This window comes from Leucoraja erinacea, chromosome 4 (genome assembly GCF_028641065.1).
Source record: "Leucoraja erinacea ecotype New England chromosome 4, Leri_hhj_1, whole genome shotgun sequence".
Taxonomy (NCBI): domain Eukaryota; kingdom Metazoa; phylum Chordata; class Chondrichthyes; order Rajiformes; family Rajidae; genus Leucoraja; species Leucoraja erinaceus.
The window spans coordinates 32,355,749-32,499,927 of record NC_073380.1 but is presented as its reverse complement, the minus strand read 5'-3'; the positions used below and the strand labels follow the sequence as shown (position 1 = coordinate 32,499,927).

Genomic DNA, 144,179 nt, shown 5'->3' with positions numbered 1-144,179 from the left:
TGGTGGGTGTTGAAATATGGTTATGGTGGAAACATAAATAGTCAAATGGCAAAATGGCTACTCCCATTTATACCTCCTTCAATATTTTTCAAATGCTGCGCTCTTACCAAAGTCAAATTTACCTCTCATCCCATTAAATAATTTAATCAAGCTTCTCATGAAAATGCCTGGAAGGATGTAAGAGGCCTATTAATGTTCAATGTTTTATTCTTAAACAGAGCATTTACTACATATTGAATGTTAGAAAATTGATGCGAAGATGAAAATTGAATTAATATGTGGTGAGGGCAAACACACTGATTTACTTTAATTAGTTCTACCTTTATTCCGTCTCACCCATTCCAAATATTCAAGTCCAACCAATCAATATAATGACCACACAAGCACTCATGCACCTTGACAGCTGAATTTCCATGTGGCCTAACTGATATTTGCCTTAGGCATTCAGCCACCCAGGCAGAGGTGGGTTTTATGTTCTAGTATATCTTTGCAATTTTATATATTGGCCTTTAAGACAAACGCTAATCCCTTTTCAGTCCTCTTGGGTTGTAGCATAAACCATAACCTTTAAAGACACAACATGCAAAGTTTTAGGGCAATTCATGAACTGGAGAGCTGGAATGCATCTGTGTATTGTCACTTTTAGTAATTTGTCAGTTTAATGCTGCATCTGTAATGGAAGAGCATATAAATACTACTGAAGAATAGTCTTTAAAAAATTACAACAGCACAGATCCCATGGCGTACTTTAACTCTTAATGACTATTAGTTGGTTTCACCTTCAAATGCTTTCTTGGCCTCATATTTGTTGACCTATCCCAAAAACAGATAAACAACTTGCCAGTAGTACACACTTCCTGTTCACAAAACCTTACTTCTGGTTTACACAAATTTTGGTCACGTTCAGGTTAAAATTTGCTATGCGATTGTTCATAGAGAATTCTCAGTATCACAAAAGAGCTAATTCAATTTTAAGCTTAAAAATCTTATGTATGGTTTCCACAATGAATTTCATGGTCTGATATTATCTAAATTGTTTCTAACTTATTTTGAGTTTTGTGACAACACTGAGTTTCAAGATCCACTCCTTTAGGCCCATGACATTGATTTATTTGTATATCTCTTGTAGCGAATTTCATGCAAATACAAATCCTCTCATTCATTGATTCAGCTTAGTTTCACATTTCGAGATAAAATTCGAAGTTGCAAATAAAATATTGTACGTACATTTCTGGTTCATTTGTAAGGTCTCTTCTATAATTCTTGTGCATTCTTATGTTTCATGTTGAAGCACGTATTGTTTCTACAAGGTAATTTTAAAATGTGTTGAGCTGTGACAAATAGGGACAGCCAGCCTAATTGAATCATTTGAGCCAAGGCTGCTCAACTAGGTTATCCTCACTGCAGATCACGTTGATATTACTGTGAGAACCATTAAGCCATGAAATCATGTCTTTTTTGGACTTCAGTGTTCTTGACATGGCAGTTAAAACAGCGAGTGCTTTTCTTTGTAATACCAGAGCCCATTTAACTGCTGTAAGTTTCCGACAACCATTACCAGAAAATGTCCTGTTTTGGACAATATTGTTCTGAATGTTCCTTGACAACTGTCAACATATTCCCACTCTTCCAATTCTTCCTCTAGCTCAATCCTCTCCCTGCATCCTGCCTGTAATTACTTTGACCCGAATTGAGCACTGATACCAAACATGTCCATACAAGTGACTGACTCTAGTCCTGACCAAACAAGTGACCTGAATGGAGCACTTGCACCGAACAGTTCTACAATGGCGATCACATCCAAGCTGCCAATTCTTTATTTGCCCGGACAGTCAATCTTGGCAGGTGATTTAATCTTTTGGGACATTATAGTCAAACCTAATCCTGTCCTCACCTGATATTTGTACACATCTCTGCAGCAGGAGTCTCCGGATACGAATTAGAAATTGACAGATTTTCCTCTTCCAACCACATGAACATTAAGAGACATCTGTTACAGTTCAGGGTAGTTATGCCCTGCTCCATTTTGGCCTAACCTGGCTGTGGGAAACTGACTAACCCAGTCTTTCCCTGTAACAACCACACAAAGGTTATGAAAAATTAGCTTCTCTGCTCAGAGGTAAACCTTTCTTAACTTAAAGTGTCTGGTCATTGTGGTGCTATTATAATCTGCCCAATGAGAGAATCTATTAAAAAACCTATTGATTTAGATAAAATACTTTCAGTGATATTGCATCCTAACAGTTTGGAGAATAATTTAAAATATTGTTCACAGGGCAGTGCTTGGTCACCCCCGCTCCTTGGACTAAGAGGATTGCACCTCGAGCTGCTGCTCTTTGTGAGATCCTGATGGGCCTGTCCCACTTAGGCGACTGTTTAGGCAACTGCAGGAGACTATGCAGTCGCCACATGATTGCCACATGTTCGCGCGGAGTTGCCAGGGAGTCGCCTTCATGGTCGCGAGGATTCTGGGAACTAGTGTATGGATCTCACTCCCACAATCAGATTTTGCCTCTCATCAGCTTGCAATCTCTCTCTCAACTTCCACAATCCTACATTGACGTCTGAAATTCTTGATTACATACATAGAACTGTGCAGCAAAGGAATGGGCTCTTAAGCTCACAATGTTTGTGCCGAACATGATGCCAACTTAAACTGATCTCATCTGCCTGTACATGATTGCCTATCTAAAAGCCTCTTAAATGCCACTATCTATACAGTATCTGCCTCTATCACCACCTCCAGCAATGCACTCCAGGCCTCCACCATCCTACATGTAAAAAACTTGCCCTGAACGTCCAATAAACTTTCCCCCTCTCACATAGCTTTGCCCTCTAGTGTTGGACATTTTCACCCAAGGAAAAAGGTTCTGACTGTCTACCGTATCTATGCCTCTCATAATTTATATACTTCTATCAAGCCTCCCTTCAACCTCTGTGATTCAAAAGAAAACAATCTAAATCCTTGCAACCTCTTCCTGTAGCTGAGACCCTCTAATCCAGGCAATATTCTGGTAAACCTCCTCTGTACCCACTTTAAAACCTCCCCAGCTTTCCTGTACCAAATACTCAAAATGCAGACTAATCAAAGTCCAATAGAGCTGCATCATGACTTGAATCTTATTCTCACCATACCTAGCAATGAAGGCAACCAAACCACATGCCTTTTTTAACCACCCTATCCACTTATGCTCCACCTTTAGTGAGCTATGAACTTGGACTCCAAGATCCCTCTGCACATCAGTGCTGTTAAGGGCCTTGCCATTACTAGGGACCATTTCTAATATTCTTTGAATGAGACCTTGAAGCACTGACTTTCCAATTCAGCCCTCAGTTTGGTCAGCTTCCAGATATAAAGGGCATAAAAAGAATTCAATTGAACAACCCCATCAACCTTCCACTCCTCTATGCTTCTCACTATCCTGAAATAAATATCAGTTTAGCATCTCTTCTAAATAATGGCCAGATGATCAACCGTAACTATTGGAACCCTTTTTAACGTACATACTAATGTAGAGCTTTGTAATTTTCAGTATAACACATGGGATCATATACCAAAAGTGTTTGAGTCCTTTCCTCAGCTAGTTTTTGTCTGCTCCAACAAAGGTACTGTAGTTTAGGTTTTGTTGGTTCTTGGTGGAGTTACTAAAATTAAAGAGCCTGTTCAAAATGAGCTTATGGTTATAGAAAAGTAGAAAATCTCTTCTGTTTTTCAATATGGCAGCGGCACTGAGTTGAATTATAGTGATGTTGAGTACCATCACAATTAACCCAGTCTATAAATTGAAGATGGACAAGTCGCCAAATGAAATGTAGCATAATTGATAATGTAGATGAGAAACCTTTTCTTCGATCTTTTCACCCTTCATCTGTATGAATTTATTGGCTCTTGGATCTGAGAGTATGGTCTAGACTAACATATATATAAAGTCTCAAAACCCAGAGTTGTAAGAAGATAACCACAGAGAGAAAGAAGCATCGCAAAATACTACTTTAAGATAAGACATGAAATCAAGCTTTTCTTCATGTTTCTGTACTTTTATTAAAGGCAGCTTCTGACCAACATCTTTTATTCGGCTAAAGTAAGCATATGTTACATTTTTCATTTGTTGGATCTTTGTCTGTACTAACTGGCTCACACATTTTCTTACATAGCAAACGTAAATGCGCAATTATACACCCTTCCGCATCAGTTCCTGTTATTAGACTGAGCCAAAATGTATTCTCTGTAACTGTTACAATTCAACCAATGCTGCTTCCACACAGAACACATTTGCCACTATCACTTCCCCTTGCCTGCACTACTGACCATCTCATTTGCCAGTCACGGCGAGGTACACACAATCAGCTAGTTATGACCTGACAAATATCTTTCAGGAATACAAATTCAGCTAATAATGACAACAACAATCATGATGGATTTGCTTGACCTGCACAACGCCTGCGACAGAGGGAACCCTCCATTGAACAGTGATATATTGCTAGACAAGGTAATGGGATACGTTTTGAACCATGAACTTTCGTCAGCACTGAGCTCTTTAAAGAAAAGGATGTGTGCGCACATCACATTCTAATGATAGTGAATATACCCACTGCGGCAAACAGTGACTAGTCAAAGTGTCTCAAGGGTATAGATGACAGCTGATAACAGACTGTTAACTGCCAGGAGTACTGAAATGTCTCTGCAGCTTACAATGTAGAAGCATTACTTTGTGAAATAAAGGGCAAGATAGGTTTAACACCGCACCTGAGGTCTATGAATTAAGGTAACATTTTCAGGGTTTTGCCCACTCACCCAGAACTATTTTTCTGATGATGCTACATGACCTTCAGTCACCCATAGGTGAAAACATCACCATGCCCTCAGAGGTACTTAATTTTGGATTTAAACCACATTCTATGAGTGTTTAACTCAGAATAGATAGATTTTCTAAAGCCATCCTACAGCTCTCAAGACGATGTGCTGTAAAAATTATTCACACAAATCTATTGGATCAGACAAAGTGATTTTGCAACATTTTTTCTCAAATTATTTGATTGGAAATGCATTCATTTCCAGTCTTCATAATCAATGAAAAATGTACCTTCCAGACACTTCAGAAAGCTTTGGCAACAGAGACTGAAAACCAAAGACAGGAGTCAAAGGCAGAGTAGAGTAGAGTGAAATCTAGTTACATCACAGGGGGTCTGAAATTCAAGGAATATATCTTTAAAAGGCATTTTTCTACAAACTGCTTTATGACCTCAACCGGTCACAACTCTTTTCACTCATCCACCCGCAAACTATCAATAAGAAGCAAATTTAATATGCTTCACTACATTCCCACATCCTTATACCAAGTCCCTCAATCACATCTCACAGGAATGAGAACAATTCCATAGTGATTAAACTACTGGTAATGCAGATTGGAGACACAAGTTCAAAAATCACTGTGGCAGCTAGAGAATTTAAATCGGTTAGTGAGGCAAATCCAGATTGAAAACCTAATTTCAGGAATGGTGTCACTTAACTACCAGATTATTATAAAACTAATCTGGTTCACTGGTGCTCTTTAGAAAAGCAAACCTGTTATCCTTACCTGGTACGCCTATGTTGTGTCATTCTTTCATGTACGGTTAAATAAGCTACTTTTGTATTCATTGGAGTTTAGAAAAATAAAAGGAGATATGACTGAAATAATGAATAATCTGAGGGGGCATGATAGAGCAGATGTTGATATGGGGGATAAACTTGAACAAGGAGAGATAGTTACAAGGGGATAGTCAAAATTGTGGTGCTCAGGAACTGCTTACAGAGATTGGTAAATCTCTGAAATTCTCCACCAGGAGAACAACGATTATGGATCATTTGAGGGATGGATACATTTATCAAAGTGCAGAAATAAATACTACCTCACTTGAAGCCATCAAAGTCGCTAAATGTCAGAAGACGCAAGATAGTGCAGATGTTGGAATCTGGAGGAACTCGAGGAACTCAGCAGATCGAGCAGCATCTATTGGTGGGTGGGGAGGGGGTGGGGTGGAGTGGGGTTGGAATGGTAAAGATTTCAGGTGGAGACCCTGCATGAGGTTGTGAGTGGAGAGGGAAGATAGTCAGTAAACAAGGGAAACATAAGTGGTGAGACCGGAGCCAATGACAAATAAATTGAATCTTGAATCTTGAATCTAATTGTCACACTATCTATCTGCCATCCAGCACAGAATGAGCATTAATTTCCATCAACTAAATATTGTGAAGCCCAAGGCCATCGCTTTCAGTACCTACCTCAATCTACTCATGAATAAATTGCTCCATCCCACACCGAGACTGAAGTTGAAGTGTCATATTTAAATCCAGTTAACTTTTGGATCTCACAATTGTTTCATCGATTAGAGCACCTTCTCCTAACTCCATTACATTACATGTCACGGCTCTCTTTCACTCATTTATTGTTCAGGCATTCCGAAGCAATAAAGTAGACTTGTGATCTTATAAATCTCCACTGCCCATGTCTCAACCACACTAATACACCCAATACCCTGGGCTTGCTGAACTAAATTAGCCCCAGCTACAGCAAAGCTTCTATTTTACAATAAAAACAAAATATTGGCAACATTCTGCACATGAGGCACCATGTGAAAGAGCTACAATGTCCATCACCAAAAGTGTTGTTTGAACACCACTGAAGGACAGTTAGTGAGAGAATCAGGATGAGGGTAAAACTTAGTTAAAATATTTTTCGCCAGTCTACCTGGTGCATATGCATCTATTCATAAAATAATTGTTATGAATGGCAAATGCACATCTCCTCAAAGTTCCATTTTCACAAATGAAGACAGTCTTCATGGTCCTATGTGTCTCTACCACAACAGATGTGGTGGAGTCGATGGATTCAGCAACTAAATTATGGTAAGCCACTATGAGCCGAAGATGCAGCAAGATTGAAGCATCACACTCCACAATCCTAACTCTACCAATACCTTATGTTGCAAGTTGCAACTACCAAAGCTCCGACACGAACAGCAATAAGATGTTCAGCAGTGGGAGCAACATATTCTAGGCAGAGCTAAATAAACATAACTTGGAACAACCATAACTTGGTTGGCTGAAGTAACAGAAGCAAATTAAATGGCCGTTAATAGACCATACAAGTGCTGATCTTCTAAAAAGATCCTGCAAACTGGCCCATAATTGTGAGACAAATGACTTGGAAGTGCGTATGATTGCCCAGACTCACCCACTTCTCAGTTCCTGCTTTGAGGAAACACCTTTGACCAGATGGTCTGAAAATATTCAAGATCAGTAAGTTATTGCATGAGGTATTAGAGGATAGATGTACAGCCGGGTATTGCACAGCATCAACTTTACTTCAAAATTAAAAACATCCATTTGAAAACTTGATTATTTCAGTTATGTTACTGCCCACATGCTTTTGTAGGATCACACTCTTTCCGATTTGTTGTGCAGTAAAGTTTAGCACATTAATTTCCATTGTTACCTGGTTTTTAATGCACAATAATCCTAGCTATGAAAAGATTTTAAATAATAATCTACTGGAAAAAATCTGAGAAAAACCAAAAGACCGCATACATAATTTTGTCAGTGTTATCCACATTAAATTGATACAAAGACATATTCTTAATTTACAAGCCAACAAGTAATTTAGACTTTTAGTGAAAATGGAATTTAATGAAATGTTTTATCAAAGTTAGTCTGCAGATATTATACGTTGCAAAACCTTATAATCGTGCTATTATTACGTTAGGAAAAGGTACACTGACATTTGGCGAGGATTTGGACATGATTATTGCTCCTGTTCTAAACTATTCTTTTCTTTGATAAGCCTGGCTAATCACAGTGACTGTCTATTTGCATAGAGCTCATCCTTATGCTTTATTAGAATAAGGAAATAAGTTTAAATGAAAATTGCACTTCAAATCTGAAAATACATGTGACAGGGGAAGAATAAATCTGTGAATTAAAATGTGCTTGTGCATTCGATTGGTTATTGTAACAAAGTGTTGGGACATCGAATGTGTGTTTGATTGGTTATTCTAACGGAATGCTGGGACTTGGACTGTGAAGTATCATAAAAAGATTCATGTGAATAACTACATTAGCAATAAAGATAACATAGCACACTGCTGCTCCTGGATGATTGCACAAAGGAAATTGAAATCTCAGTGTTTACAGATAATAATCATTAAATATGCTTTGTATAAAAGAAAGGACTGTCCTATTGTTAGTGAACCTCTCCGTAAATATTATGGAAAATATGCTCATGAAAGGAAAATTCACTCAAAAGAATAAATTCTGAGTGAAGGTAATTACAATCTGAACAGATAGCCTGAGAGATTGTAACGCAGGAGCTAGTATACAAAAATCATTGATTATGAATCACATTACTTATCTATCAACATTCCACATTTATTTGAGCAGTGTACAGACGTGGCTGCTGCAAGGTCAGTTCAAAGTTGAAATCAAACTTTAGTAAAGCTGTTACCAAAATCTGCACAGTTAAGCACTAACAATGTTGTATCGTTGCATTAATTTATCTTGTCTTTTCATAAATAAGTCAAATGTTCTTAAATTTTGATAACTGTTGAAGCAGAAAAATCAATTTAAAAACTAAAAATAGGTCAATAGATCCTTCTCTTAATTCCTTAGATGCATGTACCTTCTTCGTTTCAGTCTTAAAAACTCAGTCTTTTTTTGCAACTAGACTTTCCTGTTACACGTTTTCCTCGAAAATTACCACTAATTATTTCATGCCCAATGCTGGCTCCAATTGTCAGATAATTTCATTACCTTGAACATTCATTTAGAAAGTACAGCAATGGCCTGAGTTTCACGTTCTCATCTTCATTTGTACGGTCCCGCAGATCCAAACATAATGGAGATCAAAGTCCTGGAGGAGAACAGAGGAGATTTTCCAAAATTTTCCAAGGCTAAATGATTTAATAAATGTACAATATTCTGAAAAATTTAGAAAAATTTGCCTGTTTAGATGATGGTTAAGGGACCAGGGAACATAATTTGAATTGGAGGCAATTGTTACAGGAAGGATGAAAGAAAGGATGTTTTTACATGATGAGCAGTAATGACCTTAAACAGTATGGGCAGGGGGGCGCATTGGCTTTGCGGTAGAGCTGCTGCCTTACAGAGCCTGAGCCCTAGGTTGGATCCTGCCTACTACAGATTTTGTAGTTCTCCCTATGACCGCATGGGTTTTCTTCGGGTGCTATGGTTTCTTCCTAAACTTAAAAAAATAAGCAGGTTTGTGTTAATTATCGTCAGTAAAATTGTAAATTGTCCCTTGTGTGTAGGATAGTGTTAGTGTACAGGGTAATTGCTATTCAGTATGGATTTGGTGGGCCAAAGGGCCTGTTTCCACGTTACTTAAGCTTCAAAAAAACTAACAGATGTCTCCCTCAATAAGTTGAATTGCCTACAGACATGTGAAAGGCTTTTTGACAATAGACAATAGACAATAGGTGCAGGAGTAGGCCATTCGGCCCTTCGATCCAGCACCGTCATTCAATGTGCTCATGGCTGGTTATCCACAATCACTACCCCGTTCCTGCCTTCTCCCCATATCCCCCGACTCCGCTATCTTTAAGAGCCCTATCTAGCTCTCACTTCAAAGTATCCAGAGAACCGGCCTCCACCGCCCTCGGAGGCAGATAATTTTGAATCAGTGCGGCATACAGCATGATTCTTAGTGGAACATTGAAACCTTCTGGTAGTAGTGATTAAAAGACCACAGTTCACATTAACAGTGAAACACATCCTTTTAGGAACTGATGGAGAAAAATGGACTGACCCTTCTCAATGTCACACTGAAAACATGAGAATGTAGGGTGGAATTTTAACTTCCCAATACCCTGTATGTAGAAGGAGAGACCTGAAGGTTTCTGCTGTATCTCTGTCTAAGAGTCTTAACCCAGCGATTGTATCGACAAAATATTTCTTGGTTTGTCAAGCAACTATGCTGAGCCATCATAATTACAATGTGATTGACTTAATTTCACTACTTAATTATATTTTACAAGTATGATAAAGTTCACCGACCTTTGTTTCTCTCTCCAAGGATGCTGCCTCATCCGCTGACACTATTTAGCCTTTTTTTGTTTTTCTTACAAGCATGGGATTTAATGGTTGGACAATGGAGGAGACTGCTGGTTCCTCACTCCAGTGATGCTTTGTGCAATGTTTGGCAGGGTCTGCAGGGCAATTATTTTTCCAATGGGAGGTTGGAGCCTACTGCTAAGACCAAAACAATGCAGCTGGCGGCAGTGATGGAAACGAGCAACATAACATCCTGCCTGTGCCTTGGTGAAGGGGATTTCACAGATATCTGTTTGCAAAATTCAACATCTGTAAATGACAATGCACAGACTACTCCATCTTGTTGGTGTGAAGATGGAATTGATGAAAGAGCGCAAGATGCCATGCACAAGATGAAGATCCTAAACAATTCTGCCTTACCAGGTTAATTCAGAAATATAAGCATCTAGTGGCCTTTCGTTCATTAACCAGGTTTGAACCAGGAGGACAATAACTCTTCCTTATTCCAAGAATGAATCATTATTGAACTCATGTCCATTTCTCACCAGTGCAAATACTCACACCTTGGTGAGTCAAGTAAGTTTGTCACTTGGTGAATCACATATAATAAGGGAGCAGGTGATGGAAACAATGTCAGCGTTGGAGGATACAGGATTATCATGCTCTGCTCAGCTGAATGTGCTTCAATGACTGGACATAAACACAAGCAGAGAATATGTGATCCCATGGCAGCCATCTCAGCTACATATGTGCACTCGCACACAGTTTGATGGAGTCTGTCTTGAGCATGAGTGGCATGATGTTACTGGAAATGTTCATTGTGACCCCCCACTGTGGACCACAAACAGTAGTCCCAATAGCAAAAACAGGCCCTCACCAAGAACTTACACACTATGAATATCTCGTTTGACAAGATATATGAAACTCTTGCCCTGATCATTTAGCATCCCATTGCAAGGAGGGAAGTGCATGAGTGGCGTGAGAAGGATGACTGGTATACGGGGATGGAAGTGGGGGTCTCCAATGATAGGTGCAGTTGCACATCTCAGCAATGGCCTCCTGCTCAGTTAGTATATAGAAACTTTCCTACATCCAATGGCGATCCAATGGCCAAATTTTCTCTGTATGAACATAGGTGGTCAGGCTATAACAGGTCACACTGGCTCAATAGACAATAGACAATAGGTGCAGGAGTAGGCCATTTGGCCCTTTAAGCCAGCAACACCATTCAATGTGATCCTGGCTGATCATCCCCAATCAGTACTCCGTTCCTGCCTTCTCCCCAATCCCCTGACTCCGCTATTTTTAAGAGCCCTATCTAGCTCTCTCTTGAGAGCATCCAGAGAACCTGCCTCCACCGCCCACTGAGGCAGAGAATTCCACAGACTCACCACTCTCTGTGAGAAAAAGTGTTTCCTCGTCTCCGTTCTAAATGGCTTACTGCTTATTCTTAAACTGTGGCCCCTGGTTCTGAACTCCCCCAACATCGGGAACATGTTTCCTGCCTCTAGCGTGTCCAAGCCCTTGACAATCTTATATGTTTCAATGAGAAACCCTCTCGTCCTTCTAAACTCCAGAGTGTACAAGCCCAGCTGTTCCATTCTCTCAGCATATGACAGTCCCGCCATCCCGGGAATTAACCTTGTAAACCTACGCTGCACTCCCTCAATAGCAAGAATGTCCTTCCACAAATTAGGGGATCAAAACTGCACACAATACTCCAGGTGTGGTCTCACTAGGGCGCTGTACAACTGCAGAAGGACCTATTTTCTCCTATATTCGATTCCTCTTGTTATAAAGGCCAACATGCCATTCGCTTTCTTCACTGCCTGCTGTACCTGCATGCTTACTTTCATAGACTGATGTACAATGACCCCCAGATCCTGTTGTACTTCCCCTTTTCCCAACTTGATGCCATTTAGATAATAATCTGCCTTCCTGTTTTTGCTACCAAAGTGGATAACCTCACATTTATCCGCATTAAACTTAATCTGCCATGCATCTGCCCACTCCCCCAACCTGTCCAAGTCACCCTGCATCCTCATACCTTCCTCCTCACAGTTCACACTGCCACCCAGCTTTGTGTCATCTGCAAATTTGCTAATGTTACTTTGAATCCCTTCATCCAAATCATTGATGTATATTGTAAATAGCTGCGGTCCCAGCACCGATCCTTGCGGTACCCCACTAGTCACTGCCTGCCATTCTGAAAGGCACCCGTTAATCCCTACTCTTTGTTTCCTGTCTGCCAACCACTTCTCTATCCATGTCAGCACTCTACCCCCAATACCATGTGCCCTAATTTTGCCCACTAATCTCCTATGCGGAACCTTATCAAATGCTTTCTGAAAGTCCAGGTACATTACATCCATTGGCTCTCCCTTGTCCATTTTCCCAGTTACATCTTCAAAAAATTCCAGAAGATTAGTCAAGCATGATTTCCCCTTCGTAAATCCATACTGACTCGGACCGATCCTGATACTGCTATCCAAATGTGCGGTTATCTCATCTTTTATAATTGACTCCAGCATCTTCCCCACCACAGATGTCAGGCTAACTGGTCTATAATTCCTTGTTTTCTCTCTCCCACCATTCTTAAAAAGTGGGACAACATTAGCTACCCTCCAATCCACAGGAACTGATCCTGAGTCTATAGAACATTGGAAAATTATCACCAATGCATCCACGATTTCTAGAGCCACTTCCTTAAGTACCCTGGGATGCAGACCATCAGGCCCTGTGGATTTATCAGCCTTCAGTCCCATCAGTCTATCCAACATCATTTCCTGCCTAATGTGGATTTCCTTCAGTTCCTCTGTCTCCCCAGATCCTCTGGCCACTGCTATATCAGGAAGATTGTTTATGTCCTCGTTAGTGAAGACAGATCCAAAGTACCTGTTCAACTCATCTGTCATTTCCTTGTTCCCCATAATAAATAAATCTCCTCAGCCCATTTCATTTCAATCACAAGTATCTCTGACAGTGTAGTATATTGAAGCCCACAGAATGTACTGGGAGCATTAGAATTATTTTATCACCCAGAGAGTTGTGAATCTGTGGATTTTTTTCACACAGTTGTGAGTCTGTGGAATTCTCTGCCACCGAAGGCAGTGGAGGCCAATTCACTGGATGTTTTCAGGAGAGAGTTAGATATAGCTCTTGGGGATAATAGAATCAAGGGATATGGGGAGAAAGCAGGAATGGGGTACTAATTTAGGATGATCAGCCACGATCACATTGATTGCCACTGCTGGTGTGAAGCACCAAATGGCCTACTCCCGCACCTATTTTCTATGTTTCTATGTTTCTGTGTCAATATGGCAGAACATTGTTTTGGGGCCTCAACAACGAGCAGACCTTGTTAAGCATTCCCTTCTCCCTGAGGAGCCAGCCAATAATCTTGGCATTCCAATAGATCAATGCAATATCTTTCCGTGACTGCTCTCCAGCTGTGCATTTATGAAGTGGAAGCCAATGTTGTTCGGCACAGACTTGTAGGGCCGAGATGGCCTGTTTCCGTGCTATAATTGTTATATGGTTATATATGGTTAATCCAGTTTATAGATGATGCCAGTAGATCTTAGGTTCTCCCAGATTTAAGAAGCAGATAGACAGGGACATGGATAATTGGAACATGTTGGCCGGTGTGGGCAATGGGCCGAAGGGCCTAGTTCCACACTGTATCACTCTATGACTCTATGTGGAGTTAAAGTGCTTAACAACTGGTTTAACTCCCCCTCCCATTCCCACACTGACCTTTCAGTCCAGGGCCTCCTTCACTGTCAGCGTGAGGTCCCGTGCAAATTGGAGGAACAGCACCTCATATTACATCTGGCTGCTTACACCCCAGTGGAATGAACATTGGCTTCTCTAACTTCAAGTAACCCTTGCTTTCCCTCTCTCACCATCCCCTCCCCATTCCCAGTTCTCCGACCAGGCTTACTGTCACCGCATACATTTTATCTCTGTTTGCTTTGTTGTTACCTTCTCCCAACTAACAATGATTTATTCTACATTTTCCTTGATCTCCATTCCCTTGGTCCTGTTTTCACACCTTACACTTCCTTATTTGTACACTTCCTTATCTATGTACCTCCCACTCCCCTAATATCAGTCTGAAGAAGGGTCTCGACCTGAAAAGTCACACATTCCTTCTCTCCAGAGATGCTCCCTGTCACGCTGAGCTACTCCAGCTTTTTGTATCTAACATTAAGTTCTCCTACCATATCAGCATCCTGATGTCAGCGGAGTGTCCCTTTCAGGGGCAGTAAAAGCAACAACTGGCATGATGACTGTTTTCCAGTGGTACCTGTGTCAAGTTTCAAGCATTAATATATGCGGTAGAGGCAAAAACATTTGTTATATGAGGACTGATGTCAGTGACTGCGTGCTCGATGCCAGGCTAAGGATCAAGTGTGCTAAAGTGAATCATGTCTGAAAACACTTGGCCTACTGTATGAGTTGTGCAATTTCACCCAGAAATTATTGCTAACACAACTTATCCCAGGCAAAATCAATTTTCTATTGGGAGCCATTTAAACAAAGTGCATTGTGATTCAGTTACCAGGCTCTCATGTTCATGATTTTGCAAAGCTGATTTTTATGGCAGGATTTATATGGCAGGAGTAACTTAGGATAATGAAGGGACAGTCTGCTCGGGAAAGTCAAGTCAAAAAATGTATAAGTGGCAGACAATCCAGGAATAGGGCAGCACGGTGGTGTAGCGGTAGAGCTACTGCCTTACAGAGCGGGGTTTGATCCTGGCTGAGGGTGCTGTCTGTACGGAGTTTGTACATTCTCCCCATGACATACGTGGGTTTTCTTTGAGATCTTCGGTTTCCTCCCGCACTCCAAAGACATAGAAACATAGAAACATAGAAATTAGGTGCAGGAGTAGGCCATTCGGCCCTTCGAGCCTGCACCGCCATTCAATATGATCATGGCTGATCATCCAACTCAGTACCCCGTACCTGCCTTCTCTCCATACCCCTGATCCCCTTAGCCACAAGGGCCACATCTAACTCCCTCTTAAATATAGCCAATGAACTGGCCTCAACTACCCTCTGTGGCAGAGAGTTCCAGAGATTCACTACTCTCTGTGTGAAAAAAGTTCTGCTCATCTCGTTTTTAAAGGATTTCCCCCTTATCCTTAAGCTGTGACCCCTTGTCCTGGACTTCCCCAACATCGGGAACAATCTTCCTGCATCTAGCCTGTCCAACCCCTTAAGAATTTTGTAAGTTTCTATAAGATCCCCTCTCAATCTCCTAAATTCTAGAGAGTATAAACCAAGTCTATCCAGTCTTTCTTCATAAGACAGTCCTGACATCCCAGGAATCAGTCTGGTGAACCTTCTCTGCACTCCCTCTATGGCAATAATGTCCTTCCTCAGATTTGGAGACCAAAACTGTACGCAATACTCCAGGTGTGGTCTCACCAAGACCCTGTACAACTGCAGTAGAACCTCCCTGCTCCTATACTCAAATCCTTTTGCTATGAAAGCCAACATGCCATTCGCTTTCTTTACTGCCTGCTGCACCTGCATGCCTACCTTTAATGACTGGTGTACCATGACACCCAGGTCTCGCTGCATCTCCCCCTTTCCTAATCGGCCACCATTTAGATAATAGTCTGCTTTCCCGTTTTTGCCACCAAAATGGATAACCTCACATTTACCCACATTATACTGCATCTGCCAAACATTTGCCCACTCAACAAGCCTATCCAAGTCACCTTGCAGTCTCCTAGCATCCTCCTCACAGCTAACACTGCCCCCCAGCTTAGTGTCATCCGCAAACTTGGAGATATTGCCTTCAATTCCCTCATCCAGATCATTAATATATATTGTAAATAGCTGCGGTCCCAGCACTGAGCCTTGCGGTACCCCACTAGTCACTGCCTGCCATTGTGAAAAGGACCCGTTTACTCCTACTCTTTGCTTCCTGTTTGCCAGCCAGTTCTCTATCCACATCAATACTGAACCCCCAATGCCCTTGTGCTTTAAGTTTGTATACTAATCTCTTATGTGGGACCTTGTCGAAAGCCTTCTGGAAGTCCAGATACACCACATCCACTGGTTCTCCCCTATCCACGCTACTAGTTACATCCTTAAAAAATTCTATAAGATTCGTCAGACATGATTTACCTTTCGTAAATCCATGCTGACTTTGTCCAATGATTTTACCACTTTCCAAATGTGCTGCTATCCCATCTTTAATAACTGACTCTAGCAGTTTCCCCACTACCGATGTTAGACTAACTGGTCTGTAATTCCCCATTTTCTCTCTCCCTCCCTTCTTAAAAAGTGGGGTTACGTTTGCTACCCGCCAATCCTCTGGAACTACTCCAGAATCTAAAGAGTTTTGAAAGATTATTACTAATGCATCCACTATTTCTGGAGCTACTTCCTTAAGTACTCTGGGATGCAGCCTATCTGGCCCTGGGGATTTATCGGCCTTTAATCCATTCAATTTACCCAACACCACTTCCCGACTAACCTGCATTTCACTCAATTCCTCCAACTCCTTTGACCCGCGGTCCCCTGCTATTTCCGGCAGATTTGTAGACATATAGGTTTGTAGGTTAATTGGCTTGGTGTAAATGTAAATTGTCCCTCGTGTGTGTGTAGAATAATGTTAATGTGCGGAGACCGCTGGTCGGTGGAGACTCGGTGGGTAGAAGGGTCCGTTTCCACACTGTATCTCTAAAAATAAATTCTGATGTCAAGTGAGAGTAGAAAGATTTAACAGGGGGCATGAGTTCCATTAATACATCAGTTTAAAAAAATCGCCTGTTTGCACTTTACAGTATTGCCCCCGCCTCCAAACTCACTCCATGGCCGTGCCCCCATTCCCCTCCAGTTGTAAATGATGGTCCACATTGCCATTGCAAAATTTGTATTTCAAAATAAATCCTTGCAGCAAATTCATACGGCATCGTTATCAGTAAGAGTGATTTGTTCCTCAACCAAACCACATGTCCAAATGATTGGCAGCAACACCCTGACAGACATCCCATAGGTTTAACGTAACATGGATCATTAAATTGTGATAAGGCTGATATCAGAGGTTATAGCCCAGTGATATAGGGCAAAGCTATTTCAGGTATTGGCACCCAAATACATTCATCACCATCCAAATCACCACATTAGATTTTTAAAATATTTACTATAGATCCTATACAGCTATAAATCTTTCCAATTTTGTTTTAACTGCAGAAGAGTCAAAGAATAATCAAAGAGTACAGAAGGAGCCATCTTCAGCCGATATTATGCACTTCAGTACAATACAAAACAACTATTTACTGAGATGAGCAGCAAGAGTTGAGAAACCTCATCTTACGGGCACATAAACCTTAAAGCTTCAGAGCTATAAATTCTGCAAAACTTAGAGCAGCAATGTATCAAAACAAGGCATTTACGGGTGTGTGGTTGTGGCAGAGGTTTAATTGCTTTTCCCTAATAAACATGGATTTCTTTAAAAGCAATATTTTCTATGTATAGTCCTTTGATATCAGTCACATTTTAGACAGGTAAAGAAATGTGGCTTTCTATTTGTTTTGATGAGATATAATAATGTTCCTAATCAACATTATTCATGTATTTCTGAAGCGCAGTATACGATAAACTCAGATCAGCTACAAATACCACCCTGTAGTCTACACTTCATCTAGGCAGCAAGAGATCTAATTAAAACCGATGTACCAATTTAGTCATCCCCTCATCACAGGTGGGCCTGAATTAATGGGAAAATGGAAGTGAATTACCTACATTTGGCACATCCAGATTCGTGGGATAATCCTTCAGCAATGACGTGCGATAAACATGACAAGGTAACCTTCTCATTTTTTTTCAAAAATGGTTCAATTTTAATTTAATTTCAATGTTACTGTGGGGCAAATCAGTAATACAAGTAAGTATCTGCAAATGCCCACATTATCTCTCGGCAGTCTTTAATTACAAGCAATGAAACTGTCTTCAGATTTTTCATGGTATATTCATTCATTGTCTTCTGGAGGAAACATATATAAATCAGACCAGTTAATCCAAGTTTAGAAGGTTATTTACCTTCCTATCTTCTGATTAAACTGCAGCAGCTAAAGCATTATGTTAAACAGCTACCAGGTTAGTCCTTTCACATTTTTCCCTGCATCTATCGTAACCTGAATCATAAGCCAAATCACGAATGACACAACAGTCAGACCAAAATTGCTTAAATCACCGAAAAGATCTTAAAAAATAAAATCGGTAATGTGGTGATAATGTATTGTATATTTATTACTATTGTTGTTGCATCAGATGTGCCTCTAAAGCTGCAGCAAGTAAGAGTTTCATTGCTCTGGTTCATAGCTCAATCTTATAGCAGATATATGTTAAGAGACAAATGTGGGTCCCTTGAAAGCAGAAACAGGTGAAATTATTATGGGAACAAGGAAATGGCAGAAGGGTTGACCAGGTACTTTGGTTCTGCCTTCACTAAGGAAGACACAAACAATCTTCCAGATGTACTAGAGGACAGGGAATCTAGGGAGACAGAGGAACGGAAAGAAATTTGCATTAGGCGAGAAGTAGTATTGGGTAGACGGTAGACCAATGGGACTGAAGGCTGATAAATCCCCAGGGCCTGATGGTCTCTACATTCCAGGGTACTCAAGGAGGTGGCTCTAGAAATTGTGGACGCATTGGTGATCATTTTCCAATGTGTTCAGGATCAGTTCCCGTGGATTGGAGGGTAGCTAATATTATCCCACTTTTCAAGAAAGGAGCGAGAAAGAAAGCAGGGAATTATAGACCAGTTAGCCTGACATCGGTGGTGGGGAAGATGCTGGAGTCAATTATTAAAACAGTAATAACGGCGCATTTGGATAGGAGTAAAAGGATTGGTCCAAGTCAGCATGGATTTATGAAGGGGAAATCCTGCTTGACTAATCTTCTGGATTTTTTTGAGGATGTGACAAGTAAAATGGATGAAGGAGAGCCAGTGGAAGTAGTGTATCTGGACTTTGAGGAAGCCTTTGATAAGGTCCCCCACAGGAGATTAGTGGACAAAATTACAGCACATGGTATTGGGGTAGGATATTGACACGGATAGAGAATTGGTTGGCAGACAGGAAACAAAGAGTAGGAATAGGGTCCCTGTCAGAATGGCAGGCAGTGGCGAGTGGAGTGCCACAAGGCTCGGTGCTGGGGCTGCAACTATTGACAATATATATTAATGATTTAGATGTTGGGATTAAAAGTAACACTGGCAAATTTGCAGATGACACAAAGCTGGGTGGCAGTGTGAACTGCGAAGAGCATGCTAGGAGGTTGCAGGGTGATTTGGACAGGTTGAGTGAGTGGGCAGATGCGTGGCAGATGCAGTATAATATCGATAAATGTGAGGTTATCCACTTTGGCGCCAAGAACAAAGAGGCAGATTATTATCTCAATGGTGTCAGATTAGGAAAAAGGAAAATGCAACAAGACCTGGGTGTCCTTGTACAACAGTCACTAAAAGTAAACATGCAGGTACAGCAGGCAGTGAAGAAAGCTAATGGAATGTTGGCCTTCATAACGAGAAGATTTGAGTATAGGAGTAAAGAGGTCCTTCTGCTGGTGTACAAGGCCCTAGTGAGACCACATCTGGAGCATTATGTGCAGTTTTAGTCTCCTAATTTGAGGAAGGAAATCCTTGCTATTGAGGCAGTGCAGCGTAGGTGCACGAGGTTAATCCCCGGGATGGCAGGACCGTCAAATGAGGAAAGATTAAAAAGACTAGGCTTGTATCCACTGGAATTTAGAAGAATGAGAGGGAATCTTATATAAACATATAAAATTATAAAAGGACCGGACAAGCTAGATGCAGGAAAAATTTTCCCAATGTTGGGCGAAGTCCGGAACCTGGGGCCACAGTCTAAGAATAAAGGGGAGGCCATTTAAAACTAAGATGAGAAAACACTTTTTCACCCAGAGAGTTGTGAATTTGTGGAATTCTCTGCCACAGAAGGCAGGAGTGGCCAATTCACTGGATGAATTTAAAAGAGTTAGATAGAGCTCTAGGGGCTGGCAGAATCAAGGGATATGGGGAGAAGGCCCTCCCTCACCCATCTCTCCTCCCCCTCTCCATCTCCCTCTCCTCACCCTCTCTCCCTCCCTCCCCTCCAGGTACAGGATACTGAGTTGGATGATCAGCCATGATCATATTCAATGGCGTTGCAGGCTCGAAGGGCCGAATGGCCTACTCCTGCACCTATGTTTCTGTTTCCCTCTCTTCACCCCGCTCCCTCTCCCACCCATCCCTCTCTCTCCCACCTCCCTACCCTCCCTACCCCACCCCCTTCCCTCTCTCTCCCCCGCCCCCTTTCCCCTACCGCTCTGTCCTTCTTACACCACTCCCCCTACCCCTCCCTCCCCACTCTTCCACTTCGCTCCCTCCACACCCCACCTCTCCCTCCCTTCCCCCTCTCTCTCCCCATCACTTCCCCCTCCCCCCCCCTCTCTCCCCCCACCCCTTCCCCTACCCCCTGACCCTTTTCCACCACTCCTCCTACCCCTCTCCCCGTCCCTCCCCACTCTTTCACTTCCCACCCCCCTCCCCCTCCCCCCTACCCATTGTTTCTCCTCTCTACCCCACCCCTTCCCTCTCTTCCCCCGCCCCCTTCCCCTACCCCTCTGCCCCTCTTCAACCAGTCTCCCTTACCCCACCCCTCTCCCTCTCCCTCCCTCACCCCTCACACTCTCCCCCCCCCCCTCCCCTCTACCCCCACCCCTTCCCCTACCCCTCTGTCCCTCTTCCAACAACCCCCTACCCCTCCCTCCCCACTCTTCCACTTCCCCCCCTCCCCCTCCATTCTCCCTCCCTACTCTTTCCCCCTCTCTCCCCCCACCCCTCTCTCCTCCCTCCCTCCCCTCCCCTCCCTCCTCCCCTCCCTCTCCATCCACCCCTCCCCCACACCTCTCACCGCATCCCCCTCTCTCAACCCCTACCCCGCTCTCCTTTCCCCCCCCATTCTCTCCCATTTCCTCCTCCTCCTCTCCCCTCCCTCCCCTCTTCTCAACCTCCCCACTCCGCACCCCGTCTCCGTCTCCTCCCCCTCCCACCACCTGTGTGTTTGGGGGGTGGTTAGTCTGAGTGTGATGCCGCAGCCCCCCTTCCCCTGCAAACACCATTGGGGAAACAGACCCAACGGGTCTGCACTTGGTCAAGTCTATATTTAAAACTCTGTGGCTGCCGCCTGCCTGCCGCCATCCAACCGGCTGCCTGCCGGCCGGCTTTCTGCCTTTGATTCATTGCGATGCCGACATCGGACGCAGAATCGCCGAGATTTTTTCCAATTCGGTAGAGATTTCACTTTTCATTCCAAGTATCCGCTCCTTATTAAATTTTGTCGTGTTTATGTACACATTTTTTAAATAAAATCCTTCCCCCCCCCCCCCCCCCCAAAAATTTCAAAAGAAAACTGGCTTCTCACCCTCGAATGTGCAACTCTCCATTACCCATTCTTATTTGATGGCTAGCAGCATCTCTCAGCCTACTTAGACCCAAATATCTGATGATAAGAACTGTGCACATCTACTCTCACCTCGACCCTCTCCATCCATGGATTGATCTGGCATACAACTACTGCCCCCACCTGTCCTAAAAGTTTCAGCTTTTATCCCAATTGGTATATCTTCCTTTATTCCTTCCAAATCAGTGGTGCCCAGGCCTCAAATTTATAGTGAAGAGCCCATGACCAAATTAGTTGTTGGCAATCCACCGAATGGCCATGTAACTCGCAGATCATTGCACTGCAATTTTTAGGTTGCCTATATTCAGTGCTAAAGATATTTTTCGGAAAGTAGCTCTGCACATTAGAACACAGTGCAGAGAGCGCATTTCATTAGAAAATGAAATACTCAGTTCTAAAAAATGGATCTGGTGCACCTACTGTTTAAAATAAATATTGATTTTGCATATTTAAAAGGATTACCACAAGGTAATTTCCTGTTTCCTGAAAATCGCTGCATCTGGGACTTCCATTAAGGATTGCTCAGAGAGTTTTGATAATACTGTAATAATTTTTGGATTAATATTGTGTTTAAGTTGGTATTGAACTTCATAAACAAAACATTCTCCAGATCAATTAGGTCTTACAAAAAATCTTTCTGAATAATATTGGCAATGTTAAATTAAAACAGCATATTGTGCTTTGGTTTGCATATTATATACTTACAAAATGTTGAAATGTCATGGTGTGTTGCAGCATTTTACTAATTGACTGAAAATTCCATCTGTTAAAAATTTGTAATTAAATTAGATATCAAAGGTTAATGACCTTGATACTTTAATATGTAAATCAAAGGATTCCTTCTTGTTGTACCCTTTAAAGTTTTTCTTGGTAAACATATTGTTCCAGTGTTGCACAGATTTTGGAACCGTTTTTGTCTACAGATTGTTTTCTTCTTAGCAATTGATTTGTTTAGAATTGCCTCTATCAAGCACTGTTGAGAAACTGAAAAGTAACTATCACATTTTATGAATATTTAATACTACAGTCATGGGAAATAAGGCAACTAATTAGTGCTTACCATAAATTTGCAAAACATTACTCTATGTAAATTTAGTTCAGTTTTGTATGAATTATTCAGCAAGTTATTATAGATCACTAATGTAAATTGCTTTTCAATGATTTCCACTGTTGATAATAGAAAACAGTGGTTTCTGTGTCATTAACCAATTATATGCTGATTCCAAAGCCAGCCCCAATCTGGCTGATTAATTATACATTTAAGCACGTGAAACATATATGCAGGAAAGCCTCTCGTAAAAATCTGAACTGGATTAAATTAAATTTGTCTGCACACTTCAAATTAGACCATTCAATACAGTTACAATTTGACACACTTATCCCTTTAAATAAATGCCATTTTTGGTTGTTCAAGACGAGTTTTGAAAAATGGATTAGTCCTTAAAATTTTAAGGAAGTGAAATTCAATAGCTCTCAAACAAAGACACAAGGATCAAAGTGCACAATTAGCCCACTGCCATTCAGATGACATACACTTTCTTGCTACCTGTCAATTTACATGTCATTGCTAATAATGTTGTCCATTAGCTTCACGGATCAACAATTTTGTGAATGGCTGGCATTAGTTAAAGCCAGTCTGCACCTCTTAAAGGGGATAGACACAAAAGAGTGGAGTAACTCAGCGGAACAGGCAGCATCTCTGGAGAGAAGACTGAAGAAGGGTCTTGACATGATACATCACCCATTCAATCTCTCCAGAGATGCTGCCTTCCGCGCTGAGTGACTCCAGCATTTTCCTCTATTTTTTGGTGTAAATCAGCATCTGCAGTTCTTTCCTACACTTCTTAAAGGGGAAATGTGTTATGGCTGAAGGAGGTATGGGGGAAATAAAATAATGGACCTGGTGCACTCAGGTGCAATCACTGTATTAATGGTCTGTTTAATCATGGCTTGGAAGGGGTCATTTGAGTTGAGGAACTGTGTGTTAAAACAAAAACGCATCATTCGGCAGTGGTGAGATCTTGAAGCCACTCAAGCTGTCGGCAGTGCTCGCCCCAAACTTGAAAAGCACTGGTCAGGTAAACTCCAGAAGTGTCAGACACAGCCCCATGCCCGAAACAAAACAGCTACATCTCTAATAAAATGACCAGAGACAATGAGACACCAATCCAGTATCTGGACATGCAAGGAAAGCAAGGACAGGGAATCCTCTCCAAGGAAATATGGGCAGCAAAGCACTGACATCAGAACGAGTTTGTGTAGTCTTTAATTATTCTTGTCCTCCATGTTCACCTGAACCCATTTTATTGGAGTAAACCCATTTCATTGAAGCAGCACAAAATTCTGGGAAAATTCATTAAAACAGAACTAAAGCCAAAAATAAAAAATAAATAAGTGCACCACAAAAAAATGATACAAGATATTTTATGAAATTATGAAAGATATGATGTAAAATTCTTCACACTGTTCTGGGTTAATATGACAACTACATTCTCTACCTCACACAGTTTTCAGCCTTGACTATAACACATTTCTCTCAGACTCTGTGCAGGCAGTCAACACCATTCATAGTTCCCTTGAGCGTTATTTAATTTAAAATATTTCTCAGTCTGGGACCTGAAATCGGCAACCAGCTCCATCTATGGTTCCATTGCAAGTTGCCAATATCTTCCCTGAGGAACATTCCCCAGACAATTTTATTGACACCAATTCTCCCTTTAATTGGACCACCTTTATCCTGTTTACCACTATAATACAATGTCTGATACGGGAAGATATGATACTCAAACTTTAGCATAACATTAATGCATGCAGGATATTAAAATCATGGAGCATATACATCATAGATTCATCAGGATGAAAACTTCAGAAAATATATTCAGATATATAAGTATCCATAAATACTTCGATTGGAGGGTTTGATCGGGTGACTATGTGGAGACACAAATACTATGTGTCTCCATATAGGGAGGTTTGTGGTCAAACTTACAAAAGACAGTGCGGTGGGAGTTCTGGGAACCTTAGAAAAAATTGTGTTGAATAGACATTCAGAATTGATAGCAAAGAGTAAAAGCAAAATAATGCTGCCTTGAGAACCAGTGCCTTCAGGAAACAAGTGAAAATTTGAACAACAAAAAAAAGCATACTGGATTTTGAGAGTCTGAACAAAAAAAAAAATTAAGCCTTTGCTCAACATGATCTAATCGCTTTTACTCTTGGATTATAAAGGATTACAATTTCAGTCATTCCTGACCTACTAAACTGGAGAGAAAGCCAGATTATACAGAAAATGTCTGCATTAATAAGACAAAAGGAAGGTTTTTTTTGTGTCTCCCAGGCAAAGCTGTGCAATGTGTATGATATTTTAATTATATAAAGATGATTTCATTTCTACACTCGTGCTGTATTCAAATTATTTTGTCCGAACTGCAAAGCCTGTCTGAAACATACTTTCTACGTATTCTTGAATAATTTTGCAGAAGGTGTGTAACTCTTTTGATGGAGTAGGTTTCTCAGCCCCTTTCCCACAATAATTCAAAATAAAAAGGGCAGCAATTAAAAATAGGCACACTCTGAAGTGGTTTGAGAATAAAGAGATTTGAGTTAAACAGGAAAGGGTTCTGAAAAGATTTATTAGACTAAAACAGTTTATTAGACTAAAAAAGTTGCACAAAAGAATTACTAGGACATTGACAGGTCTGATAGGTTTGCGTTATAAAGTGAGGCTGGATAGGCTGAGTTTTTTTTTCAAGGGTTAAACCAGACACGCCTGGTTTACGCCATGTTACACCCCAAAAGAAGAATCACAAGGATTATCATAATCGATTGATGCTGTAAATGTTCAGTTTGCCGTAGTATGGAGAAAGTGCGGTAACATTGAGAGTTGCTCAATCTAAAGGTAATACGTTTAGCCGACGACCACGAGATCCTCGCTGACAATCTCGTAGGGTGGAACTTCCATATTCTGAGGAGCTGGGCCCTTCCTGATTCTCCCGGATGCATCATAGTGAGATCCGTGACATGGAGCAGTAGCAGCCGCCATATTCACCTGCATTGGCGATTGGGGCACAGCCCAGGTGAGTGCAGACGACAATGAGAATCATCCACTGTGGATCCTTGACTCTATCAGAATCTAACTGTGGGTCTCACAGCTTAGCAAGACTCACAGCCTGCTCGCTCTCAACCTCCTTGGGTGAACGGTGGCGGACAAAGAGGGGCTTGCCTCTCCAGTTGAAGGTCATGTTCTTGCCTTCTGGAATATCTCCCAGCTTCACTTCGATCTTGGACAGTGCAAGCACGTCAGCAGAGACACTCATGCTTGTGATGAACTGTGAGATGACGCTCTTTGCAGCATAGGCTCCCATAACTGCCGTGGTCCCAGTGAACAAGTAGGAGAAGCCTTTCCTGGTATCACTGCTGCCCTGTGAGGACGTCTTAGAATCTTGGACATCTTGCTGTCTATAGTCGGAGAAGTCGGGAACACGTATATCACTGTGTGCATATTGAACTCTTGATGAAAGGGTGATGGCGGCAGCGGCGGCAGACCCACTCCTCGGGGCCGGGCCCAGCAACATCTCCCGGCTGAGGAAGGGCCACTGCAGCTGGGGGAGGAGGATGGGTTCGGGCCTGAGCTCGGGCCCCGGCACCAGGCGCTGGCGCTGTGAGGCGACGGTGCGGGAGGTGGCGGCGAGGCACAGGGCGAGGACCCAGGGATGACATTATAAAAGTATATTAAATATCATGAGCGACATAGGTAAGGTGAGTAGCCCCAGTCTTTACTCCATGGTAGGAGAGACTAAAACTAAAGGCCATATATTTACAGAGGTCAGCAAGAGTTAAAAGGGATGCAAGGGACAACTTTTTCACACAGAGTTTGGTATGTTTATGAAACAGCTGCCAGACGAAGAAGTAAAAGCGAATACAATTATGACAGTTAAAAGACACTTGGACAGGTACATCGTTGGGTTTGTTCGGAGGGATGTGGGGCGGGTGCAGGCAAGTAGAACCATCTTGGTTAGGCTACTTGGCTAGCATAAACAAGTTGGGTCAAGGGTTTGTTTCTATTCTAGACAACAGACAGTAGACAATAGGTGCAGGAGTAGGCCATTCAGCCCTTCGAGCCAGCATCGCCATTCACTGTGATCATGGCTGATCATCCACAACCAGTGCCCCATTCCTGCCTTCTCCCCATACCCCTTAACTCAGCTATCTTTAAGATCTCTATCTAACTCTCTCTTGAAAGCATCAAGAGAATCGGCCTCCACTGCCTTCTGAGGCAGGGAATTCGACAGATTCACAACTCTCTGGGTGAAAAAGTTTTTCCTCATCTACGTTCTAAATGGCCTACCCATTATTCTTAAACTGTGGCCCCTGGTTCACCACTCCCCCAAAATCGGGAATATGTTTCCTGCCTCTAGCGTGTCCAATCCCCTAATAATCTTACATGTTTTAATAAGTTCAATATGTTCCTTCTAAATTCCAGTGTATACAAGCCCAATCGCTCCATTCTTTCAACATATGACAGTCCAGCCAATCCGGGAATTAACCTTGTGAACCTACGCTGCACTCCCTCAATAGCAAGAATGTCCTTCCTCAAATTTGGAGACCAAATTCTGTGTAGCTCTGATGTGCTATGACATGGCAGCACCCTGATTTCTAGTCAGAAGGCCAGACATTTCAGACAGAGACGCGTTATGCTAGGAATCCCACATCATTCAAGCTGCAGGTGAGATGGCTGGGAGTGATTTCTGCCAAGATTAAATCAAGCAAGTGGGTCAAGCCTGTATGAAAATGTCCTTTAAGATGTGATTCCATAGCTTATTAGTCAATGCATCTGTAACTAAAAGCAGGTCAGATGGTCCTGCATTCAATCAAATGTCTGTGTTACGTTGATGTCTCCCTTCCTGGGGAACGATAATGAAATACTCACCATATTATTAAAAATAATGTGTTTTCCAAATGTTCCAATCTGTCATAACATTTTTACATTGGTATAAATATTCACAACACAACCAGCTGATGCAAAAAAATTGCAATGAAAATAAAAGTTTATCTTAACAGATTGACGTTTTATAATAGAAAAATGTAAACATGTTGCTGTCACAGTTGGTTGATGAACCAATTGAAATGCTCAAAATGCTTATAAAATCTAATTTCATGCACCATTTTGTCTTTACTAACAAACTTCTTGATCTTGAAAATCCAGGAGAAAACTGCAGGCCTTCCTTTAATAAAACCGGAAGAGCATTCCAAAGACATAAGGCCATACTTCAGCTTTTTCTAAGATATTGTATTTTGACATAAGGATCAAATGTTCTGCCCTATCACTTATAAGACACAAGTTATTGAGGATGAAACTGGGGATGCATATTCCCAAGTGAATATTATGCGTATTTCAAGTGTATAACAAAGTAACTGTGTGTCAATTACTGTAGAGAATGAAGTTAATGATCAAACCTTTTACGTATTGTAATTCCATTAATCTGTGTTGCTGTGCTATCGTATGGAATCTCAGTAAAAATTCTGCCGTTTTAGCTTTACAGTTCAAGATATTGCAAATGTCATTATGATACGCTGGTATTTTTCAATAGATTAAATTTTCACTGCAATTTAACACTGGAGCAACCTTATGTTATCTGTGATGTAAAATCTTCCATCAATTTGGTTTGTAATGTATTGAACTAAGGTCCTATACAGGGTATATCTCATGATATATGACCAACATAGCACAGCATAATTTAGCAATAATATGTGATCATGACTACATGACAAAGATAGAAAAATCAATTTTTATTTTCTCATGAGACCATATAGCATCTTAGAAAAGCTATTTAGGTCTTGTTACCATCTATTACAAGCACTTGGCCGTTATCCCTTCTATTCTCAAATAAACAATATCTTCCAACCAATATTTTAAGACATAGAATCAAATAGCAGGCCATTCGTCCCATTCATTTATGCTGACTCTCTGAAAATAAACTGTTTAATTAGTTACACTTTCCTTTCAAGTATTGTAATCCACATTGTAACAATCTAGTGCATGAGAAAGATCCTATTTCTCCTGTGTAACTAAAATTTCTCAATCCTGATGCGATTTTAGTAAATCTTTGTTTACTGCTCAAAACAAGCAAAATGATAAATAGTAATGGAGAGGCCAACCATCTAAGACTGCAAGAAATTGCAGAGATTTGTTGACGCGGCCCAGACCATCACACAAACCAACCTCCCTTCCATTGAAGATAAACACAAAAAGCTGAAGTAAGTCAGATAGCAACTCCAGAGATGCTGCCTGACCCACTGAGTTACTCAAGCTTTTTGTGTCTAACTTCAGTTTAAACCAGCATCTGCAGTCCCTCCCTGCACACTCCCTTCCATTGACTCCATTGACACCTCGCTCTGACACAGCAAGGCCACCAGCATTATCAAGAATGAGTTGTACCCCAGCCATTCAAAAATGTACATGTCCAGGTTCAGGAACAGTTTCTTCCACTCTGTTATCAGGCAACTGAACCATCCTACCAATAGCTAGAGAGCAGTCCTGAACTACTGTCTACCTCATCGGGAGACCCCCAGACTATCTTTAATCAGAATTTACTGTACTTTATCTTGCACAATAGGTTATTAACGTTATTCCCTTTATTATGAATATGTACACTGTGGATGGTTTGATCGTATTCATGTATTGTCATTCCGGTGACTGGTTAGCACGCAACAAAAGCTTTGCACTGTACCTCGGTACACGTGAGAACAAGTTAAATTCAACTCATTTCCTTTTCAAGATGGAAGTGGTGAGGATGTTGCACGTGTGGGAGAATCTGGAACTAGGACTCACTTCTTTCAAATAAGGAGTCTCCCACTGAAGACAAAGATGAAGCATTTATTTCTGACTAATTTTGAGTGTTTAGAAATTTATTTATGGTGGAAGCAGAGTTTCTGAATATTTTTATGGCAGGTGCAAATAGTTTCTAGATAGCATTAAGGTTATCAAGGTTAGTCAGGGATGCAGAGTTGAAGTTATAAACAGATCAGCAATGATCTTATGAAATAGTAGAACAGACACAAGGGAGCAAGTGACCTGCTCCCAATTTGTATGTTCACATAAACTTATCAGTATTATATACAGTTGTTACATGTATATGAATGATTGCTTTTGGAAGCTGACTTTGACAATCTCTATTTGAATTCATTCTCACTACTCTTAATCTGCACATAACCAGTAACATTGTTAATGTGTTAATCAATACAGCATTAAAAGCTTTGGACAGGAGTTTATTCCATAAATCCATCATTCTGGGTTGAAATACATTTCTTCTAATATGAAGTCTTTCTTTGGGATTTCTTAATTATAGACTTGTATCTTTTAATGCATGATGTGCAAATCTAGTAAATGTAACCAAACATACCATTTAAAAAAATATATTTGAAGCAATTTGGCCTTTTGTCTACCGGTTCTGAGAATTGATTTCTTTAAATTCCAGAAACAATGCACAAAGCCTTCATGAAAGTTGCCATCCAATCCTGTGCAATATCCATAATTACCTTCACCCAAGGTCTGGGCAAATTGAATCTGAGGTACAGTCAAACATTTAGTGACATTTACCGGGGAGAAAGCTCCTTCAATCCACTCCAATGGACATGTCAGCCTTCATCAACACGATGCATGCCAGGATAAACGTTCTGTATTGTGGGAGCTTAGGAATGTTAGCTAAGCCACCATGGGAAGATCTTGACATGAGTTGACTATAATGGTATCCTCTGTACAATAGGAGAACATTTAAAGAAATGTCAAGATCTCAAGCTATGACAATATTATCTTGGCTCAGTGTAATCAGTTCACAAAAAATGGATTTTATGTGGAGGTCTGAGTTATTTAATTGTGGCACTTTTCATCAAGGAAGATGATAACATCATAAGTGATAGAAGTAGAATTAGGCCATTCGGTCCATCATCTACTCGGCCATTCAATCTCTCCCTCCTAACCCCATTCTCCTGCCTTCTCCCCATAACCTCTGACACCCGTACTAATTAAGAGTCTATCTTTCTCTGCCTTAAATATATCCACTGACTGCCTCCACAGTCTTCTGTGGCAAAGAATTCCACAGATTCACCACCATCTGACTAAAGAAATTCCTCCTCAACTCCTTCCTAAAAGAATGTCCTTTAATTCTGAGGCTATGACCTCTGGTCCTAGACTCTCCCACTAGTGGAAATATTCTCTCTACATCCACTCTATCCAAGCCTTCCACTATTCTATACTTCAATGAGGTCCCTTCTCATTCTCCTAAACTCCAGCGAATGTAGGCCCAGTGCCATCAAACGCTCATCGTATGTTAACCTACTCATACCTGGGATCATTCTTGTAAACCTCCTTTGGACCCTCTCCAGAGTCAGCATATCCTTCCTCAGATATGGTGCCCAAAATTGCTCACAATATTCCAAATGCGGCCTTGCCTGTGCCTTGTAGAGCCTCAGCATTACATCCCTGTTTTTGTATACAAGCCCTCTCGAAATAAATGCTAGGAACACGGAAATGCTTTGGAAACCATTAAAGTCAAAGGAGCAGAGATTAATTCACATATGTATTATATTCAGTGGAGGCAGAGCAGGATAGGAGTGGGTTGATGCATCATGTGAGCTTTCCCAACTGAACACAGTTATGTCTATGATAACAATCAGAATGCGGAGATGGTCAGTGGATTTGCATTGGGGAAATTCTCCTTTTATTGTCTCTTTATAAAAATCAGGAGTCCCTTGCATCAGGGCTGCCAACTCTCACGCAGTGAGCAAGAGACTCATGCATTTCGCTAAATTCTCACGCTCTAACGCTGATCACAAATTTCTCACCCTCTGTCGTAAGAAATTCTGTGATCAACAAGAATTTCAAAAGTCATATCAACTGCATGGGCAGCGGGTGTTGGAGAGCTGGGGCTGAGGGACGGATGGAAGCAGAAGCAGCAGCGGGGACAGATGCGGATGGGGAGCCGGGGCTGGCAAGTGTTTGCCAGGCTGGTGAGAGTTTTTCCGGGCTGGCGAGTGTTAACCAGGGAAAAAGACCGTGGATTCATCCTATCAATTCCCCTCATGAGTTTATACACCTCCATAAGATGACCCCTCAGCCTCCTGTACTCGAAGGCCCTTGCAACATCCTCATAAATCTTTTCTGCATGGTGGCGTAGCAGTATAGCTACTGCCTTACAGCGCCAGAGACCCGGGTTTGATCCTGATGCTGTATGCACGGAGTTTGTAGGTTCTCCCAGTGACCTACATGGGGTTTCTCCGAGATCTTCGGTTTCCTCCCACACTCCAAAGATGTACAGGTTTGAAGGTTAATTGGCTTGGTATAAATGTAAATTTTCCCTAGTGTGCGTAGGACAGTGTTAGTGTGCGGGGATCGCTGGGCGGAAGGCCAAAGGGCCTGTTTCCGCACTGTATCTCTAAATTAAACTAAACTTCTATCTATCTGTGATACCAATTTCAGAGATCAATGTACTTCAAGATCCAACTGCTCTACAACTTAAGTCCCTACCAAAGATCCTGCCCTGGTTTGACATTAAAATGCCTTACCAAAACACCTCGAAATGTATTTGAAAGTGGCTCCATTAGCAGTTCCTCGGTTCATTTGCCGAGCTGAGCAGGATCCTGTTGTGAATCTCTGCTCAGCCTGGCCGAAGCCTCTTGAGTCAAAACATCAGCATTTACCTGTAATACACAGCACTTCACCTCTGACACACAGCCTCTCCTAAAACAGCTGCTCTCAATAGGCCACTCTGCTAGTGCTTGCCTTCCTTTGATACATCTCCAGCTGCAGTCACTCCCTGGAATCTAATGGTTGCTTTCTAAATCACCCACTGTTCTCCTCCTCTCAGCTCCTCATCCTCATACCACCTCATACCACTCCCATTCCTCTGTACAATCTTCCTCGTAGATTACAGACCCTGGCACTGGTTGCCATCTTCACGGTGTTAGACTGTATGGATGGAATGAATTATGACAACATCTCCCTTCCTACTTCAAGGCATCCCTGGATTATTGCAGACAAAAAAAAATCACTTCCTGAATTGCCCATTGGTGTTTCCTATTATTACCGTGGCACATGTGAAACTCAGCTGCTATAGTTGTGAAAATCCACAGATAGAGAGTATTTTTTGCTACCAGAAACCCTCTCAGCAGAGCCAGACACTGAAAATGTCTGGTGGCATGGATTCCTTCAGGATCAGAGATTCATATTTCCCAAAATCTTGGCCTTTCCCACGAGGAACGTTTTCTCATGTGCCATAATGACCTGCCTGTTGAGCAACTGGAAACCTTCTTGTTCATTTAAAGATCTGGATTGTTCAGAAAACCCCAATGAGAACCAATGTTTGAACTGCCCTCAGCTCATGAGAAGCCAGCAATACAGGCAAAGCTCAAGGACTTGTTTGTTCTCCCCTCCTTACATTTACAACAGACCCAGAACTTCAATTATTGCTAGTTGTGCAACATTCCTGACTGGAGATTTATAAAATATTTTGTGACATTTCCTAAATCTGATGAAAGAATACAACCTGATTATGTTTCTCTCTGCACTAATGCTGACTCACCTGCCAAACATATTGATATTTTTAATGTCCTTATTCCAAGAAGCAAGTACTTTATTTATGGGCAAATTTTGAATAATTGTCATTTAGCCCAAAATGATTCTGCTTACTTTTGATTCAAAATCCAATCTTTCTGAAATTCATTGCATGGAGTATCAAAATAAATTAGCAGCCAGGAACAGGAAGTAGCCATGAACCCTATTCAGCTGAAACTCCACCCAGTTAATCATTGACCATATTCTGTCAACGGTTCAAAGATGCGTTTGGCACATTCTTCTTACAATATAGGCTAAATGATCACCTTTTACCAAGTCCATGCCAGCTCTCAGATCATTGCCATCACTCCATCAAGATATTTTTGGTATGAATAAATACCAATAATTGTCTATGCACGAAAAGGATAAGCATCAAATTATTTTTTGTATGAAATCCCTAAATGTTGCACATTCTCCTCAGGTTCAATTTGATGGGAGAAGTAATTGAGGCAATTATATGAAATGTGTGCAAATCACATTGGAAAACATCGACAACTCCTAATTAAATCTGTTCCTTGTTGTCCAGAGTCCCTTCTCACAGATTGTATTAAGTGGATAAAGGAAGTGTGGAAATGCGAGACAGTTCTTAACAAGTTGAGGGTTTTAAAGGCCATCTCCTGAGGAATGGTTGTAGTTTTCTGACAAAAGAAAATTCTTTGCTGGAAGTCCAAGTATTGATATTGCTACAATCGTTTAATTTTATCTCAATTCCTTCAGACCAGTTAGTAATGGTGTTTCCTGCAGAAATGTCCTTTTCCTTCTCTGTAGGAAGACCAAGTGGATCAAGCATCATGGGTGACAATGTGGCATCCACTATGTATCCTCTTGCTTTTGTTGTATCTTCACCACACCGATCTGCTGTGTTTAAAAAGCCTGTGCTTTTTGTGAGGCAGGAATGCAGTTATGCCACCTGCTTTCCATGGATCTGATGCCCATCTCTGCCAGAGGCATTGGACTGTCATTGTCAATTAAAGTCCCAGCAGCACTCAACTGCAATGCCAATGGCTGCCTTTAGGCAGCATCAGGGGACATTTCTGAAATCAGATAATCAGCTATCTCTGATGCATCCAGCAAGGAGCTGGAGAGTTTTTTACCTGAGTTGCCCCGACATATCATTTCTGCAGGCCTTGTGCATTAATGCAAGAGACCAAATGACTTTTACGAAGTGCTGTGTTTCCCCCAAATGCATTTTCTTCAAGTGTAAGAGTTTATTTCCATCATCGCACAGCAATTGGTTGATCAAAGCACTCATTATGCTGAAAAATACAACCTATCCAAAAATCTACCATGACCCAGTCACTTAAAAGCAGTCCATTATACCATCGTTGTTGACTGCGAAAGGTAGGTGTCTGGCCAATCAACTAAGATGATAACACAACACTGGGTCATGAGGACACGAACCCGACTTGGGCCAATTTACAGAAGCCAACTAACCTAAAAATCTGCATGTCTTTGGGATGAGGGTGGAAACCGGAGCACTCAGAGGAAACTCACAAAATCACAGGGAGACCATGCAAACTCCACACAGACAGCACCCGAGGTCAGGATTGAACCCGAGTCTCTGGTGCTGTGAGGCAGCAGCTCTACCAGTTGCGCCACTCTGCCATCCTGTTTGGAGGATGTTGCTTATGATGGGATCTCTAGGGTTAGTTGTCTTGTTGCTGCTGCTGTGCATGATGGGTCTCAAGGTCAACTAAATGCAACAGCTCTCAGGTAAGAAAAGCCGGACGTTCTTTCTAGCCTCTTCCCATTTGGTTCCAATGAAGCCAACATATGTTCTACGTAAAATACTTTCAATTGTGCTTAAAAGTGTTAAAGACTTCTAGTTAGAAGATTAGAATATTAATTATATTTATATTTTATGAAGTGTTAAATATAATGATAGATTACATGCATATTTTATACAAACTGAAGTTTTTAAGTAAAAAGGAAAACTAAAACATAAAATGAATCAGTAAAGGGTTTTTGAAAACCCTACTAAATGCAGCATCATGCAATCACCTCTCCAAACACTATCAACACCTCTCAACAGTGTCCAGTGTCAGCACCACCTCGGCTACCACTCAGCGGACATAAGGGAGGAGACCGAGTTCCCCGGCTCTTCAGTGAGTTATTGCAGCTTCTGAGTAAGGTCCAGGGAGTTGAGTTGCACGTGTGCTGTTGGCCTCGGTCCGTGAGCGCGCGTATACCACTGACCACTACCTCCCTTGGACATGTCCCTTGCGGTAATGCTTTGCAGTTCACTGTTGGAGCCATGGCCTGAATGTCCCGGCATCGGCTCGCCAAGGACAGATCAGCCATAACTTTGAATAGTAGAAAGCTCATGGCCTACTACTGCTCCTATTTCTTGTGTTCTTATACATTCCTCACCATGTAGTAAATGTCCATCCTTGCCTTGAAATGCAGCCATTACATTGGACTATTTCTGCAAACTTCTTCTCCCATTATTCAACCATTTCTTTGACTCATTGTGTATTACTGCCATTCCTTTAATATAGCAGCAATGGCATTGCCTTTACCTCCTCGCACCTTACACACCCTTCCCAAATCTGAAGAAGTCACCAGATCTCTTCAAAATCATTTCACCAAGTTTATTGCTGTTCCTCTCGTCTCATCTTTTAAACGAGGTAACTCGGTGCTTGTGCCAATTTGTGCATGGACTGGGATTTTTTTTAAACTGCAAAGATGCTATAATTTCAAGAATCCATTGGTGTCTTAGTACTTTATTATTGTTTAGTGTGACCCTTTGAATATTGAATTCCTTTTACGTCATTTCTTTAGGCATCAAACATATAAATGTCTGGGTGTTAAAATTGCCAAGTTTAAAACTCTTTGGTTGCAATACACAGGTCTAGGAAGATGATTACAAATTGTTAACCACTTCCCCCTCCCCTTAAGTTTTATCTAAAATGTGCTTCTTGGTTTTGGGGTAATTATTGACTAAGCATTGTTGTAAATTTTTGTTGCTGACTATTCTGTGGTGGGTTGTACGCTGTGGTACATCTCCTCTGACAGCAACATTCATAATGTATGTTGAACGCAATATAGAAGGAAGTTAAGAGGTTAATTTACATTCTGACAAAGCGACCAGTTTGAAAACAAGACAAAAACAAATCTGTGATCTGGAACTTTCAGAGCACCCACTCAGAGTGGATTAATGAGGAGTACACGTCTGTGAAATTATGTGCCCTCTCAGTCAGCAAAATGGTCCTAGTGGTGCATGACCTTGAAATGAGGTGAAGCAAACTTCACCTGATCCACAATTATGAGAACCTAATGAGCAAAGGAGAAGCATGGAATTGCGAAATGTCCTTAAAAATGATCATAAAAGAGCATTTATAACTGCACGCCTTAAAGACAAACAAATAAGATATTAGGTTAAGCAATATTACAAGCTTGGAAATATGATGATAAAATTAAAAATCCTCCATAAGAATATTGAGCAGCATGCAAAGGCCAGCCAGGTAAATGAAAACCCATTCACTAAAGGAATTTGATATTTTCTTTGTATCCTGTGTTAATAATTTATCTGTGTGTAATTTTCTGTCAGATGAAATGTTTTTGAGAGATGATTTCCTGCCTTAGCTGCCTTACATGACAGTATTACTGAGGATTCATCAAGGGACCATCTGTCGTGGCTATGAAAATGGAGAGAGATTGGGTTAGTGTGGATAGAAGGTAAACTGCCTTTCACAGACATTCAGCAAATATTGCATTAACTGTGGCCTATTTGTACAACCCTGTTGACAATCATTATTTATATATTTTTAATATTTTATTTTAAGCTATCAGAGCATTAAAGGCTTTGAATCTGTTCCACATTTCCATTTTGTTACAGATGTTCTCTCTGTTGGTAAAACTTCGGGTAAGATCTGATAATCCTACATAAATGAATATTTTTGTCATTCTCCCTGTCCTTTAACAAAGAATTCTACCTTCCCTGCACTCAATTATAGCATTGCTATCAGTTCAAATTACAGAAGAGTAATATAGTGTTTAATATATGTACGGTCTACTCTGTGCTACTAATAACCTGTCATTTTTTTAAATTTGGATGTCATATCGTATTTCATTGAAGCAGTATTAGACAGCATCACACAGACGAAAAGTTTTGGCAAATTGTGAAGAATATTCCAGATCAAACCATCAGAAGGTTAATGCAAAGCTTTTCATTTTTTCTGACCTCTTGATCCAGAATCTGACACCTGCAAAATGAACAGCTCTCGAGTTTAAATTGTTTAACTGTAGCCTGATCAGTTTTATTATCTTGCTAATCCAGATATCAGCCATTTCATTGGAATGGAAGATATGCATATCATGAATTATTTTGACACTGAGACCTTTTGATTTTCACCAGCAATATTTCATCCCACCAATCAAGACTCAAGTCAGTAAGGCTGCTCTGTTTCTGTGGTGTCAGAGGACAGTGCACTTCTGACAGAAGCAAATCATCGGGGAACTGTAATGAACTATCATAGTAATTATTATTCTTTCCCATATTCATGCATTTAATTATTACTTTAGTAGGCCAGAATTTCACAGCAGATGCAGATATATGTGGATAGTATTAAACTAATTTACTATCAAACTCAACACCAATAACCCAGAAATATATAATGTAATGATTGAATATTCTGATATCATTTTGCAGAGTATTTTTGAGAAACGCTGGGGCCAATTTCAGGCAAATAATGAGTGTCTGCTTCTGCCAGTAAATCCACCACTAAGCATAAAGCTGGCCTGTTCAGGTCTTGAAAATGTCAAGCTTTGGGCTGTGTCCCATTATTTGATCCCATCCTGTGTGGGTGATTGAAGGGAACACAACAATTGTCCTTGATACCCGACATGCAAGAAGAGATAAATCATCAAAATAGGTTTGTACAATTCATTTTCTGAATTGTATTGGATGGTCTTTGGTTATCAATGGAATAAGATTCAACTGCAGCACCCCTGCTGGACAATGAGTCTAATAGCACTCACCATCTTGACTCATGTAAGAGGTGCAGCAACTGGTAATGAAGGCAGCTGGCATCCTTAGTAATGATGGACGAGTGGTTGCAGAAATACGGAGATGATCTGCGGAAAATAAATAACGCATGTCTCATCAGTATCCCTGGCTATTCCTCTCAATTACATTTTTCTTTCACTTTGTCAGAAAGGTGAGTTTAACTGATCTGGTTGAGGGTTAACCATTGTAATGACCTTGTTTAACGGATTTGAAATAGGCATATCAGGTGATCGTAGACCAGTGATCTTGACATCAATAACAGGTAAGAGTGTAAAAGATGGAAGTAGAGAATAAATGCAAAACTCACTTAGAGAAAAATTACTTAATGTAGTCGGGCTTTGTAAATGGTAGGCCTTGCCTGACTAATTTAATATGTACAGTTTTTTGAAGAAATAAAAATGATTGGTCAAAGAAACTGCTGTGGACGTTATGCATATGGATTATTGGGTTTATTAATTTGGTCATATGATACCAAAGGGAATGGCAAAATAATGCATATCAACCACGTATATACCCTTGATAGAAGTTGCAGCATTAGCAAACATATAATGATAGGCACCATTAGCCACACCTCCATTTGACTAGCAAATTATGGCCCAGCATCATTGACAAAGAATCAAGGGAGAAATTATCAATTTTTATGGCAAGAGTTGTTATGACATACATTGCTGCAAAGGGAATTGTGAAAGAAGCAGATTTAATAACAGTTGTTAAAAATATATTGAGCAGGTTCTCCTTTAATAGTGTAGAAAAGAACAGTGATATGAAATTCAACTTTCAAGAGAATTGCCATGTTAATAATTCAAATGCCTTTTTCTGCACTGTGAATTGTTATGATTTTGTAAACCTGTAGATATAAATTAGGAATTTTCTCATGAGGTGCTTTTTCTTCATTGACGTAACTTCGGCACAAATAAAACATGTGCAAGACCAGATTTTGTTTACACATCAGGACATGCCCTCTTCCCTCTTCTACCATCAGGAGGATGTTCAGAAGCCTCAAGTCCCACATCACGAGGGTCAGGAACAGCTACTTTCCTCCAATTCCTCCACTTCCTCCAACGGTGCAGGCTCGAAGGGCCGAATGGCCTACTCCTGCACCTAATTTCTATGTTTAATTATCAGGTTCTTGAACCAACCCGCACAACCCTAATCCAACTTCAAACACCTCCTGCACCACCATAGACACGTATTATTTTTCTAATTGGGTTTTGCACAATCTTCTTTCTTTACTCTCTTGGAGTATTGCATGTGTAATTTTATGTATAATTTGTTTTTGTGTTTGTCAGAGTCAATGTGCCTATGATGCTGCTGCCAGCAAGCTTTTCATTGTATCTGTACCTCACTGTACTTGGCACATGAGAATAAATTTGACAACGACTTGATTTAATGACAGAACAGGGGCAGCTGTGAAAAAAATCCTGGTCCAAGATTATATTTCAGATGGTTAGTGCGATTATGTACGTTTGGAAGTGCCATTTTTGGATGATCCCTCAGATTAAAGGTCTATCTGCCTTATTTCTCGTGAATGTAATCATTATCACATTCATATTTAAAGAACAGGAAATGTACCAGTTGTGCTGACCAATGTTCCTTACTTAACAAACACCACAGGAGGAAAATAAATTAACGGTTCCATCATCTACTATCTAATTTCTGCTTGTGGGATCTTGCATTAAATTAATTGGTGTATTTGTTTTCATAACAAGTTCATTTGATAGAAGAAATGAAGAGAAGCAAGATAAATAATGCTATTTAATGAGGAACAAAGAGACCTTGGGGTGCCTGTGCACAAATCGCTGAAGATGGCAATACAAGTCGAGAAGGCTGTTAATAGAACACAAGGGACCCTGTTTAGCACAGGCAAAAACAAGGAAGTGATACGGTATCTTCTTAAGGCTAAAGCTCATCCGGGCGAACCAACTCTGGGTACATTTTAAGGCATTAGAGAAGGTTCAACAGTGCCTGGGATGAGGACATTTAGTAATGCATACTGGAGAAACTGCAGTTATTCTCTTCAGAGCAGGAATAATTAAGTGGAATTTTAACTGAAGTGCCCAGAATCATGAACAGATATGATTGAACAAGGGAAATTATTTCTTGTGGTAGAGGAATTAGTTTCAGGGTTGATAGGTTTAAGATGATGGGAGAAAGATCCATGAGTAACATAAGCATTCTTTCTTTTTTATTTACATGCCAACCTTTTGTGGGTGCAAACCTAAATTAAATGGCCAGTGTACAAGTTTATGACTGGTTTAGATAGGTTTGATGAAATTAGAGGGTTTTTTTCCCCCATTAACAGACAATTTAATTTTAGCATTTGGTTTTAACATTTTGCCTGAATGATATAAAGTGGATGTGAGAAAAATATTTTTTTTTTATGCAGCTGTTTCTTGAATTCATAGACCTGAAAGAGTGGTGGAAATATAAACTTGTAGCTTTCAAATGAGATTTCAGTGGCCTCTTAAGTGCAATCTTCGGGGCAGCAGGGAACAGGACTGCACGACTCTCTGTTTCCTCAGGATCGTTCAAAAAGGGTAACTTGAAGTGTTTTAGGATGTCCAGAAGATGTACCATATAAACATATTATTTCATCCTTACTCTTGTGTGACACCGCATCTATCTCTATACAAAAGTCTGTCTGTATTCATTGTATACATTCCTCAAAACGCTACGCGCTAATGCTTACATTTTTACATATTCTTACTCACATTTTCCCCCTCCACGACCTCATTAGGTTCACTTCTGATATCATGCTCTATTTCAAAAGTTAGTCGGGATTAAAGTTTTTAAAAAAGCCCAAAACCGCGTCTCACAGGGAGCCTTTTTCCAGCAGCTCCAAATAATGATGTCACAATGCCACTCACAGTGGACCTATCACAATGGGTTCGCAAGCTGCCCACTGCCACAATGACACGTTGCCAACGTTAACCATAGAAGAAGAGGTTGCCAAAGGCAGACCCTGTCAAGGGGGGGGGGGGGGGGGGGGCAACAAGTGCCATTTGGCATGAGCCTCATGCCTGTCTGCTTCAAAGGGTTCTTGATTTGGGGGCCTCTTCATCTATGGGCCTCTTCAATTTATCATAGGGAGAGGGAGAGGGAGAGGGAGAGGGAGAGGGGGTTGGAAGAACTGGTGAGTGGTGGAAACGGGTTGCATTGGGGGCACTGGTGAGTGGTGGAATATTGCGTTGGGGGAACGAGGCCCAACAGGTCCCACTTGGTCTATTTTCTACTACAAATCATTTGTCCAATTGCCAATTTTATTTTCAATCATGTTAAAATTAGTTGCAAAGATATAAGACATTTTAATCTTATCTTGTCTATGTCATGATTAGAACCCCCCCCCCCCCCCCCAGGTCTGTCCACACTTACATCAATTCCTTGCTCTGTTGCATATCCTTTAATACATTTTTCCTTCAAATGTTTAGCTAATTCCCATTTAAATGAAGTTGTGAGCTCATTTTGTATGGCCACTTGTGGTGATACATAATACATTCTAATAATTATTTTGCATAATAAAAATATTTTCATTCCAGTTCTAACATCATAGAAAATAATGTTTAAAGCCATCCCCAAAAAGGTAAACTCAAACATATCCACATTAAGGATTTACAGAGGTTGGTGTTATTTGAGGTTCTTGTTATTCAAGTAAATAATTTTACATTTGCATTTGTTCAAACATTAAATTTAAGATGAAACGGTATGCCACATGATCCAGAATTAAACAAAATGAGGCGGCATCATGCATTTGTAATTTGAGTTAAATTCATAGTGAAACTACATATATTTCTATAATCCTAGTTTAAAATATCTGGGATTACAATTTTAAAAATAAGTTAATTTGAAGTTATCAACAGATTTATTTTGAAACCAAATAGAAATTTGGCATTCAGTATTAATCAGATAAAAATAGTTGGCTTGGAGTCTTCTCCTGAATCAGCTGTAAATTCATATCCACTCTGAACTGTGTAAGTGTGTTTATTTTTAACTGTTTGCAGAGATTTCTTTATTCCTCATAAAACAAGCCATCGAATAGGCTGAAATTAAAAACTTGATAAATTAAAGATGCCTGAAGAGTCCCATGTTCAATCAAATAATGAAGTTTATGCAAAAAATCATACATGTATGCTCTCAGCTTTTAGTTTTCTGAAAGACTAATAATGAATAGAAACATAGAAAATAGGTGCAGGAGTAGGCCATTCAGCCCTTCGAGCCAGCAACGCCATTCAATGTGATCATGGCTGATCATCCAAAATCAGTACCCGATAATGGCCTTTTCCCTGTATCCCTTGATTCCCTTAACCCTATCTGTATTTGAGGCCATATACGACTTAGGAGTTTGTTCCAGTTAGTTTACTTGTAATCAATGCTTAAATATCCTTTGCAAAGAAATTCTAAATATAAATTATTTTACATATATTAAAACATAAAAGAATTTCCAAGATTTCTTAAAGAGAAAGATAGGTAATTATGCAATTTTATCATGACAACTACTTTAAAGAAAACTGACTTTTTTTGCAAATCAGTTCAACTTTCTTCTGAGCTCTCCACAAGAATAAGTAATGATCTTTAAAAGCATACACTTCACTGCTCTTAACAGGTAAGATATTTTATAATTCTATTACTTTTTTGGCTGACATAATCTGCCTCACTTAAATACTAACATATCTCTGATATTTGAGACATTCACTGCAGTTAATAACTTGCTTGAGTTTTGTCCGCTCATTCATAACCTTGAAAGCTTCATTCAGATAACTGCAAGATCTCCTCTTTGCAAACTGTAAAGGAGTCCAGTCTGACACACTGTAACTTTACTAAGTCTTTAATAAAGGCACATGTCAAACACGTCCCAGTACTGACTGCATCCAGTCTTCAGGCGTACTGGAACCAAGCGAGGAGCAAGGGGAAGATATCACAGTTATACTGAGATGACTGGGCGTGGTCAGTGGTATTGAGGTAGCTACGTTATAGGTTGCATGCATAAACGATCCTTTCCCTTAGAAATCTAAAATTGAAGTTATAACAGTGGCAGTGTGATTATACAACACATGCAAATTTAAACAAAATCACCGTAGCGGACAGGAGGTTTGACAACCCGACCCGAGCGTGTGCGTATAGCACCATCACCCTCCCCACCAGAAAGAAGAGGAGGTGGAGCAGTAGCAGCCGGGAAGGAGAAAGTTGGCGGAGACCCAACCGGGAATGCGGGAGGCGACCCAACCGGCACGGGTGATCCAGGAGGAGGAGACGGGGGAGAAGGAGAACGAGCAGGGGAGGAGATCATCTGCCCGAAAGCAGGAAGCGCAGAGGGAGGAGAACGCGGCAAGCGAACTGACCGGGGCATGCAGGGAGCTGTGGGGTAATTAGGAATGACAGGCTTGAAACACAACGGAGGAGCATAAGGATTCGCAAGAGGAGGCAGAGGCTCGTTAACGGCCAACAGGTGCTGGCGGCTCCGGCGGTAGACAGTTCCATCAAAGTTCACCAGGTAAGATCTCGGGGAATCGTCTACACCAGTGGTTCCCAACGTGGGGCGTACGCCCCACAGGGGGGCAATTTGATTTTTAAGGGGGGCAATTTCCACCTAATGTTTTTTTCTTTTTTTTTTACAATTTGTTAGTAATTTCTTGCTCAGAACTTTAACTGTCTTTTGTTTATTTCATTTTTCTTTTTCATGGATGCCATGTTCTTTTGAAGCTTGTTTAAACCAAGGTATTGGCGTTTTAAGCTTCTTCAGCTGAAACGGAGTTCACTTTTTAAATGATAAGAATTATATATCGCCAAGTGGGGGGGGGGGCATCATGATTTTAGAGGTGATTAGGTGGGGCATGGCCAAAAAAAGGTTGGGAACCACTGGTCTACACCAACAACGGTTGCGAGTCGGGAGAATCCGGTGGACTGTCTGCATGCGCACGACCTGGCCAGGCACCTTGGTGCACCAGGGATTGTCATGGAGCGGTGCGTACCTTATCTTGTGGCGAAGCACGCGGCTGGACGGCGGCAGGCTGGAGGACCTTGGGCACCAGGGATTGTTGGGCGATCGGCATGGTAGGGTCCCGTGAGATGTTGCGAAGGTTTAGTAGACCCAGGTAGAAGTCACCATTAGAGAGATGAGACTGCTCGAGTAAATTCTAGGCACTACGGCCAGCTCGATCGGCCAGGTCGTTGCTCTGCGGGTATTCAGGGCTGCTGGTATAGTGAGTGAAGTTCCACTTCACAGCGAAAGCCTGGAATTCTGCGCTGGTGAACTGACGGCCGTTGTCAGTCTGCAAGAGGACCGGGGACCCAAAGGTAGCAAAGTGTCTGCGCAGCTTACTGATAACCATTTCAGAGGTGATAGCAGGGAGAAGATCCACTTCGAACCAGTTGGAGTATGAATCAACCAACACCAGGTAGTGCTTGCCACGCCATTCGAATATGTCAGCAGCCAGCGAGGTCCAGGGCATGGCAGGCGCAGGCTGCTGCAGAAGTGGCTGGCACTGCTGATGTGGGGCCAGGGTGTTGCAGTCAGGACAGGAGACTACTCGGGCTTTAATGTATTTGGCCATGCCGGGCCAATAGTACTGTTCTTGGGCATGTGAGACGGTGGCATCGGCTCCGGGATGCCCCATGTGGGCAGCGTTATAGTACAAGTCGTATAGGGAGGCAGGGACGACCACCTTGTGACCCTTGATGATGATGCCGTCCCGGAGCACAAGCTCGTTGCGGACCAGCAAGAAGGGGTGGGCACCCGCAGGCAGTGAGGTGCGTCTGCTAGGCCACCCCCGCTGGATGACAGCTGCAAGCTGTTGCAGGTCGGGGTCGTTGGCAGTATGCTCAACCAGGCACTGCAGCTGCTTAGAGGGAACAAAGTTGACATTTAGTACATTATAGGTTGCATGCATAAACCATCTACACAACCAAAACCGGCTTTGAAATATTTATCCAACAACTTAATGAAACTTGATAAATAATTTATAAGTGTGTGTTGCTGCTAGCTTGGTTTGGTGTGAGTAAAATTCAGAAAATTGATCTTCTGGCATCATCTAACTAACACATTTTGTAAATTCTCGCAGACAATATCTTTCCAATGAAGAGTTCTCCAAAGCGGTACCGTATATATTAAGTGGAAATTAAATGGCAAGAAACTCTAAATGCAGCTGCATTTGGCTCAAAACTGTATCTGCTCTTAACTCCATTTCCTGCAGTTCTGCTCTCACCCCTCTCTTCTCCCACAGAACCAGGACAGTATTCCCTCTTAGCTTTCATAGCAAAAGGATTTGAGTATAGGAGCAGGGAGGTTCTACTGCAGTTGTACAGGGTCTTGGTGAGACCACACCTGGAGTATTGCGTACAGTTTTGGTCTCCAAATCTGAGGAAGGACATTATTGCCATAGGGAGTACAGAGAAGGTTCACCAGACTGATTCCTGGGATGTCAGGACTGTTTTATGAAGAAAGACTGGATAGACTTGGTTTATACTCTCTAGAATTTAGGAGATTGAGAGGGGATCTTATAGAAACTTAGAAAATTCTTAAGGGGTTGGACAGGCTAGATGCAGGAAGATTGTTCCCGATGTTGGGGAAGTCCAGGACAAGGTGTCACAGCTTAAGGATAAGGGGGAAATCCTTTAAAACCGAGATGAGAAAAACTTTTTTCACACAGAGAGTGGTGAATCTATGGAACTCTCTGCCACAGAGGGTAGTTGAGGCCAGTTCATTGGCTATATTTAAGAGGGTTAGATGTGGCCTTGTGGCTAAAGGGATCAGGGGGTATGGAGAGAAGGTAGGTACGGGATACTGAGTTGGATGATCAGCCATGATCATATTGAATGGCGGTGCAGGCTCGAAGGGCCGAATGGCCTACTCCTGCACCTATTTTCTATGTTTCTATGTTTCTATGTGTGATCTATGCTAAATAAATGTCATTGTGCAGTGACAATAGAGCACCATTGAGTATTGAGTGCAACAATAGCAGACAATCAACCTTTCCAGTCTGTATTGTAACCACCACGTCTGATGAAACGTGTATCATTAACTTTGTGTAATCTCTTCACAGTTGCTGCCTGGCTCGCTGAGAATGTATGAAATCCTGTTTTTTATACAGATTTCCAATATCAGCAAAACCACATCTCCAACTTATGACAGGATGCATCACAGTTTGGTTTGAGAACAGCTCTATCCAGGATCGCAAGAAATTGCAGCAAATTGCAGACACAGCCCAGGCCATCACACAAACCAACCTCCCTTCTATTGACTCCATTTATACCTCGCACTGCCTTGGCAAGGCCAGCAGCATAATCAAGGACGAGCTGCACCTGGCCACTCCCTCTTCTCCCCTCCCCCATCAGGTAAAAGGTATAGAAGAGTGAAAACACACACCTCCAGATTCAGGGACAGTTTTTCATGACTGTTATCAGGCAACTGAATCATCCCACCACAACCAGCTGAACAACTATCTACCTCTTTGGTGGCCCTTGGACTATCCTTGATCAGACTTTACTGGCTTTACCTTGCACTAAACGTTATTTCCTTAATATGTATCTATACACTGTAAATAGCTCGATTGTAATCATGTGCTGTCTTTCCGCTGACTGGTTAGCACGCAACCAAAGCTTTTCACTGTACCTCGGTACCCGTGACAAAAAACTAAACTGAACTGTTTAAGAAGGAACTGCAGATGCTGGAAAATCGAAGGGACACAAAAATGCTGACTGAACTGTTCCTTCCATCCCACAACTTGTTGTGCAACTTAAAATATGTTTTCCTTCAAATGTTTCTCTGCTCCGATGACAAGGCATTGACCCTAAAAGGTATTCTGTTTCTCTCTGCACAATTGCTGCCTATATATTAATTATTCCCACCATTCATGTTCTAAGACAGGTTCAGTTATCAATGCAGCCAGTTTTAGATTTGTCCTTTGTTCCTCTATTAGTACAACCCTGTGCTTCATTTCCCTTCTATTTTATTAACTGCAGCTAACACTGTGCTGACTGTTTGATAATTGTCCAATTCTAATATTGAGATGTCTGATGATTAGTGCCCTGCGCCATTACTCCCTGTAGCATGTTTCCTGCTATGTTCCCGTCTGAGCTATTTTATATTCACTTATTTGCAAGTGCAATCTTGATCCATTTAATTGTAATTTAGTTGATCATATGCTCAAGTATAATGTGGGCAATAGGGCAGCCTGTTTTTTTTAATGAAATTCTCTCAGAGGATTTGGAGGTGGATGGCAAGGCCGAACCAATTGTCCTCGTAACAGAATGGCTTACTATCTCATATCAGACAGCAATTAAGAGTCAACATCTTGCTTTGGTGATATGAATGAATGATAGAGCAGATATGCATAGGTGACTAAATTAATTTCCGGCACTAAATTATTTTAAAAATCCAAATTTACTTAAATGTTTAAATTTAAAATATAAGGCTGTCGGATTTAAACTCGCATGTTAAAAATCAAGTCACAAATCAAGTCCTTATAACAACTGTAATATTACCATTTCCACAGAACATATGAACAACATACAACAGTTTAATGCACATCAAGTCTCTGGGAATATTGTTCATAAGTTATAGGAGCAGAATTAAGCCATTTGGTCCATCAAGTCTACTCCGCCATTCAATCATGGCTGATCTATCTTTCCCTCTCAACTCCAGTCTCCTACCTTCTCCTCATAACGTCTGGCATCTTCAGAATACTGAGTGGAATTTCACTGATGTTCTTCAAAATACTCATGTGAAATCATGGTCCTAAGAGAATCGATTGGATTGCAGCTCAATATCACATTTGAAATGAAGAATCAGAGGACATAAGTTTAACGTGAGGGGGGAAACATTTAATAGGGACCTGAAGGCCAACTATTTTACATAAATGGTAGTAAGTATATGCAATGAGCTGCTGAAGTAGGTAGTTGATGCAGGTACTATCACACACAACATTTAAGAAATATTTGGACAGGTACAGGTACATGGATAGGACAGGTACATGGATAGGATAGGTTTAGAGGGATATGAGCCAAATGCAGGCAGGTGGAACTAGTGTAGATGGGGCATGTTGGTTGGTGTGGGCAAGCTGCGCTGAAGGGCCTATTTCCATGCTGCATAACTATGAAAGCTAGTACCTCCAACAGTGAATTGGTGTCTCAGCCTGAATCTTTTAGCTCAAATCACTGGAATGGACTTTTCTTCCTCATAGACACACACAGCGCTAATGGAGAGTATAAGCAGGATGGAGTTGGTCTCCGGCTGCCAGTTCATCTGTCCTTTCCAAAAGTCAGTGCAGTAATAACTTACACAACTGAATATTGAAGCTCAGAAATATAAAACAAGTCGATGATCAGATAGATGGTGACTTTGATCATAAGATCGTAAATTATAGGAGCAGAGTTAGGCCATTTGGCCCATCGAGTCTAAACTGTCATTCAATCATGGCTGATCTATCTCTCTCCTAAACCCATTATCCTGCCTTCTCCCCATAAGCCCTGACACCCATACTAATCAACTCGACTCTGACCTCTTGCTCTCCTTCTGTGACGAGGGTTGGTTCTGAAACATCTTGAGCTGATATTTTTGTATCAGGCAGTTCTGGTTTGCACCAGTCATGGCTGGCATATCTAGCATTGCCCCATTCATTTAAACAGGATTATTGACGTTCACTTCAAAGGTTAGTGAAGATAAAATATGTATCTCCTGTTCTTTCTTTTACTCTACATTTACTGTAAATTAATTTACATTTGTTTTAACTGAATTGTTTTTTTTTACATTTAGCTAATTGTTAAATTTATTTTAAAATGTTTAATTAATAAAATGTTGGAGCTGCCAAAGCCATCAGGACAGTCTCGGTTGGAGCTGGGGCATCAGGATACGCCACCTGAGGCCAAGTTGCTGTTTCCAAACCGTTCCACTTCATGAAATTGCCACAATGGTCACTGGGATGTTTGATGCTTTGCAGCCACAAAAGGCATAGCACTTTGTTCATTGTTAGTCGTGTCCAAGATTCACTGCCCTTTTAGTATTCTTTAGCTTCCAAATACTATTTATTCTGCCAGAACAATGAATGGCAAAACTAAAATTAATTGTCGCCAAGCCAAACCTAATTACTGGATTACTTACAAACCTAAGCTTTCTAATGCAAAATCTTTAATTATTGCAAACATTTTTTTAAGAAGCATAAAATAATTACAAATACACAACCAGCACATATCTTTTGGTCCATTTCATAACTGTTACCAAATGCTCCTCAGAGGGTAAACATAACAAAGATGAACAATTCCCATTTGGGGAAATGGCGAGCAGAATTTGCACCGTTTACTTCAGGATAACACAGTGCCCTAATGGTGTCAGATACCATACCCACCCATATCGCAATTCTGGATGTTTTGGATTTGATACTGATATATCGATTGGTTTAAAAATAAATTGAATTTTTTTTTTTCTATTGGGTTTCCCCTTTATTATCAATAATATCAAATCCAAACTAAACCAATGAAAGCTAGAATCAAGACTTTGGAACAACTTGCTCAAGATTAATCATTCATATTTTGTTGCATTGTTGAAAACCGTTATTGTTACCATTAGTAAGTTTATTTTTACATAATACATTATTGGAATGTGGGGAAATCTTTATTCATCATTGTGCTACACCCCCAGACAACTGGATTATTTCTTTCATATTGGTTAAAAACTATTGAAAGTAATAAATCTACATTTAATCTTTTTATAAACTAATTGGAATTTGGTGATGTAGTTCTTCATTTCAATATTTTGCTCTTTACTCTCAGAATGGCAGCATCACAGGTCACATTTATTTTCCATTCTTGATTAACTCTGAAATAATGATCAGTGTCCTATTATGAATTACTTCACTCTTTCTGGTAAAAGTGTTTCCACGGTATAGAAAAACATTGCAGGATTTGACAAAGGGAAGGTTGGAAGTGTTATCTTCATTACCCTGACTGTTTATATCCTCTCAATGCAGGCAATTGTATGTGTTGGAGATGATGCCAAAATCCCATCTATAGTAGCAACTTTTTAAAGCATCCCAAAGTTCAACCTTTGTTAAGCCTCAAATATGTCGGAGACCATCAGTAAAGTAATCTCACGCATGTTGCGACACTCTTGATGTGACATGATGAATCTTCCAGACGTAGTTCATTGATCAATTGCTTCATTATTGTAGAAATACAGAACAATGAAATAACTCTTCTTCCGTTCTCAATTGTCATCCCAATCATGCTCGTGTTCATGATGATAATGTGTCGTAGACTTGGTAGAAAACTGTCTCATCTCATGGCTCCGACATCAAAAGCGAAACTAATCTATCTGAGCATCTGCGCTAAACTCTTCGAGCTAAAAACACGCCCAGACTACGTAAATGAATCCATCCACATTAACACAGGCAGATACCAATTAAAGGTAACTGGACATGTGGCTATAATAAACATACTTAAGCTAAATGGCTCCGACACCATCTGAACACCTATTCTACTGGCCCATCCATGCAAAATATTAACAAAAGAGCTGAACTCCAGGAGTGTGGTTAAAGTGACTGCCATTAACATCATTGAGTGTAGCATTAAGGGCCTGTCCCACTTGGCCATAATTTGCGTCTCATTTACGCGTTATATGTAAATTTGGTCGACGCGTCATGGGGTGCGCATGCGTTGTGCATGGTGAGGTATGGAATCGTATGCGGTGGCGCGTGTTACTCCAGGATTTAGTACAGGAACAAAATCCTCGCGCGTCACCTGCATGACGTATCGCGTATGCACGCTGACGTGTTGGCGTCGTACGCTGGCTTCCCGATGTCTCACATGTATCGCGTGGTGACGCATGGGTACGTCACTGTGCATCAACGTCCTTACGTCCTTGTGTCAACATCCTGTCGCACGCCGCAGGGTATTCGAATGACGTCACGCACACCAGAGGGCTGTGCTGATGCGTGATTTGCGCGTGACATCATGCATCACGACTCATTGAACTATTTTATATATGACGCGTAAATGAGACGCAAATGACGGCTAGTTGGGACAGGCCGTTTAAGGAGCTCTGAAAACAGTGAAATGACTGACCTCAAAAGGAGAAAAATCCATTGGATCGGATCTAGCACAATGGAAATTTATTGCATTCAGTGAGGTGATTCATCCCAGCCCTAGAGCAATGCTGCAGGAATTCCTTGGGCAGTTTCCTGTACTAAACCACCTTCATCTGGGTCATCAAAGATCTTGTCTGCATTGAAACATCAGCAGTGAAGATGTTCCATGATGATGCAACAATATTAATTTCTGACTGCATCTGCTCCTGAAATGAAGCTGTCCATTCCTGCAGGCAGCAAAGCGCAGGCATTGACAAATAAACAAGTAGCATTCATGAATGCAAAGAAATGACCATCTCCACCACAAATCCAACCACAGACCCTTGACTTTCAATGGTGTGACCTTTGTAAGGCCTTGCATGTGGTGGTCACAATTGATCAGAAACTTCACTAGACCAGACAAGCCAGGTAAATGCGAGTGATTATAAGACCAGGTCGAGGCCCAGGAATCCTGCAACAAATGCCTCCTCAGCAGATATTCCAAAGCCTTCACAATATTGATGTGCCACGTTAGGAGTGAGATGGAATATAACCTGCTTGCCTGGTTCACTGCAGCTCCAAAAACACCCAGGGAGCTCAAAACCATCCAGGATAAAACAGTCAGATTGATTAGCACCTCATCAACCACCATAAGCATGAACTCCCTCTATGCCAGTCACCGTGGCTGCAGTGTATACGATCTACAAAATTCACCACAGCAGCCTCTCCCAAACACACACGCTCTAGCTCCAAGAAAAGCAAGGGCTTCAGGTGCATGTGAACACCGCCACCTGCAGGTTTGCCTTAAAACTACATGTCATTCTGCCTTGCAATTATATCAGTAATTCTTCGTCATCATCGGGTGTAAATCCTGAAAGCCTTGCTGACAGCACAGCAGGATCACCTTTACCAGAAGAGCAGCAGCAGTTTAAGAAGGGGTTTCACTGCCTGTTTCTCAATGGCAATGAGTGGGGGAAATAAAGTTTGTCTCCTGAGCAATGTTCATGTCCTGACAAAAACATGCAAGAAGTCCTTGTTATTCATGAGGGATATAGGCATGGACTTCCCACAGATAATAAAAAACACGGTTACCATTAAGGCTTTTATGAATGTAACAAAATCGATTTACGTTTTAATTTGTCAAAGCACTGGTATTCATAACTCCAATACTAGCCCCAGACACACATTGACGATTGATATTACGCTACTTGCTAACATAAAATATCAAATGCAATCCATCTTAAGGCAAAAAAACGGACTTCAATGGATACCACTAGTGAGGGCTCGGGGGAAAATGCTACATTTACCAACACTTTCATGTATTTTGATCCATAGCAAGTCTGCTGAAGACAGGGACTGTTTCAATTTATTTTATACCTCAGCATTTATTCCCTTTCTATATTAATTTAATAGTTTTTATTTTAGTATGGCATTATAATTCTTTAAAAGAATAAAAATTTACCAGAAATGTTAACTGTTTTTCTTTCCATTGAATTTGCCTGGCCTGCTGAGTTTTTCTAGTGTTTTCTGTTTTCTATTATACTGCTTGTTTACAAGCCAGTGTCCCTCCTTTTCTGACTTTGGTGGTATTTCAAGCATGCAGAATAAATTTTCTAATTCGTCAGCGGATCAAATGTAAAGCTTGATACGCTACGATAACACAATTACAAATTGTTCTTATTCCATTACATGTTGCTAAGCATCAATCAGCAAAGCTTGTGCAATCCAAACAGTCACGGGCAAATATTAAAAAAAATCTGATTTATGATGCAGAAAACCATAAAAATTGTATTGTCATAAAAATAAGTTCACTGTTAAATGAAACTATCCATTCTTTTCCAGTTCGTAAGCACGTTCAGATTGATTAATTTGGCTTGAAACTGGCAAATTATGATTTCATTCGTTTAAATACCTTACATTTGTGAAATGATAACCAGAGTGTATTATGGATTGCTTGAGCATATATGTGAAATGTTTTTTTGTTTGAGCAGTTTATTTAGATGAGATAATTTTACAGCAAAATCAGATGAAAAAGCCGTTTGCTTTTATGAATAACAATACATAATTTTGATTGTTGCATTTGATAAAAACTGTTGGTATTGATATTAGTTTATTATCGTCATGTGTATCAAGATACATTAAAAATCTTTGTTTTGTGTGTTATTTCTTTAAAATATCCATTCTTGATTACAATCAAACCATACGTGCGTACAAAGAAAAAGGAAGCAGAGTGCAAAAATATACTGTTACAGCTTCAAAGAAAGTGCAGATTTTAAAAAAGTGCAGGAGCCACAATGAGATAATTTGAGAGGACAGAGAACATGCTTAGTTTCTGAAAGATACACTCAAAAGTCTGATAACAGCAGAGAAGAAGCTGTTCCTAAATCTGGTTATAAATGCCTTTGAGCCTTTATATCTTCTGTCTGACAGAGGGGAGAAGTGGAATAACTGGGGTGTGAGCAATCCTTGATTATATTGGCTGCTTTCCCAAGGAGGACAGAACAGTTACCAAACCAAGCTGTGATACATCCTCCGATTCAGATTCAGATTCAGATTCAACTTTAATTGTCATTGTCAGTGTACAGTACAGAGACAATGAAATGCAGTTAACATCCGGAAGTGGCGGCGCTGGTAAACGGCTGCGGCTCGCCTGCAGTCCGTTTGTCTTTACTTTTTTATGTTGTTTCTTTTTCGTTTTGTCGAGTTAGTTTTTGTTTTTACGTTGTGTTTATGTGTGGGGGGGGGGGGGTTGAAACGGGGCTTGCTGTCTCTCCCTTCGGGGGAATACGACTTTTTTGTCGTGTCCCCCTTCTCTGCCTCCGTCTGCGCTGAGGCCTAATGGCGGAGCTGGTGGCCTTGAGACTCCGGAGGCAGAGCAAGTCAGGACTTGCCCCGGGCTCGCTCCCGTGAGGGCGGCCCGGCTCGGGGCTGAGACTCTCCCGTGAGAGCGGCCCAGCCTGAGGGTGGAATGGCGCTTCCGTCGGAGCGGCCCAGCTCGAGGGTGGAACGGCACTCACGTGAGGGCGATCCGGCTCAGGGCTGGAACGGTGCTCCGGTGGCTGGGACAGCATTCTGGCAGCGGTGACCTGAGTCCAGGCTTCAGCCGCGGGCCAGCGGCTGCGTCCGCTGGACTGGAGGGCGGCAGCTTCGACCACCCCGGGCCGCGGTGTTTGAACCGGCCCGTTTGCGGGGTTCGGTGAGCCGCGGGACTGTTTGTGCCATCGTCCGGTGGAGTATCGCCTCAGGGCAGAGGCAGAAGAGGAGGGAAGAGACTGTAGCCCTAAGATTTTTGCCTCCATCACAGTGAGGAGGTACTTGGAGGACTCACTGTGGTGGATGTTAATTTGTGTTTAGTGTTGTTTATTATTGTATGATTGTATGTATGACTGCAGGCACGACATTTCGTTCAGACCGTAAGGTCTGAATGACAATAAAGGTATTCTATCTTCTATCTTCTATCTCCCTGGAAGAGCGACATAGAATATAATTTCAATAAATAAATCTATTTACATGCATACAGTCATAGTGTTTTTCCTGTGGTAGGAGTGACGAGGGGGGGTGATTGGCAGTCACCGAGGTACATTGTTGAGTAGTGTGACAGCCGCAGGGAAGAAGCTGTTCCTGGACCTGCTGGTCCAGCAACGGAGAGACCTGTAGCGCCTCCCGGATGGGAGGAGGGTAAACAGTCCATGTTTGGGGTGAGAGCAGTCCTTGGCGATGCTGAGCGCGCTTCGCAGACAACGCTTGCTTTGGACAGACTCAATGGAGGGGAGCAAGGAACCAGTGATGCGTTGGGCAATTTTCACCACCCTCTGCAGTGCTTTCCGGTCGGAGACAGAGCAGTTGCCATACCATACTGTGATACAGTTGGTAAGGATGCTCTCGGTGGTGCAGCGGTAGATGTTCACCAGAATCTGAGGAGACAGATGGACCTTCTTCAGTCTCCTCAGGAAGAAGAGACGCTGGTGAGCCTTCTTGACCAGAGTTGAGGTATTTTTGGTCCAAGAGAGGTCTTCGGAGATGTTGACCCCCAGGAACCTGAAGCTGGAAACACGTTCCACCTCCGTCCCGTTGATGTGGATAGGGGTGTGCGTGCTGCCCCTAGACTTCCTGAAGTCTACAATGAGCTCCTTGATCTTCTTGGAGTTAAGGGCCAAGTTGTTGTCAGCGCACCATGCTGCTAGGAGCTGGACCTCCTCCCTATAGTCTGACTGATCATTGTTGGTGATGAGGCCAATCATCGTTGTATCATCTGCATACTTGATGATGGTGTTAGTACCATGTACAGGTGTGCAGATGTAGGTAAAGAGGGAGTAGAGGAGGGGGCTCAGCACACAGCCCTATGGAACGCCGGTGTTCAGGGTGAGGGTTGAAGAGGTGTGCTTGTCTAACCTAACAGACTGGGGTCTGTTGGTTAGAAAGTCCAGTATCCAGATGCAGAGGGAGGGGTCGATGCCCAGGTCACCGAGTTTGGTGATCAGTTTAGAGGGTATAATGGTGTTGAATGCTGAGCTGCAATCGATGAACAGCATTCTTACATAAGTGTCTCTGTTGTCAAGGTGGGAGAGGGCGGAGTGAAGTGCCGTTGAGATGGCATACTCCGTACTCCTGTTCTTGCGGTAGGCAAACTGATAGGGATCCAATGTGGGGGGTAGGCAGCCTTTGAGGTGATAGAATGTCGGTGTCAATGTGACTGGACCTGGTCAAATTATTTGTGATATTAGTGCCTAGGAAACGTATGCTCGCAACAATCTCTACTTAAGCACCATTGATGCAATCTGGGGCATGTATTGTATCCTGCTTCTTGAGGTTGATGACTACATCTTTTGGTTTGCTGACATTGAGGGATAGGTTATGTCTTGACATTGTACTTTGGTGATAAGATGCCCCAAAGCACTTTACAAGCTGTGGTGAATCAAACAGTTAGTTTAACTACTGATTCCATCTGCCTATCATCCCTCCCCAAATAGTTCCACTTATCACCTTCCAGCTTCTGTCCCTATTTTCCTCCAACCGCACCCCTCCCTTGCCCCATCCTTGCACCATCTGCCCATTTTAATTTCCTTATCTTTTCCCATCTATCACCCATCTATCTTAACTCCCCCTCCCCCACCTGACCCCATCTGTCCACTATCCTCCACTTCATTTATATCTTCCCTCCACATTCTTAGTCCTCTTGCAGGGTCAAAGTCCTAATCATCGATCATCTCTTTGTCTCCACAGATGCTGCTCAATTCACTGAGTTTCTCCAGCAGTTTTTTTTTAAAAGAATGCAGTTACAATTTTAGGTCAATGACCCTTCATCAGATCCTCAAAACCTGATTCAGATTCAGATTCAGATTCAGATTCAATTTTAATTGTCATTGTCAGTGTACAGTACAGAGACAACGAAATGCATTTAGCATCTCCCTTGAAGAGCAACATAGCAAACGATTTGAATAAAAAAAAAAATAAGTGTCCGGGGGGGGGGGGGGGGTGGTCACCGAGGTACGTTGTTTAGTAGAGTGACAGCCGCCGGAAAGAAGCTGTTCCTCGACCTGCTGGTTCGGCAACGGAGAGACCTGTAGCGCCTCCCGGATGGTAGGAGGGTAAACAGTCCATGGTTGGGGTGAGAGCAGTCCTTGGCGATGCTGCACGCCCTCCGCAGACAGCGCTTGCTTTGGACAGACTCAATGGAGGGGAGCGTGGAACCGGTGATGCGTTGGGCAATTTTCACCACTCTCTGCAATGCCGAGACATTTTCAAAAATGCCGAGACATGCCGAGAACAATGCCGAGACATTTTCAAAAATGAAACATTAGCTGTATTACATTCTCCGCATATGCTGCCTTGTTTGCTTAGGATGCCCCAAAACACTTTTCAATTAATGGCTAATCAGACGAGTGGAATCTTCAACTAGGCAACAGAGGATTTGGTGAGCTTATATTTGATGGTGTAATTGAAGAAGGAATATTAGCTAGGACACAGTTGAAATTGTTGTTCTTTTAAATAGTACAATTGTAGCAAGCAGATCGTACCTGATCATTAGTGCCTCATCTGAAAAGCTGCACATTGTGTTGCTGCACTCCCTCAACAAATCTGTCAGTCTAAACTGAGCTCAATCTGATGCTGGGACTTGAATATAGAACCTTCTGATCCTCCTACTAGAAGGCATCCAATGTGCCAAGCTGACAAAGTACTTCAAAAAAGTTTTGTTTCCCTCATTACTTTTTTTTTGGAAACCGATTAAAAGCATTTAAGTATATATTTCACTCACAACAATCATGCTATAACAATAACAGTTAAACCTTCTGTTAGAACTATTGTTACACTTGCATCTGTTCAGGTGCTGGAAAACAAGTTTCTAACAATCTTGGCCATATCATGCATGTATGCTTATTTTACTTGTACATAGTAGAATGCATTGTAGGAACTTGAATGGCACTATTGTACCTTCAAGCTTTAACAATTTCAATGCCATTGCACAGGAGGACCTTAATTACGCACAGATTAATGTAAAACAGTTTGGAGATTGAGAGCAGGGAAGGATCAGGGAAAGGTGGACTGGAGGCGTCCCTCTGAATTCAGGACAATTCTAATCCCATTCGTCCTCCATTTAGACTCAAACACAGGAACTGATACATAGTGTTGTCATTATTAAATGGAAGGATATATTCCTGCCCTATTATGTATGAAGCACTCTACAGTTATAACTACAGACTGGCCTTAAAGCTCCCAAGCCTTCATACTGTACATTAAAATGTACAAAGAACATAGGCTTAGAAAAGTTTCTGTAAAACTTGCATTTTACAGAAAAGCAAAGCTCAGCAAGTTTTCTAGCTGTTTCAGGTCTGTCAGGATGTTTCATGCCTGCGGGAAAATTCAACACTTGGTTTTAGTTTGTTCTAGCATTTTTTCCAGCGTGATGCTGCTCCAAATTGCATCATCAGGCAAAGGTGCAGCACACAAAATTTGTTTCCTGCCTGATTTCCAATCTTCCCGATTTGAAAGACGACAATCTTTTCACCTACACATCCAGGTTTTACCAACGCCTCATCTTCACTTAAACCACATTGATTAAATGGTCAAACCTCAACCAAATTCTTTGGCATCATTGTGACTTGCAATTTCAAATACAGCATTGACTGCTCTGCCTTCAGAGCTCAAGGTCATGGTCCCTTTCTGCTTCCTAAAACCTTGTTCCACTGCCGTTGCTGATTTCTCCCACATCACAATTTGCCGTTTAGTTCTACATCACAGAGGTCTCTCGGGCACCATTCATTAGAAGAGACATTCCCATCTACTATATTTTGAGATCGCAGTCAGAATGAGCACAGGAATTGGCCCACATTGCAGGTTTAATGTGGGAATTAATAGATTGTTCTCAACTTGTATTACTCCTAATAGAGATCCCCCTGGCAACCTCCAGACTGGACAGAACGCCAAGCTGTCATCCTGGAAGTCTCTGTAAACCTCTTACACAAAGAATGTGTGTCATGCTGATGGGGTTTTTCACCAGCCTGTCTCAGTCCTGCTGAACACCTTGGACTACTCACCACTCACCATAAGACCACTCTTCTTATCATTGAATCATCCATTCATTCAGTAGCAGTTTAACTGTACTATGGCATGTCTCTTTAGGAAGGAGGAGGAGGAGCCAAGGAGGAGGAGCCATCTTGGGGAACGGCTGCTAACCAGCAGCCGTCCGTTTAATTCTTTTTTTTTCAGTTTTTAGTTAGTTTTGTTCGTCGTTTTTTCGGAGAAATGGACTTCTTAATGTGGGGGGAAGGAGGTAACCTTACTTCTAGGTCCCTACCTGGTCGGTGAGGCAGCTTTTTCTCTGGGCTGCCCATCGACCCGTCCTCGTGGCCTACCAGCGGCCTGGGATCGCCGTTTCCTGGTGGGGACCCCCCAGCACTTCGGCTTCGGTGGCCGCACAACGCTGGAGCACCATCGCGGAGCGGAGCGGGCGATGCCTTGCCTGGGTCGCCGCGCTGGATCGGCGCGCTGGAGCTCCGGTGAGCTGGACCGCCGAGAGCAACACCTCCGGGCTGCGGGTCTGCGGAGCGGAGCGGGCAGCGCCGACATTAACATCGGGAGCCTGGGAGCTCCAACTCGGTGCGTCCTTGTCAGCTTCGGAAGCCGACGGTCCCCAGTTAGGAAGCGGCCGTTCCAGGTGGCCCAGCCGCTGTGTGGACTCTCCCGACGCCGGGGCAACACCACCCGGCCCGACGCCGGGGCAAGACCACCCGGCCAGAACGGCCAGCAACATCGGGCCTCCATTGAGGCAACAGCGGTGGCCTCAAATAGGCCTGACTTTTGGGAGAACTGGGGTTGGGGACTGGACTTTTGTGCCTTTTTTTTTTTCTGTGTTCTTCTTTGTAAGATGACTTGAGATTCTCCGACTAATTTTTTTTTCGCCCGAAAATAAAATTTGAAAATAAAATGTATTATTATTATTATTATTATTAGGAACAATGTGCAGGTTAGTCTGTGTCCAAGATGGCTGTCGGAAGAGAGAGTGGATGCTGGCGCGCTTTAGCTGCCGCTCCACATTAACGGGACGGAGGTGGAACGTGTTTCCTGCTCTCTCTTCACATTGTGTTTTTCTATTTTTTTAAATTTTGTGTCTTTGGAGCGATTTCTATCTTTAATTTGTGTATTGATGATGTCCTTATTATTTACTTTTCTCCGACTATATGTTTTTTTTCTCTTCTGTTTAATCTTTGTAAGGTGACCTTGAGATTTGAAAGGCGCCCGACAATAAAATTTATATTTATTATTATTATTAGGAATAATGTGCAGGTACATGGTTGTACAGGAAACAGCTCTGAGACCAAGAACATGCAATACAATAATATAGAATGCTGCACTGAAGCTATCACAACAAGGCAATCGTGTAGGAAGGAACTGAAGATGTTGGTTTACAGTAACACCAAAGATAGACACAAAATCATGGAGTAACTCAGCGTGTCAGGCAGCATCTCTGAATAGAAGGAATGGGTTAACTCAGTAGGACAGGCTGCATCTCTGGATTGAAGGAACCCATTCCTTCTATCCAGAGATGATGTCTGTCTCTTTGAATTACTCCAGCATTTTGTGTCTATTTTCATAATAAGGCAATCCACAGGGAAACCTGGGAATGCTGTGCTGAGAAGTTCACAATTGCTGATCTCCACCTTTGTACTTCTGCAAATATCATAAGGGCAGCCCACAACTCTATTTGAACATCATTAAAAGGTGGCAAAGCATTTTCTAAGGAAAACAATTTCAGAAAAGTTCTATTGATTGATACATATTTACCCGATTCCTGTAAGTGACTTACTCCTTCAGATAATGTATTTGATACCAAAAGCAACCTTGCTGAAAAAAGACAGACAATTTGCAGTCAAACTCAGACAATAGGCAGACACAATTCAAAAAAGACTTACCAACTACAATCAGACCTTTTTAATATTCATATAGAAGATACGTATGGTCAGCAATTCCAGCATTTATTGGCCTTTAATTGCCCTTGAGAAAGATTGAAGATACTAAAAACATTATGGTGGGATGATCATGAATAAAAGGTAACCCTGCAACATGTATATTGACGTCATGTCCAAGTGTACACTTGATTCCATTAATTTGCACAAGGATTTACTTTCTGCCATTTTCATCTTTACCAGAGCTCCATGATGCCACAAATGTCAAAGGCAGTTGTCACAGAGTTTGATAGACCAAGGGATATGAAAATTGTGCAGGAAAAACTATGCTGAGGTTTAAGATTATGATCTTGATAAATGGCGCAGACACTGGAGGCCGTATGGCCTAACCCTGCTTCTATTTTTATATTCTAGAGTCTTCTGGAACTCTACTCTTCTCAACAAGCCAGTGATGTGGTTTGGAATGACGTGGTTGTAGAGCAGTCACTGTATTGCTAGTCCATGTCGGGTGTTCGTACAGACTGTTCCTGGAGGAAGTAATCTGGCGCAGGCATGCCACCCGGGGGAGGTTCTGACGGGCAGCACGCAAAGCCTTTTGTCTGTAGTCTGGCTGCCTCAAGGTCAACAAACTTTATATGAAGTTAAACAACTTGTCGTTATTATCACAACTTCATACAGTGGTCCTCACAAAATCCAAACTGAACGTTATAGAATGGGTTAGCGGAAGAAGGTGTTGCCTGATAGCACTGTTGACAACGTATCGTTTTCCTGCTGATCGAGAAAAAGTTGGTGCCCCATCAATCTTTTTTGGCAAGTAGACAAATTAGATTTGTACAGCCTTTGTGGATAAGGAATACCTTGGCAATCCTCATACCCAATCTCCTGCATCTGATACATACAGTAAAAGTGACTGGTTCAACAGCACATCAATGTAATGCCATCTTCATTTATTGCTTTATCTGATTTCAGACTTGTCTTCTTGGAATTATTACAGCTGATTGGCCGCTAAACAAAATCTCAGCTAAGTCTCCAGATCTGCTGGGAAACTTTTTTGCAGTACGCAGCATTTTGAAAATAAGGTGAGGAAAGAAATGCCAGCCATTGTCAATCACAGAGGTGTTTGTAATTTAATAGCTTCACTGTGCTGCCAATGACACTTCTACCTTCTACATGGTTGGACCTTGTGATATCTATATTCAGCCTCTATTCTTGGCTGCATCAAAGGTACTGTGAAAGGCAGCCTGTTACAAGCAATTGTTGGTCACAGGTTAAGGTCAGTGTCTGTTCTGGTAGTGGGGGTGGGATATGTGGTGGAAGAGGTCATTACCTACCTGCAGGTTAAATGCTCATTGATTTTGAACAGAAGGACAAGCAAGCAAGAGGTGCAAGTTGATCACATGCCCCCTTACAGGAAATGTATACGAACAATAGATACTACCTAAACTTAGTGATCATTTGGATCAGATTGAGCCTCTTGTAAAACTAAATGTCATGGATTTTTGGAATGGAGGCCGAGATATGAAGATCCTTTGCACAAAGAAACAGCAATTTATAATCACTGTAATAATGTAGGAGCAAATGATTGAGTCATTTAAAGAACGCTCCTGTACAGAGCTATTAAGAGCAAGTTCACAATCATAGCAAACTCCATAAACCTTTTTTTGGTTGTGTCAGTCTGTGAGCTGCCCATCCATTTCTCCCATAGAAATGACTGTAAGTGCACACAGAGATGACAGCTACTACACAATAGTTCAGGCTCAGCTCTAGACCATAAAGACGGCAGTACCTGCTAACTTCAACTGCAACAGATGCACACCAACAGTCGCTTCACCTCCTATTTCACTATGAAATGAGCTCAAGAGAGTCGGATGCTAGATTCCGTTATTACGCTGTTAAATTGACCACATCCAGGATATCAAATTTGTATTCATTTTAATTGAGCAAAGATATTGATGACCCGGGTAAAACAGTGAATGGATGGACAACAATGTTAGTGGATTTAGCATGAGGCGCAGCCTTGTCGATGGGGGGCACCCGAGGTCTTCCATTGGAGCAGTTGGAGCTCTGATGTGGCCGGTGATTCTCTCAGGAGTGGCCACCCCACCTTCTGGTGTTCAGCACACCTGCAACTCCATTGCCTGTATTGCCTCCAGTAATGCAAAGGTTGGAGATGTGCTGAACATAAGATGTCAGTCCTCCAATAAATCATCTAATTGTCACCAACACCAGCACTGTATCTCATTGAACTGGGGCCCATATGAACTTTGCACACCCTCATCATCATTAGGTTTCTTCTGGACCTGCCTTCCAAGCAGCATTGTGGGAGCAGCTTCACAACTTTCTTCACAATAGCAATAAATTATGGCTTTCCTAAAAAAACTAACAACAAAATTATTCCATTTAACCCTCGTCGCCGCGATTCTTGCAAATGATTTATGTTGAGCTAAGTCTACCTTTGTTGAGTAGCCAAGGCCCATGAGATAATGAGATCTTCGCAGCTAATCAAAACATACGCCTTCACCTGATGATCCTGTATCTGGTAACTTGACAACAGAAATATAGTGACGTTCATGATTGGAATGCAAATTTCATCAATTCATTTGAATTTGAGGAACATTGGAATATAGAGTTGTAAAATTTTCTACTTTAATCCAATGCTAATTTTCTATGAGGACAGTAAGGAAGATATTTGACCTATTTAATAAAACTGAAATAAGAGTCATACCTAATTTTAGTTCAACAAAAAAATAGTAACAGATTACATTTTTGCAGTGGTATTGCTTTCACTGGCATTTTATGATAAATTCATAGCACAGAAAAGTATTTTAATCGTGAAGTACTATAATGCAATGACAAGAAATTGCAGATGCTGGTTTATACCAAAGAAAGAAACAAAATCCTGGAATAATTTAGCAGGTCAGGCAGCATCTCTAGACAACATGCATAGGTGATGTTTCAGTTCGAAACGCTTAAGAATGTTCTCCAGAGATGCTGCCTGACCCACTGTTATTCCAGCATTTTGTGCCTTGCTTTAAAGCACAATAATCATGACTTCCTGTGACAAGCAATTGGATTAACGAGTACCTAATTAATGCAAAAATCAGTTTAATCAAGTAGATTACCCTGTGACCACGTACGAATGAAATTGAGCCTCACGGTTTGCAGTTACCCTTGTGCATGTTGTCGAGCGGCCCTGTTCATGTTAAGTCGGGATAACTATATTTACCTACATACCTGTACGTGGGAGTGTGGGAGGAAACCAAAGATCTTGGAGAAAATCCATGCAGGTCACAGGGAGAACATACCAACTCCTTTCAGACAGCACCCATATTTGGAATCGAACCCGGGTCTCCAGTGCTGCAAGCGCAGCAACTCTACCACTGCGCCACTGTGCTGCCAATTGTTGGGAGTGCCATTCTAATTTGGCTCTTGATCATCCCTTGGGTTGGGGCATTGTTACAGGTTTACAAATAGATCCTGACTGTAATGAGTTAGTTATCCTATTTTAGCAGTTCCTTGGTCACCTGTAGTTTTCTCTGTCTTCTATTTACTCTGTGAAATGTAAGATGTTGGAAAGTAAAATAAGGTGATTAATCTGTCAACAGGTTTGCTCTGCCCTGTGGTCGATTGCTAGTGTTCTGTATCTCAGAGACATTATTTTGCCAATCTGGGTTTACAGTTTACAAATACTCATGGGTGTTCTTTATGAAGTTTAATACTCAAACATTGAGAAAAAACCGTAGAGGTGATATATCTGACAGCAGGTACGCTGTAGTTAGAAGTTGGTGAAGACTCTTTTTAGGGACAGACAAATTTGTGAGTTCTCCATACTGTTTCTGTCAAAACAATGTCTTTTGTGGCATCACCGGAGGTCATTAGAGTGGCTGAAACTACTGCTCTGTACCTTTGGCATATATGGCTTTACAGGAGTTTGTAATTGCTCAGGTGTTTAATTGCCTCCTTAATGCAGATATAACAGAGCTCTCAGCACCTAGACTTCCCACCAGTCTTTCATTCACCTTTGGAAACTTTTATTGCTGTCTATCAACAAAACATCAGATGGTTTACACAAAAAAACACACATAGTGCTGGAGTAACCAATGGGTCAGGCAGCATCTTTGGAGAACATGGATATGTGATGTATCAGGTCGGGACCCTTCTTCAAACTGTTTTCTTCAGAAGGCAGTGCCGCATATGGCTCAGGGGAATAAATTCAATCATATTGTGCCAATGAAAGTCAAAGAAGCCATTATGAGACTGAGAAACAAGAATAAAACTGTTTGAGACATCAGACAATCCTTAGGCTTACCAAAATCAACTGTTTGGAACATCATTAAGAAGAAAGACTGGAAAAAAGGTCTTGTGGACTGATGAGATGAAGATGAACTTATATCAAAGATGGCAAGAGCAAAGTATGAAGGAGAAAAGGAACTACCCAAGATCCAAAGCATACCACCTCACCTGTGAAACACGGTGGTGGGGGTGTTATGGCCTGGACATGTATGGCTGATGAAGGTGCTGGCTCACTTATCTTCATTGATGATACAACTGCTGATGTTAGAAGCAAAGTGAATTCTGAAGTGTATAGACATATCAGATCTAAACCCAATTGAGCATGCCTTTTACATGCTGAAGAGAGAACTGAAGGGGACTAGCCCCCAAAACAAGCATAAGCTAAAGATGTCTGCAATAAAGGCCTGGCAGAGCATCACCAGAGAAGACACCCAGCAACTGGTGAAGTCCATGAATCGCAGACTTCAAGCTTTCATTTACATGGCATTGCTGTGTCCAAAACATGATGGTGCCCTGAAATAGGGGGACTATGTATAAACACTGCTGTAATTTCTACATGGTGAAACCAAAATGTATAACAATGGCCTTTATTAAAATCTGACAATGTGCACTTAAACTACATTTTTTTTTTCTATTACAAATCTCATATTGTGGAGTACAGAGGCAAATAAGTAAATGATGAGTCTTTGTCCCAAACATTATGGAGGGCACTATATTTCTGGTCCACCAAGGAAGACACGTAGAAGCAAGGAACTGCAGATGCTGGTTGACACAAAAAAACAAAGTGCTGGAGTAACCAATGGGTCAGGCAGCATCCCTGGAGAACATGGATATGTGATGTATCAGGTCGGGACCCTTCTTCAGGCTGTTTTCTTCAGAAGGCATTACCGGATTTGGCTCAATTAAAAAACGTCAAATTTTCACTGCTCACTTTCGAGTTTAATGGCATTTTCCTGTGACAGGATGAACAAAACTGAACACAATACTCCATGTTCCCTCTGCTCTATAAAACTCCCAAGGGACCTACCCTCCAGTAAAAGAACTAGATTTGAAACATTCATTTGGCGTTAGCAAGAAAGATGGTCCTTTCAAAGTAATTGTGAAAGAGATAGTTGCGACACTTGATACATTAAAATATGATTTGTTTCTTTCCTGAAGGAATGGGCAATATGTTGACTCATTTGGGTTTCCACTGCATGTTAATCCCGCACTACAAATAAGTTAGTATTCTGTTGCCTTGCATCTGGATCCAAATATATTGGTTAGGAAACAGTAATCCAACATCCCAGTATTCCTTTCTAATTAAAAAACAATGTTTTTAACATTCAATTAAATGTGACTTTATTTTCCAATATTCATTGCTTCACAATTTCTCAATGGTCTCATCACCTATTCTTTATCATAACCTTTACATACGGCAGATAGAAATCCAATCCTTTACATGCATCAGTGCTCCAGGTTCTCTGGGAATGTGGTAAGGAAACCACATTACCAATTCAAGACCTAGAAATAGTTAGAACAAATTCCAAAGCCTCTTTTGTACAAGAAGAAAAATTCAGCACTGATATTAGAAATGGCTCTCACACAAATAGCTTCCAGTAAACAATGTTCCAGCTGAGTGGAACCAATTTGCATTTGGTAACCAAGGCTGTAAAATGGGACAACTGGGCATATATGTGTATCTGGTCTTGCACTCCAGACATCAGAAAACAATTGTAATATTTTTAAACTCCTCACCTTTAAAAGCATGTGTGCTCCCTAATTCAAAGTAATTAACTGCAACGGCATTTCTGCTACAAATCAGATTTGTAGCAAAAATTCTGCTGAGGTGCTTAATGACTTTCTTATTCCATTTCATTATTTTATTAAAGTTTTGGAATTCAACCTTATTTCTGCTTTGGAGATGCTTAAGAACTTCACAATATTTCAACATTTTAACCAGAGTTTTGTCAAGCAAATATTCACATTTGTTTTTAACGTACTGTCATATTCAATTTAGGATATCTGCTCAATAAGTCAATCCAGTATTGCGTACCAATTCATTCAAAGGAGATAACCTACCACCAGTCAAATCCCATTATTAAACACAAAAATATCCAACAATTAACAAAACATTTCATTGAAGATGACTGTTGATGAATAATACAGAAACAAAATGCTGCAGCAATTAGATGGGAATTAACACAAACATTTGTTTTGCATTTATTTGTTCAGATTTAATGGAATTTAAATCCTTCGCATAAATATTTCAAATTACTGAAATAAACTATCAAATAAAATATTAATGATGTTTATATCTTCTGATCTTAAAGTTCTATAAAAATGTTCAACAAAATATAATTTTTCCTTGCTGGATTGCTACCCCTGGGGAAGTTCAGCTCCAAGTTTTTTACAAGTTTGCCAAGATTTCTTTTAAAGAAGTTTTTTGTGTGAAATGAATGTGTGAATTATTTCGACCCTATCCTTATAATGTTAGTTTAATTCCATCATTCTGTTTAAAGAAACACAGTTGCTTACTATATTTACTCAAGTCAAAGGTTTCCTTCCTTGTAACATCGGCTCTTGTTTTCAGTTACTTGCCACAGAAAAACAACATCCCAAAATATGTGAAGGCAAGTCTTATCCACCTCAGATGCTGCTGACCTAGGGCTACAGCCAATGACAAACACAAAAATTGTTTTAAATTGGGAAAAATTATGGAGAGGTTGGTTGAGAATTAGTGACAAATTCTGCACCTACAGAGCACTTCATCCTTCAGGTTCCACATTAGACATAGAAACATAGAAAATAGGTGCAGTAGGCCATTCGGCCCTTCGAGCCTGCACCGCCATTGAATATGATCATGGCTGATCATCCAACTCAGTATCCCGTACCTGCCTTCTCTCCATACCCCCTGATCCCTCTAGCCACAAGGGCCACATCTAACTCCCTCTTAAATATAGCCAATGAACTGGCCTCAACTACCTTCTGTGGTAGAGAGTTCCAGAGATTCACCACTCTCTGCGTGAAAAATGTTTTTCTCAACTCGGTTCTAAAGGATTTCCCCTCTATCCTTAAGCTGTGACCCCTTGTCCTGGACTTCCCCAACATTGGGAACAATCTTCCTGCATCTAGCCTGTCCAATCCCTTAAGAATTTTGTAAGTTTCTATAAGATCCCCCCTCAATCTCCTAAATTCTAGCGAGTACAATCCGGGTCTATCCAGTATTTCTTCATAAGAAAGTCCTGACATCCCAGGAATCAGTCTGGTGAACCTTCTCTGCACTCCCTCTATGGCAATAATGTCCTTCCTCAGATTTGGAGACCAAAACTGTACGCAATACTCCAGGTGTGGTCTCACCAAGATCATGTACAACTCCAGCAGAACCTCCCTGCTCCTATACTCAAATCCTGTTGCCGTGAATGCCAATGGCGTTTAACATGCAAATCTTTGTTAAGCTCTTCAGAACCACCATTTAGTTTAGTTTTGTTTAGAGACAGAGATACAGCGTGGAAACAAGCCCTTTGGCACACTGAGTCCACGCCGTCCAGTGATCCCCATTCACTAATACTATCATACACACCAAGGACAATTTGCAATCTGTACTGAAGCTTATTAACCTACAACCCTGTATGTCTTCGCAGTGTGGGAGAAAACTGGAGCATCCAGAGACAAATCCGTGCGGTTACGGGGAGAATGACCTGACTCCATACAGTCAGGATCGTTCCTAGGTCTCTGGCACTGTAAGGCAGTACCTCTACCTGCGTCACCGTACTGCCCATGTAGTTTCCATAATAAAACCATCAGAAAAATGCACAGTAAAATGTGGGCCAAGCTGTTACAAATGCTTTAAAGTAACTTGTTTATTTTCAGTTTGTCTCTCCAGAAGTGAACCTGTGTGTTAGGTTTGCATTTCCAAAACATCACCCAACAACCTGCTCTAATTTTTAGTGGTTTGCATACCAGTACTTACAGGTGCCATAATTATTCTGCCTTAGTTCTATGCTTTGAAATCACATCCTTATGATCCCTTTTGAAATTTACCAATTGCACACCAATTGTGAAAACTTCTGTATCTTAATTTTCACATTTTCTTTCTTAGTTTTGGCAGACTGACGACTGTGCCAATTAGTAACAGCTACACTATATAAAAGTGCTTTACTCCCACATGGAATAGAAGTAACTGAATGGTATATGGAAAGCAGGCATAAAACACCAGAAACTGGAGCATGCATTTAACTTTCATATATAAAAATAACCTAAGAACCTATTATGTCCCTCTTAGAACCAAGGTAAAACAGCTTTGCACAGCTCGTATATTAAAACGTTGCATTGAACAGTGTATCTGCAGGAAAACATTGGAGCTACTCAGCTTAGATGTCACACTTCAAATGCTGGTAAAAGTGTCCCTTTTTCAAGAAAGCATATTTGAGATGACAACCCAGTAGTAAAATACGTTGCCAATGTTCTGAAGTGGAAGTACTGAAAGTAGATTTCTGTTTGAATCTTATGGCTGAGCTGAGCCATTATCCTGGTGCAGTAAACATTTGTGCACATTTCCTAAAACATCCCAGAAGACACAAGGAAATAAGTTGATATCATTGAACAAGTCATTTTCATTTTTACTGTCTATACAAACAAAAATTCACTACAGATTTGGATTGTAAATTCCTTTATGTGGCATCAGTGGAATTCAGTCACATAGTGCATAAACAGGCTCTTCTGCCCACCACGTCCATGCTAACCATTAATATTAAACCATTTACTAGCATTTGGCCAACAGCTTTTCATGTCTCGGCAATTAAGTGATCATAGAGTCAGAATCATACGGTGTGGAAACAGGCCCTTCGGCCCAACTTGCCCACACCGGCCAACATGTCCCAGCTACACTAGTCCCACCTGCGTGCATTTGATCCAAACCCCTCCATGTACCTGTCTAACTGTTTCTTAAATGTTGGGATAGTCCCTGCCTCAACTACCTCCTCTGGCAGCTTGCTGCATACATCCGCCACCCTTTGTGTGAATCTGGAGCAAACAAATAACCATCTTGATCATTTTTAAATGTAGTGACAGTACCCGTCTTCATCACCTTCTCGTGCAGTTAGATTGCAAATATCCTCCGGTTGCGACATTTTATTTTACATCCTCTTTAAGCTTTTTCCCCCCCTCATGTTAAACATATGCCGTTTATATATTTAGATATGTCTCACTGTCCACCATGTCTGAGCCCCTCATAATTTAGTATCTCTCCATCAAGTCTCCTAAGCTTCCCTCACTATCTAAAACAAACCTGACCTAACAAATTGCTGAGTATTTAGATTAGGAATTTTTAAAGACTGATTCACATATCTCTCACATAGAATACATTCAGCTCAGACCTTAAACCAGCTATGAGCAATTTCAGACGGTCACTTACTTATTCCCTCAATTGACCATTAACAGTCCCCAATTTTCCAACCACCCACTTACACTAGAAACAATAATGGACAACTAGCCCACGGCCAGCATACATAGAAAATAGGTGGAGTAGGCCATTCGACCCTTCGAGCCAGCACCGCCATTCAATATGATCATTGGTGATCATCCAAAATCGGTACCCTGTTCCTGCATTTTCCCCAGTTTTAAGTTTGCCTTATCGGAGAAAATCAAAGCAAGTGAAGGGCAGGGAAACTACACAAAGGTCTGAAAAGTCTGAAGAAGGGTCTCGACCTGAAACATCACCCATTCTTTCTATCCAGAGATACTGCCTGCCTGTTACTCAAGCATTTTGTGTCTATTTTCAGTGTAAACCAACATCTGCAGTCCGTTCCTCCACAAAGGTATCACCAGCAATGGGGTCACTGGAAGTGATCCAGTTACAGTACCTGCACGTTTCTCTTGATCGTTATTTCCAGCCATACTAACCAAGTGGGGGACATAGAAATTCATTAACTCATCTTAAAAGGGAATGGCATGTTAGTTTCAAACTGGATTTGACTCTATTCCTGCAACAAAATTGTGAAGAATATATTTCAAACATGACCTCCCGGAGCACCCGATGCTGTATCCCGACATTGCGGCTCAACCTCCTGGAACGCCTATGTTGCCCCAAGCGCAACCACCTACCTGATAGAGACCCCGACTCCATGTTACAGAACCGGGCTCGACCTGAAACAGTCATCGTCTCAGGAAACTCGGACAAACTAGACTGAAACAATGTGGTTTCAGATGTCCCCTCTCCAGCATACGGTTAGCAAATGTACAAGCTATTGATAAGAAATTAGATGCACTTAAAGCTAGATTTATTTACCTTAGAGAACAGAGGTTCTGCTGCGTGCTCTGTTTTACAGAGACATGGCTCACCCCCGCCTCACCTGACTGTGCCATTCTACCCGAGGGCTTCTAACTATGCCGGATGGACCACACGGTGTCCTTGAGCCAGGTCAACGGTGGAGGCATCTGACTTCTAATTATCTCCACATGGCAGTCCTGACGAGCTCCTGCTCCCTAAAACTGGAATGCCAGATGGTCTGCATCACTTTGGCTATCCTGACATCTGTTTAAGCAGTCTACATCCCATCCCATGCTGAAGCTAACTTTGCACTTGAGGAACTACACACCGCCACCCATAGCCTTGAAGCAAAATATCCCAAGATACTTCAATCAGGCCAACCTCAAGAATGTGCTGCCAAAATACTATCAGCAAGTCTCTTGCCCAACCAGAGGTCCAAACCCCTCTACCATTGCAACACAAACATTGAAAAGGCATAACCCTCCATTCCCAAATTGCACTTTGGTAAATCTAATCATCTGGCTGTGCTTCCACTCCCCTGCTTGCAAACAGATTCTGAAGCAGGAGAACCTGGTACCGAAAGTCATGCGGTGCTGGTGAGGAAACGGATGAGATCCTTTGTGACAGCTTTTCCACCATTGTCAAGGACGTCATCAGCAAGTGTGCAGACGACTGTGTACCAAAGACGATGATACGCATGTTCCCCAACTGGAAACCATGAAGGAACCATGAAGTTCACTCCCAGGTGTAGTCCAAGTCTGCAGTGTTCAAATAAAAATATCGATGAGTTACAAGAAATCTTTGTATTGCCTTCACAGAGCCATTAAAGTATACCAAGAGGGAAAACTAGAAAAAGCCGGCGTCCTGAGACAATGACATGGACACCCGTAGATAGTACCAAGGTTTTCACATTATAAAAAGCTGCATAATGAAGGCAGACAGTATTGATGGCAATAATGGGTCTCTCTCCTAGATAGGTGGGGGTCCAGATAGGACATGAGAGGTGAGTTAGAGGTTACCTAAAATTGTAGAATTCAACATTCTTGCTGTTGAGTTGTAAGCTACCCAAGCAGAATAAGAGGTGCTGTTCCTCCAGTTTGCACGTGGCCTCCGTCTGGCAATGAAGGCGGCCCAGGACACAATTGTCAGCATGGGAATGGGAAAGGGAGTTAAAATGGTTAGCAACAGGGAGATCCAGTAGACTTTGGTAGATAGAGCACAACTCTGCGCTTGGTACAGGAGGCAACATCAGGAACTGTTGATGTGGTTAGAGGAGGTGCGCACATGAACTTCTGTAGCACCTGGAAGGACTTGCTTCAAGAAGCTGGTGATGGCACACGTTAACATTCTTAAGGGGTTGGACAGGCTAGATGCAGAAGATTGCCGATGTTTTGGAAGTCCAGGACAAGGGGTCACAGCTTAAGGATAAGGGGGAAATCCTTTAAAACCGAGATGAGAAGAACTTTTTTCACACAGAGAGTGGTGAATCTCTGGAACTCTCTGCCACAGAGGGTAGTTGAGGCCAGTTCATTGGCTATATTTAAGAGGGAGTTAGATGTGGCCCTTGTGGCTAAGGGGATCAGGGGGTATGGAGAGGAGGCAGGTACAGGATATTGAGTTGGATGATCAGCCATGATCATATTGAATGGCATTGCAGGCTCGAAGGGCCGAATGGCCTACTCCTGCACCTAATTTCTATGTTTTTAACATCAGCCTCCCAGAGAGCCTTGATCCAGTGCAGGTTGCTTGCCATCACAACCAGTCCATACAGAAGCCATCACTGTGGCTCTGAGCATATTTCTGGAACACCTAGACAACAAAAACTCATATTTATCGACTATAGAATCGCTATCAACCAGATAATCCCATCCAAACTCCTGGACATAAAAATCAGCACCCCCATCTGCCAATGGTTTCTCAACTTTCTGACCCAAAGACCATCATTAGTGAGGATAGGTGACACCTGCTGCATAATAATTCTCAACACAGGTAATCTGCAAGGATGCATACTCGGCCCACTATTGTACTCTCTTTACATCACAAATGTATAGCCAAATTCAGAACGAACTCCATCTACAAGTTTGCAATTCACACCATTGAGGTGGGCCAGATAACAAACGAGGACGAGAAAGAGTACAGGAGGGGAAGATAACTTAATAACATGTTGGCAGGACACCCATCTCTGCCTCAATATAAGCAAGACGAAGGAGAAAGTTATCGACTTTCAGGAAGTGTGGTGGAGTACATGCCCCAATCAGCATCAATGGTGTCAAAGTGGAAATGGTTGTGAGCTTCATGTTCTTTGATGTTAATATTACCAATGATCTGTCATGGACAAACCACAGAGGTGACAGCCAAGGAACACCAAGGCCTCTACTTCCTTTGGAGTGTGAGGTGAGTTGGCGTGTCTTCAATGACTCTTACAAACATATACAGATGCTCCATAGAAAGCATACTGTTGAGTTGCAATCCAGTGTGGTTTGGGAACAGCTCTACCCAAGACCACAAGAAATTAGAGTTGCAGATGTAGCCCAATCTATAACAGAGACCAGACTCCTTACCTTTGACTCCATCTATACCTCTCACTATCCCCAAAAAGCAGCCAATATAATCAAACACCTGTCTCACCCCCATTATTCCTCCTGCTCCCTGGGTAAAAGACATGGAAGCTTGACAGCATGCACCACCAGACTCAGGAACAGTTTCTTCCCCTCTTATCGGGCCTCTAAATGGTCCTACCACAAGATATGGATCTGTTGTGCCACAATGCTGAGAACTATATTCCTCACTCTGTTTCTTCCTATTTGCTCTATCTATTGTACTGGAGTTTGACTTGATTGTACCAATGTACAGCATTATCTGATCTGATTGGATAGCATGGAAAACAATGCTTTTCACAGTATGCAAATACGTGACAATAATGAACCCAAACCCGATTTAAGTTTAAAGGTATATAGAAAGTCCCATTAAAGTGCAAATTTGGAATTTAATGAAGAAAGTTTTAAAATTTGTAGACATAGTCCAATATGTGCAATAGAACATATTACAATGATATGCATTTATTGAATAATGGTCTGCCAAATTAAGTGTTGATTACATGAATAAAGTCATAACAAGGACTTTTGTTGAACACTATACATACCTTTCACCTCAAACATTCAAATTATAGTTTATATCTGGCAAACTACAATTGGATCTCTTTTTATCTTACAATGCAACAATGTGCAGTTAATGAGCTTAGACATATTACTTTAAATGTTGAAAAACTAGATTAAAAGGCAACATGTCAGTTACATTGAGCAGGGTGCAACTTTAGTGCACAGATATGGTTGAAAATTAATAAGTTACAAGGACAAAATGCACCAATGAGCATGCTGTATTTCATTATTCAAATAGAAAACAAATAGAAAAGGCATACATTATAAAGGCTTTAGAATTTGAACAAAAAGTAAGGCATATGTATGTAATGCTTTAGATCTTGGGTAAACTGTAACTATTTGTGAATGCCACTGAACTGTGTAACATCCAAAATAAATTCATGCACAACACATAACAAAAAGGTCTTCTGTACAGTATTCAAGAAGTAAGAATTGAATATGGAACCCAACGTAGGATGCTGCAGAAGAATCTGTCCATATTCTGGTTGTTCAAGCTTTAGTTTTGATGTAATTTTGGTACTGATGTGGACCCGTTGAAAAATAAAAACATGATTGCGAGGTACTTCAGTGACAAAGACAGAAGGGAACTTCTCTATTGCCGGTAGCTTAACTTCTTGTTTAGGTGAATATGCAATATACATAAAGCCTCTACAAACTGCAGTGTTTGCGTTAGTATAAATTGCACTGGGCAATTCATCACAACAATGGAAAAATGGTTTCCATAATCCTATGTGCAACAACTCTGATGCCGGTCCCACGTCACCAATAAAATGACCGCGATAAAAAGTTTGCTGCTGTACTGAACCAGCCACTCCCAACTTCCTTGTTACTCCCCACACGAGAAACAGCATTGTCGCTATCTTTTGCTGGACTCTCATCTTCAGGCAAGTAGTCTGGTAAATCTGTGTTTTCCTCAACTTCAACAGGTGTACCATGGAACGGAACCAGCATCTATAAAATAATGAACAAAAAGTTCAAAGACCAGTGACAAACTATCTAGGTAAGGACTAACACAATTTCCTCTGGTTGTAATTTATGCAATGTTGCAAATATCCTTTAGAACTTGCTTTTATTAACTGTTAACAAGTCAAACAAGGTGCCACTAATGCAGTCAACATATAAAATATACAGGTTACACAAAAAAGCTGGAGAAGCTCAGCGGGTGCAGCAGCATCTATGGAGCGAAGGAAATAGGCAACGTTTCGGGCCGAAACCCTTCTTCAGACATATAAAATATACATTTTTGTTTCCTTCTACATGAACTAGATTAGGGGGTTTATAAAATGTCATACTTATGATGAGAAACAATTTGAAGGCAGAATCTAGACCACACTACACATTCTCGCTCCCCCTCCCCACTCACCCAATGTGGCATGACAGAACTGGATGATCCAAACCATTGTTTGAAGATAGCAATATTCATAAAAGATAAGTAGAATTAAGCCATTTGGCCCATCAAGTCTACTCTGCCATTCAATCATGGCTGATCTACCACTTCCTCCTAACCCCATTCTCCTGCCTTCTCCCCATAACCTCTGACACCTGTACTGCAATGTTGTTGACCTTTCCATTTGCTGTCAGTCATTTAACTACTTACAATGCACAACAGTTCTGAGCAGAACTTTCAACTGATCACAGAGTGCAAAATAGAGTGCATAATTTAAGTTTGCACTTGACAAGAGTTTGTGAAAAACAATTCACTTTGACAATGGTGGTAGCAAAACAAAGTAAATGGTACAATTAAAATGGGGGAGGGGGTGCAGAGACAAATAGGTGCAGGAACACAAACCAAATGCCATATACAAATGTTAAGATAGTGAAAAGTTGTTAAGAAAAGGTAATTTACTAAAAATGCATGTGTGATAGGCGAACGAGCTAAATCTTCATAAAATGCTGATTCAATTGTGTTTAATTCTGGGCACTCTAATATAGATGTAGTAATAATCAATTTAAACCAGATTTAAAAAAATCTTAGTTTGCACAAATAGAGGAGGCTGTAGGTACATGAAGATCAGGACTGTGCCCATAGATTTTTACATTCTCTATTTACAGTAATAAAAAGACTGATACCTCTTATTACAAGTTGCCTGACAATAAAACGGTTTTCAAGAATTATGTTCCCTAAGGTATATAGATGGTCAAGCACCATCTCTATAAGGCTATCAGAGATGCCAAGAGTATCTTCCAAAACAGGCTGGACGCTCAATTCAGTGAAGTGGATGTCAAACGACTGTTGCAGGGCCTAAATTCCATCACAACATATAAGGCAAAACCAGAGGCAAGCTCTGGCAACGATGTATCTCTACCAGATTAATTAAATGCCTTTTACAACCCGTTTTGAATTGTCAAACAAAGCTCTACCTAGGTACGTCCCCACAATAAAGTGCCATCGTATCGTATCGTGTATCCTCCACTGGCTCTGTCCCACACAACTCTAGGAAAGTGGCCGGCTCAGATGGATTCCCAGGGCAGACTCTGAAATCATGCGCCAATCAACTGGCCTGTATTAGCCAATATCTTCAACCTTTCTCTTCAACAGTCTGTTGTCCCCATCTGCTTCAGAGAAACCTCCCCCATCTCAGTGCCCAAGAAATAGAAAGTGACCCATCTCAATGACTACAGTCCAGTAGCTCGACCATAAAAAAGTGCAAGAGACTGGTGATGCCCCACATCTGCCCAGTCTACCGGACAATCTAGACCTCCTGCAATTTGTCCACGGTGGATCTTGCACGGTGCTCCCTTGCACTACATTCAGCTCTGGACTGCCTGGACAATACGTTATGATGAGATTCATTGATTACAGCACAGCCTTCAACACCATCATACCAGATAAGCACTCCCCAAAACTTCTGGGCCTTGTCCTTGGGGTCTCCATCTGGTACTGGTTTCTGGTCTTTTTGAGCAGCAGACCCAAGAATAACATTTCTTCCCATTTTAATTTAGTTTATGGTCACGTGTACTAAGTTACAGTGAAAAGTTGACTCTCAACAGGGGTGCCCCTCAGGTTTGTGTGCTCGTTCCCTTGCTTTACTGTCTGTACTCTCAGAAAGCCCCACATCCAGACTTAAGAATAGTCTCTTCCCCACTGCTATCCGACCCCTAAACCAATCACCTCTTTCACCTCCCTTTCCCAGAGATGTTGTAATGCAATCTTAACTCTACCTCATTTGGTTATTCCATTTACGCACATTAATATTCTTCTGTAGTACTCTAATTCTGCACGACAATTAGCACCATTCTACTGTAGACACAAAATGCTGGAGTAACTCAGACAGGCAGCATCTCTGGATAGAAGGAATGGGTGAAACCTCACCCATTCCTTCTATCCAGAGATGCTGCCTGTCCCACTGTGTCTATCCTTGGTTTAAACCAGCATCTGCAGTTCCTTCCTACACAGCACCATTCTGCTGTTTTGCGCTCATCATATTATTACTGTATACACACTGTTTTACTCTGAACTTCACATGAACAAGGACTTTTATTGCACCCTGGTGTATATGACAAGAAGTCAATAAATTAACATGAAAATGCAAGGACATGGATCAAGTGAATAAAGTAATGAACGGTGGTCAGAGGATGGGGATCCTTCAGTTGGCCAGTCACCTACTGATATCCCAAAACCTTGTACTTTTATTGCTAGATCTTGACAAAAGATTGGGGCAAACTAACTTATAATTTTAGACAAGAATCACTTTTTTTTAATATGCCATTCAAAGAAGAACACTGCTCAGAGAGATTTATACAGTGTATTCAGAAAAGTTTCAGAATTGTCTAAACATTAGGACTCAAGTTCAGGGACATTACTGTGCAGTATTAAGCAAAATGTTGGCCTTGTCTGAATTCTTATGCATGTGAATTATGTTTTATATCAACGGGGGTGGGTGGCTGGAAAAAAGCAAAAAGCTAGATGTTATCTAGAAGGGCATGATCTAAGCCTCCTACTAACAGAATTCAGTTCCTTGAAGATATTCATATTTTTTTTAGGAGTGATGTGTTTACCAGTCACAATGCCTTAACTGGAGAACAGATGTCAAAGCATAATAAAATAGTTAAGTCTCAAATTGCAGATTTTGTCTTACCTCCTCTCCACTTTCATTTTTGACCACTTGATGTGCTTTCAAAATTTTGGTTGCTGCAATAGCAGATGTCAATGCCTACAACAAAAAAAAAACACATTAACAATATTGTTTAAAGCAAGCAACGTTCACACTTCTATTGAAAGGAAACAAAAATCAGCAACTTGCCAGGCAACATTACAAAAATTGAGCATTTTTAACTGGTTTCTGGAAAAATAATTTACATAGTCAGTTATATAAATGAACCACATTATATGCCACAGCAGTTTGCTGTCCTCCATTGGCCCCTAATTTCCATCTTTTTACAAGTCATGTCAAAAGTGAAAAAGCCATTAAACTAATTTATATAGTTTCAAAATAAATCACAAAATGTTCAAATTAACAATATTTTAAGACTTCTCATTTAGAACTTCCCTCTTTGTTGGAGACTTCAAATATTGCCAACTTCAAATCTCATGTTATAAGCTCCAAGATAAAAGCAAATAAAAAAAAAATATTGATTAGAAATACATATGGATTAAATAATCTAATTGGTCACAAACTGGAAATCCTGCATTTGCATTAAAAAAAAAGATTATACTATCAATATTCCAACCTCCACCCTCACCACACCATGTTATCCAACAAGATGAATAGTAGATTGTTTGCAATCCTGGCTATGTTCATTATCACGAAAAAAATCCAGTCATAAAGATTACTTTACGGCAACATAGTGGCACAGCGGTAGAGTTGTTGTTTCAAAGCGTCAGAGACCTGGGTTCAATCCTGACTATGAATGCTGTCTGTACAGAGTTTTGTACGTTCTCCCTGTGACCGCATGGAATTTCTCCGAGTGCTCCGGTCTCCTCCCACATTCCAAAATTGGCCAATTAGGTTAATTAGCTTCTGTAAATAGTCCACACACATCCCCCCCATGTTTTGAGAGGTGGGGACGATCCTCTCCCCCACCCCCCACCATGTTTTGAAATCCGTATTTTAAAAGTCGGTAACAAAAATCTATTAAAAATCTCCGCTTTCCGCGAGACAGTGGAGGTGGGACTGATGATCGAGGGTGCCGATTGGGTGAGAGAGTCGTCGGTCAGCAGACAGCGGGGGGGGGGGCCCATGATGATTCAGCGCAATGATTGGAGGAGGGAGGTGTCGTTCAGAGGTGGAACTCGGGGGGTTGGGACTGAGGATAGAGCGCTGTGATTGGAGGAGGGAGACGTCCTGGTGGAGTAAAGATCATAGAGCGGAGCTTGAAGTGCCCGGCACGGCCGGCCGCGGGATCTTCCACCCCCCCACCCCCCCCCCCCACAACTTGCTGCGTCGAGGCTCCCGATGTTGAAGCCCCATGATTCGGGGCGGACGAAGTTGCTGTTGCTGGAGTTCGGAGTCGGTCACCAACCAGGTCAGCTCCCGATGTTACCGTCCACAGGGCCCATTGCCGAAGCCTCACATGTGTGCGCTTGCGCGCGCGGCCACCAAAAAATTGTGTCCCCCCATGTTTTGATAGCAATTTCCGTGCCTGACTACGGGCGCTGTCTGTATGGAGTTTGTACGTTACCCCGTTACCGCACGGGTTATCTCCGAGAACTTTGTTTTCCCCCACACTACAAAGACATACAGGTTTGTAGGTTAACTGGCTTGGTATATATGTAAAAATTGTCTCTAGTGTTGGATAGTGGTTAATGTGCGGGGATTGCTGGGCCAAAGGGCCTGTTTCTGGGCTTGGTCGGAACCCTACATAATCACAGGAAGCTCCACAAACACAGATGTTAGAACTGAACCCAGGTTGCAAATTCTGAGGTGGTAGCTCCACCTGCTCAGCCACTGTCTCAGCCCTTAACCAACATTCCCCTGCTCCAATCTTGCCATTTAGCTAGATGTATACACTGTAAATGCATCGTCTTTCTGCTGACTAGTTAGCACTCAACTAAAGCTTCTCACTGTACCTCAGTATACACGATAATAAACTAAACTAAACCAAACCTCACAATCCCGATTATACACCATCTGTTTGAATTTAACACCAATTTAACTTATCTGTAGCTCTCCAGAGACCATGTCCATCTAACAACCTGCTCTCCCATCTGTGCCATTAGCAAATTTGTCTGCACAACATTTAGTTCCTTAATCCAAGTGATGAATATAGACTGCAAATAGTTATGGCCTCATTATTGATCACTGTGTGATAAGGCTGAATTAAGTTAAAAATATAAGAATATATTAAATTGGTTCCTGGGCTAGCTTACAGCTTATATTTAGTCTCAAATTAGGCTTTTCTCCAGTAGATTGATCTCACTAAGAGGTATTAACAAATGGCTGATGTCTTTGATATGTAAAATGCCTTGCACCAAATGTCCGATGTCTGTGAGGGGGGAAGTGACGAGAGAGGAAGCTAGATTGATCTAAGGGGTATTGACAAATGGTTGATGTCTTTAATATGTAAAATGCCTTGCACCAAATGTCCGATGTCTGTGAGGGGGGAAGTGACGAGAGAAGAAGCTAGATTGATCTCACTAAGAGGTATTGACAAATGGCCAATGTCTTTAATATGTAAGGTATCTTATACAATATGACAAAATGCCTTTGATGTGATGCATTCTGTAGAAACCTTTATTTCCTGCAGCTCTGACCATGGCTAATGTTTGAGGAATGTGCTAAGATGACAAAAAAAAAACACTATATAATACGATGTAATTCTGTTGTTCGGGGAAGTGGATGATGACAGTGAAGTGTCTGTATTGCTCACTTGACTAGAGTTCTCCCTCCCTTCCATCGGCCGATAATAACTAAAGTTTTGATCAAAAGTTAAGATCCGTTATCATGCCCTAAACCTTATTTAACATAATAAAACTTAATGAGTGCAAAATAATGAAACTTATATCTGTATGGTTGAAAAATAAGAATCAAGAAAGTAGAGTTGTCATCATTTTGTTTCTTGGAAATAGCACTTGATAATTCATAGGTTTAGCTTTCCTTTTATGAATAGTTGCAAAAAGCACCATTGTTGATTGGTTATTTCAGTTAATGTTGGTATTTTTTCAAAAGATTAAATAATTTTAAGATTATCTATTGAGTGATAATTTTGTGCTTATTAACAAACAAAATCACCTACAATTATAACTCATTTTGTCTAGTATGTGTAAAACACAAGTGTGACTTCAATGCAAGTACACAAAGACATTTGGCCCAGTAACGATCATGGATAGTTGAAAAAAAAAAAAAAGGTAAGCATTAATCCTAATTTTGGAAGTGGCCTTGGAAGAGTTCCGTCACAAATCATTTCAAGAAAAAGATAACAGGCAATTTAATGTGTTCAACTGTTGGGAAACAAGTGCAACTCAGAATACATCATACAATTCTTCAATGAAACACCAATTCTTTTAAAAATAGACCTACCTCTGCTTTTAGATCAGATCGGATCCGCACAATACACCTTTTCACAGTCATTTGGAAAGTAAAACTAATAACACCTTTGATTTTCAACAATGCTTCTTCACAAATGCTTCTCCGTGACTAAAAACCAAAGGAAAGCATATTAGATCAATCATGATGTATAAAATGAAACTAAATTTACTGTGCGCACCAGTATAAGAGGTACACAGTTTACACTGTTTTACAGCTGCTAAAACAAGGCTATGTTAATTATTCAATAATTTTAATAGGTCGATAGTTGTTTTAAAAGGACACAGCAAGGTTAATTATGACCATATTAATAAAATAATTAATACCTTCTTGGTGAGGCAGAGGTTCACTTGCACCTCCTCCAACCTCATCTACTATACCCACAGTTCTAGGTGTCAACTTCTCTATATCGGCGAGACCAAGGCTCGGCGACCGTTTCACTGAACACCTCCGCGCAGTCCGTCTTAACCTACCTGATCTCCCGCTGGCTCAGCACTTCAACTCCCCTTCCAATTCCTAATCTGACCTTTCTGTCCTGGACCTCCTCCATTGGCAGATTGAGGCCCAGTGCAAATTGGAGGAACAGCACCTCATATTTCGCTTGGGTAGTTTACACCACAGTGGTATGAACATTGACCTCTAACTTCAGATAACCCTTGCTTTCTCTCTCCATCCCTTTCCCAGTTCTCCCACTAGTCTTACTGTCTATCTTTGTCCCGCCCCCTCCCCTGACATCAGTCTGAAGAAGGGTCTTGACCCGAAACGTCGCCTATTCCTTCTCTCCAGAGATGCTGACTCACCCGCTGAGTTATTCCAGCATTTTGTGACTACCTTCGATTTAAACCAGCATCTGCAGTTCTTACTTACACAAGGATTAATTATGAAACTAATTATGGAACAGATAAATGGTTTGCAAATGTTTATAAATCTGTCTTTTCAACATTGATCAAACCAAATTATTAATATTTATGAACTTTAAAAGTCAAAGCATTCATGTGGGCTTTAGACCTATTGCACTCACACCAATTCATAAAATATATCTTAATCTTAATCCAGAGACTTTATGTTTTAAAGTTTATTCCTTCAATTATTTATAAATTTACAAAAGCCATTACAGAATAGTCCATCACTACCTTTCTCATGTGCCAACCAATCCAAACATTTTAAAAGAAAATTCCCTTCATCTTCCAATGGTGGTAAATTTAAAACCTTAAGTTAAACATGGAAAGCATTTCTCCAATTTTGTCTCAAAATGCTTCTATTTTGACCATATTGACACCAAAAACTGGAGTAACTCAGTGGTTCCAGCCAGCATCTCTCGAGAAAAGGAATAGGTGACATTTTGGGTTGACCCTTCTTCAGACTGAGTCAGGGGAAAGGGAAATTATGGATAGCAGTAACAGGATCGGTCCGAGTCTGCATGGATTTACGAAGGGGAAATCATGCTTGACTAATCTTCTGGAATTTTTTGAAGATGTAACTAGGAAAATGGACAAGGGAGAACCAGTGGACTTTCAGAAAGCATTTGATAAGGTCCCACATAGGAGATTAGTGGGCAAAATTGGGGCACATGGTATTGGGGGTAGAGTGCTGACATGGATAGAGAAGTGGTTGGCAGACAGGAAACAAAGAGTAGGGATTAAAGGGTCCATTTCAGAATGGCAGGCAGTGACTAGTGAGGTACCGCAAGGCTCGGTGCTGGGACTGCAGCTATTTACAATATACACCAATGATTTGGATGAAGGGATTCAAAGTAACATTAGCAAATTTGCAGATGACACAAAGCTGGGTGGCAGTGTGAACTGTGAGGAGGATGCTATGAGAATGCAGGGTGACTTGGACAGGTTGGGGGAGTGGGCAGATGCATGGCAGATGAAGTTTAATGGGGTTAAATGTGAGGTTATCCACTTTGGTAGCAAAAACAGGAAGGGAGTTTACTATCTAAATGGCATCGTTGGGAAAAGGGGAAGTACAATGGGATCTGAGGGTCCTTGTACATCAGTCTATGAAAGTAATCATGCAGGTACAGCAGGCAGTGAAGAAAGCGAATGGCATGTTGGCCGTTATAACACGAGGAATCAAATATAGGAGCAAAGAGGTCCTTCTCCAGTTGTACAGAGCCCCAGTGTGACCACACCTGGCGTATTGTGTGCAGTTTTGGTCCCCTAATTTGAGGAAGCACATTCTTGCTATTGAGGGAGTGCAATGTAGGTTTACAAGGTTAATTCCCGGGATAGCGGGACTGTCATATGCTGAGAGAATGGAGCAGCTGGGCTTGTACACTCTGTGGAGTTTAGAAGGATGAGAGGGAATCTCATTGAAATATATAAGCTTGTTAAGGGCTTGGACAATCTAGAGGCAGGAAACATGTTCCCGATGTTGGGGGAGTTCAGAACCAGGGGCCACAGTTTAAGAATAAGGAGTAAGCAATTTAGAACAGAGACGAGGAAACACTTTTTCTCACAGAGAGTTGTGAGTGTGGAATTCTCTGCCTCAGAGGGCGGTGGAGGCCGGTTCTCTGGATGCTTTCAAGAGGGAGCTAGATAGGGCTCTTAAAACTAGCGGAGTCAGGGGATATAGGGAGAAGGCAGGAATGAGGTACTGATTGGGATGATCAGCCAGGATCACATTGAATGGCGGTGCTGGCTCGAAGGGCCAAATTGCCAATTCCTGCACCTATTGTCTATTGAAATGAGAGATATAGACGGAGATGCTCACTTATCTATTTTGACTATCTCTATTAAATCTATTTAATCAATTCTCTTTTTTTCTTTTAAAAGTGAAAAAGGAGACCATGCTAACCATGACGGCATGTTTCAGGAAGAATAAAGACATCCCAGAGGCACCTATGTGGAAAGTCTCATGATTGGAGTAAATGCTGAGGAATTGGTAAAAAGGAATAGAATCCTTGCAAGTGGTACGACAACTTGAAGAGTGGTTGAGCTCATCTGTGGATTCTTCATGGAAAATTGTCGTTAGCGGAGCAAAATTGGTACCATTCCTTGGCAGTTTAAATGGTATTTCTCGACATGCAACTTCTAATAAATACCTGAGAATTCATTCTTTTGTCGCTGAATATGTGGTGGCAAGTCAGCATACAGGAGAGAGTGATGGAACACTTGGTTGATGTGGTACCACTTCACCCATAACATCAACAAAAGCAAGGAGCTAATCACTGACTTCAACTGAGAAATTTCCTAACATTTCAGATTGCTAGTCCTGGGCTAAGAAAGGTACCTGTTTGTTATCCAACGATGATATGCGCAGCAAAATCTATGACCTAATCTTAGATCAGGATATACTTTGAAAATGACCAATTGTTTATTTAAATATGCCGTAGAAGAACAGGCAGTAAAGGAATTTATGCATGCCAATGGATTTACTGCAAAACTAATCAAGTAAAAATTAGTTGTTTTCTTGGGTAAAAATAAACTGCATCACTGCACATCTCTCTTACGGACGACAGTGCATACTGTCGTTGTGTCCTTGGGCAAGACACTTCACCCACCTTTGCCTGTAATGGAATGTTACGGCGGCAGGCGCGGGCACACCGCGACGCCCTGTGTCTCCCTTTCAAGGGAGATGCTAAAAAAAAATGCATTTCGTTGTCTCTGTACTGTACACTGACAATGACAATAAATTGAATCATTTCATTTCATTTTTTTACACAACAATACGTTTTCTTCCCACGTCTTATTTGGGGTGTGATGCTCCATTATACAGAAGTCTTCCACACAGGCTGACATTCCTGACAAATGCTTCCAGTTTCACGAGTATATGGCATGCTACAGTCAAGAGATCCTGGTCTATTAATTATAATCAATCACTTATTAACAAAGACAAAATCTCTTGTTAATGTAAACCAAAACTTCAATCATATCCAGTTGGCAAAAATGACACTTGGACACTTTGATACAAAAATAAAGCACAGAAACAGGCACTTGAGCCCAATTCACCCACCAATGAAGAAGCTAGTCCCATTTGCCTATATTAGACCTATATCCTTCAAATCCTTTCCTACTCATTACCTGTTAAAATTATTTAATCAAACCACAAGGAGGTCTCATTTTATATATGATTCAGGAAGATTAAGATAGAAAACATGATGCTGTTGGGGGATAAAGACTATACAATTATAGAAACATAGAAAATAGGTGCAAGAGTAGGCCATTCGGCCCTTCGAGCCTGCACTGCCATTCAATATGATCATGGCTGATCATCCAACTCAGTATCCCATACCTGCCTTCTCTCCATACCCCCTGATCCCTCCAGCCACAAGGGCCACATCTAACAATGAACAATGAATAAATATAGCCAATGAACTGGCCTCAACTACCTTCTGTGGCAGAGAGTTCCAGAGATTCACCACTCTCTGCGTGAAAAATGTTTTTCTGATCTTGGTTCTAAAGGATTATCCCTCTATCCTTAAGCTGTGACCCCTTGTCCTGGACTTTCCCAACATCGGGAACAATCTTCCTGCATCTAGCCTGTCCAACCCCTTAAGAATTTTGTGATTTTCTATAAGATCCCCCCCCTCAATCTCCTAAATTCTAGCGAGTACGATCCGAATCTATCCAGTCTTTCTTCATAAGAAAGTCCTGACATCCCAGGAATCAGTCTGGTGAACCTTCTCTGCACTCCCTCTATGGCAATAATGTCCTTCCTCAGATTTGGAGACCAAAACTGTACGCAATACTCCAGGTGTGGTCTCACCAAGACCATGTACAACTGCAGCAGAACCTCCCTGCTCCTATACTCAAATCATTTTGCTATGAAAGCTAACATATGTGGGACCCTGTCGAAAGCCTTCTGGAAGTCCAGATATAGCACATCCACTGGTTCTCCCCTATCCACTAGTTACATCCTCGAAAAAGTCTATAATATTCGTCAGACATGATTTACCTTTCGTAAATCCATGCTGACTTTGTCCAATGATTTCACCACTTTCCAAATGTGCTGCTATCCCATCTTTAATAACTGACTCTAGCAGTTACCCCACTACCGATGTTAGACCAACTGGTGTGTAATTCCCCGTTTTCTCTCTCCCTCCCTTTTTAAAAAGTGGGGTTACATTAGCTACCCTCCAATCCTCAGGAACTACTCCAGAATCTAAAGTGTTTTGAAAAATTATCACCAATGCATCCACTATTTCTGGAGCTACTTCCTTAAGTACTCTGGGATGCAGCCTATCTGGCCCTGGGGATTTATCAGCCTTTAACCCATTCAATTTACCTAACACCACTTCCCGGCTAACCTGGATTTCACTCAGTTCCTCCACCTCATTTGACCCGCTGTCCCCTGCCATTTCCGGCAGATTATTTATGTCTTCCTTGTTGAAGACGGAACCAAAGTAGTTATTCAATTGGTCTGCCATGTCCTTGTTCCCCATGATCAATTCACCTGTGTCTGACTGCAAGGGACCTACATTTGTTTTTACTAATCTCTTTCTCTTCACATATCTATAAAAACTTTTGCAGTCAGTTTTTATGTTCCCTGCCAGTTTTCTTTCATAATCTATTTTCCCTTTCCTAAGCCCTTTCTCCTCCTCTGCTGGTCTCTGAATTTCTCCCAGTCCTCTGATAGGCTGTTTTTCTGGCTAATTTGTACGCTTCATCTTTTGCTTTGATACTATCCCTGATTTTCCTTGTTATCCACGGATGCACTACCTGCCCTGATTTATTCTTTTGCCAAACTGGGATGAACAATTGTTGTAGTTCATCCATGCCGTCTTTAAATGCCTTCCATTGCATGTTCACTGTCAACCCTTTAAGAGTTAATTGCCAGTCAATCTGGGCCAATTCACGTCTCATACCCGCAAAGTTACCTTTCTTTAAGTTCAGGACCCTTGTTTCTGAATTAACAATGTCACTCTCCATCCTAATGAAGAACTCAACCATATTATGGTCACTCTTGCCCAAGGGGCCACGCACAACAAGACTGTTAACTAACCCTTCCTCATTACTCAGTACCAAGTCTAGAATAGCCTGCTCTCTCGTTGGTTCCTCTACATGTTGGTTTAGAAAACTATCCCGCATACATTCCAAGAAATCCTCTTCCTCAGCCAATTTGATTCACCCAATCTATATGTAGATTGAAGTCACCCATTATAACTGTTTTACCTTTGTTGCACACATTTCTAATTTCCTGTTTGATGCCATCCCCAACTTCACTACTACTGTTAGGTGGCCTGTACACAACACCCACTAGCGTTTTCTGCCCCTTAGTGTTTCGCAACTCTACCCATATCAATTCCACATCCTCCAAGCTAATGTCCTTCCTTTCCATTGCGTTAATCTCCTCTCTAACCAGCAACGCTACCCCACCTCCTTTTCCTTTCTGTCTATCCCTCCTGAATATTGAGTATCCCTGGATGTTCAGCTCCCAGCCTTGGTCACCCTGGAGCCATGTCTTCGTGATCCCAACTAAATCATAATCATTAATAGCTATCTGCACATTCAACTCATCCCCTTATTACGAATGCTCCTTGCATTGAGACACGAAGCCTTCAGGCTTGTTTTTACAACGCTCTTACCCCTTACACAATTATGTTGAAAAGTGGCCCTTTTTGATTTTTGCCCTGGATTTGTCTGCCTGCCACTTTTACTTTTCACCTTGCTACCTATTGCTTCTACCCCCATTTTACACCCCTCTGTCACTCTGCTCACACATTTAAGTACCCCACCACCTCTTATTCTCTGTTTATTATTGTTTTCTTCTTTCCCCCCTACATGTTGGGTCTGAGTGCTTCCCTTCTCTGCCTCCTGTCTCACACACTGTCCACTAGCTTTCTCTATTTGGGTCCCTCCCCCCAACCGTTCTAGTTTAAAGTCTCCGCATTTCAATCATGCAATTTAAGAGACATACAAATCAAAAAGCAAGCCTCGAGAACATTGATCACATAACACCCACTTCAAATAGTTAGGGTACAACTGTAGTTTGTTTCCCATTAGTCATCAACAGAGCCTTTTAAAAGGAAAATACGATTTGGTCTTTTGAATCGCCAGGCCCAAAACTAAATCAAACATTCAAATTCAGTGGGGCAAATTGGATGCAGTTCCCAGCTACAAAAGATAGAGACAGGACAAATGGAATAAAGATGCCATTCTGTCAGTGGGAGATTCCCTCAGGACTAAAAAAAGAGAATGGGTAAGAACACTAAAATGTGCAAATATTTCTACCATCTATTTAAAAATAAACATTTGAATGCAAATATATTGGGAAACCGAAGTAAAACTGGAGCAACCATTTTCAATGTCAATATATGCTTCATTTTTGACATAAATCTAAAATATGTCACATTACCTTAATGAAAATCTTTGCAAGCCATAATTTGAGAAATATGGATCTAACTTTATGCAGTTATTCCTATTGTAAAATGCTTATGTCTTCACCTAAAGAAGCTGGTTAGAACCATTCACTGATCCAAAATGTATGACCAGCTTAAAAAGATGCATTTCCAAAGTAAACCAAGAACATGAATAGTTAACCCCAATGTCTTACCGAATCATCCAAACCATCTATTTGCAGGGTAACTGTTTTTGCACGTTTGTTAGTACTTCCCAGAAAAAATTGTGGTTTGCGCCTATGCGAGTTATAATCTGTGTGGTCTTCCTCGCTGCTTGAAGACTGTAAAATTTCATAGACTTCATTTGCTAAGTTCTTAGTTTCACCAGGTGTTGTTGTCCTAGATTTAAAAAAAAATAGTGCTTTTATAATTCAGAAATGTGTGTTCAATGCAACAAAAAAATCTATTACATTTTAAATTTGATATATAACAGCACAGCACACGAATGGGCCCTTCAGCTCACAATATTTGTGCCGAACACAATGCCAAGTTAAACTGTTCTCATCTGCCAGTACATGGCCCATATCCCTCTATTCCCTACACTTCCACGTGCTTATCTAAAAGCCTCTTAAATTCCACTATCGTATCTGCTAACATCACCACCATTGAAGATGGGAGAGAATTTGATTTTTAAAAGTGCTTATATTCAATTGATACATTTATTGCACCTCCAAGTCGGGCATGTTCTCCGCATAGTAGTTGTTAGGTAGGAATGAACAAATCCTAGTAATGAATGTTAAGCACATAAGACTTCAGAAATTGATTTGAATCATGAGTGAATTATGTACTTCCCCCAATTTGACAACATTAAATCACTGGTGGCTTCACAGATGTGAAACTCAAGCTGATACTTGTCAGCAAGTTAGCTAATAGTGGATTCTCAAGAGGACGCAAACATTTACCATACACGTCAGCAGCGAGCACTGGTGGATCGCTCTGCCAACAAATTAACTTAACATTGGGAATATTTCTACTCAATTTATTTTAACATATCAAATATTGCAAAATGTCCGTTGAGCAAAATATCGACATTAAAACACATTTTCATGTCTTACACAAGTCAGAAATGAGGTCCTTGACAACAACATTCAGAAGTCTTTTAGAAGAACAACGTCAAAATATAGAGATAGATACAAAATGCTGGAGTAACTCAGCGGGACAGTCAGCATCTCTGGATAGAAGGAATGGGTGACGTTTCGGGTCACCCTTCTTCATACTGAGCCAGGGGAGAAGGAGATAAGGAAGTGTAAGGTGTGAAAACAAGACATCAAAGGGGACGAAGCTCAAGGAAAATGGAGAATTGATCAATTAGCTAGGTGACAACAAAGCATACAGCGATATAATTTAATCAGGGGGCAGTCAGACTGGTCAGAGAACTAGGAAAGGGAGGGGGCGATGGAGAGAGAGGGAAAGTTAGAGGAGTCAATATTCATACTGCTGGGACGTAAACTGCCCAAGCAAAATATGAGGCGCTGTTCCGCCAATTTGCACTGGGTCTCACTGACAGTAGAGGTGGCCCAGGACAGAAAGGTCAGTATGGGAATGGGACGGGGAGTTAAGGTGTTTGCAAACCGAGGGATCAGGGAGGTTTAGGCAGACTGAGCAGAAGTGAATTCAGAGACTTGGAATAAGCATAACTCATCTTTCAGCTACAGAAACAATTCAATACCATAGACTTACTTTTGAGTTACATTTTGTAAACTCAACATCATGCCTAATTCACTTCTCATTTTCTCCCTGTTGGATCGACATTCTGCTAGGTATCGCAGAGCCTAAGATGCAAATGAAAAAGAAAAATAAGCAGCTGGCCATTGCCTTCACAATATGAAAATAGAAAAATCTGCAGGTAACAAGTCAAGAAATCAGTATATCTAGAGCGCAATCTTTCTATATATTTTATTTCATCGATATATTACTAAAACTCTCACCTCGTTTGTTTTTATGCGTGCGTGTGTGTGAGATCCCGAAACCCCGCCAAAACGTCGTCAAGTCACTTTTATTTCTATAGCACATTTAAAAAACAACTCCCGTTGACCAAAGTGCTTTACATTGGTGGAGGTACTAACTTTATACAACAGTGGTTCATAGATTAAGTACATACATAAATACATACATATAACCCTCCCTCAGAGGAAAGGCTTGAGAGTAAAGATTAGTTTTAAGTCTCGACGTAAAAGAGTCGATGGAGGGAGCAGTTCTGATGGGAAGAGGGATGCTGTTCCACAGTCTAGGAGCTGGAACCGCAAAGGCGCGGTCGCCCCTGAGCTTATGCTTCGACCGCGGGATGTTCAATAACCCCAAGTCGGCCGATCTGAGGGACCTGGAGATGGTGTGGTGGGTAAGCAGACTTTTGATGTAGGTGGGGAAAGCCCGTTAAGGGCTTTGTAAACATAAATAAGGATCTTGAAATGTATTCGGAACCACACAGGAAGCCAGAGGAGAGAGGCCAGAATCGGGATGAAGTGGTCCCTTTTTCGGGTGCCCGTCAGGAGTCTCGCTGCGGCGTTTTGGACCAGTTGCAGGCGGGACAGGGAAAATTGGCTGATGCCAGTGTAAATGGAGTTGCAGTAATCGAGGCGGGAGGAGATAAATGTGTGGATGATTTTTTCGAGGTCGTCAAACTGGAGGAATTGTTTTATTTTAGCTATCGTCCGAAGCTGGAAGAAGCTAGCTTTTACCACGGCATTGACTTGTTTGTCAAATTTCAATGCTGTCAAATATCATGCCAAGGTTTTTGACGTGAGGCTTGAGTAATGGGGTAAGGCTTCCAAGGCTGCCTGCTATCATTTTGATCGAGTCCGAGGGGCCGAGAAGGATGACCTCAGACATACTTTCGTTTAATTGGAAGAAGTTCTGGGCCATGCAACACTGTATATCCTCGAGGCAGTGGATAAGGTTAAGTAGATTTGATCGGTTGTTGGGCTTCAGGGGTACATGATACAAAACGGTACATGATAGCGCTACCATTTTTGACCCACCATACTTGGCATTGTCCTGGGATGTGCAGTACCAAGTTCCGTTCGGATAGATGTTATATTTTACAAGTTATTGACATTTTAAACTTTACAAAAAACACTTTTCCACTTGCTCTGCCCGTCAGCCACATTCGACGTCACAATGGGATCACAACGGGACCGTCCCCTGCGCAGTTGGCCCGCCGCCATCTTGCAATCGACTTTCACATCACAATGTTTTTTTTCTTGCCTGGCCTCACAATGGACATTGCCTGGCCTCACAATGGGTAAGTTTCATTCTACTTTACAAGCGCCTCCACAGGTCCTCTACTCACTTTATTAACTTTAACAATTTCAGCAGGCAGTGCGGGTTTGTCAACCGTGCATGCACAGTTTGATTAAACATTGTGTTGGGGAAGCGGGCCCAACGGGTCTGCACTAGGTTTAGTATAAAATTGAAAAGGAAGCACCTATATGACAATTCAGTTGAGATGTTGAGATCAAAAACACAATCAGCTTTTAACAGTATATTGCAACACCAATAATATTACTGAAGAACAATGTAAATTAAAATCCTGGTTTTAAATCAAACATGTACCAATAACGATTTTTAGCTAATAATATATTGTTTCACATTTACATTTTCAAAATGGTGGAAACATCACATCATCATGCATCAAAAGTAGATTTCCCAGATTATCAGTTAGCGGTATTTACAATGTTCAGTAAATGTCTGACAACTCTGGCAGGAGTAAAGCAAAGTACAAAGGACAGTGTATTATGGGGAGTTGACATGAGATTATAAAGACCACTATCATCCCAGTGGCAAAGCAAAGTAAGGGAGCATGTCCCAAGGACAACCATTCTGTGGCTTCGACATCCATCATCATGAAGTGCTTCAAGAAACTGGTGACGCACATTAACTTCAGCCTGAGATTATAAAGACCCCCAGCCAGCCTTGATCCACTGCAGTTTGCTTATCATCACAGCAGGTCCATAGCTGACGTCATCTTCCTGGCCCTACACTCAACTTTGGAACATCTCCAAGTTTGCGGATGACGCAAAACTGGGTGGCAGGGCAAGTTGCGAGGAGGATGCTATGTGGCTGCAAGGTAACTAGGATAGGTTGGGTGAGTGGGCAGATGCAGTATAATGTGGATAAATGTGAGGTTATCCACTTTGGTGGCAAGAACAGGCAGGCACATTATTATCTGAATGGTGTCAGATTAGGAAAAGGGGAGGTGCAATAAGACCTGGGTGTGGTTGTACATCAGTCACTGAAAGTAAGCATGCAGGTACAGCAGGCAGTGAAGAAAGTTAATGACATGTTGGCCTTCATTGCGAGAGGATTTCAGTTAAGTAGCAAGGAGGTCCTACAGCAGTTGTATAGGGCTCTGGTGAGAGCGCACCTGGATTATTGTGTGCAATTTTGATCTCCTAATTTGAGGGATGACATTCTTGCTATTGAGGGAGTGCAGCAAAGGTTCACCGAGTTAATTCCCGGGATGGCGGGACTGACATACGATGAAAAAAATGGGTCGACCGGGCTTGTATTCACTGGAATTTAAAAGGATGAGAGGGTATCTTATAGAAACATACAATTCTTAAAGGATTGGACAGGCTAGATGCAGGAAAAATGTTCCCGATGTTGGGGGAGTTCAGAACTAGTGGTCACAGTTTAAGGATAAGGGGGAGGCCATTTTGGACTGAGATTAGGTAAATTTCTTCTCCCAGAGAGTTGAGAATCTGTGGAATTCTCTGCCACAGAAGGCAGTGGAGGCCAATTCATCTGAAGTTTTCAAGAGTGATAGATTTAGTTCCGAGGGCTAAAGGAATCAAGGGATATGGGGAAATTGTGTGCACCTGGAGTATTGTGTGTCATTTTGTTCTCCTAATTTGAGGAAGGACATTCTTGCTATTGAGGGAGTGCTGCGTAGGTTCACCAGTTTAAGTCCCAGGATGGCGGGACTGACATATGATGAATGAAGGGATCGATTGAGTTCGAAGGGATCGAAAGAAGGCACCGTAAGATGGCAGCCTCGCCAATAGTCTGTCTCATCCTTTTCTTCTTTTGTTGTTTTTAGTTTGTTGTTAAGTATATGTTTTAGTGTATCTTTAGTTTTGGATTAGGTGGCGGTGGGGCAGAAACTTTTTTTTATCCCTTTCCTCGACGGAGATGCAACTTTTTCCGTATAGTATCTCTGTCCGCACTGTGACCTAACATCGTGAAACTGGCCGTCCCTTTGCTGGGGTTCGACTTCGGGAGCCTGCGGACTTAACATCGTTAAGCTCGCGGTCCCTTGGTTAGGGATCAACTTCTGAAGCTCCAACCGCAGGAACTTCGACCGCCCGGATCGCGGGACCGTTGATCGCCGTGACTGCGGATGGTTCGACTGCCCCGACCACGGGAGAAAAGGAGGGAAGAAGATAATACGTTATTGCCTTCCAGCACAGTGCGCTGTGGTGGATGTTTATGTTAATTTTTATGTAGTTCTATGTCTTGTTGCTTTTTTGGTATGACTGTATGGCATATCAAATTCTTTGTATGTTTTTACATACTTGGCTAATAAATTAATTACAATTACAATATTCACTGGAACTTAGAAGGATGAGAGGATATTTTATAGAAACATATAATATTCTTAAGGCTAGACCCAGGAAAATGTTCCCAATGTTGGGAGAATCCAGAACCAGGGGTCACAGTTAAAGAATAAGGGGTAGGTAGGGCACGAAATTAGCGGTTGCCCGGGTGCCACTGACCACCCAAAGTGCCGCCGGGCAACCTAAACACAGAGTTATTTTGCCCGGCTTGGCACGCAGATACTGGTTGATACCGAAGATAAGACACAAAAAACTAGAGTAACTCAGGCAGCATCTCTGGAGAAAAGGAACGTGACGTTTTGTGTCGGCGACGGCTGTAATGTGTGGGAAAGATACTAAGTGTGGCATGACGGAGGGTCGGAGCGAATGACGGGCCCCGAACAGCAGCAGCGTCAGCTCCATATCCTCATACTACTGCACCGCACCTTCCTGTTGGCTGGCGGAGGAGGGGAGGCAGTGGCGAGGAGATTCCGGGGGGTGGGGGGGGGGGGGGTTGTGGGAGGGGGCGGCGGCAGGGGGGACATGTCCCCCCCTTGTTTTAAGAGGTCCCAACCCGAGCCCCCCCCCCCCCCCCCCCCCCATGCCCAGGGGTGGCCAGAGATGTCAGGAGCGGTGCCCCCAGGCCCACAGCCAGCGCAGAGAAGCAGCGCTAAACCCAGCTCAACTTTGCCTGTCCCGCCAGGTTATCCCTGCCTGGATTTACAGGAAATATGTCATCAGTCCAGGCATGACCAGGCGAGACAGGCAGAGTTGAGCTGCATTGAGCCTCCGAAGCTGCGCGTGTGTGTGCGTGCGCATGCATGCGCGGCCACCAAGATATTGTGTCCCCTGGTCCCCTACATATTTTGATAGCAATTTCCGTGCCTGCCAGCGAAGGCAGTAATGATGCCGGTGTTGTCCGAGGAGCGCTGACCTTCCTTCCCACCTCCTCTGCCCCTTCCTCTCTCTCTCTCTCTCTCTCGTACGCCCCCCTCCACCCCCCTTATCCTGAGACCCCTCTTCTCCATCCTGCACTGATCCCCATTCCTGCCTCTATTCAGTCCTCACTGACATCCCGTGTGCTCCCCTCCTCATCTACCCCCCCCCTCATCTATTCATCCTGCACTGATCTCCCTATCCACCTCGCATTGATTATCCTGCCACTCCCCAGCAATCCTACATTGGTCCTCCAATTGATCCTGTACTGACCCCCCCTTCCCATCCATCCTGCACTGCTTCCTCCATCCATCCTGCACAGATCCCCCCCATTCAACCCCAGTCATCCCCCCGCTGTCCCCACACAATTTTACCTACTCTAACCAACACGCGCTAATTCCCCTGCCTCGATCCATCCATTCCGCACCGATTGCCTTCTCAACCCCCCCATAGCCATCTATCCATCCTGCACTGATTCATTCATCCCCCCCCCCCCCTCCCCAACCCGATTGTGCTGGAAATGTCTTCAGAGCTAACATCGACTATGTTTGATAACGGAATGCGATCAACTGTGTTTTAATTCCCAATGTTATTATTTGTTTTAATCCATAAAAATGGATTAATTAAATTGTGAACACGTGAAACATTAAAACCGCAGTGTTCGATTGTCACTGCTACCGTTGACACGTTATTACAGAATTCATTTTTAACGGCAAATCAATGCTCTTAATATGGAGTATCAGTACTGTAGTTACTTAATGAGCAACATTCACAACTATATGTTGGATTTATCCAGGTTTTACTTCTACAGTTAGTCTATACATCACAAATTTGGTCAAGAGATATTTCAGTTGAAAGTTTAACGTTAATTCTGAAGTGGGAATGATCGAAAAAGCGGTTATCAACAATTTTTTTTTCATTTGTTGCTTACATACTGGGGATCTTCATTGCTATTCACAACACATACATCTAATCTGAATCTATAGAGCGAAGGAAACAGACTCTGAAGAAGGGTTTCGGCCCAAAACGTTGCCTATTTCCTTCGCTCCATAGATGCTGCTGCACCTGCTGAGTTTCTCCAGCTTTTTTGTGTACCTTCAATTTTCCAGCATCTGCAGTTCTTTCTTGAACATCTAATCTGAATGTCCGGTAATGTGGCATCTTGACACCTTTAAATATATTACCAAAAGAACATTTGCTGCATTTATGTCCTTTGGCCATCTCTTGTTAGTTAGTGTAATGTTTAACCTATCAGATGGGTATAGTCAGTTTTAACAGCTATTATCATAAAATGCCTTTCGAAAATTCCTTGCAACCGGTATATTTTGTTGTGGATAAATTATGTGGGAAGCGAGAGTGTTTCTGTGCCAATAGCAATAACAACCCATGCTATGGCAATGTCATGATAATTTTCGGTCCTTCACAGAAAACATGCTTGCATCAATCTGCATGGTTAAGCATATATGTTATCATGGTCCAGGATTTATTGACACAAGTTGACTATACGCTGAATAATCCAACCACATTTTTGTTTGGAAGTGGGAAGAAATAATAAAAATTGCATAAATTGCAATGTGTAAAAAGAGTTGAGATCCTGTATTATAATTTTGCTGCATGTCATTGTGGTATATACCATGTCTTGATTGGTGAATATGTTTAGTTTGTGCCTTTATTTGAAGCAGAAATAATATGCGAATGCTTCATTGAGCATAACTCCGACTGGTAACTACGCACTTCTACCGAGCACATTATCGCACGCGTCATGCAAGCCATCTTAAATGACCACCTAAACTGTCCTTTAGCAGCCTAAAAAGCTGCCAAGGTTGCCCGACAGGCAACGGAGAAAAAAAAGTTAAGCGAGAGCCCATGTAGATTATTTAGGACTGAGATGAGGAAAAACGTCTTCACCCAGAGAGTTGTGAATCTATGGAATTCTCTGCAACAGAAGGCAGTGGAGGACAATTCACTAGATGTTTTCAAGAGAGTTAGATATAGCTCTGAAGTCTGAAGAAGGATCTCGACCCGAAACGTCACCCATACCTTCTCTCCAGAGATGCTGCCTGTCCCGCTGAGTTACTCCAGCATTTTGTGTCTACCTTATAGTTCTTAGGGCAAAGGAATCAAGGGATATGGTGAGAAAGCAGGAACGTGGTATGATTTTGAATGATCAGCCACAATCATATTGAATGGCGGTGTTGGCTCGGAGGGCCGAATGGCAGACTCCTGCACCTATTTTCTATGTTTCTAACATCTAATCTATATTAGACTCCCATTGATCAACTATAGCTCTGCAATCAACATCATAAAGCCGACCAAAATCTCCAAACTCCCAGACCCAACAATCACCACCCCCCTTCTGCCATTGGTCCACAGACCACAATCTGCGAGGATTGGTGATAATACCTCCCCCACAATAATTTTTAACAGTGGTGGCCCGCATGGATAATTTCTTAGTCCCCTACTATACTTTAGATACACTCACAAATGAGTGGAGAAATTTTGCTCTAACTCCATCTACAAGTTTGTAAATGACACCGCTGTGGTGGGCTGGATCACAAACAATGAAGAGAACTTAGTAATATGTTGTCAGATCAATAACCTCTCCCTCAGTCAGCAGGATGAAGGAACTATCCATCGACTTCAGGAAGCATGGTGGAGTAAATGCTTCAATCAGCATTAATGGTGATAGTTGAAATGGTTGAGAGGTTCAAGATCCTTGGTGTTAATATTTCCAATGATTTGTCATGGACCAAGCACTCTGACATGACAGCCAAGAAAGCATATCAACACTTCTACTTCCTAAGGAGACGGAGGAAATTTAGCATGCCTCCAATGACTTTACAAAGATTTACAGATGCATCATAGAAAGCATACATCATGTTGCATCACAGTTTAGTTTGCAGGTGCAGCTGCAATAAACTGTGTTGAGTTGAAGATGCATCTCAGACCATCACACAGACCAGACTTCTCATCGTTGACACAATTTCTACTTCATTCTGTTTCAGAAAAGTCAACATAATCAAAGGATAGTCAAACCCTAGTCATTCCTTCTTCTCTCTACTCCCATCTGGCAGAAGGTGCAGAAGCTTAAAAGTGTGCACCACCGGACTCAGCAACAGCTTCTTCCTTTCTTATCAGGATTCTGATCGGTCCTTCCATAGGATCCCATAAGCTGAAGAAGAGTCCCGATCCTATATTATCCAGATGCTGCCCAACCCGCTGATTACTCCACCACTTTTTGTGTTTTTGGAAACCAGCATCTGCATTTTCTTGTTGCTACATTCTCAGCTCAGATATTGTCCAATTCAGCTCTACCACATTGAACTTTGTCCATGGAACTAATGTGCAACAATGATAATAAATACTTTATTCATGCTCTGTATCTTCCCCTTTGCTCTCTCCATTGTACTTTAGTTTGACTTGATTGGATTTATGTATGGTATTATCTGATCTGTTTGTATAACATGCAAAACAAAGAGGCAGTCACAGTGCCTCTGTACACGTGACAATAATAAACCCAAGCCTGTGCCCTTGTCAAGAACTTTTACTCTTTTCTCTCCACATTAATGTTTCTATGGGAAATTTTCTTCCATATCAAATTTTTAGGTGGTGACTTCTGCAAGGGCAAAATGCTGCTACCCAAATGGCCATAAAACAGGGGTGATCTGAATTGATAAATGGTGAAACTACAGTAAGCTGTAGCAGACTAATTCAGATACTCTTGTACATTAAACAAAGTTAGCCTGCAGATGCCACATGCAATCATGGTGGCAAAACATTGGATTGTCTCCATCAAGAACTACTTATTTCTCATATAAAAGCGGCAAATGCTACAAACATTCATCAAAACCAGAAGCAAAGAAACAAAGTCAATGTTTGGTGTCAAGGACCTTATGCCAAAGTGAAAAGGTGCAAATTCACTGGCACTTCAGGATCGTGCACCTCAACGTTCAATTTCTTTCTCCAATAGGATTTCTCTCTGTCTCTTTTAGTGTTCATCTTTCCTCCTTCGCAGCACACATCCAGTTCTGTAAAAAGGTTCAAAATGAACTGTCAACTGTTCTTCTGCCCACTGACACTGCCAATCTGCTGATGACTTCCAGCAATTTCTCTTTTTGCTTCAGACTCTAGCATCTGCAATTGTTTGGTTTACTCCAAATACTTATTTCTAATGGAATATATTTTATTACATATGCATGGAATGTATTTCTAGCCTTTGCATATACTCCGACCTTAGAAGCAAGCCTGGAAGCAGGTCAGGCTGATTATGTCCTCCACTCTCAGAAAAAAAAAAAAAGGAAGCTGTGCCAATATTACAGATGGATGACTGAAAGATACAGAGAAATCAAATTACCTTAAGCTATAGAATTCAATTTCAGGTCTAGAAAAATGCAATGTGCCAGGACAGAAAATTCAGTGCTATTCCCAAACCTTGTGTTGGGCCTACAGGAAACATAGAAAATAGGTGCAGGAGTAGGCCATTCGGCCCTTCGAGCCTGCACCGCCATTCAACATGATCATGGCTGATCATCCAACTCAGTATCCTGTACCTGCCTTCTCTCCATACCCCCTGATCCCTTTAGACACAAGGGCCACATCTAACTCCCTCTTAAATATAGCCAATGAAATGGCCTCAATTACTTTCTGTGGCAGAGAATTCCAGAGATTCACCACTCTCTGTGTGAAAAATGTTTTTCTCATCTCGGTCCTAAAAGACTTCCCCCTCATCCTTAAACTGTGACTCCTTGTTCTGGACTTCCCCAACATTGGGAACAATCTTCCTGCATCTAGCCTGTCCAACCCCTTAAGAATTTTGTACGTTTCAATCTTCTAAATTCTAACGAGTACAAACCGAGTCTATCCAGTCTTTCTTCATATGAAAGTCCTGCCATCCCAGGAATCAGTCTGGTGAACCTTCTCTGTACTCCCTCTAGGGCAAGAATGTCTTTCCTCAGATTAGGAGACCAAAACTGTAGACAATACTCCAGGTGTGGTCTCACCAAGACCCTGTACAACTGCAGTAGAACCTCCCAGCTCCTATACTCAAATCCTTTTGCTATGAATGCTAACATACCATTCGCTTTGTTCACTGCCTGCTGCACCTGCATGCCTACTTTCAATGTGGCCACGCGCCAACTCTCGGACACCTCCTCCTACTTACCCCTGGACTATGACACCACTGACGAGCACCAGGCCACCATCTCTAGCACCATCACCGAGTTCATCAACTCCCACGCCCTGCCCGACCGAGACTCCAACCTCATCGTTCCCCAGCCCCGCAGGCCCGATTTTACCTTCTCCCCAAAATCCACAAACCTGACTGTCCCGGTAGACGCATTGTCTCTGCCTGTTCGTGCCCCACCGAACTCATCTCCACATACCTTGACTCCATCCTATCCCCCTTGGTTAAATCCCTTCCTACCTATGTTCAAGACACCTCAGACACTCTCCGCCATCTCCGCGCATTCCATTCTCTAGGCCCTCACCCCCTCATCTTCACCATGGACGTCCAATCACTCTACACCTCCATCCCCCACCACGATGGTCTCAAAGCCCTCCAGTTCTTCCTCGACCAGAGAAGCAATCTATACCCAGCCACTGACACTCTCCTCCGCCTAGTTACCCTCAATAGCTTCACATTTGACTCCTCCCATTTCCTCCAAACACAAGGCGTAGCTATGGGCACACGCATGGGCCCCAGCTACGCCTGCCTCTTTGTCCGGTACGGCGAACAATCCTTGTTCAATACGTACCAGGGCCCCATCCCTGACCTCTACCTCCGTTACATCGACGAGCTTTGGTGCCACCTCCTGCACCCACACACAACTGACTGATTTCATCTACTTCACCACCAACTTCCATCCGGCACTCAAATACACCTGGACTATTTCCAACACTTCCCTACCATTCCTGGACCTCACTATCTCCATCGCAGGTGATAGACTTCTGACCGACATCCACTATAAACCCACTGACTCCCATGGCTATCTGGACTACACTTCTTCCTACCCTGCTTCCTGTAAGGACTCCATCCCCTACTCCCAATTCCTCCGTCTACGCCGCATCTGCTCCCAGGATGAGGCGTTCCAAATCAGGGCATCTGAAATGTCCTCATTCTTCAGGGAACAGGGGTTCCCCTCCTCCACCATAGATGAGGCTCGCACCAGGGTCTCTTCCATACCCCGCAACACTGCTCTCTCTCCCCATCCCCGCACTCGCAACAAGTAAGAGTCCCCCCAGTCCTCACCTTTCACCCCACCAGCCGTCACATACAAAAGGTAAGCCTCCGTCAGTTTCGCCACCTCCAACGTGACCCCACCACTCGCCACATCTTCCCATCTCCCCCCATATCTGCCTTCCGCAAAGACCACTCCCTCCGCAACTCCCTTGTCAATTCTTCCCTTCCCTCCCACCCCCTCCCCGGGCACTTTCTGTTGCAACCACAAGAAATGCAACACCTGTCCCATTACCTCCCCCCTCGACTCCATTCAAGGACCCAAGCAGTCGTTCCAGGTGCGACTGACGTTCACCTGTATCTCTTCCAACCTCATCTACTGCATCCGCTGCTCTAGATGTCAGCTAATCTACATCGGTGAGACTAAGCGGAGGTCGTGCGATCGTTTCGCCGAACACCTCCGCTCGGTCCGCAAGAACCTACCTGACCTCCCGGTGACTCAGCACTTCAACTCCCCCTCACCATTCCCTACCATACCCCGTCCGACCTCTCTGTCCTGGGTCTCCTCCATGGCCAGAGTGAGCAACACCGGAAATTGGAGGAACAGCACCTCATATTCCGCTTGGGGAGTCTGCATCCTGCGGGCATGAACATTGAATTCTCCCAATTGTGTTAGCCCTTGCTGTCTCCTCCCCTCCCTCAGCCTGTCTCCTCCCATCCCTCAGCCCTCGCGCTCCTCCTCCTCCTTTTTCCTTCCTTCTCCCCGCCACCCCCTATCACTTTAAGAAGGGTTTCAGCCCGAAACGTTGCCTATTTCCTTCGCTCCATAGATGCTGCTGCACCCGCTGAGTTTCTCCAGCATTTTTGTGTACCTGCATACTTTCAATGACTGGTGTACCATGACACACAGGTTTCTTTGCATCTCCCCTTTTCCTAATCGGCCACCATTCAGGTAATAGTCTACTTTCATGTTTTTGCCACTAAAGGTGATAACCTCACATTTATCCACATTATACTGCATCTGCCATGCATTTGCCCACTAACCCAACCTGTCCAAGTCACCTTGCATCCTCCTCACAGCTAACACTGCCCCTCAGCTTTGTGTCATCCGTAAACTTGGAGATGTTGCATTCAATTCCCTCGTCCAAATCATTAATATATTGTAAATAGCTGGGGTCCCAGCACTGAGCCTTGTGGTACCTCACTAGTCACTGCCTGCCATTCTGAAAAGGACCCGTTACTCCTACTCTTTGCTTCCACGGATGCACTACCTTCCCTGATTTATTCTTTTGCCAAACTGGGATGAACAATTTTTGTAGTTCAACCATGCAGTCTTTAAATGCCTTCCATTGCCTATCCACTGTCAACCCTTTAAGAATCAATTGCTAGACTATCTTGGCCAATTCACGTCTCATACCATCAAAGTTAGCTTTCTTCAAGTTCAGAACCCTTGAAAAATCATGAAAACCAGTGAAACCTACCTGCTTTTGTTTTGCCCGAAAAACAGGATTTTGTTAAATTGTGAACTTTGAATGGTGTCAATGATTACAACAAAATTCAACAACTCTATTGTTGCATTTCAAGCCACTGAGTGTAGCAAGAACTAAAATATTGAATAATTCTAAAACAATCTTTCAATTCTCCATTGATATGTAAAGAATTACAAATTCGTGGCAGAGACAAATAATGTTTTTCATTTTGAAAATACCAGAGAACTAGAGGGTTAACTGTTGAACAGAACGATGAGTCATAAACTAGGGAAACCGGCCAATCATTGAGGGCGAGGAAGGTTTATGATGTCATAACTTGGGACACAATTCATCGCCATTTGAAGGAATAATAGACTTGTTAAAGCGTGGTAGTGTCCGGGCCCTACCCAAGTTTTTTGATTAATCAGTGGAGGAGAATTAAGCACATTAGAGTTGTTGATATTCTACACATGGGGTTTTGGAAGACATTTGATAGGATTGCTAGTAGTTATCAGCTGGAAATGGTGTTAGGTAAACTGTTAGAACAGAATTGGAAATAGAGGCCTTAGAAAACGTGGATGCATCGGTCAAAATTTTCCAATGTTCTGTTCTCTTGACTCTGGATCAGTTCCTGTGGACTAGAGGGCAGCCAATGTAACTCCACTTTTTAAAGAAAGGAGGGAGAGAGAAAACAGTGAATTATATAGACCATTTAGCCTTACATTGGTAGTGGGGCACATGCTTGAGTCGATTAATAAAGGTGTTATAGCAGCGCATTTGGAAAGCAGGGACAGGATCAGTTAAAGTCAGCATCATGCTGGACTAATCTTCAGGAAATTTTTGAGGATGTAAGTAGAATGGATTAGAGAGAGCCAGTGGATGTGGTGTATCTGGACTTTCAAAAAGCCTTTGACAAGGTCCCAGACAAAAGATTAGTGTACAAAATTAGATACATGGTTTTGGGGGCAGGGTATTGACATGGATAAAGAAGGGGTTGGCAGACAGGAAGCAAAGAGTAGGAATTAACGTGTCCTTTTCAGAATGGCAGGTAATGACTAGTGGGGTGCCGCAAGGCTCAGTGCCAGGACCCCAGTTATTTACAATATATATATTAACAATTTAAAGGAATTAAATGTGACATCTTCATGTTTGCAGATGACACAAAGTTGGGCGGCAGTGTGAACTGCGATGATGATGTTACGAGACTGCAGGGTGGCTTGGGTAGGTTGGGTGAGTGGGCAGATGCAGTATAATGTGGATAAATGTGAAGTTATCCCCTTTGGCGTCAAGAACAGGAAGGCAGATTATTATCTGAATGGTGTCAGATTAGGAAGAGGAGGTACAACGAGACATGGGTATGGTTGTACATCAGTCACTGAAAGTAAGCATGCAGATACAGCAGGCAGTGAAGAAAGCTAATGGCATGTTGGCCTTTGCGAGAGGATTTGAGTTTAGGAGCATGGAGGTCCTACAGCAGTTGTACAGAGCTCTGGTGAGACCGCACCTGGAGTATTGTGTGCAATTTTGGTCTCCTAATTTGCGGAAGGACATTGTTGCTATTGAGGGAGTGCAGTGTAGGTTCACCAGGTTAATTCCCGGGATGGCGGGACTGACATATGATGAAAGAATGGATAGACTGGGCTTGTATTCACTGGAATTTAGGATGAGAAGGGTTCTTATAGAAACATATACAATTCTTGAAGGATTGGACAGGCCAGATGCAGGAAAAATGTTCCCGAAGTCGGGGGAGCTCAGAACCAGGGGTCACAGTTTAAGAATAAGGGGTAGGCCATTTAGGACTGAGATAAGGAAAATTTCTTCACCCAGAGAGTTGAGAATCTGTGGAATTCTCTGCCACAGAAGGCAGTGGAGGCCAATTCATCTGAAGTTTTCAAGAGATAGATTTAGCTCTTAGGGCTAAAGGAATCAAAGGATATGGGGAAAAAGCAGGAACGGGGTACTGATTTTTGATGATCAGCCATGATCATATTGAATGGCAGTGCTGGCTCAAAGGGCCAAGCGGCCTACTCCTGCACCTATTTTTCTGTTTTTATACACATGCCAAGACCCAGGACATGACTTTGAGGATTTCCTTGCTTTTGTCATTCATGCCTACTTAAAAACCTAACCATTCCAAATTCTATTTTTAAAGTACCGTGTGTGCCACTTTCTACGGTTTATTCACACGTGATTTCTCCATCATTGCTCTAAGGGTCCGAAAGGGTCATGAAGCAACTGCAAATGTCAATACATTTTGGGCAGGTGGATTTACCAGTGATTGTTTTGAAAATTGAATGACATTAATGAAATGGATTGCTACTTACCAATAATGCAGAATACACAACTTGAGGATTTGGATGATCTAGGAAGAGGATCAACCCAGGTAGACATCCCTGATCCTGTACAATTGCTCGCCTGTTTAAGGGGTCAGCTGCTAAATCTTGTAGCTGGTTTACAACAGCTAGTGCATCAGGCTCCCCATTCATTGTGTCACCATCCGTTATGCCATACGTTTAAGCAATGAACTGTAAAGCGCATAGTAAAAAGTAAGAACACATCAATGCATTCATGATTAGTTTAGTCAACTTTGTCAGATTATGTATTCACAGCACTTCAAGTTAAATTTATGCCAGTTTTAATATAGGCATCATTGGTTGAAAATGATAAACATTTTGCTTGTATACAGTTTAAGCAATGTTTATGTAATATCAACTATAATTTTGCATGACTGGATAAAATACAGAGGGATGCCTATCAAACAATATTATAGGAAACAGTCTGCTCAAGACATCTATTTTCAAAACAGTTCTCGTTCATCCTCACTAAATCGGTTAACCTCAACTTCAAAAAGTTGTTATAAATAACCAGATTAATATATATGGGGTAAATACTCAGAGGGTCAAGCAGGATCTGTGGAATGAAAAAAAGCTTAAAGTCAACGATAATTGCACCAACTTTCACAAGTAATACACTGCCTGGATAATATTTGAACCTAAACAATGTCAGACTTAACAGAAACAATCCAGCCTGAAGGGACACCGAAACCAGGCCTGACAACGACTCAGCCTAAAGTCCTCGGCCCTAGTGAGCTCCCTGTTTAACCTCCAGCAGCCATAGCTTCCACGCACCTTTGAAATCAGACGCTCAAGGTATCGAACCGATTTAAAACGCTTGTTGACCGTTACTCGGTTCGCTGTCAACAACAAAGCACAACAGCTGGAACCGACAGCGAGTGAATGAAACAGCGCGAATGTAACCGCAGCGCCAATCCCTTGCACCGAGCAGCCCCACAACATCCACCGGCCGCTCACTCACTCACTCCCTCACTCACTCACTCGGCCCAGGTCGGCCCAGCGCCACCCTCCACTCAACCCAGTCCAGTCCCGGGCCCTCATTGGTCCATCGGCTCTCCCACACTCAACCAATTACGTCTCATCTTATTGCTCTACGTTTTATATATATTTGAAAATAATCAAGGGAGTCCGTGCGTTTATAAACGTCGGGTTGTTATTTTATTTGAATAATGATAATTTAAAAATTATGAAAAATACTTTGAACGTGTTCAATCTCCGAGAATGTGACCGCGGCTTTGTACGGCGAGGCTGGTGCGCGTGCGCGGCGACGTTGGCGCGGCGCTCGAACCGGCGGCGACCGCTCACTCACTCACTCGTCACTCATTACTCGCTCATCTACTCGCTCGTCACTCGCTCGTTACTCGCTCATCACTCGCTCATCACTCACTCATTACTCGCCCATCACTCGCTCGAACAGCCTTCACTCCGCAGAGCTTGATCCACGTTCCTCTTTGCCAGAAGTAAGTTCTGTTACTGACCCGAGAGAATACTTACTGAAACTCTTTAGTCCCTCTCCCCCTCCCTTGACTCTTAGTGTGAAGAAGGGTCTCGACCCGAAATGTCACCCATTCCTTCTCTCCAGAGATGCTGCCGGTCCCGCTGGGTTACTCCAGCACTTGGTGTAATCCCACATCCGCAGTTCCTTCCCACAGACTTTGTTCAATTTGACGGACATGCGGTCTCGACGGGACCTTGTTCAGTTCAGTGTGTAGGAAGAAACTGAACTAAACAAACGATAGGCACAAAAAGCTGGAGTAACTCAGCGGGTCAGGTGGCATTTCTGGAGAGAAGGCATAGATGATGTTTCGGGTCGAGACCGTTCTTCAGGACTAGACCCGAAACGCCACCTATTCCTTTACTCCCGGGATGTTGGCTGACTGGATGAATTACTCCGGCGTTTTGTTCTGTCTATCTTTTGTTCAGTTTAGCGCACATCTCGGGGCCCTTGGTCTTCGACCTACCCTTGCGCACTGACCTCTTGAGCCGTGATAGGCACCAGGTTGTCCTTCACTTGCAGTTAATACTTTGAACATTTTGTTCCATACGCACCAGAAGCGAAAGTAGAGACCCGCTTATTGTGGCTGAACATAATCATGTTATTATGTGTAAGAAGGGACTGCAGATGCCGGTTTACACCGAAAATCAACACACAATCTTGGAGTAACTCAGCGGGCCAGGCAGCATCTCTGGGGAAAAGGAATAGGTGACGTTTCGGGTCGAGACCCTTCATCAGACCAGTCTGAGTTACTCCAGTATTTTTATGTATATCTATGATAATGTCATTCATTTTCCAGATCAGTGTACGGTTGCGGTAATCTAATGATTTATCTAGTTGCATAGTGCGTGGGTCATTACTAAAATTGTTGGAGATCACATGTCTATCCGGTTTCAAAGAGCCTGCGTATTTTTAAGTGGCTTAAAACTAACAGGGGCTTAAGAGCTTGTCCCACTTAGGCGATTTTTCAGCGGACTGCCGGGAGTGTCAAGCTCGCAGCACTTGCTGAAAAACCGGTAAGTTGAACGGCGAGTGTCAAGCGTGGAACACACACACATCGCAAATGAAGGGAGGGAAATCGGGGGAGCGCTGTCTGAAATTCACACGGTGCGAAGCCAAGGTGATACAGACACACACCGCGATGAACAGGAAGGTTAAGACGGCTAGCACAGTGTACGGTTAGTAGGCCCCCTCGGTCATGACTGACCATGCGTGATGCATCCAGTTGTTGGCTGCTTGCTCCAAACCTCGGCTAGAGCAGCGTCACCTGTGGCTGAAGAGACCAATGCGGGAGTGACAGTCTCTGTCGCAAAGGTCACATTTGTGTGAGGTCTCTGTTTGTTGAAGTAGCTGTGCTCCTTTCTGCCTGCCCTCTTGTCTGCCGCTGCGTTCAACAGTTTCTCTTCCCCCGTTTTGAGATGTTGGTTCAGGGTACCTCTCCACCTTGTGCGGTCAGCTGCAAGGCTCTCCCAGGACTCCACATCGATGTCGAGTGCCTTCATATCTCTCTTGCAGACGTCCTTGTAACGTAGCTGGGGGTGGCCGATGGTTCTCCTCCCAGATGTCAGCTCTTCATAGAGGATGTCTTTTGGAATACGGCCATCCTCCATGCGGTGGACATGGACCAGCCACCGCAGTCTGCACTGCCTGAGTAGAGTGTACATACGGGGAAGGCCGGAGCGAGACAGGATCTCGGCGTTGGACACTGTCTTGCCAGGATATGCTCAGGATACGGTAGATGCTTCTCAGGTGGAAGGTGTTGAGTCTTCTCTCCTGCCTGGCATATGTAGTCCATGTCTCACTGACGTATAGCAGCGTGCTGTTGACACAGGTGTTGTAGACTGCTATTTTTGTCTTCACTGTCAGCTTGGGGTTGGTCCACACTCGTGTTGTGAGGCGAGCGAGAGTTGTAGCTGTCTTCCCGATCCTCTTATCAATGTCTGTGTCCAAGGAGAGGTTGTCGGTGATGGTGGAGCCGAGGTACGTGAACTGATGGACGGCATCAAGTTTGTAGTCGTCGATGGTGATGACAGGCGGCACCTCTGTATCCTGCCCCAAGATGTTCGTCTTCTTCAGGCTGATGGTCAGCCCAAAGTCCTTGCATGACCGATAGAAGCGGTCCATCAGTGACTAGTTCCTGCTGGGTGTGGGACACAACTGCCACGTCATCGACAAACAACATGTCTCTGATGAGAGCTTCACGTACTTTTGTTTTTGCTCTGAGGCGGGTGAGGTTGAAGAACCTGCCATCTGATCTAGTACGCAGGTATATCCCCTCTGTTGCAGTGCCGAAGGCATGTTTCAGGAGCAGAGCGAAGAAAATCCTAAAGAGTGTGGGAGCGAGAGCGCAGCCTTGTTTGACGCCACTGCGGATGTTGAAGGGCTCCGAGAAACTGCCATTCGTGTTGATGTGGAAGGATTCTATCATGCTCTACTGTTTTGGTGGGCAGCCGATCTTTGGCAGAGCCTTAAATATGTAAATGAAAGCAACATACAGGGGCATCCGCTGTTCTCGGCACTTCTCCTGGAGCTGGCGAAGGGAGAAGACCATGTCTACTGTTGATCTTCCAGCTCGGAAATCGCACTGTGACCCTGGGTAGACACGTTCTGCCAGCTTCTACAGCCTGGGGCCTTGCCTAATGCCAAGCTGTCAATTTGCCTTGCCAAAGGCCAGGCTGTCAATGGCCTTGCTGAGCTCTTCTATTGTTGGCTCTGCGTCTAACTCATCCATGGTCGGCAGACATTCGATGGCATCAAGGGCTGAGGGGGATACAGTGTTTTCTCTCTCTCGAGTAGAGGTCGGAGTAGTGTTCCCCCATCTCTCCATCTGCTGGCATTTGTCTGTGATTACTTCCCCAGTGGAGGATTTGAGGGGGGCTGTCTTGCTCTGGACTGGTCCTAGTGCCTTCTTAATGCCATTGTACATTCCCCTGATGCTCCCTGTTATGGCGGCCGTCTGGATGTCCTCACTAAGCTGTGTCTAGTGGTCATTGGCGCAACGCCTGGCAGTCTGCTGAACCTTGCTCCTGGTAGCCCTGAGGATCTGCAGGTTCTTCTCGTTATAACCTGCAGGCATCTTACTGACATTGATGCGGGGGTTCCCCTACTTATTGGTATGGTAAAACCTCTTTGGTTGTAGCGTGATCTTGCAACACACCACGGAATGGTCTGTGTTGCAGTCTGCAGTGTGGTAGGAACGTGTGTGGTGAACGTTCTTGATGGCAGCACTTGTGACTAGGATCAGATCCAGTTGATGCCAATGCTTTGAGCGGGGTGTCTCCAGGTAACCTTGTGCTGGGGCTTTGTCTGGAAGTACGAGTTGGCGATGCACAGGTCATGGTAAGAGCACAGCTCAAGCAGTAGCTGTCCGTTATCATTCATTTTGCCCACACCAAACTACCCAAGGCAGGAAGACCATGATTCATGGTCCGCGCCCACTCTGGCGTTGAAGTCGCCCAGGAGAACAAGTTCTTCCTTGCTGCTGATGATGGATGCGAGGTTCTCATAGAACTCGTCCTTTGTGTCTGATGTGGAGGACAGTGACAGGGCATACACGCTGACAAGAGTGACTGGGCCTGCGGTGGTGTTGAGGCGGAGAGTCAGGATTCACTCTGAGCCATTACTGCCTGGTTCCACCGTGTTCAGCAGGCTGTTCCTTACTGCAAAGCCTACTCCGTGCTCTCTGGGCTTGTCAGAGTCCTTCCCCTGCCAGTAAAATGTGTGCTTCTTCTCCTTCAGTCTGCCCGAGTCTGCCAGCCTTGTTTCTTGAAGAGTGGCTATGTCTATGTTGAGTCTCTCTTGTTGTTTATGACAGCTGTTTTCCTGGAATCGCTGATGTCCTGTCGGTTTTCAGAGAGGCCGGACATTGTCCGGACATTCCAAGTTCCCAGTTTTAGAGCTAGGCTCTTTTGATGTGTTATTTTGTTGGTAGGTGCGAAGGTTGCGATCTGCTGGAGGGGGATGGGGAGGGGGGGGGGAGTGGTGGGGGGGAGAGAGGAAGGAGAAGGAGTAGGAGTGGAGACACTTTTAAGAAGCCAGACAACTTTTAATAAGCCAGAAGTTTGTCGGGCATTTAACATTACCGGTTGGTTTTCCTTGGTTTTAAAAACTCGTGCTTATGCGCCACAAATGCCCAGTCAGCAAGGGAGATTAACTAAAACTACCCACGGCTACCTCGACTACCTACAACTACATGGCGACCCCACTACCGCTGCACCTATGACTACAAAAGTATCGATTTTTTCCATGGTGACCAATTTTTGGTCGAAAATTTTTGAAAAATGTTGAAAAATTAGTTAAAAGTAGATTCCCTAATAATTTAAATCTGCTATTGTGTGCTGTTAATGACAGCACATTCACTTCCACATATTTGTCCTTCACTCGATGAGTTAAAGATTATCCTTTTATAGTTAACGGGAAATATACGGAGTGTTAAGTGCTCATTTGAAAATGAGATCTTTTAAAATTAACTGATACATCCAATGCCGGATCTCAAATCTGTTTTGCGACCATCTTTAATGAAAGTCACTAATGTAAACATATCTCCCCAAGGAAGGAGCGATAAATTTGTGCACGAATTCCCCTCTTCTCACCCCCCGCCCCTCCCCAATCCTTCTGCATGATTAGAATCTGAGAGAATTTATAATTTGTAAAACTTTAAGAACAGTTTACAGATCCTTTTGACAGTTTTATGTATTCAATAATTCAAATTGCTAATGTTATTTTGGTGTATTGATTAATTTGGAATAAATAGTTATATTTTATATAAAGCGAAAATACGGCTCAAATATGCAACATGTTCTTCTGAAGTGGTAATGTCCAGAGAACACAGGTGTCATACTAATTTATGATTACTAACACGTGACTCCCATACACTTTTTGTTTAGACTGCACACTTCAAGGTATGCGGCTTGGTTTGTGATTTTTGTCATAGCGTGTTCGTTTTTTACAGCACTGTACCTGATACCGTGGCAAGTAAGCCAGAACAGGAATAACTGAACACTACAGAATATTAAAAAGTTTAAATGTATAAGGTAAGATTAAACATTGAGAAATTATAAAAACATTTAATTGAAAATAATTAACACAAAGACTTTCGGGCTTCTGTGGACCAGTATGGGACAGAATTTGTGAATATTGATCATTTCTATATGCTGTCTTTGTACTCAAGTAAACTATAATTATGTTATTTTAATGGACTAATGTCAATTCTAAATTTCACAAACGTATTTCATTTCACCTAAATTTCACCTACATATTTTTAGCTTGTATTGTTTAGTACTCATGGTAGAGCTATATAACGACGACACCTTCCGATCCATTTCGTTTTAATGGTCAACCTCTCATTCAACTGCACTCTGATTAGCAATAGGAAGGCTATATGTATATTGTAATGCCCTTATGTTACAAATTGAACCATTTTCTTTTGTTTTTAAAAATAATGTCTTGCGTAATTTTAGAAAATATTGCTTACCTATATATTGCTTTGTACCTGTCAGTTGAGCTATGGGACTCCTTAAAGCTTCCAAACACCTACTTAATGTGGATTGAAAACTTGTGATGTTGCCCTGATGTTTTTATTCCTGCTTGAGGTGATTAAGATGTTCCTGGAATATGCCGGAGTCAACCTGAGCTCAGTAAGTTTTATGTGCTTTATTTCTCAAGTTTTGTGTTTTGAACTAAGAAAGTGTATCTGTAGCTTTATATCTACACATGGGAATCAAACTTTGGGCAGTTTGTGTTGCATGCAAACTCCCAGTAGAATGTGTAGAAACAACCAATCAACAAAGATGCTGGTTAATACATAAAAGGAAACCATGTTGGAGTAACTCAGCTGGTCATCAGGCAGCATCCCTGGAGAATGTGGATAGGTGACATCTTGGATTGAGACCCTTCTTCGGATTGATTGTAGGGAGGGGGGAGTGAAGAAAGTTGGAAAAGGGGAGACAGGACAGAGCGTGGCAGGTCATGGCCTTTTTTTTTTCTAATCATTTTCCTATCAACCCCCCCCCCCCCCCCCCCCCCCCCCCCTTTTTGGCCCATTAAGTCGACGCCATTCAGTCATAGCTGATCTATCTCTCCCTCCTAACCCCATTCTCCTGCCTTCTCCCCGTAACCTCTGACACCTGTACTAATCTGCCTTAAAAATATCCACTGACTTGGCTGTTCAACCTTCTGTGGCAAAAAATTCCACAGGTTCATCACCCTCTGACTAAAGAAATTTCTCCTCATTTTATTCCTAAAAAAACGTCCTTTAATTCTGAGGCTATGACCTCTAGTTCTAGACTCTCCCACTAATGGAAACATCCTCTCCACATCCACTCTTTCCAAGCCTTTCTCTATTCTGTATGTTTCAGTGAGGTCCCCCTTCATTCTTCTAAACCCCAGCGAGTACAGGCCCAGTGCTGACAAATGCTCATCATTCCTGGGATCATTTTTGTAAACCTCCTCTAGACCTTTTCCGGAGCCAGAACATCCTTCCTCAGATATGGTGCCAACATTGCTCACAATATTCCAAATGCGGCCTTCCCGACGCTATATAGAATCTCAACATTACATCCCCGTTTTTGTATACAAGCCCTCTTGGGAAAAAAATGCTAGGATTCAGTTTGCTTTCTTTACTACCGATACGACTTGCAGATCAACTTTTTGGGAATCCTACACCAGAACTCTCAAGTCCCTTTGCATCCCCGATTTCTGGATTCTCACCCCATTTAGATTAGGAACAGTCAACATGGATTTGTGCATGGAAGGTCATGTTTGACTAATCTTCTTGAATTTTTTGAAGCGGTTACTAGGGAAATTGATGAGGGTAAAGCAGTGTCTATATGGACTTTAGTAAGGCCTTTGACAAGGTTCCTCATGGAAGGTTGGTTAAGAAGGTTCAATTGTTGGGTATAAATGCAGGAGTAGCAAGATGGATTCAACAGTGGCTGAATGGGAGACGCCAGAGAGTAATGGTGAATGGCTGTTTGTCAGGTTGGAGGCAGGTGACTAGTGGGGTGCCACAGGGATCTGTGTTGGGTCCACTGTTGTTTGTCATGTACATCAATGATCTGGATGAAGGTGTGGTAAATTGGATTAGTAAGTATGCAGATGATACTAAGATAGGTGGTGTTGTGGATAATGAAGTAGATTTTCAAAGTCTACCTACAGATTTAGGCCATTTGGAAGAGTGGGCTGAAAGATGGCAGATGAAGTTTAATGCCGATAAGTGTGAGGTGCTACATCTTGGCAGGACAAATCAAAATAGGACGTACATGGTAAATGGCAGCGAATTGAGGAATGCAGTTGAACAGAGGGATCTAGGCATAGTTCCCTGAAGGTGGAATCTCATGCAGATTGGGTGGTAAAGAAAGCTTTTGGTGTGCTGGCCTTTATAAATCAGAGCATTGAGTATAGAAGTTGGGATGTGATGTTAAAATTGTACAAGGCATTGGTGAGACCAATTCTGGAGTATGGTGTACAATTTTGGTCGCCCAATTATAGGAAGGATGTCAACAAAATAGAGAGTACAGAGGAGATTTACTAGAATGTTGCCTGGGTTTCAGCAACTAAGTTACAGAGAAAGGTTGAACAAGTTAGGTCTTTATTCTTTGGAGTGCAGAAGGTTAAGGGGGGGGGGGGACTTGATAGAGGTCTTTAAAATGATGAGAGGGATGGACAGAATTGACGTGGACAAGCTTTTCCCATTGAGAGTAGGGAAGATTTAAACAAGAGGACATGACTTCAGAATTAAGGGACAGAAGTTTAGGGGTAATATGAGGGGGAACTTCTTTATTCAGAGAGTGGTAGCTGTGTGGAATGAGCTTCCAGTGGAAGTGGTGGAGGCAGGTTCGATTTTATCATTTAAAAATAAATTGGATAGGTATATGGATGGAAAAGGAATGGAGGGTTATGGTCTGAGTGCAGGTAGATGGGACTAGGGGAAAATAATTGTTCGGCACAGACTTGTAGGGCCGAGATGGCCTGTTTCCGTGCTGTAATTGTTATATGGTTATATTCCATCTGCCACTTTTCTGTCCGCTCTCCCAACCTATCCTTCTGCAGAGTTCCTGCTTTCTCTACACTACCTGCCCCTCCACCCATTTTCGTATCATCCACAAACTTGGCCACAAAGCCTTCAATCCCCTCATTCAAATCATTAATATACAGCGTTGTACAGGCTATTAAACTGTACAACTCCTCCCCCTTCTGTTGTGGGGTAGACAGACTCTTTCCCCTTCCCCCCCACCCCAATCTTTGAACATGCCCAATTCTGGACTTTCCACTCGTCACTTTAATTTCATGTTTCATGCATCTTGTTGTGTTTTATGACTGTTGGCAGACCAATTTCCCTCCTGGGATAAATAAAGTTCTATTGTATCGACTCAATGTCACCTTGACCATGTTCTCTGGGGTTACTGCCTGACCTGCTGTTACTCCAGCACTTTGTGTCCTTTTGTCTCCGAGTGCATTTTTACTACTATTGCATCTTGTTGCAATTTTATGGCTTAAAAACAAGCTGTCTAGAGATTTCCTGCATAATTTATTAGGAATGCATGCCTCAGAATTGTAAAACGTTTTTATTCTTCCAGTTGCAGCTGTTCTGGTCAGATAAACCATATGGTTCATCTCGTAGTATTATTCGGAGAATAGGCACCAGCTTACCTCTAAAACCATGCCCGAGAGTTAATTTTCAGGTAAGACAAACAAATAACAATCTTTCATCAATAGATGTATTTTTATCAAAAAATATAGGTGTACAAAGAATACTGATCAATAATGTACAAAAAAAGTGAGGTATTAATGTGTCGTCTTCTGAGAACATTGAAGTTTAGTAACTGGCGACATTAGTTTGCACCAGTGATTTTCCACGTGAAAAGTTAGTTCTTAAAGAGAAAATTAGAGGAGAAATTTTAGTTTGAATATTTATTGGTAGTATCAACTGAAAAAGGACTACCCATTGTCAGAGATTGATGATGTTTAAAAACATCACTTAATAGATAAGGAATTCAAATGTTCATATTGTGTCGTTTTTGAAATGGTGTACCTTGATTTTTGTAATCTTCACTGCTGAGATATTTCAAATGCAGCTTTAACTCCTACAATGTAAACAGGCTGTTTACATTGTTCTATCCACAGGGCCATTTACTGAAGAATTTTGTTCCATAACTAGAAATCTTGCTATTATGTAGCCATGCTCAAAAATAACACGCTGAACTTTTTAAGCATTCTATCAATACTTGAACTTTTTTTTGCCTTGTGAAAACTGAATCATTAATTTGCTTTAAAACATCTTGAACAGATTTTTCATGGCTTCAGAGAAGCGGCTCAGCATTCATCTGAAGCACAGGATGGGACAGTTACTTCCCTGGTTGATGTGGGGTGGATTGTTGGTGATCCAGGTGATTCCTTTACCAAGCTGAGGTATGTTTTATTGCCATTCTATAGATTAAAAAATCTTGTAGTGTATGTAGTTTTGGTTCTCTTGACTATTGTAGCTCCCAGTCTCGGCAGGAATTTAGCAATGCTTCAAATGTTTTCACAATGAGGTTGTTAGCACTCAACACTAAACTATAGCACTAAAGTTTGTAATATATTTTGTTCAGTGTACAATGCTTGGTTTGTCAGTTTAGTTCAGGGGTCAGCAACCTTGTTCTCCATAGGGGCCAGGACCCATGTCTGTAAGCGGATGGCGGGCCACATCTATCGCCATAGTGTAACACTTGGTATTGTTTTTCGTATTAGTTTTCACGTTTTTCAATTAGTTTTCTGCATAGAAATATAGAAAATAGGTGCAGGAGGAGGCCATTTGGCCCTTCGAGCCAGCACTGCCATTTATTGTGATCATGGCTGATCATCCCCAATCAATAACCCGTGCCTGCCTTCTCCCCATATCCCTTGATTCCACTAGCCCCTAGAGCTCTATCTAACTCTCTCTTAAATCCATCCAGTGATTTGGTCTCCATTGCCCTCTGTGGCAGGGAATTCCATAAATTCACAACTCTCTGGGTGAAAATGTTTTTTTTCACCTCAGTCTTAAATGGCCCCTTTATTCTAAGGCTGTGGCCCCTGGTTCTGGACTCGCCCAACATTGGGGACATTTTTCCTGCATCTAGCTTGTCCAGTCCTTTTATAATTTTATATGTTTCTATAAGTTCCCACGTCCCTCGCATGTCCTGGGACTGGCTGCAGTTCCTAGATCAGCACGCGTCGCCGGGACTGGCTGCAGTTCCCAGGTTGGCTCGCCTGCCCCCGGGACTAGCTGTAGCGCCCAGGCCGGCTTGTCTGCCCCAGGACTGGCTTAGAGCCCAGGTCGGCTCGCTTGCCCCAGGATTGGCTGTAGCTCCCAGGTTGGCTCGCCTGCCCCCGGGACTAGCTGTAGCGCCCAGGTCGGCTCGCCTGCCCCAGGATTGGCTGTAGCTCCCAGGTTGGCTTGTCTGCCCCGTTCCCACTGGCTTAGAGCCCAGGTCTGCTCGCTTGCCCCAGGAGCTGGCTGCAGTGCCCAGGTCGCCTGTGTGCCCCAGGACTGGCTGCAGTTCCCTGGTCGCCTGCATGCCCCGGAGCTGGCTGCAGTTCCCAGGTCCGCTGTGTGCCCCGGAGCTGGCTGCAGTTCCCTGGTCGCCTGTGTGCCCCGGGGCTGGCTGCAGTTCCCTGGTCGCCTGCGTGGCCCCCATTAAATTCTGCTTCAACATCATATATATAGTTATCTGTATGTTCAGATCTCTTTAAGGTATTGTCCTCCGTTTCCATTGTCTAACCCTCCTGTTTTCCTAAAATTCCACACATAGATCCCGTTCCCTGCAACTTTCTTGCTGGCAGATTCTGTGATTGTCTGTTTCAAATTTGAGCTTTTGAATTTCTTCCTTGTATTGTTGGCATAACCTTGTTTGATTGTTTAGAGCTTCTATAAAGTCTACTTGATTGACCAAGCTTTTATTTACCCCTGCTAATGTAGCTTCCTGCAAATTGAAGGCGCCCTGGCTGAGAACTATCATTATACAGGGCTGGGGTGCTGGAAGATTAGAGGGTGGCTAATGTCATGCTTCTAGTTAAGGGCTGCAAGGAAAAGCCTGGGAACTAGACTAATGAGCCTAACATCTGTGGTAGGCAAGTTAATGGAGAGGATTCTGAGGTATAAAGTTAATGGAGAGGATTCTGAGGTATAAGATGTGCATTTGGAGAGATGGGGGCTGATTAGAGATTGTCAGCATGGTTCTGTACGTGGAGGATAATGTCCTACGAATCTTGACTTTATTGAAGAAGTTACCAAAAAGTTTGGTGAGGGCAAAGTCATGAATGTTGTCTATATGGACTTCAACAAGGCATGTTTTTGCATGGTAGGCTGCTCTGGAATGGTAGATTGTGTGGGATCCAGGGAGAGCCAGCCGACTGGTTAGAGAATTGGCTCAGTGGAAGGAAGCAGAGGGTGATGGTGACTTGTTTTACAGACTGGAAGCCTTTGACTAGTGTTTAAGAAAGAACTGTAGATGCTGGAACAATCGAAGGTAGACATAAAATGCTGGGGAAACTCAGCAGGTGAGGCAGCATCTATGAAGAGAAGGAATAGGTGACGTTTTGGGCCGAGACCCTTCACACTGATGACGGGGGGGGGGGGGGCAGGAAAGAGAAAGGAAGTGGGCGGAGACATTAGGATTTGTGGGAGAACTGGGAAGGGGTGGGAATGCAGGGAGAAAGCAAGGGCTATCTAAAATTAGAGGTCAACATTCAAACCGCTAGGGTGCAAACTACCCAAGCGAAATATGAGGTGCTGTTCCTCCAATTTGCGCTGGGCCTCACTCTGGCAATGGAGGAGGCCCAGGACTGTGGAGACCGTTCCCTCCGTAATTCCCTGGTCAATTTGTCCCTTCCCACCCAAACCACCCCCTCCACGGGTACTTTTCCCTGCAACCGCAGGAAATATATAATAGGTTCAGTAGTAGGCTATTTGGCCCTTCGAGCCAGCACCACCATTCAATGTGATCATAGCTGATCATCCACAATCAAGTTCAAGTTACATTTATTGTCACACGCACCAATTGGCACAGTGAGATTTGGGTTACCATCAGCCATACAAATAAAAAGAACACAATACTCAATAGAATTTAACATAAACATTCCCACACAACGGAATCAACATTCTCACTGTGATGGAAGCCAATCAGTACACCATTCCTGCCTTCTCCCCATATCCCCTGACTCTGTTATCTTTAAGCCCCATCTAACTCTCTCTTGAAAGTATACAGAGAACTGGCCTCCACCGCCCTCTGAGGCAGAGAATTCCACAGACTCACAACTCTCTGAGTAAAAAATGTTTCCTCATCTTTGTTATGAATGTCTTGCCCCTTATTCTTAAAATGTGGCTCCGGGTTTTGGACACCCCCAACATCGGGAACTTGTTTCCTGCCTCTAACGTGTCCAAACCCTTAATAATCTTTTATGCTTCAATAAGATCCCTCTCATCCTTCTAAATTTCAGAGTGTGCAAGCCCAGCCGTTCCATTCTCTTCGCATATGACAGTCCCGCCTTCCCGGAAGTTAACTTTGTGAACCTACGCTGCACTCCCTCAACACTTGTCGCTATACCCCCCCCCCCGACACCATCCAAGGACCCAATCAGTCTTTCCAGGTGAGGCAGAGGTCCACCTGTACTTCCTCCAACCTCATCTACTGCATCCGCTGATATAGGTGTCAACTTCTCTGCATCGGCGAGACCAAGTGCAGGCTCGGCGATCACTTCGCTGATCACCTCCACTCAGTCCGTATTAACCAACCTAATCGCCCGGTTGCTCAGCACTTCAACTCCCCTTCCCAGTTCTCCCACAAGTCCTACTGTCTCCGCTCACTTCCTTTCTCTTCCCCCCTCCTCCCGACATCAGTCTGAAGAAGGGACTCGACCCGAAACGTCGCCTATTCCTTCTCTCCATGGATGCAGCTTCACCCGCTGAGTTTCTCCAGCATTATTTGTCAGCCTTTGACTAGTGGTGTGCCTTGGTGATGCTGGGCTCATTGTTGCAGGAATTGCCTTTATCTGCTGAGAGCTGGGACATTATCCTTTACCTAGTAGCCATTTTTCCCATTCCCTGTGTATATGATTGTTATAAATTATAGCCATGTCATTACTTTGCTTATCATATGAACTTTGTACCAGCCAGTTATGCCTTGCAATCTAAACAGTACTCAAAACTAATTATCGCCTCATCCAACATGGTCTTTAATTAACTTTGCTCTGCTGGCCATACATCCTTCTCCCATATGTAAGCTCTCAGGTTGACCATTTTACAAGGTTTTCCCATTTTCCTATTTGTAGAGATTTCTCCTTCAGAGACAAAATAAAAATGGGGAAAATAAATTGATATTTCCGCCAAGTCTGATGTTATATGCTCAGCTGTTAAATAATGGTGGGGACTTACTGTCATTGCTGATAAAATGACATTAAAAGAGAAAAATATCCCACAGGAATGCATCTCTGCTTAAAACATTGGATTAAGGTTTGTATTGTAGAGATACAGAGAGTTTCCTTGGAATGTGACTCCTCAGTAATGTGGAGAGTCTCCTGTATTTTATTTTCTTCTTAAGAAACAATAAACTGACAGGTTTCTTAGCTTGGGTGGGGTGGAAGGATGAGGATAGAATTTGTTTAATAATGTGATTCATTCGGCATAATCCTGAATATAGTTTATTCAATTGAATTTTTCAATATGCCATTGTTTTCTATTTTCACCTTTTCAAGATATCTTTACAAATAATGTATATTGCTATGCCTGAACTTGGGAAATAAGTGTTGATGAAAATGCAATTGAATCTATAAATATTGTAAATAGGTATTTAAGGTTTTAGACAATATCTTCATTTCACTACAAATTAATCTGCAAGTTGTAGCTATTGATGTAGTTAGTATTGATATACAGCATTCTTTATTTGATCAAGGCATTCATAGGGAAAATATTTTAATGGAATAAAAATCCATGATTGCATCTAAAATTCAGCATAGTTTACTCTCTTAAGTGTAAAGGCTCACTGATCCTCAATCCCATCCAGAGTGTCTGGTTCAGGAATATTATTTTGGTGTATTTGTCCTTTACCTTGCAGTAATAGCCGGTCAGTAATTTCCTGGATGAAAGTCTTACAGTACACCCTTGTATTATGCACCTCTGTATAACAGATTTCTGTTATAGCGGACAGACCTTCCGGCCTTCGCCAGGCCAGGCTTTCTCCCCAGCCACTTCCAGGAGACTTGCCACACTTGGCTCGCTCCACCCCCCGGCCACTTGCAGGCCAGGCCACCAACACCACACTCAGCCGGCAAGACCTCCCGTGCCGCTTCCAAGCTGGGCTGCTGACACTGGCCTTCCAGGCCAGACCTACTGTTGCAGCCGTCACCGCCAGGCTGAACCTAACCTGGCCTCCGGGCACCCGTGGGCCATGACTAATGACCTTGCCAATCCTCGTCTATCCCCCTGGCCGCCAGCAGGCCGAGGCTGTCATCTTGCCTGTTTTCCAGGCCCAATTCCAGACCGAGAATGAAGAAGGGTGTCGACCCGAAATGTCACCTGTCCATGTTCTCCAGTGATGCTACCTGACCCGCTGAGTTACTCCAGTATTTTGTCACCTTTTGTGTATTAACCAGCATCTGCAATTCATTGTTTCTTTTAGACTTTACAGATACAGCGCGGAAACAAGTCATTCATCCCAGAGTCTGTGCCGATCAGTGATCACATCGTACACCAGCTGTACCCTACACACTAGGAACAATTTATAATTTACAGAATCCAATTAACCTACAAATCTGTACATCTTTGGAGTGTGAGAAAACCAGAGAACCCGGAGGAACATGTAGAAAATAGGTGCAGGAGTAGGCCATAGGCCATTCGATATGATGACTCGTCATCCTAAATCAGTTCCCTAATCCTACTTTCTCCCCCATATCCCTCGATTCCGTTAGCCCTAAGAGCTATATCTAACCCGAAAACATTCAGTGAATTGGTCTCCACTGCTTTCTGTGGCAGAGAATTCCACAGATTCACAACTCTCTGGTTGAAATAATATTTTTCTCAATCCACGCGGTCACATGGAGAATTTACACACTCTCTACAGACAGCAAATATAGTCTCTGATGCTGTAAGGCAGCAACTCTGCCGCCCCTTACTACTTATATAATGATATTCTATAATTCAGTAATCCAGTACTCCGTTATATCGGCCAATCAGCATTAATGGATCCCATTTCTCACCACGTGGTCCATTATAACGAGGGTTTATGCACAATGGCAATTGTGTTATGATATACTTTGAAACTATTTATGTAAAGTCTGTGTATGCCCAGCTCAATTGCATTTTTAAGCAAAATGCTAGCACAAAAGATCCTGAGATTTATGTTCCCTTTAAAGTATATCATAGTACAAATCATTAAATATGTTTCTATTATTTGTATACTTACATTTGTAATATTTGGTAATGCATGACACTTGTACTATCTGGCCATTGTAATAATTAAGCAACCGCATGGAAAAAATAGCACGCTCTGTGTGTTTAAGATATGGCCTATGAATTGAATCTATCAATCATTGTCTAATTTTTATCAGCCGGGAATTTGGGGATTTTAATTAAGTTGTTGAGTTCTTGCCATGTTACTTCTTGCCTGCACAAATCCCATGCTAACCTTGCTAAGCATCAAGTCTTTTGTTTTGTAAGACCTTTCACCAGGGAAGCTTCCCTGCCAAATATGAGGAACCTCACAACAGAACCTGGGACTTCCACAGTGGTCAGTGATGTAGCACTGGAAAAAATCAACATATTGGAGAATGAACTTGCTAAACTAAGGAAGCAGATTGCAATGATTGTTACGGTACAAGAACAAAGCAATCTCCCAGCAGGTATGTACAATTTTTAAGTGGCAGGCATTTAAACACAACCTATTAATTTTTAATATTTGCCCCTATTCTGGCCATTGCTTTGCTTGCCAAGTGATGATAAACAATTTTGATTACTTGTTTAATTTATGTCATTAAGTAGTGACAGCCCTGAAAGTAAGAGTTAAAATTGGCATGTCGCCAATGTACTGCTACGGTTGTTCTGGGAGATTTCAACATGCAGGTATACTGGGAAAATCAGATTGGTACTGGATCCCAAGAAAGAGAGTTTGTGGAGTGCCTCCGTGATGGATTCTTATAGCAGCTTGTACTGAAGCCTACTAGGAAGAAGGCAATTCTGGATTTAGTGTTGTGTAATGAACCTGATTTGATACTCGAGGTAAAGGAGCCATTAGGCGGTAGTGACCATAATATGATTAGTTTCAATCTACAATTTGTGTGGGAGAAGGAAAATCCGAGTGCCAGTGTTACAATTGAACAAAGGGGACTATGGAGCCATGAGGGAGGAGCTGGCCAAAGGTGACTGGAAAGATACCCTAGCAGGGATGACAGTGGAACAACAATGACTGGTATTTCTGGGAATAATTCAGAAGCTGCAGGATCAGTTCATTCCAAAGAGAAAGAAAGAAAGGGGAGTAAGGGGCGACTGTGGCTGACAAGGGAAGTCGGGGACAGTATAAAAATAAAAGAGAAGAAGTATAACACAGCAAAGATGAGCGTGTGCCAGAGAATTGGGAAACTTTTAAAGAGCAACAGAAGATGACTATAGGCAATACGGGGAGAAAAGATGAGGTACGTAGGTATGCTAGCCAAGAATATAAAGGGATAGTTAAAGCTTCTTTAAGTATGTGAAGAGGAAAAAATTAGCTAAGACCAAAGTTGGACCTGTGAAGATTGAAACAGGTGAATTTATTATGGAGAACACGGAAATGGCAGATGAGTTGAACTGGTACTTTGTTTGTGTCTTCTTTAGTGAAGACGGATCCAATCTCCCTGATGTACTAGTGGCCAGAGGATCTAGGGTGACGGAGGAACGGAAGGAAATTTACATTAGGCAGGAATGATGTTGGTTAGACTGATGGGACTACATCCCCCGGGTCTGATGGTCTGCATCCCAGGGTACATAAGGAAGTGGCTCTAGAAATTGAGAAAGCATTGGTGATAGTTTTCCAATGTTCTATCGATTCAAATCAGTTCCTGTGGATTGGCGGGCAGCTAATGTTATCCTACTTTTTAAGGATGACGGGAGAGAGAAAACGGAATTATAGACGAGGTAACCGGACATCGGTGGTGGGGAAGATGCTGGAGTCAATTATAAAAGATGAAATAGCAGCACATTTGGATAGCAGTAACAGGATTGGTCAGCATAGATTTACGAAGCGGAAATCATATTTGACTAATCTTCTGGAATTTTTTGAGGATGTAACTAGGGAAATGGACAAGGGAGAGCCACTGGATGTAGTGTACCTGGACTTCCAGAAAGCATTTGATAAGGTCCCACATTAGAGAGTAGTGGGCAAAATTGCCTTTACCAACCAAGATGGCGCCTGCCTGCAGAGCACCAGAACATAAAAGGTTCACCTACAACTTTTACCAACTTACCTGCATAAGGGAAACGGCAGTAATCTGTGCCGTTTCAGACAAGCTGCTTGGGCAGCTGAAAGCCCTGCCTTTCGCGATCTCCTGCAGCTGCGGGAGCCCTGGACTTTAAACTTTCCCATGCTGGCTGTGAAACTCCCGACCCGACTGAGGATCCCAGGTACGGTACCTGGAAAGCCCGGGATGACCTCCAGAGCCGACGGGCTAGATCTCCCAGAAACAATGAAGCTGGAGCTGCTGACTTTGGGGGAACCCCCGTTCGTAACGGAGCTGGAGCTGCCGTCTGTGAAGGGAATCCCCGTTCCAGCCCAGGTCCGCAGAAACAGCAGGTACAGTAAACACAGTACCTGGAAACAAAGGGGAAGCCTCCATTGTGTCCGGAAACGTGGCTGACGGGCAGGACTTCGGGTCAGAATGAAGCGCAGGGGACTTCGGCCCCCTCTCCCTACTATCCGACTGGCCAACGTACAGTCCCTTGAAAACAAAGTGGATGACTTAAGGGCAAGGCTGCTTTATCAAAGGGAGCTGAGGGAATGCTCTGTGTTCTGTTTCACAGAGACATGGCTCACCCCCAGCTCCCCAGACTCAGCGGTCCAGCCTGAAGGTTTCTCCATCCACCGTATGGACCATACCCTGGCATCTGCGAAAGGGAGAGGAGGGGGCGTCAGCCTCATGGTCAACTCTGCGTGGTGCGCAGACATGGCAGTCTTGTCCAACTCCTACTCTCCGCACCTGGAACATCTGGCGGTGAAGTGCCGTCCCTGCTACCTCTCAAGGGAATTCACCTCCATCATCCTGACCGCGGTCTACATTCCACCCAAGGCAGACGTCCGTCTGGCACTGGAGGAGCTGCACGCCGTGGTCAACAAACACCAGACGTCATACCCCGAGGCATTTACCACCATTGCTGGGGACTTCAATAAGGCAAACCTCAAGAAATCACACCCTAACTTCCACCAACATTTCTCCTGCTGCACCAGAGGACATAATACCCTCGACCACTGCTACACCACCATCAAGAATGCCCATCAAGTTCAAGTTCAAGTGAGTTTATTGTCATGTCCCTGATAGGACAATTAAATTTGTGCTTTGCTTCAGCACAACCGAACATAGTAGGCATTGACTACAAAACACATGAATAAATAAACTGATGAAGTGCAAATAACAGATAATGCAATCACCTCCTACAAGGCGAAACCAGGAGGCAGCTCGAATGTCAGCGAAACATCACTCCCTGCGAGCTCAATGCGTTTTACGCACGCTTTGATAGGGAGAATACTGATGTGCCTTCCCGAGCTCCCATTCGCTGTGATGGCATTTCAGTCTCAGTCACCGAGGCCGACGTCAGGAAATCCTTCAGGGGGGTGAACCCTTGAAAAGCGCCTGGACCTGATGGTATACCCGGTCGTGTTCTAAAAACCTGTGGGGACCAACTGGCTGGAGTTTTTACGGACATTTTCAACCTCTCACTTCTGAGGTCTGAGGTCCCCACCTGCTTTAAAAGGGCATCAATTATACCAGTGCCCAAGAAGAGTAAGATGACGTGCCTCAATGACTATCGACCAGTGGCACTAACGCTGGTGATGATGAAGTACTTTGAGAGGGTGATCATGGAGCAAATCAACTCCTACCTTGACAAAAACCTGGACCCACTGCAGTTCGCTTACCGCCACAACAGATGAACGGTGGATGCGATCTCGCTGGCCCTCCACTCCTCTCTGGACCACTTGGACAACAAAAACTCGTATGTCAGGCTGTTATTCATCGATTACAGCTCGGCATTTAACACAATCATCCCCTCCAAACTGGTTACCAAACTCGCAGAACTGGGTCTCTGCGCATCCCTCTGCAATTGGATCCTCGACTTCCTCATTCACAAACCACAGTCTGTTCGTATTGGTGGAAATGTGTCGGCCTCGATAACAATCAGCACGGGAGCACCTCAAGGCTGCGTGCTCAGTCCCTTGCTGTACTCACTCTATACTCATGACTGCGTAGCCGGTCACAGTGCGAACTCCAACATCAAGTTCGCTGACGGCACCACTGTTGTGGAACGTATCACTGATAGGGATGAGTCCGAGTATAGAAGAGAGATTGAGCAACTGTCCATATGGTGCCAGCACAATAACCTGGCATCTCAACACCAGCAAAACCAAGGAACTGATTGTGGACTTTGGAAGGAGTAGGATGGGGACCCACAGCCCCGTTTATATCAACGGGTCGATGGTTGAAAGGGTCAAAAGCTTTGAATTCCTGGGCGTGCACATCTCTGAAGATCTTTCCTGGTCCGAGAACACTAATGCATTTATCAAGAAAGCTCATCAGCGCCTCTACTTCCTGAGAAGACTACGGAGAGTTGGTTTGTCAAGGAGGACTCTCTCTCTAACTTCTACACAGTAGAGAGCATGCTGACCGGTTGCATCGTGGCTTGATTCGGCAACTTGAGCGCCCTGCAAAGGAAAAGACTACAAAAAGTAGTAAACATTGCCCAGTCCATCATCGGCTGTGACCTTCCTTCCATCGAGGGGATTTGTCGCAGTCGCTGCCTCAAAAAGGCTGGCAGTATCATCAAAGACCCAACACCATCCTGGCCACACGCTCATCTCCCTGCTACCTTCAGGTAGAAGGTTCAGGAGCCTGAAGACTGCAACAACCAGGTTCAGGAATAGCTACTTCCCCACAGCCATCAGGCTATTAAACCTGGCTCGGACAAAACTTTGATTTTTAATAACCAATTATCTGTTATTTGCACTTTATCATTTTATTTATTCATCTGTGTATATATTTATATTATAGTACATGGACACATTGATCTGTTTTGTAGTAAATGCCTTCTATGTTCTGTGTGCTGAAGCAAAGCAAGAATTTCATTGTCCTATCAGGGACACATGACAATAAACTCACTTGAAATTAGAGCACATGGTATTGGGGGCAGGGTACTGACATGGATAGAACATTGGTTGGCAGACAGGAAACAAAGAGTAGGGATTAACGGGTCCCTTTCAGAATGGCAAGCAGTGACTAGTGGGCTACCGCAAGGCTTGGTGCTGGGACCGCAGTTATTTGCAATATACATAGCTGATGGGATTAAAAGTAACATCAGCTAATTTGCAGATGACACAAAGCTGGGTGCAGTGTGAACTGAGGAGGATGCTATGAGAATGCAGGGTGACTTGGACAGGTTGGATGAGTGGGCAGATGCATGGCAGGTGCAGTTTAATGTGGATAAATGTGAGGTTATCCACTTTGGTGGCAAAAACAGTAAGGCAGATTATTATCTGAATGGTGTCAAGTTAGCAAAAGGGGTAGAAGTACAAAGAGATCTGGGGGGTCCTTGTGCATCAGTCACTGAAAGTAATCATGCAGGTACAGCAGGCAGTGAAGAAAGCTAATGACATATTGACCTTCATAATGAGGAGTTCAGTATAGGAGCAAAGAGGTCATTCTGCAGTTGTACAGGGCCCTAGTGAGACCACACCTGGAGTATTGTGTGCAGTTTTGGTCTCCAAATTTGAGGAAGGATGTACTTACAATTGAGGGAGTGCAGCGTAGGTTCACGAGGTTAATTCCCAGGATGGCAGGACTGTCATATGTTGTTAGAATGGAGCTGCTGCAGGGCTCTCACTTAACTTTTTTTCCCTGTTGCCAGCCGGACAACCTTGACAACTTTTTAGGTTGCCAAATTACAGTTTAGGTGGTCATTTAAGATGGTTTCCATGATGCGTGCGGCACTTTGGTTGGTCAGTGGCACCCAGGCAACTGTTAATTTCGAGCCCTGGGCTGGGCTTGTATACTCTGGAATTTGGGATGAGAGGGAATCTTATTGAAACGTATAAGATTATTTTTACGTTATAGAGGCAGACACTTTAAGAATAAGGGGTAAACGATTAGAACGGAGAGGAGAAAAAACTTTTTCACACGGAGGGTTATGAATCTGTGGAATGCAGTCAGATCCATTGTGATGTCATTAGAGAGACCATCTCGTTTATTTTCTAAGTTATTTGAGATTTGTGAACATTTTCATTAATTACTCGAGAAATAATGCATGTAGTTTTCAGATAAGGCGATTTTCAATTTCATGAGATAAATCTCTACCGGAATATGTAAATTTCTTACCGTTAGCGCATCGTTTCTTCGAGTAGATTGCACACAAACAGATAAACACACACACACAGAATTTTATAGTTATACTAGACCAAGCGCAGACCCGTTGGGTCTGTTTCCCCAACGCGCGTTTGCGGGGGGGAGGGAGGAGCTGCGGCATCACACTGACACTAACCACCCCCCAAACACACAGGTTGGGGGAGGGGGAGACGGAGAGGGGAGAGTGAGATGAGGGGAGAGGGGAGGAGGAAATGGGAGAGATTGGGGGGAGAGCGGGGTAGGGGGAGAGAGAGGGGGGTGGGAGAAGACGAGGGAGGGAGGGAGGGGGGGGAGTAGGGGAAGGAGGAGGGAGGGGGAAGAGTGTGGTGGAGGAGAGGGGTGAAGAGAGGGAGATGGAGAGAGAGGGGGGGGGAGGGGAGGGAGAGAGGTGTGGGGGAGGGGGGAAAGGAGGGTGATGGGGTAGAGGGAAGAATGGGGTGGGGGAGGGGAGTGGTGAGGGAGTGAGGAGAGGGGAGAGGGGGGGGAGAGAGGGGTGGGGGACGGGAGGCGAGAAGGATAGGGAGGGGGAGAGATGTGTGGGGGAGGGAGGGGAGGAGGGAGTTTGGTAGGGGAGGGAGGGAGAAGAGTGTGGAGGAAGGGGGGGGGAGTGGTAGGGGGGGAAAGGGAAATAGTGGGGAGGGAGGGGGAGAGGGGTAGGGGGAGTGGTGGAAGAGGGACAGGGGAGGGGGGGGGAGGGGAGAGGGGGAAGGGAGGGGGAGAGGGTGGGGGAGGGAGGGGAGAGTGGGTGGGGTAAGGGGAGAGAAGTGGGAGAGAGGGGGAGTGGTGGAACAGGGTGAGGGGGGCGGGGGGTAGAGAGAGAGAAGGTGGGTGGGGGGAGCATTGGAGGGATGGGAGAGAGGGGAGGGAGGGGAAGGGGGGTGGGGGAGAGAGGGATGGAGGAGGGGTGGGGTGAGGAGAGGGAGAGGGGTGAGGAGAGGAAGATGGAGAGGGGGTAGGGAGAGGAAGATGGAGAGGGGTGAGGAAATGGGAGAGGGGGAGAGGGATGGGGAGGGGGGGGGGAGAGGAAGGGGGGGAGAGAGGTGTGGGGGAGGGGGGATGAGGGATGTGGTAGTGGAGGGAGGGGTAAGAGTGGAGGGAGGGGGAGAGGGATGGGGAGAGAGGGGAAATAGTGGGGAGGGAGAGTGGAAGGCGGGAGGAGTAGGGACAATCCATCTGTTCCCCATTCCCTTTCACCCCCAATCCTCTTTCTCTATTCCCACACACGTGATGACGCACTTCGACACAGGCTGCGGGGGTGGGTGGGACGCTGGGGCTGGGGCTGCTGCAAAGGCATATGTAAATTGATCCATTCCGATTGGACATCTGTGAGCATTGGGCATTGTGACATCACACGATGGAACGTTCACCAACATTCTATGGGTGAGAAGCTGGGTTTGTTTTAACATTTAGAAAAACAAATTGGGGGGGGGGGGGGGGAAGGATTTTATTAAAAATGTGTACATAAACACGACGAAATTTAATCAGGAGTGGATACTGAGAATGAAAAATTAAATCTCTACTGAAATGGGAAAAAATCTCGGCGATTCTGCGTCTGGTGTTGGCGTAGCAACGAATCAAAGGCTGGTAGCCACAAGTCAAGGCCGGCCGGAACCACAGACTTTTATATAATAATAGATAGATAAATAAGGATGGAAGACCAAGGGTTATTTCAGGATGGGATTTATACTGCTGCCATGAGTTCATGACATAAGTGTTGTCATCTAATTGATCGTTCATTTTTAACCAACAGACTTTCATGCTTATTTATGTAACTTCATTCCTTCCTCCCCCCCCCCCCCCCCTGTGGTTAATTTCATCATCCTTAAAACCCTGATTAAGGAGATACATAAAGTATACTTTCAACCACCCGTTCTCACCATCATGCTACCAAATTTTCAAAATGTGTTGCTGTGAATCAAACAAATGCATTAGTCTATAGGAAAGAACTGGTTTAAATCGAAGGTAGGCACAAAATTCTGGAGTATGCTGCATCTCTGGAGAGAAGAAATGGGTGACGTCACTCACGTAGTCCTTTTTTCCAGAGATGCTGCTTACCCTCTGAATTACTCCAGGTTTTTATGTCTATCTTCTGCAGTTCTTTCCTATATAATTATCAGTTCAAACTTTACTTAAACTAAAATTTACTGACAGGTTATTTTCGTAACCAACATTATTTTTTCTTGTTTTTATGCATGAGACCTGTGCTAGGCCACCATTAAAATGTAAACATTCTAAAAGGAGGTCACAATTCCTCTGCCGCTTCCATATCGGTGAAATCTTGTTTGGTGGAAAGATCTATGTTCAACCCGCATGATGAAATTTGGAGCGTGTGAGACATCGTTAGACAAAAATGCTGGAGAAACTCAGCGGGTGCAGCAGCATCTGTGGAGCGAAGGAAATAAGCAACGTTTCGGGCCAAAACCCTTCTTCAGACTGATGTGAGGGTAGTTGGGGGGTGGGAAGAAGAAAGGAAGAGGATGAGCCAGAGGGCTGAGGAAGAGCTGAGAAGGGGAGGAGACAGTTGGGACTACCTGAAATTAAAGAAGTCAATGTTCATACCGCTGGAGTACAAACTGCCCAAGCGAAATATGAGGTGCTGCTCCTCCAATTTATGGTGGTCCTCACTCTGGCCATGGAGGAGGTCCAGGACAGAATGGTCGGATTCAGAATGGGAGGGGGAGTTGAAGTGCTGAGCCACCGGGAGATCAGGTTGGTTATTGCGAACCGAGCGGAGGTATTCTAGTGGAGTATATCATGTTTTCAGGGGAAATTTTTCCTTGAACACTGAAAGGAAATGATAAAATTATAAATTATTAGCACTTTGTGTAGCTTTACTACAGTAAATTCAGAGCCAACAACTTTCTTGGTAATATTATTGGATTTTTTGTCATCACCGTGTCACATAGCATGGGAGTGGGCCTTTCGGTACACAAGGTTTGCACCGATCATCAATCAAGTTTAGATTAATACTACGTATGTAACTAGATAAAAGAAACATCAAAATTATAGAATATGTAGAAATTTATTTTCTGGGTATGATTTGTGAATTTACCGTGTTGAGAACAGTCTTGGGCATTTTAATAGCTCAAACCATACGATCTTTCTGTATTTTTGTTTTGATTTTGTTTTTGTTTTAGTGACATGTGACACTGTTCCTCATCATGTTCTGCCATTACCACCACCACCTCCACCTTTACCTCCCCCACCTCCTTTCCACCGGAGTGTGTCTGCAATTGACCTCATCAAAGAAAGAAGGGGAAAGAAAGTTGACAGCGGTCAGAACCTACATTGTCCTAAACAACAAATGCCAAACATGCTGGAAGTTCTTAAGGACATCAGCAAAGTGAAACTGCGATCAGTGAGGAAGTATGTCATTTTTATACTTGGCCCGCATATTTCATTAACTTGTGCAGTATGTTTGGTCAGGCAATGCCAATACAGATGCTGATTAGTTGAATCAGTTTGTCTTGGGTTTTGAAAGTGGTAAATGTTGACGATATGAGACATTGCTCGAGCCATCCCACATTTGCATTCAAGATTATCCTGGTATTGTTATGTGAACTGATTGTTCCCAAATAAGACCATTTTGGGAACAAAAAAATGGGAAGATGCTTATGGCATCCTCTGGAGAGAGGTTTGGTGTAGGTATGCCAAGCATGACTTTCTATGTATGTCAATGTATGGCGATGATAAGGGTTGATAGAAGGGTGCCAGGGTGTGTGGGGACCATTGGGAATGGAAAGAAATATGTGATGGAGCACAATAGGTTTGCTGATGCATCCTCGTGTCCAATAGCTGTTGCTATGTTGGATGGCAAGGGAACCCAAGTTCATAAAATATTTCAATTTTTATTTATTCCCTCATTGGATGTGGTCACTTTTGACAATGTCACGTTCTTGCCCATGCCTAATTGCCCTTGAACTGTGGAGGCAGTTATGAGTGAGCCACGGTATTCTGGAGTTGTGATCAGCTGTCAAATCAGGTAAACAATTAAAGAACATACTTGAACTTGAATTGTGTTGTTACTGAGAGTCGGTCTTAAAATTTTGATTTTTTAATTCCCCAGCTGCCATGGTGGTATTCTGGGTGAAAGGTTCATAACTGTGGCTGCTTAACAATTAAGCTTCCATACCTCGGAAGCTTTTGTATTTTAGCAATGTAATCTGTATAAACAGGACAATTATGCTTTTTATAAGGAATTGAACAGCACACAAGTAATTCAACAGCAAATAAAGAGATCATTTTAAAGCAAAACAGCAAGATATAAATAACGGCTAACAAATTATTTTAACAAAACAATTACAAAAAAGAGTATACAAGGCAGCAAGAAGGATTTTTAAACATTGCCTCAGTTGTGCATCAAAGTATAATAATAGCGATGTGCAATTTTAGAATCTTAGTCATACTCATCCAGCACAGAAACAGGCCCTTCAGCCCAACTTGTTCATGCTGATCAAGATCTAGGCTAGTACTATTTGGCATGTATCCTTCTAAACCCTTCCTATCCATGTGCTTGTCCGAGTGTCATATAAATGTTCCCTCACCTTCCTCTGGCAGTTTGTTCCATATACCTACCACCCCACCCCTCTGAGATGGGGGGGGGGGGGGGAGGGGGGGGGGGGGGGGGTGGGTGTTAAAAAATGAATCCACAAACAAGTTTCTAAGTAATTGTAAACACTGAGCTGTTATAGCCATACAGCACAGAAACAGATCCTCAAACTAATGTATATGAGGAATAGAAAACAGAATCTAACGCCCAAAAGAAGGGTTAAAGAAGGCCAGCAAATGTACAGATTTGAAGGAGGAGCAAAAACAAAATCAGTGAAGAATTTTAATCAGTAATAGAAGCAATATTAGATATAGATAGATGTATGCCATTTATTGTCACTATACATGTACAGTGAAACTGAAAGCTGCTCGTACTCAGTCGGGCATACATACAAAGTTTAGCACAAAAAAACAAGAAACAGAAAAAAAAAAAAAAAACAGAAGGGAGATGGGGGGGGGGGGGGGGAATAGGTGCACAAATTCTCAGCGGCGCTACATTCATATATACATATATACAGATGGAAGTCCGTAACTATATAACTTGTAACTATATAATTAAAATTATATAGTTACAAGATACAGTAATAAGGTAGCAGGACAGCGGAGGTTAATCTGAGTTGGGTCGAGAATTCTGTCACAGCAGTTCTTTAATACAGTCTAATAATAAATTCACCTTGATGATAAGGATTGTGCGTCTTGGTATGCTTTCTTGACACTAATCTCAAAATGAAAGGTAATTTATTGGCAGTTTATTTGGGGGGGGGGGGGTGAGTTTCAAATAACTTGTTTCAATATGTTCCTACCTCCACAAGGAAAGATGCATTTGGTACTTGTAAACGAAGATAACTATTTTTTCATTGAATTTTATTTTTTTTATTTATCAGGTTAATAACACACAACTAATGACACAAACCGTCAAAGAAATCTTCCACTGATTTTTCAGAAATAATATGAGAAGAGTGCAAAATAGATTCCTTCTGATTTTTCGATAGAACTGTTCAGTGCGCGGGATAGAGTGTCCATTGTATTAAATAGAAACCTCTACATGGTGTTAAATGTAAGACATGCTATTTTATGGCATGGGTTTGGCACAAGTTGATGAGCAAGGTTTAGGAAAAGTTTATTAGGGGGGGGAGGGGAAGGGAATGCCTGCTTGCATTGACAGTTTAAAAAACATGTAAACAAATGGTTTTTGCTGGGTTAGTATTTATATTTAAGCATTGATTTTACTTTGTAATGGGAATAAAGTTAGAAGTGGGAAAAGTTGATCAACTTCCACTTTTTGATGCAGACAGCAGCCTAACCACTCCCTTGGTTGAATTCTACCAAGTCAGTGCCATGTATTGTATCCAAAATAGTGACGTATAATGATAAAATACATTTATAATCAAACTTATTATGAATAATAAATTGCTTACGTAAGTCGGCATGCAGCACTTTTTTCATGAAGTTCATTTATTTGAACTACCATCATTATAGTACAGATCTTGCATTACAAGATGTTTGAAGTCCAGACTTTTAGATAAAATATTATGATTTGCTCATGTGATTAACAGAACCGTTGATTTTTTTTCTTCAAACAGGGCAACATTGTTCTGTAATTTGCATATGATGAAATGTAAATCTTTTTTGAAAATTAAATGAACAAAAGAGCAACCCAGAACCATCATAGAGTGCAGTTTATTTATGAATTCCTTCTCATATTTTCCCCCCGTAGCTGTCCTGGGGTTTGAGTTTGCGAGTTCTTTCCTCCATTTCTTTTAGTTGGATGTGTTCCAATACAATAGATTTGCTTTTATTTGCCGATTTACAGTAGTAAGACTTTGCGTGAGTGTGTGTCCTGCTTAATATCTCCCAGTGTTTTTAAGATTTTTGACCTTATGCTGATGAGGAAATTATTCCACAACTTAAAGCTCCAGAGGAACCTTGCGCAGTATCATCTTTATTTTTTAGTTTCATTTTTTTTCCAGAAAGGAGGTAAAAAGCACAACTCCTCCCCACTCAGTTATTCTGCTATCTGTAAAATATTAAAGGCCAACTAACTGCCCTGAGTTCTGTCTCTACCGTCTCACCATAGCATATCCAGCAGCAAATGAGCCTCATTTAGCATTGCAAATTGTGCCTACAAAGCAATTTCCAAACTCAGCAGCGAATAAAAGGTATTCGTGACTTTTAGAATTCATGACTGCTTCTAGAACATAACCCCTCTAAGTTAAGAGTTCACTCATTTCATGACAGATCTGTTGATGATGTAAAGTCCAAACGAGACGAATGTTCAGACAATCCAACAGATTTAATAGCAGCAGCTTTGAAACGGAAATTTGCACATCGCTACAAGAATGACAGCTCTGGTGAAAGTGGTTCTTCAGATTCTGACATCAAGGCAAGCACAGAACTACCAAAGGTAAGTGGGAAAATTAAAGTAGTTACTCACGTTTCAATGCATTGAACTTCATGATTTCAAAGACGGTACTTTGCATTTTAGTGGTCATTCCTTTGCACAACCTTTGTGAAAAGGTTTTCAGAAAATAGCCTTTCAGAAAATACCAGGATTTTTTTTTAATGCCTTATTCTCTCCCATTCGTTATTCTTCACAGGGTCTTGGTGAGACCACACCTGGAGTATTGCGTTCAGTTTTGGTCTCTTTATCTGAGGAAAGACATTCTTGCCATAGAGGGAGTACAGAGAAGGTTCACCAGACTGATTCCTGGGATGGCAGGACTTTCATATGAAGAAAGACTGGATAGACTCGGCTTGTACACGCTGGAATTCAGAAGATTGAGGGGGGATCTTATAGAAACTTACAAAATTCTTAAGGGGTTGGACAGGCTAGATGCAGGAAGATGATTCCCGATGTTGGGGAAGACCAGAACGAGGGGTCACAGTTTAAGGATAAGAGGGAAGTCTTTTAGGACCGAGATGAGAAAATCATTTTTTACACAGAGATTGGTGAATCTGTGGAATTCTCTGCCACAGAAGGTAGTTGAGGCCAGTTCATTGGCTATATTTAAGAGGGAGTTCGATGTGGCCCTTGTGGTTAAAGGGATCGGGGGGTATGGAGAGTAAGGCAGGGATGGGATACTGAGTTGGATGATCAGCCATGATCATATCGAATGGCGGTGCAGGCTCGAAGGGCCAAATGGCTAACTCCTGCACCTATTTTCTATGTTCACCTTTAATCCTTCCTGCATCATCTTTTGAAAACCATCTCAAAAGGTATTTTTTGAATCAAATCATTCTCACTGGTTTGGTATTCACTTTTTAATTTGTATTTACCAAATCATTCTGACAGACCTTTTTTGTTGGTGTTGAATAAATATAAATTATTTAAATTGTGATAAACATTTCCTACAAATAGTAATCGTTTATTGTCGAAGATTTATCTTATTGGTCAGTATATCAATGTTTATATTAATGGGAATCATAGTGATATAAACATACTTGGTATGTTACGTACTTTTTTTTCTTTCCCATAGTTTGGGCAACATTTGCTGAAGCCAACAGGAAAAAGAAAATCGTCATTGGAAAACTTATCAGCCGTGATCAAAAGCTCAGGCACAAAAAATGATTTGTACTTTTCCTCCAAAATGAGTTCTAATGAGACAATTGTATGAAGCAATATTGACATCTGATTTCAATTTGCTATATCTGATGCTTATGAAATCGCACTTAACATTTGGTTCATTGACTTGCTGAGAAAGAACGTAAAGCAATTGTGCTTTGCACATGTCCTTTAATGCAATTACAGTAGCATATTTTTCAAGTCATATTTTGTCCTAATTTTTAAATTTCAGATATAAATGTTGCTCGTATCACTACAGTTATAAGAAGCCTGATCTGCGTGGATTTGCTAACTTGCGACTGCTAATGTTAGCCTTCCTTGTAAACTAGCTACTTTTAAAGCCCACCCTTGTTGATGTTTTTTTATAAATTGATAAAGGATTGATAAAATGATAATTTTGTTATATCTAAATTTGTAAAGCATCTTCAAAGTCTTAACACTTTAATGCTGATCCTTGAAGTTCATAATTCTGGACAGCAGGACCTCAAAGGAATATTTTAGATACTGGATATACATGTATGCAGCAATTTTATTAATTTTGCAATGTGCACATCTTTGTATGATCTGATGTTATATGGAAATGCTCTAAGAATAGAAGTTGTTTAAATAGGAAATGTTATGATGCTACTTCATGTTAGACCATGATGATTTAAAATTATGATGGGTACATTTACATTAAAACTACACGACAGCATCTGGAAAAGCTCAATTCCTATTTTAGAAAAATATATGTATGGGTATAGTTTTAGAAAATCTCTGTGCATACCATTTGCTAGATTGCTAGCTGTTAATGTAAATATAAATTTGCACCGTTATTATATGGTCTAAAATTAGTTCTATTTCAACAGTGAGAAATATTTTAAACATGTTAATAGTCATACATTTTGTACTTTGAATGGAATGGGAAAAGTGCAAATGGTTTTCACCTTAAACATTGCCATCTTGTCTGTTTTCTTTGGGTGGACTAGGGGACAAAAAAAATCAATGCTGTAAAGAAACATGTAATATATATATAAATAAATGTTGCATGCTTTATGGGTTATTAAAGACAATTGAAATATACTTCCCCTGCTCTGGAGCATTTCCCCAACCATGCCACTGGCATATTTTACCAATTCTCAGGATAAATATGTGATTTGGAAGAATTTTCTCCACTCTCCTTCTAGTTTATATCTTCCTCATGTAGGATTTGAAGAATGAAACCAGATTGTGTTATCCAGTGGCTTCTCCACCAATGCTTTTATTTATTTTTATATTAAATATTTAAAATTTGTAGCCAAGACTCATTCGATCACACTTAATATTTGCTTGAAATTTGTTTGTTTTTTAAACTTTAAATATTGTACTATCTGATTTGGTAATGTAACGTAAATGTTAAGCTTTCCTGACAAATGATCTGAATGCAATCATTTATCATAACCTTGGAAATATGTTGGTTCTATTCTTGATCTGAAGTACTTTATAAAATATATTTGAAGAACTTGATTGTAATGCCTGCATACGTGTCTCCTAATCTTTTAGTATGGTTTTACTGCTACTGGAATATCAGTAAACCTTTTAGCATGTTGTGCAAATTCACCACAAATCCAATGTAAAAGGTGATTTAATCATTCTTTAAACTTTTGGGTTTTTGAGAACAAGATACAAAATAGGATTGATTTTGTGGCCCTGTTGTAAGTTTGAGATTTGTGGACTCCATCTATTAGGTGTGCCAAATTTAAGATAGTAATTTATTAATACTTTTGATTAGGATGTGAAAAATTATTGCTGTCGGCTTTTGCGGTCAGTGAACATTAATCAAATAAACCAATGACCTGTTGAATTGTCTACTAAATATAATTTAAATAGTTTAAAACCAAAAGGGTCATATCCAGCTCTACTACCATTGTCGGTCAGTAATTAGAGCTATTTAAGTGCTTTGCGTACACTTTCTTGGTCCAAACACATGAACCAGCAGGATGCAGCTTTTAGTTTTAGAGATACAATGTGGAAATGGGCCCTTTGGCCCACTGATAGTAAGGACCATTTACAGAAGCCAATTAACCTATATACCTGCACGTCTGTGGAATCGGAGGAAACCAGAGCACCTGGGAAAAGCCCATGCGGGAGAAAGTACAAATTCACCCAGACATCACTAGTAGTCAGGATCGAACCCTGGTCTCTGGTGCTGTAAGGCAGCAGATCTACCACTGTGCTGTCCTGGTTCGCTCTTTGTTAATAAAGCACCAAACACTACTTTTGGTGTAGACTGAGGAGATTTGAGAAATGTTTCATACTTTAAGTTTTTATGGTGGTGATTCAATGATGAAGCTACTCTAATATATTAGTGAGCTAAAAGTTGTATTATCAGTTCTACCTTGTATAGCTTTTTTAGCTACATAGTCCGAAATTGCCTAAGTTAAATAGCATTATACACAATTGGTGCAGGCGTAGGCCATTTGGCCCTTTGAGCCAGCACTGCCATTCAATATGATCATGGCAGATCATTCGCAATCAGTACCCAGTTCCTGCCTTCTCACCATGTCCCCCGAGTCTGCTATCTTTAAGAGCTCTATCTAACTCTCTCTTGAAAGCGTCCAGAGAATTGGTCTCCACTGCTGTCGGAGGCAGAGAATTGCACAGATTCACAACTGGGTGAAAAAGTTTTTCCTCGTCTCTGTTCTAAATGGCCTACCCCTTATTCTTAAACTGGGACCCCTAGTTCTGGATCCCCCCAACATTGGGAACATGTTTCCTGCCTCTAGCGTGTCCAATCCCTTAATAATCTTATATGTTTCAATAAGATACCCTCTCATCCTAAATTTTAGAGTACACAAGCCAAGCCGCTCCATTCTATCAACATATGACAGTCCTGCCATCCTGGGAATTAACCTTGTGAACCTACGCTGCACTCACTCAGCAAGAATGTCCTTCCTTGACTTTGGAGAACAAAACTACACACAATACTCCAGGTGTGGTCTCACTAGGGCCCTGTACAACTGCAGAAGGACCTCTTTGCTGCTATACTCAACTCTAGTTATGAAGGCCAACATGCCATTAGCTTTCATCACTGCCTGCTGTACCTGTATGCTTACTTTCAGTGACTGATGACAAGGACCCCCCAATCTCGTTGTACTTCCTCTTTTTCCAACTTGACACCATTCAAATAATAATCTGCCTCACTGTTTTTGCCACCAAATTCAATTCAACTTTAATGTCATCGCACAAATACAAGTATCAGTACAACGAAATGCAGTTTTGCGTCAGTCCGTAGTAGTTGTACATAAAGAGAAAAAAACAAGAAAAAAGTAGAAAGAGAGAAGATACAGAATAATCAGGAAATACAGAATGATTAAACAAAGGGGGACGGAGGGACCAGAGAAATCTATCGTCGGGACTCCGAGTTCAGCGTGATTGTGTTGTTATAGAAGCTTTTCCTCATCCTGCTGGTACGTGACCTGAGGCTCCTGTACCGCCTCCCTGATGGGAGGAGGGCAAACAGTCCATGGTTGGGATGTGAGGGGTCTTTGATGATCTTCCCAGCCCGTCTCAGACACCGTTTTCGGTGGAGGGCATCCATGGCAGGGAGCGGGGCACCAAATGATGTGCTGCGCGGTTTTCACCACCCGTTGTGCTTTCCTGTCCGCAGCAGTGCAGCTGCTGTACCATACCGTGAAGCAGGTGGTCAGGATACTCTCTATGGTACAGCGGTAAAAGTTGGTCAGGATCTGGGGGGACAGGTGGATAACCTCACATTTATCCACATTAAATTGCATCTGCCCACTCACCCAACCTCTCCAAGTCACCCTGCATCCTCATGACATCCTCACAGTTCACACTGCCACCCAGTTTTATCTCATCTGCAAATTTGCTAATGTTACTTTTAATCCCTTCATCTAAATCATCAATGTATATGGCAAATAGCTGCGGTCCCAGCACCGAGGCTTGCGGTACCCCACTAGTCACTGCCTGCCATTCTGAAAGGGACCTATTAATTCTGACTTTGTTTCCTGTCTGCCAACCAATTTTCTATCCAGTACCCTATGGTACCCCAATACCATGTGCTTTCATTTTGCCCACTAATCTCCAATGTGGGACCTTATCAAATGATTTCTGAAAGTCCAGGTACACTACATCCACTGGCTCTCCCTTGTCCATTTTACTAGTTACATCCTCAAAAAATTCCAGAAGATTAGTCAAGCATGATTTCCCATTCGTAAATCCATGCTGACGTGGACCGATCCTGTTACTGCTATCCAAATGTGCTGCTATTTCATATTTTATAATTGACTCCACCATCTTCCTCTCCACCATCTTCCTCACCACTGATGTCAGGCTAACTGGTCTATAATTCTGTTTTCTCTTGCCGCCTTTCTTTAAAAGTGGGATAACATTAGCTATCCTCCAATCCACAGGAACTGATCCTGAATCTATAGAACATTGGAAAATGATCACCAATGTGTCCACGGTTTCTGGAGCCACTTTCTTTAGTACCCTGGAATGCAGACCACCAGGCCCTGGGGATTTATCAGCCTTCAGTCCCATTTCCTGCCATGTGAATTTTCTTCACTTCCTCCGTCACCCTAGATCCTCTGGCCACTAGTACATCAGGGAGATTGTGTATGTCTTCCTTAGTGAAGACGGATCCAAAATACCTGTTCAACTCGTCTGCTATTTCCTTGTTCCCCATAATAAATTGACTACTGTATTGGTACTATAGTCAAACATCAGGCTTTAGTCTCTGGAAAATAATTCTAGTTATATTGAAAATCTGAAATTTACAAAAGTTTCACCGGGTCATTGAACTGATCTGGAAATACTGTTTATCTGCATGAATGCGGCATGATCTAATATTTTTGAGCATTTAATGTACAATAAAGTTCACTTGTACCTTTCCTATCAATAGTCCATATAGTTATTATCAAGTGACTAACATTTGCAGCGTCCTGTTTCATAAATGTTCCACTTCCGAGTTCCACTTGCTGATTAATATCAACATTGTTCAAGCCTGAAACTTGTACAAAATTGAATGTCTACATGCAAGTATTAACCTTTGGCAAATGTAATTTCTATTCCATCAGATATGAATCACCCCAAATATAAATGCAAATTGTATCTCTAAATTTAATAAACAAAGCTCTTAAAGCAAATTTAACTATTTATTCCTTTTATAATTTCTATTTCAGTGCCTGTACCATATTATATTTCAATTGATCATCTAATTTTAGAACAGCCAGGTTTTGGGTGTGAAAAATTTCATTTTAGTTTATAGGTTAAAATCAAAAATAACGCGCTGCGATAGAGTTATGACAATAGACAATAGGTGCAGGAGTAGACCATTCGGCCCTTCGAGCCAGCACTGCCATTCAATGTGATCATGGCTGATCATCCCCAAGCAGTACCCCTTCCCTGCGTTCTCCCCATATCCCCTGACACCGCTATTTTTAAGAGCCCTATCTAGCTCTCTTGAAAGCATCCAGAGAACCTGCCTCTACCGCCATCTGAGGCAGAGAATTCCACAGACTGACCACTCTCTGTGAGAAAAAGTGTTTCCTCGTCTCCGTTCTAAATGGCTTACTCCTTATTCTTAAACTGTGGCCCCTAGTTCTAGACTCACCCAACATCGGGAACATGTTTGCTGCCTCTAGCGTGTCCAAACCCTTAACAATCTTATATGTTTCAATGAGAACCCCTCTCATCCTTCTAAACTCCAGAGTGTACAAGCCCAGCTGCTCCATTCTCTCAGCATATGACAGCCCCACCATCCCGGGAATTAACCTTGTAAACCTACGCTGCACTCTCTCAATATCAAGAATGTTCTTCCTCATATTAGGGGACCAAAACTGCACACAATACTCCAGGTGTGGTCTCACTCAGGCTCTGTACAACTGCAAAAGGATCTCTTTGCTCCTATATTCGATTCCTCTTGTTATAAAGGCCAAGATGCCATTCGCTTTCTTCACTGCCTGCTGTACCTGCATGCTTATTTTCATAGACTGATGTACAAGGGCCCCCAGATCCCATTGTACTTCCCCTTTTCCCAACTTGATGCCATTTAGATAGTAATCTGCCTTCCTGTTTTTGCTACCAAAGTGGATAACCTCACATTTATCTGCATTAAACTTCATCTGCCATGCATCTGCCCACTCCCCCAACCTGTCTAAGTCACCCTGCATTCTCATAGTATCCTCCTCACATTTGACACTGCCAAGAAGCTTTGTGTCATCCAAATTTGCTAATGTTACTTTGAAACCTTTCATCCAAATCATTGATGTATATTGTAAATAGCTGCGGTCCCAGCACCGAGCCTTGCAGTACCCCACTAGTCACTGCCTGCCATTCTGAAAGAGACCCGTTAATCCCTACTCTTTGTTTCCTGTCTGCCAACCACTTCTCTATCCATGTCAGCACTCTACCCCCAATACCATGTGCCCTAATTTTGTCCACTAATCTATGTGGGACCTTATCAAATCAGATTCAGATTCAGATTCAATTTAATTGTCATTGTCAGTGTACAGTACAGAGACAACAAAATACATTTAGCATCTCCCTGGAAGAGCGACATAGCAAACGATTTGAATAAATAATAATGTGTCCGGGGGGGGGGGGGGTGGTGATTGGCAGTCACCGAGGTACGTTGTTGAGTAGAGTGACAGCCGCCGGAAAGAAGCTGTTCCTCGACCTGCTGGTTCGGCAACGGAGAGACCTGTAGCGCCTCCCGGATGGTAGGAGAGTAAACAGTCCATGGTTGGGGTGAGAGCAGTCCTTGGCGATGCTGAACGCCCTCCGCAGACAACGCTTGCTTCTTTCTGAAAGTCCAGGTACACTACATCCACTGGCTATCTCTTGTCCATTTTCCTCGTTACATCTTCAAAAAATTACAGAAGATTAGTCAAGCATGATTTCCCCTTCGTAAATCCATGCTGAATCGGACAGATCCAGTTACTGCTATCCAAATGTTCGGCTATCTCATCTTTTATAATTGACTCCAGCATCTTCCCCACCACCAATGTCAGGCTAACGGGTCTATAATTCCGTTTTCTCTCTCCCGCCTTTCTTAAAAAGTGGGATAACATTAGTTACCCTCCAATCCACAGGAACTGATCCTGAGTCTATAGAACATTGGAAAATTATCACCAATGCATCCACAATTTCTAGAGCCACTTCCTTAAGTACTCTGGGATGCAGACCATCAGGCCCTGGGGATTTATCAGCCTTCAGTCCCATCAATCTATCCAACACCATTTCCTGCCTAATGTGGATTTCCTTCAGTTCCTCCGTCACCCCAGATCCTCTGGCCACTACTATATCTGTGTCCTCCTTAGTGAAGACAGATCCAAAGTACCTGTTCAACTCATCTGCCATTTTCTTGCTCCCCTTAATAAATTCACCTTTTTCGGTCTTCAATGG

The 144,179-nt window shown here is 42.4% G+C and overlaps 2 protein-coding genes and 1 pseudogene across 2 annotated transcripts; 1 reads left to right on the top strand and 2 right to left on the bottom strand.

The window, feature by feature from the left end:
• Positions 1 to 25,443: 25,443 nt before the first annotated feature.
• Positions 25,444 to 26,242, bottom strand: LOC129696038 (cytochrome b-c1 complex subunit Rieske, mitochondrial-like; annotated as a pseudogene).
• Positions 26,243 to 74,514: 48,272 nt separating this feature from the next.
• On the bottom strand, positions 74,515 to 106,595 carry armc1 (armadillo repeat containing 1). Its single transcript, XM_055633980.1, has 7 exons — positions 106,366 to 106,595; positions 105,562 to 105,762; positions 90,804 to 90,895; positions 89,279 to 89,462; positions 81,773 to 81,889; positions 78,392 to 78,466; positions 74,515 to 75,263 (listed from the first exon to the last, which is right to left on the bottom strand). The coding sequence occupies exons 2-7, from the start codon at positions 105,721 to 105,723 to the stop codon at positions 75,072 to 75,074; spliced, it is 822 nt and encodes a 273-aa protein (XP_055489955.1). The 5' UTR covers positions 105,724 to 105,762; positions 106,366 to 106,595; the 3' UTR covers positions 74,515 to 75,071.
• A 338-nt stretch (positions 106,596 to 106,933) lies between these two features.
• LOC129696254 (mitochondrial fission regulator 1-like) lies at positions 106,934 to 138,608 on the top strand. The gene is made up of 9 exons (XM_055633979.1): positions 106,934 to 107,051; positions 112,038 to 112,119; positions 112,585 to 112,722; positions 115,663 to 115,767; positions 116,373 to 116,494; positions 122,760 to 122,941; positions 131,818 to 132,046; positions 135,467 to 135,632; positions 136,705 to 138,608. The coding sequence occupies exons 3-9, from the start codon at positions 112,657 to 112,659 to the stop codon at positions 136,840 to 136,842; spliced, it is 1,008 nt and encodes a 335-aa protein (XP_055489954.1). The 5' UTR covers positions 106,934 to 107,051; positions 112,038 to 112,119; positions 112,585 to 112,656; the 3' UTR covers positions 136,843 to 138,608.
• The last annotated feature ends 5,571 nt before the right edge of the window (positions 138,609 to 144,179 follow it).

Coding starts and splice junctions, on each gene's coding strand:
- armc1 (XM_055633980.1), bottom strand. CDS start 105,723: ATGAATGGGGAGCCTGATGCACTAGCTGTTGTAAACCAGCTACAAGAT. Junction 90,896..105,561: donor TTGTGTATTCTGCATTATTG/GTAAGTAGCAAT, acceptor TTTGCATCTTAG/GCTCTGCGATACCTAGCAGA. Junction 81,890..89,278: donor TAGATGGTTTGGATGATTCG/GTAAGACATTGG, acceptor TTTGGTTTTTAG/TCACGGAGAAGCATTTGTGA.
- LOC129696254 (XM_055633979.1), top strand. CDS start 112,657: ATGTTTTTATTCCTGCTTGAGGTGATTAAGATGTTCCTGGAATATGCC. Junction 122,942..131,817: donor ACAAAGCAATCTCCCAGCAG/GTATGTACAATT, acceptor TTTTTGTTTTAG/TGACATGTGACACTGTTCCT. Junction 132,047..135,466: donor AAACTGCGATCAGTGAGGAA/GTATGTCATTTT, acceptor ATTTCATGACAG/ATCTGTTGATGATGTAAAGT.